This window comes from Triticum dicoccoides, chromosome 5A (genome assembly GCF_002162155.2).
Source record: "Triticum dicoccoides isolate Atlit2015 ecotype Zavitan chromosome 5A, WEW_v2.0, whole genome shotgun sequence".
In the NCBI taxonomy this organism is placed as follows: domain Eukaryota; kingdom Viridiplantae; phylum Streptophyta; class Magnoliopsida; order Poales; family Poaceae; genus Triticum; species Triticum dicoccoides.
In genome coordinates this window covers 530,875,108-531,012,002 of record NC_041388.1, presented here as the reverse complement: position 1 = coordinate 531,012,002, position 136,895 = coordinate 530,875,108, and the positions used below count along the sequence as shown (strand labels likewise).

General features: G+C 46.7%; 1 protein-coding gene and 1 pseudogene across 1 annotated transcript; one reads left to right on the top strand and one right to left on the bottom strand.

Moving 5' to 3' along the window:
• Positions 1-71,232: 71,232 nt before the first annotated feature.
• LOC119299889 lies at positions 71,233-103,144 on the bottom strand (annotated as a pseudogene).
• Positions 103,145-128,471: 25,327 nt separating this feature from the next.
• On the top strand, positions 128,472-128,777 carry LOC119299888. Its single transcript, XM_037577015.1, has one exon. The coding sequence runs from the start codon at positions 128,472-128,474 to the stop codon at positions 128,775-128,777; it is 306 nt and encodes a 101-aa protein (XP_037432912.1).
• The last annotated feature ends 8,118 nt before the right edge of the window (positions 128,778-136,895 follow it).

The following is a 136,895-nucleotide window of genomic DNA, read 5'->3' as shown; positions in this document are numbered from 1 at the left end:
ACATAGAGCCCCGGTCTCGTAGTAGAGCTTGTCGTTGGATATTCTTGCATCTGTGTGACCATAGCGCCAGGTCATCAGCCGCAACCCTAGCAATGTGGTGGGTGAAGAGTCTCATTTCAAATAATCTTAGCATTACAACACTTACAGGTGTTCCAGAGAATTGCAATGAGAACGGTAGAGCGAACTTTGTCCATCAGAGCTCGCAGCCAGACGTCACCGAGGCTGTCGGGCGTGCCATCATATAGGCTGTCAAGCTCGTCCCAGAGAGGTCGAAGCAAGGCACAGCCGAGGTGTGTGATGCTATCGTAGGCGCCGCACAATAAGCAAGCATCAGAGGCAGCGATTGATCTACGAAGTCTCCTCTTGTTGGTTTAAACACGATATTTGTGTGGTAGTCAAATGAAGATTCTGCATTTGTTCAACGCATAGTTCTTCCATATTGTAGTCGCCATTTAGTCGGTTGGTTGCTCATGCCAGATCGCTTTATAAGCTAATTTTGTCGAATGGGTCTTGCCCTCTCGCCTGCTCACCATGTTGTCTGGAACCTGCAAATTCAAATTAACTGAAGCCATAATACTACGTAATGTAGCCAGATCATTTTTCACTGCATGGGATGATCTAGGTGTAAGATCAAGGTTCAGCTTCGCAGAAGCAAGCACCCAAGCAATGGAGGCAGACTGTTTGTTGGAGTGTGAAAAGAGAGCATGAATTGGTGGTTGGGTAGCCAAAGATCATTCCAGAATGAGGTGGTAGCCCCATCGCCGATTTTAACAGAGGTGATGGACCGGAAGAAATTCAGGCTTTTGAAAATATCCTACAAACCGGCGTGGCGGCGTTGCCCAACGTACAAATAGGGGACCATCCATACTTGTTAACGATGTAGTTTGGAGGAGGCATGGAACCAGAGTCATGAAGTCTAGAAAGATGTCTGGGGAGAAGGCACACATTCATATGGATCCCCATTCGAAAACAGAGCACACACAAGGTCTCACGCTACCTTGCATTGTCCGCACGTAGTGGTGTCTTGCCAAGACCAGAAAAATGCATGGCAGCTTTTGTCGATTTCCTGGAGCGCCCCATTCGAAAACAAAGCACACACAAGGTCCCACGCTACTTTGCATTGTCCGCCCGTAGTGGTGTCTTGCCAAGACCAAAAAAATGCGTGGCAACTTTTGTCGATTTCCTGGAGTGTCCCAACTGGCAGCAGCAACGCACTCATAGCATATATAGGAAGGGCACGAAGAGCCGCACGAACGAGGATGGCCCTACTGGCCAACGTAAGCAGAAGGCCCCGCCAACCCGCCAAGCGGCGATCAATTTTATCAATGATAAAAAGGAAAACATAAATGTTTAGTTTGGAAGTTGAGGGGCAAACTAGGTAAGATTGAGGGAAACCGGCCACAAGACATCCTAAGATCTCAGCAAGGCTAAGAGAGGTAGCCGGGGCGATGTGAATTGGAGAGAAAGTACTTTTGTGGAAATTTATAGAGAGCCCAATGGCCTCAGAAAATTGTAAGAGCAGCCGTTTTAGGTGATGAAGTTGTTCCGCAACCGCCGGAAGAACTATCAACGTGTCGTCAGCATATTGAAGGAACGGACACGACAAAGAGTTATTGAGAGGATGAGTGAGCATGCCATATTCAGAGGCATGGATGATCACGCGTTGGAGCACGTCAGCGACCACAATGAAAAGGAAGGGTGATAGAGGGTCTCCTTGTCTTAGACCACGCTGGCAAGGAAACCACGGGCCAGGTTTCCCATTTCGTAGAATAGCAGAGTTTGCAGTGTTGTTTATGAGGTTGATCCAGTGATCCCAAAGCAAAGGGATGCCTTTGGCAAGTAAAATAGCAGTCATAGCATCCCAAGAGACGGAATCAAAAGCTTTGTGGACACCTGGAAAAGGAGCACCGAAGGCATTTACACCGCTAGTTCCCGCTACAGCGCCACCTTCCACGGTTTCACTGCATGCGATGCTTGAAAACTGATCTGGAAGAGTTGGGCGCCTCCTCGCGTCAAGTTCTTCCACTGGTTGGCCAATAAAGATCGCCGCTGGACCGCAAACTGCAACACCACCCAAATACCTCCTATGCGACCAGGCCATGGAAACCATCTAGCATCTCCTTGTCAGCTGGCCCTTTGCATGTCAAGTCTGGCACGACATCTTCTCCTGGCTGCGATTGACGTGCCACCCCCCGAGCCTGACGCAACCCTCGATAGTTGGTGGGAAATCGCCAAGCACTCCACCCCCAAGCCGCTGCGCAAGGGCCTTGCCTCAACCGCGCTTCTGACCCACGGATGGTTTGGAAGCAAAGGAAAGCGTGCGTCTTCGATGGCACCATCCCCTCTGCCTCCAACCCATCGCGCGCATCAAGGAGGAAGCTACCCTATGGTCTAGGGCTGGAGCCCTTGGTCTCCGAATGCTGTTACCCGACAACTTGGGATGTACACTAAACAACTATCATGTATCTTCCCCTCATGGGAGGCTGTACTGAACTCCTCTTCTTTTCAATGAAATGAAAAACAAAATATTTTTGCGTTTTCTCGAAAATAAAGCTTTATGAAAGTCCAGCTTTAAAACAATGGTTCGGATTTTCCTTTCGAAGCAAGGTTGAACGATATCAGCGGCATGGAGGAAATCATCAGCTATTCCTCTACCCCGAGAAAACCTGTTTGGCCTTGGTGAATAAGATCAGGCATGAAACCCTGCGCTCTGTTAGCTAAGCATTTGGATGCAATCTTGACCGCACAGTTCTGGAGGGAGACCGGTCTGTAGTTCTCAAGTTGGTTAGCAACTTAGCACCCAACTTTTTAGGCAACAACACAATATATGCTTTGTTGATGCGCCGCAAGCCGGCCGAACAATTATGAAAATCACTTACTCCCTCCGTTCCCAAATATTTATCTTTCTAAAGATTTTAACAAGTGACTACATATGAAGCAAAATGAGTGAATCTACACTTTAAAATATGTCTACATACATCCTTATGTTGTAGTCTATTTAAAATGTCTAAAAAACCAAATATTTAGAAACAGAGGGAGTAGAAGATTTTTAAGCAAGTCTTCCTTGACTAGATTGAATGCATGAACAGAGCCGTCCTGGCCGGGACTAACATTGTCATTCATACCCCAAAGAGAAAGTTCGATCTCGTCCATCGTGAAAGGTCTCACGATGTCCCTAGCTTGCGAAACAGAGAGCGAGGAGCCGGTCATCAGATTAGCTAGATCGAAGGAGAACGTGACGGAGTGATCCCAACTAGGTTCTTGTAAAAGTCCAAAATGATGCGCTCTTTGTCTAAGTGAGAGGTGAAGGTGGAGCCAGCCACTACTAGAGATTTAATTTGGTTTTTAATGTATCGAACCAACTGGCAAACGTGCAAATAAGCAGAATTTTCATCTCCCAGAACGTAGTCTCTAATCTTAGCCCTTTGCCTCAAGTATGCCACCAATTCAGCATTAAGGCGATGGAGAGCAAGTTTCACGGCCGTCCTAAGCTAAAGCTCAAGGACAGAAAGCAGACGAGATTCCTGGAGCTTGTCCAGGAGATTGATGGTTGTATGGCAATTCTTGGCCAGGATGGAAGGGAGACAATAGTTGGCCGACCATTTTTCAGTCCCATCATGAGTGCGCTTGAGGCACAAGGCAAGCATAGCTACCAAACGAGCAATGCTACACCTACGTAGCTATTGTACGTAAACTAACGTAACAGCTTAGGTGTCCTTTTTCTGTTGAAGGGAATTAGGGGAGGGACCCCACCCAGTTGAAATAGGGGGGCGGAGGGATTAGTTGTTAGTCAAGTTACGTAAGCGTACGTAGTTTCTTTCGTAAGTCTAGCATTTTGGCTACCAAACCCCTCAAGCAGTGCCGCGAACTGACGCTGGCCCAATTTGTAGCAACCTGATTCCAGAAACTAGAGTTTGCAAGAAGAGCGTTGGTAAGACCAAAAATCGCAGGTTTCAGGATTTGAGTAGCGGCAGCAAGTTGGATGGGAACATGGTCAGACATGGATCAGTAGAGGTCTGAGAGCTATCTGGGAATTTTTGAACCCTGGCAATGTTAACCAACGCACGATCAAGTCTCACTAAAGTGGGCAAGTCCTGTTGGTTAGACACGTAAACAGCCGATCAAGAAGAGGGAGGTCTTGCATCTGCATTGTCTGAATAGCATCAGAAAAAAGAAGAACCTCACTCGAGTTGAAGTTAGCAGTTGATTTGTCAGCGGGGCGCAGAATCAGATTGAAATCTCCTATCATAGCCCATGGGCCGGAAATTGTCAAAGAGAGGTCGTTGAGCGAGTATTTGTCATGTATGTCAAACAAATAACCTGCAAAAAGAAGTACCATATTTTGTTTGAATCCTACAACCGAACAAGTATCAACTTCATGCTATACACTGACATATTTGAAAATATGTACTATAGTACGATAGTGAGTCACATATTCTCTCCGTCACAAAATAAGTTTCTGGCCCATGGGCTATAATAGACTACTTCAATCTGATTATTTTGGGATGGAGGGAGTACAAAATAAGGGATTTCACAAACAGTAGAAACAAATTGATCATCTAGGGAACAAAGTTTGATGTGCTAATAAAATACTAAAGAGAAAATAGTGGTAGCAATGCGAGGCACTTGTCACAACATTTAGGTTAAAGCTATCTGCCGGATGCTGGATATCAAATGAATAAATCCATATAACGAAAGGTGTATGATACATAAGTAAACACATATCATATTGGAAGTGAAACATAGCAGAAAAGAACATGGCAAATGGATGTATTGTGCATGCAGATTCTAGAATGTTAACTCTAGCTTAGTAAGAACATGAACATGAGGGTGTACAGGAGAGTCAGGTTTCAATCCTGTCATACAACTTTCATGTTCTTACTGAGCTAGAGTTAACATTCTAGAATCTGCACGCACAATACATCCATTTGCCATGTGTGCGCCCCCGCCGTTGCTGGTCGCCCCTACCGCACGCCCATGCCGCTACCGCCTGCCGCTGGCCCCGCCCGCGATGGCTCTAGCCGCAGCTTCTCACGTAGTCCCCGGAGCCGCTCTGCCGTGGCCGGATGCCATGTTCGCCAACCGCCGGCTCCCCGCCTCAGGGTGTGCTCGTGCGTGAGCACAGCCACATAGTGGCTGGCACGTGCCACCGACACACGGGCCCCAGCAGATTAGATTAGGAACTAATCTAATTAATCAAATTAGCTAACTTCTAATAGACACTAACAACACGGCCCCACCTACTAATTAGGATAAATTAAATTAAAACACAACCCTGTTAAAAAGTACTCCCTTGGTTTCAAATTACTCGTCACAGAAATGGATGTATCTAGAACTAAAATACATCTAGATACATCCATACCTGTGACAAGTAATTCAGAACGGAGGGAGTAAGAGTCAATGACATGCGGGCCCCGCTGACCCTGGTCAACTGCTGACTGTACATGTTGACTCAGCCCACTGGACCCCAAATGTCAGCCTCTTGCACACTATTGGGTACACTTCTCTGTGTACCAGTAGCAGTTTAGGTATTTTAGTTTTCAAATTAATTTAAATCGGGAAATTTTAGAAAATATTTAAAACTTTGTAAATTAATATAAAATAAACCATAACTCGGATGAAAATACTTTATACATGAAAGTTGCTTAGAACGACGAGACGAATCCGGATACGCAGCCCGTTCGTCCGCCACACATCCCTAGCATAGCGAACATGCAACTTCCCCCTCCGGTTCATCTATCCGAAAACGCGAAACACCGGGATACTTTCCTGGTTGTTTTCCCCCTTGGCCGGTATCACCTCCTACTGCGTTAGGGCATACCTAGTACCGTTACTTGTCATGTCATGTATCGATATGCATCTGTTTGCATTGTATTCATTGTTTCTTCCCCCTCTTCTCTCCGGTAGACTACGAGACTGATGCCGCTGCTGGTGCCCCGATCGACTACGCTGTTGACGACCCCTACTTGCCAGAGCAACCAGGCAAGCCCCCCCTTTGATCACCAGATATCGCCTATTCTTATCTCTACTGCTTGCATTAGAGTAGTGTAGCATGTTACTGCTTTCCGTTAATCCCATTCTGATGCATAGCCTGTCATTGTTGCTATAGTTATTGATACCTTACTTGCAATCCTAAATGCTTAGTATAGGATGCTAGTTTATCATCAGTGGCCCTACATTCTTGTCCTTCTGCCGTGCTATACTATCGGGCGTGATCACTAGGGAGGTGATCACGGGTATATACTTATATACATATACATGATACATGTGATGACTAAAGACGGGTCGGCTCGTAGAGTACCCGCGAGTGATTCACGGATTGGGTCCGAAAGGATGTTTGTCCCGACGGCCCTCTGAGTGGATCTTTGTGGCGGAGCGACAGGGTAGGTTGAGACCACCTAGGAGAGAGGTGGGCCTGGCCCTGGTCGACGTCCGCGGTTATTTCAACATAACACGCTTAACGAGATCTTGGTATTTGATCTGAGTCTGGCCACTGGCCTATATGCACTAACCAACTACGCGGGAACAATTATGGGCCCTCGATGTTGTGGTATCAGCCGAAGCCTTCGTGACATCAGCGACTGTGCGGCGCGCGCTGGGTTGGACTGGAACGCCTGCTCTTGTATAAGGGAGGCTAGGTCTGCTCGCCGCCCGCGTTCGCAACGTGCAGGTGTGCAATGGGCGATGGGCCCAAACCCCTGCGCCATATGATTTAGACCGGCGTGCTGACCTCTCTGTTGTGCCTAGGTAGGGCTGCGACGTGTTGATCTTTCGAGGCCGGGCATGACCTAAGAAAGTGTGTCCGGACAAAGAGGATCGAGCGTGTTGGGAAATGTGGTGCACCCCCACAGGGAAGTTTATCTATTCGAATAGCCGTGTCCCTCGGTAAAAGGACGACCCGAAGTTGTACCTTGACCTTATGACAACTAGAATCGGATACTTAATAAAACACACCCTTCCAAGTGCCAGATACAACCGGTGATCGCTCTCTCACAGGGCAACGAGGGAAGGATCACCGATTAGGATTATGCTATGCGATGTTACTTGGTGAACTTACCATCTACTCTCTTCTATATGCGGCAAGATGGAGGAGGCCAGAAGCGTAGTCTTCGACAGGACTAGCTATCCCCCTCTTATTCTAGCATTCTGCAGTTCAGTCCACATATACTACCCTATTTCATTGATACCAATGCATACATATGTAGTGTAGCTCCTTGCTTGCGAGTACTTTGGATGAGTACTCACGGTTGCTTTGCTCCCCCTTTTCCCCTTTCCTATACTCGATTGCTGCGACCAGACGATGGAGCCCAGGAGCCAGACGCCACAGTCGACGACGACTCCTACTACACTGGAGGTGCCTACTACTACGTGCAGGCCACTGACGACGACCAGGAGTAGTTTAGGAGGATCCCAGGCAGGAGGCATGCGCCTCTTTCGATCTGTATCCCAGTTTGTGCTAGCCTTCTTAAGGCAAACTTATTTAACTTATGTCTGTACTCAGATATTATTGCTTCCGCTGACTCATCTATGATCGAGCTCTTGTATTCGAGCCCTTGAGGCCCCTGGCTTGTAATATGATGCTTGTATGACTTTTTTTGTAGAGTTGTGTTGTGATATCTTCTCGTGAGTCCCTGATCTTGATCGTACATGTTTGCATGTATGATTAGTGTACGATCAAATCGGGGGCGTCACAAGTTGGTATCAGAGCAGACTGCCTGTAGGAATCCCCCTTCCACACTCCTTGGCCGAAGTCGAGTCTAGACATTACAATTTTTTTACTAACATGGCTGTGTGTCTTACGGGCCCACGTCGCCATTTGGGTGGTATTAGGATCTTTTACTCCTCGTCTATACTCTGGGACTCTGATCTCTCTTCTATACGGGTTAAATGATTTTGCTAACTCTAACTCTAGGTTCTCGTAATTACTTCCTACCAGAGAGCCTCTTACTCAGATGATTGCTTCATGCACCGAAGGATTTCAAAAATACTCTCAATGTTATCTCGAGACTTTGTGCTCGTTGCCTTTGCAATTCCCTACCATCGAAATATCCCTATGGATAAATACATACACCTGTCGTTCTTACTTTTATTCCCAGTTGATCTTGTTATTACAAGATATGCCGAAATTCTCTCTATTATTAGAATCCTTTGAGATTACCGCCTTTTAGTTCTTGCCACATGAATACCCTCTACGGATAATTCCTCGCACTTACTGAGTATCCGTTCTTTCCCCATTGTTCATAGGATTCACAAGATACATTGAAATACTATCTGATCATCCGGTAATCCTCTGCCCGCTATTGCTCTGCAAATACATGTTTGCTTGCATTAGGATTGTGTTCCATATGACTAGGCAATATTCATTAGTATCCTTCGTCACTTTAATTTCGAGCTCCTTGATACAATATGCCGTGATTGCACGCAATCCTCAGTCGAATCCTCGAATTTATCCTTCTGGCTCAGATGTCATTTTGACGAAGAGCTGGTTCTCGACCAATCAAATTGTCGTCGATCGTACCCCTAAGTCTATTCAACTTATCCATCCTTAACCAGAGCGTTTGTTCTGATCCCTTGATTTGGAGCTCATAATTTCTTTGCATTTGAGCTTCAAATTAGTCAGTTGTTTCGATAATCTAATCTCCTAGCTTTCTTTCTTCTTCTGGTTGAGTATCGATGCTCACATCAGATCCCTTGTGGACCACCAGATCCTTTATTGGATTTTATCCGACAATGTCCTTCATATTCAATAACTTTATGAGTATTTTCTCGGATACATAATTCCTTTGGTAAATTGTATCCTCTGCTTTGTCGAACATGCTCTGCTTTCGAGCTTGTGTTATTTACTCCTGAAGTTTGTGGTATATGTTCCTAAGAGGCCCTGATGGGTTGAACCTATGCCTTCCTTAATCTGTGTAAACCCGAAAGTTTTCACGGGTCATACTCCTCTGGTAATTCACCAGGTAGGTTTTGACACTGAAATCCTTTTTATCGAGAGCAGTGAATGAAAGGTTATGCATTGAAGAAGTGGGAGTCGACCTTGAACTTTGTGTCATGCCCATGGACACGATGTAGATCCTATCATGAAAGCTTCTTGTAACAATAACTATTTCCTTGATATAATATGCTTTGGTATCGGTGAATTGATCCTTTGCAATCGTGCTTCCAACCATATGTTCTTTGATCCCATTTCTCGCGCAAGTTTAAGCACTTGACTTCTGTGGAAAAATACCCCGGTCCAACCTCTACTTTGATCCGTCGTTGAGTATTACCCCCTGGTATCTCGAGATTACCACGAAACTGCATAACTTCTTATGAGTTCTTCATCACTTACTACATTCTCACTGATTCATTTTTTTTCACGGGCTCTGAGTTATTAAACACTCAAAGACATCGATAACTGAATCGAGTTCGCGTTGCGATTCAACAAGTATTAGAACTCTTCATTGCTTACAAATTTAATACTCGATCACATCATTCCTAGCCTAATTGGCTATATCATTACCATCCTTGTTCCTGGAGCATAACTTTCAGCGGTGAGCAAAGCTTACGTCGATCCTCCTTGTCTTATCGTTTCACCTCGAACAACAAGCTTGATTTAAAGTTTGTGTCGTACCTATGGTTTCAATAACTTTTTGCTTCATCATTCCATTGACTTGATGTCATCACCGATCGGTTACAACTTCTGGAAACCCCTCGACAATTGTGTCGTGATCATCATCAACATTCCGAGGTCTTCCAAGATATCAATTGAATTCATGATGATAAATAACATCCTTGTCCTCGATGATTGGTGTTATCATCGACCACTTTATTGCCTTCCGTTCAACACAAACTTGTTCGTGCTTTGGGTATACCTGGAGATCCTTGCTATCCAGCTTTTATTCTCCTTTACCTTGAAGTATCACCTTATTTTTATGTCAAGAATGTTGTGGGAATTTCACCACCTCTTAAGAATTCTTGATATAGGTGATACTTCTCACCATCACCATTCTTTCTTGGTCCCAATGTTGATTCTAATCGGAATGCCAACAAGTGAACGGTGTTGCTTGGATTCTGTACTCCTAGCAACCCTATTGCTTTGGAGATAATGGTCGCAATTCATTCTTAGAGTATTGGATAACAAATCACCATTCTAACCACTGATCGTGCTACCCAAGCCCATATGTCGGGTGCACCTTGAAGGAAATATGCCCTAGAGGCAATAATAAAGTTATTATTTATTTCCTTATATCATGATAAATGTTTATTATTCATGCTAGAATTGTATTAACCGGAAACATAATACATGTGTGAATACATAGACAAACATAGTGTCACTAGTATGCCTCTACTTGACTAGCTCGTTGATCGAAGATGGTTAAGTTTCCTAGGCATAGACATGAGTTGTAATTTGATTAACGGGATCACATCATTAGGAGAATGATGTGATTGACTTGACCCATTTCGTTAGCTTAGCACTTGATCGTTTAGTTTGATGCTATTGCTTTCTTCATGACTTATACATGTTCCTATGACTATGAGATTATGCAACTCCCGTTTACCGGAGGAACACTTTGTGTGCTACCAAACATCACAACGTAACTGGGTGATTATAAAGGTGCTCTACAGGTGTCTCTGAAGGTACTTGTTGGGTTGGCGTATTTCGAGATTAGGATTTGTCACTCTGATTGTCGGAGAGGTATCTCTGGGCCCTCTCGGTAATGCACATCACATAAGCCTTGCAAGCATTGCAACTAATAAGTTAGCCGCGGGATGATGTATTACGAAACGAGTAAAGAGACTTGCCGGTAACGAGATTGAACTAGGTATTGAGATACCGACGATCAAATCTTGGGCAAGTAACATACCGATGACAAAGGGAACAACGTATGTTGTTATGCGGTCTGACCAATAAAAGATCTTCATAGAATATGTAGGAGCCAATATGAGCATCCAGGTTCCGCTATTGGTTATTGACCGGAGACGTGTCTCGGTCATGTCTACATTATTCTCGAACCCGTAGGGTCCGCATGCTTAACGTTACGATGACAGTTTCATTTGTTGGGTTTCGTAGTAATTTCAAAAATTTTCCCACGCACACACAAGATCATGGTGATGCATAGCAACGAGAGGAGGAGTATGATCTGCATACCTAGTAGATCGACAACGGAAGCGTTTGGTTGATGTAGTCGTACATCTTCACGATCCGACCGATCAAGCACCGAAACTACGGCACCTCCGAGTTCTAGCACACGTTCAGCTCGATGACGTTCCCGGGCCTCTGATCCAGCAAAGTGTCGGGGAAGAGTTCCGTCAGCACGACGGCGTGGTGACGATCTTGACGTGCTACTGCTGCAGGGCTTCGCCTAAGCACTGCTACAATATTATCGAGGACTATGGTGGCTGGGGGCGCCGCACACGGCTAAGGAATAGATCACGTGGATCAACTTGTGTGTTCTAGGGTGCCTCTGCCTCAGTATATAAAGGACTAAAGAGGGGAGGCTGGCCGGCCAAGGAGGGCGCGCCAGGAGAGTCCTACTCCCTCTGGGAGTAGGATCCCCCCCCCAATCCTAGTTGGAATAGGATTCGCGGAGGGGGGAAAAGAGAGAGAGGGGCCGGCCCCCTCTCCTTGTCCTATTCGGACCAAGGGAGGGGAGGGGCCCGCGGCCCATGTAGGGCTGCCTCTTCTCTTTTCCACTAAGGCCCATCATGGCCCATTTAGCTCCCGGGGGGTTCCGGTAACCTCCCGGTACTCCGGTAAAATCCCGATTTCACCCGGAACACTTCCGATATCCAAACATAGGCTTCCAATATATCAATCTTTATGTCTCGACCATTTTGAGACTCCTCGTCATGTCCGTGATCACATCCGGGACTCCGAACAACCTTCGGTACATCAAAATGCATAAACTCATAATATAACTGTCATCGTAACCTTAAGCGTGCGGACCCTACGGGTTCGAGAACAATGTAGACATGACCGAGACATGTCTCCAGTCAATAACCAATAGCGGGACCTGGATGCCCATATTGGCTCCTACATATTCTACGAAGATCTTTATCGGTCAGACCGCATAACAACATACGTCGTTCCCTTTGTCATCGGTATGTTACTTGCCCGAGATTCGATCGTCAGTATTCCAATACCTAGTTCAATCTCGTTGCCGGCAAGTCTCTTTACTCGTTCTGTAATACATCATCCCGCAACTAACTCATTTAGTTGCAATGCTTGCAAGGCTTTAAGTGATGTGCATTACCGAGAGGGCCCAGAGATACCTCTCCGACAATCGGAGTGACAAAACCTAATCTCGAAATACGCCAACCCAACATGTACCTTTGGAGACACCTGTAGTACTCCTTTATAATCACCCAGTTACGTTGTGACGTTTGGTAGTACCCAAAGTGTTCCTCCGGTAAACGGGAGTTGCATAATCTCATAGTTATAGGAACATGTATAAGTCATGAAGAAAGCAATAGCAACATACTAAACGATCGGGTGCTAAGCTAATGGAATGGGTCATGTCAATCAGACCATTCTCTCAATGATGTGATCCCGTTAATCAAATAACAACTCATTGTTTATGGTTAGGAAACATAACCATCTTTGATTAACGAGCTAGTCAAGTAGAGGCATACTAGTGACACTTTGTTTGTCTATGTATTCACACATGTATTATGTTTCCGGTTAATACAATTCTAGCATGAATAGTAAACATTTATCATGATTATAAGGAAATAAATAATAACTTTATTATTGCCTCTAGGGCATATTTCCTTCAGTCTCCCACTTACACTAGAGTCAATAATCTAGATTACACAGTAATGATTCTAACACCCATGGAGCCTTGGTGCTGATCATGTTTTGCTCGTGGAAGAGGCTTAGTCAACGGGTCTGCAATATTCAGATCCGTATGTATCTTGCAAATCTCTATGTCTCCCACCTAGACTAGATCCCGGATGGAATTGAAGCGTCTCTTGATGTGCTTGGTTCTCTTGTGAAATCTGGATTCCTTTGCCAATGCAATTGCACCAGTATTGTCACAAAAGATTTTCATTGGACCCGATGCACTAGGTATGACACCCAGATCGGATATGAACTCCTTCATCCAGACTCCTTCATTTGCTGCTTCCGAAGCAGCTATGTACTCTACTTCACATGTAGATCCCGCTACAATGCTTTGCTTAGAACTGCACCAACTGACAGCTCCACCGTTTAATGTAAACACGTATCCGGTTTGCGATTTAGAATCGTCCGGATCAGTGTCAAAGCTTGCATCAACATAACCTTTTACGATGAGCTCTTTGTCACCTCCATATATGAGAAACATATCCTTAGTCCTTTTCAGGTATTTCAGGATGTTCTTGACCGCTGTCCAGTGATCCACTCCTGGATTACTTTGGTACCTCCCTGCTAGACTTATAGCAAGGCACACATCAGGTCTGGTACACAGCATTGCATACATGATAGATCCTATGGCTGATGCATAGGGAACATCTTTCATATTCTCTCTATCTTCTGCAGTGGTCGGGCATTGAGTCTTACTCAACTTCACACCTTGTAACACATGCAAGAACCCTTTCTTTGCTTGATCCATTTTGAACTTCTTCAAAACTTTGTCAAGGTATGTGGTTTGTGAAAGTCCAATTAAGCGTTTTGATCTATCTCTATAGATCTTAATGCCTAATATGTAAGCAGGTTCACCGAGGTCTTTCATTGAAAAACTCTTATTCAAGTATCCCTTTATGCTATCTAGAAATTCTATATCATTTCCGATTAGTAATATGTCATCTACATATAATATCAGAAATGCTACAGAGCTCCCACTCACTTTCTTGTAAATACAGGCTTCTCCAAAAGTCTGTATAAAACCAAATGCTTTGATCACACTATCAAAGCGTTTATTCCAACTCCGAGAGGCTTGCACCAGTCCATAAATGGATCGCTGGAGCTTGCACACTTTGTTAGCTCCCTTTGGATCGACAAAACCTTCTGGTTGCATCATATACAACTCTTCTTCCAGAAATCCATTCAGGAATGCAGTTTTGGCATCCATCTGCCAAATTTCATAATCATAAAATGCGGCAATTGCTAACATGATTCGGACAGACTTAGACATCGCTACGGGTGAGAAGGTCTCATCTTAGTCAATCCCTTGAACTTGCCGAAAACCTTTTGCGACAAGTCGAGCTTTGTAGACAGTAATATTACCGTCAGCGTCAGTCTTCTTGTTGAAGATCCATTTATTCTCAATTGCTTGCCGATCATCGGGCAAGTCAACCAAAGTCCATACTTTGTTCTCATACATGGATCCCATCTCAGATTTAATGGCTTCAAGCCACTTTGCGGAATCTGGGCTCACCATTGCTTCTTTATAGTTCGTAGGTTCATCATGATCTAGTAGCATGACTTCCAGAACGGGATTACCGTACCACTCTAGTGCGGATCTTACTCTGGTTGATCTACGAGGTTCAGTAGTATCTTGTTCTGAAGTTTCATGATCATCATCATTAGCTTCCTCACTAACTGGTGTAGGTGTCATAGAAACAGTTTTCTGTGATGTAATACTTTCCAATAAGGGAGAAGGTACAGTTACCTCGTCAAGTTCTACTTTCCTCCCACTCACTTCTTTCAAGAGAAACTCCTTCTCCAGAAAGTTTCCGAATTTAGCAACAAAAGTCTTGCCTTCGGATCTGTGATAGAAGGTGTATCCAATAGTTTCCTTTGGATATCCTATGAAGACACATTTCTCCGATTTGGGTTCGAGCTTATCAGGTTGAAGCTTCTTCACATAAGCATCGCAGCCCCAAACTTTCAGAAACGACAACTTTGGTTTCTTGCCAAACCATAGTTCATAAGGCGTCGTCTCAACGGATTTTGATGGTGCCCTATTTAACGTGAATGCGGCCGTCTCTAGAGCGTATCCCCAAAATGATAGCGGTAAATCAGTCAGAGACATCATAGATCGCACCATATCCAGTAAAGTACGATTATGATGTTCGGACACACCATTACGCTGAGGTGTTCCGGGTGGCGTGAGTTGCGAAACTATTCCACAATTTTTCAAATGTACACCAAACTCGTAACTCAAATATTCTCCTCCACGATCAGATCGTAGAAACTTTATTTTCTTGTTACGATGATTTTCAACTTCACTCTGAAATTCCTTGAACTTTTCAAATGTTTCAGACTTATGTTTCATTAAGTAGATATACCCATATCTGCTTAAATCATCTGTGAAGGTGAGAAAATAACGATATCCGCCACGAGCCTCAATATTCATCGGACCACATACATCTGTATGTATGATTTCCAACAAATCTGTTGCTCTCTCCATAGTACCGGAGAACGGTGTTTTAGTCATCTTGCCCATGAGGCACGGTTCGCAAGTACCAAGTGATTCATAATCAAGTGGTTCCAAAAGTCCATCAGTATGGAGTTTCTTCATGCGCTTTACACCGATATGACCTAAATAGCAGTGCCACAAATAAGTTGCACTCTCATTATCAACTCTGCATTTTTTGGCTTCAACATTATGAATATGTGTGTTACTACTATAGAGATTCAACAAGAATAGACCACTCTTCAAAGGGTGCATGACCATAAAAGATATTACTCATATAAATAGAATAACCATTATTCTCTGATTTAAATGAATAACCGTCTCGCATCAAACAAGATCCAGATATAATGTTCATGCTTAACGCTGGCACCAAATAACAATTATTTAGGTCTAATACTAATCCCGAAGGTAGATGTAGAGGTAGCGTGCCGACTGCGATCACATCGACTTTGGAACCGTTTCCCATGCACATCGTCACCTCGTCCTTAACCAATCTTCGCTTGATCCGTAGTCCCTGTTTTGAGTTGCAAATATTAGCAACAGAACCAGTATCAAATACCCAGGTGCTACTGCGAGCATTAGTAAGGTACACATCAATAACATGTATATCACATATACCTTTGTTCACCTTGCCATCCTTCTTATCCGCCAAATACTTGGGGCAGTTCCGCTTCCAGTGACCAGTCTGCTTGCAATAGAAGCACTCAGTTTCAGGCTTAGGTCCAGGTTTGGGTTTCTTCTCTTGAGTAGCAACTTGCTTGCCGTTCTTTTTGAAGTTCCCCTTCTTCTTCCCTTTGCCCTTTTTCTTGAAACTAGTGGTCTTGTTGACCATCAACACTTGATGCTCCTTCTTGATTTCTACCTCCGCAGCTTTCAGCATTGCGAAGAGCTCGGGAATAGTCTTATTCATCCCTTGCATATTATAGTTCATCACGAAGCTCTTGTAGCTTGGTGGCAGTGATTGGAGAATTTTGTCAATGACGCAATCATTTGGAAGATTAACTCCCAATTGAATCAAGTGATTATTATACCCAGACATTTTGAGTATATGCTTACTAACAGAACTGTTCTCTTCCATCTTGCAGCTATAGAACTTATTGGAGACTTCATATCTCTCAATCTGGGCATTTGCTTGAAATATTAACTTCAACTCCTGGAACATCTCATATGCTCCATGACGTTCAAAACGTCGTTGAAGTCCCGATTCTAAGCCGTAAAGCATGGCACACTGAACTATCGAGTAGTCATCAGCTTTGCTTTGCCAGACGTTCATAACATTCGGTGTTGCTCCTGCAGCAGGCCTGGCACCTAGCGGTGCTTCCAGGACGTAATTCTTCTGTGCAGCAATGAGGATAATCCTCAAGTTACGGACCCAGTCCGTGTAATTGCTACCATCATCTTTCAACTTTGCTTTCTCAAGGAACGCATTAAAATTCAACGGAACAACAACACGAGCCATCTATCTACAATCAAACATAAACAACCAAGATACTAATCAAGTACTAAGTTTCATGATAAATTTAAGTTCAGTTAATTTACTCAAAGAACTCCCACTTAGATAGACATCCCTCTAATCCTCTAAGTGATTACGTGATCCAAATCAACTAAACCATGTCCGATCATCACGTGAGATGGAGTAGTTTCATTGGTGAACATCATTATGTTGATCATATCTACTATATGATTCACGCTCGACCTTTCGGTCTCCGTGTTCCGAGGCCATATCTGTATATGCTTGGCTCGTCAAGTATAACCTGAGTATTCCGCGTGTGCAACTGTTTTGCACCCGTTGTATTTGAACGTAGAACCTATCACACCCGATCATCACGTGGTGTCTCAGCACGAAGAACTTTTGCAATGGTGCATACTCAGGGAGAACACTTCTTGATAATTTAGTGAGAGATCATCTTATAATGCTACCATCAATCAAAGCAAGATAAGATGCATAAAAGATAAACATCACATGCAATCAATATAAGTGATATGATATGGCCATCATCATCTTGTGCTTGTGATCTCCATCTCCAAAGCATCGTCGTGATCACCATCGTCATCGGCGTGACACCTTGATCTCTATCGTAGCATCTTTGTCGTCTCGCCAAGCTTGTGCTTCCACGACTATCGCTACCGTTTAGTGATAAAGTAAAGCATTACATCACGATTGCATTGCATACAATAAAGCGACAACCATATGGCTCCTGCCGGTTGCCGATAACTCAGTTACAAAACATGATCATCTCATACAACAAAATTCAGCATCATGTCTTGACCATATCACATCACAACATGCCCTGCAAAAATAAGTTAGACGTCCTCTACTTTGTTGTTGCAAATTTTACGTGGCTGCTACGGGCTTAAGTAAGAACCAATCTCACCTACGCATCAAAACCACAATGATAGTTTGTCAATTTGACTCCGTTTTAACCTTCGCAAGGACCGGGCGTAGCCACACTTGGTTCAACTAAAGTTGGAGAAACTGTCACCCACAAGCCACCTCTGCGCAAAGCACGTCGGGAGAACCGGTCTCGCGTAAGCGTACACGTAATGTTGGTCTGGGCCGCTTCATCCAACAATACCGCCGAACCAAAGTATGACATGCTGGTAGGCAGTATGACTTATATCGCCCACAACTCACTTGTGTTCTGCTCGTGCATATAACATCAACATATAAAACCTAGGCTCGGATGCCACTGTTGGGTTTCGTAGTAATTTCAAAAAATTTCCTATGCACACGCAAGATCATGGTGATGCATAGCAACGAGAGGAGGAGTATGATCTACATACCTAGTAGATCGACAACGGAAGCGTTTCGTTGATGTAGTCGTACGTCTTCACGATCCGACCGATCAAGCACCGAAACTACGGCACCTTCGAGTTCTAGCACACGTTCAGCTCGATGAATATCCCCGGACTCTGATCTAGCAAAGTGTCGGGGAAGAGTTCCGTCAGCACGACGGCGTGGTGACGATCTTGACGTGCTACTGCTGCAGGGCTTCGCCTAAGCACCGCTACAATATTATCGAGGACTATGGTGGCTGGGGGCGCTACACACGGCTAAGGAATAGATCACGTGGATCAACTTATGTGTTCTAGGGTGCCTCTGCCTCAGTATATAAAGGACTAAAGGGGGGAGGCTGGCCGGCCAAGGAGGGCGCGCCAGGAGAGTCCTACTCCCTCTGGGAGTAGGATTCCCCCCCCCCCAATCCTAGTTGGAATAGGATTCGCGGAGGGGAGAAAAGAGAGAGAGGGGCCGGCCCCCTCTCCTTGTCCTATTCGGACCAAGGAAGGGGAGGGGCGCGCGGCCCATGTAGGGCTGCCTCTTCTCTTTTCCACTAAGGCCCATCATGGCCCATTTAGCTCCCGGGGGGTTCCGGTAACCTCCCGGTACTCCGGTAAAATCCCGATTTCACCCGGAACACTTCCGATATCCAAACATAGGCTTCCAATATATCAATCTTTATGTCTCGACCATTTCGAGACTCCTCGTCATGTCCGTGATCACATCCGGGACTTCGAACAACCTTCGGTACATCAAAATGAATAAACTCATAATATAACTGTCATCGTAACCTTAAGCGTGCGGACCCTACGGGTTCGAGAACAATGTAGACATGACCGAGACATGTCTCCAGTCAATAACCAATAGCGGGACCTGGATGCCCATATTGGCTCCTACATATTCTATGAAGATCTTTATCGGTCAGACCGCATAACAACATACGTCGTTCCCTTTGTCATCGGTATGTTACTTGCCCGAGATTCGATCGTCGGTATTCCAATACCTAGTTCAATCTCGTTGCCGGCAAGTCTCTTTACTCATTCTGTAATACATCATCCTGCAACTAACTCATTTAGTTGCAATGCTTGCAAGGCTTTAAGTGATGTGCATTACCGAGAGGGCCTAGAGATACCTCTCCGACAATCGGAGTGACAAAACCTAATCTCGAAATACGCCAACCCAACATGTACCTTTGGAGACACCTGTAGTACTCCTTTATAATCACCCAGTTACGTTGTGACGTTTGGTAGTACCCAAAGTGTTCCTCCGGTAAACGGGAGTTGCATAATCTCATAGTTATAGGAACATGTATAAGTCATGAAGAAAGCAATAGCAACATACTAAACGATCGGGTGCTAAGCTAATGGAATGGGTCATGTCAATCAGACCATTCTCTCAATGATGTGACCCCGTTAATCAAATAACAACTCATTGTTTATGGTTAGGAAACATAACCATCTTTGATTAACGAGCTAGTCAAGTAGAGGCATACTAGTGACACTTTGTTTGTCTATGTATTCACACATGTATTATGTTTCCGGTTAATACAATTCTAGCATGAATAATAAACATTTATCATGATTATAAGGAAATAAATAATAACTTTATTATTGCCTCTAGGGCATATTTCCTTCATCATTATGAGTTTATATATTTTGATGTACCGAAGATTGTTCGGAGTCTCGGATATGATCACGGACATGACGAGGAGTCTCGAAATGGTCGAGACATAAAGATCGATATATTGGACGGCTATATTCGGACACCGGAAGTGTTTCGGGTGATTTCAGAGAAAACCGGAGTGCCGGAAGGGTTACCGGAACCCCCCGGGGAATTATTGGGCCTTAGTGGGCCTGAGGGGAGAGAGAGGGCAGCAGCCCAGGAGATGGCACGCCCCCTCCCATGGGGAGTCCGAATTGGACTAGGGGAGGGGGCGCGGCCCCTCTTTCCCTCTCCCTCTCCCTCTCTTTCCTTCCCCCTTCTCCCTTCCTAGTTGGACCAGGAAAGGGGAGTCCTACTCCTACTAGGAGGAGGACTCCCCCCTCCTTGGCGTGCCCCAAGGGCCGGTCGGCCTCTCCCCCTTGCTCCTTTATATACAGGGGCAGGGGGGCACCTCTAGACACACAAGTTGATCTTCGTGATCGTTCTCTTAGCCGTGTGCGGTGCCCCCCTCCACCATAATCCTCGATAATATTGTAGCGGTGCTTAGGCGAAGCCCTGCGACGGTAGAACATCAAGATTGTCACCACGCTGTCGTGCTGACGGAACTCTTCCCCGACACTTTGCTGGATCGGAGTCCGGGGATCGTCATCGAGCTGAACGTGTGCTAGAACTCGGAGGTGCTGTAGTTTCGGTGCTTGATCGGTCGGGCCGTGAAGACGTATGACTACATCAACCGCGTTGTGCTAACGCTTCCGCTTCCGGTCTACGAGGGTACGTAGACAACACTCTCCCCTTGCGTTGCTATGCATCACCATGATCTTGCGTGTGCGTATGATTTTTTTTGAAATTACTACGTTCCCCAACAGTGGCATCAGAGCCAGGTTTTATGCGTTGATGTTATGCACGAGTAGAACACAAGTGAGTTGTGGGTGATATAAGTCATACTGCTTACCAGCATGTCATACTTTGGTTCGGCGGTATTGTTGGATGAAGTGGCCCGGACCGACATTACGCGTACGCTTATGCGAGACTGGTTCTACCGACGTGCTTTGCACACAGGTGGCTGGCGGGTGTCAGTTTCTCCAACTTTAGTTGAATCGAGTGTGGCTACGCCCGGTCCTTGTGAAGGTTAAAACAGCACCAACTTGACAAACTATCATTATTGTTTTCGATGCGCATGTAAGAACGGTTCTTGGTAAAGCCCGTAGCAGCCACGTAAAACTTGCAACAACAAAGTAGAGGACGTCTAACTTGTTTTTGCAGGGCATGTTGTAATGTGATATGGTCAAGACATGATGCTAAATTTTATTGTATGAGATGATCATGTTTTGTAACCGAGTTATCGGCAACTGGCAGGAGCCATATGGTTATCGCTTTATTGTATGCAATGCAATTGCCCTGTAATGCTTTACTTTATCACTAAGCGGTAGCGATAGTCGTGGAAGCATAAGTTTTGGTGAGACGACAACGATGCTACAATGGTGATCAAGGTGTTGCGCCGGTGACGATGGTGATCATGACGGTGCTTCGAAGATGGAGATCACAAGCACAAGATGATGATGGCCATATCATATCACTTATATTGATTGCATGTGATGTTTATCTTTTATGCATCTTATCTTGCTTTGATTGACGGTAGCATTATAAGATGATCCCTCACTAAATTATCAAAGTATAAGTGTTCTCCCTGAATATGCACCGTTGTGAAAGTTCTTCGTGTTGAGACACCACGTGATGATCGGGTGTGATAGGCTCTACGTTCAAATACAACGGGTGCAAAACAGTTGCACACGCGGAATACTCAGGTTTAACTTGACGAGCCTAGCATATAACAGATATGGCCTCGGAACACAGAGACCGAAAGGTCGAGCATGAATCATATAGTAGATATGATCAACATATTGATGTTCACCATTGATACTACTCCATCTCACATGATGATCGGACATGGTTTAGTTGATTTGGATCACGTGATCACTTAGAGGATTAGAGGGATATCTTTCTAAGTGGGAGTTCTTAAGTAATATGATTAATTGAACTTAAATTTATCATGAACTTAGTACCTGATAGTATCTTGCTTGTCTATGCTTGATTGTAGATAGATGGCTCGTGCTGTTGTTCCGTTGAATTTTAATGCGTTCCTTGAGAAAGCAAAGTTGAAAGATGATGGTAGCAATTACACGGATTGGGTCCATAACTTGAGGATTATCCTCATTGCTACACAGAAGAATTACGTCCTGGAAGCACCGCTAAGTGCCAAGCCTGCTGCAGGAGCAACACCAGATGTTATGAACATTTGGCAGAGCAAAGCTGATGACTACTCGATAGTTCAGTGTGCCATGCTTTACGGCTTAGAACCGGGTCTTCAAGGACGTTTTGAACGTCATGGAGCATATGAGATGTTCCGGGAGTTGAAGTTAATATTTCAAGCAAATGCCCGGATTGAGAGATATGAAGTCTCCAATAAGTTCTATAGCTGCAAGATGGAGGAGAATAGTTCTGTCAGTGAACATATACTCAAAATGTCTGGGTATCATAATCACTTGACTCAACTGGGGGTTAATCTTCCTGTTGATAGTGTCATTGACAGAGTTCTTCAATCACTGCCACCAAGCTACAAAAGCTTCATGATGAACTATAATATGCAAGGGATGAATAAGACTATTCCTGTGCTCTTCACAATGCTAAAAGCCGCGGAGGTAGAAATCAAGAAGGAGCATCAAGTGTTGATGGTCAATAAGACCACTAGTTTCAAGAAAATGGGCAAAGGAAAGAAGAAAGGGAACTTCAAGAAGAATAGCAAACAAGTTGCTGCTCAGGAGAAGAAACCCAAGTCTGGACCTAAGCCTGAAACTGAGTGCTTCTACTACAAGCAGACTGGTCACTGGAAGAGGAACTGCCCCAAGTATTTGACGGATAAGAAGGATGGCAAAGTGAACAAAGGTATATGTGATATACATGTTATTGATGTGTACCTTACTAATGCTCGCAGTAGCACCTGGGTATTTGATACCGGTTCTGTTGCTAACATTTGCAACTCGAAACAGGGGCTACGGATCAAGTGAAGATTGGCTAAGGACGAGGTGACGATGCGCGTGGGAAATGGTTCCAAAGTCGATGTGATCACGGTCGGTACACTACCTCTACATCTACCTTCGGGATTAGTATTAGACCTAAATAATTGTTATTTTGTGCCAGCATTGAGCATGAACATTATATCTGGATCTTGTTTGATGTGAGACGGTTATTCATTTAAATCAGAGAATAATGGTTGTTCTATTTATATGAGTAATATCTTTTATGGTCATGCACCCTTGAAGAGTGGTCTATTTTTGATGAATCTCGATAGTAGTGATACACATATTCATAATGTTGAAATCAAAAGATGCAGAGTTGATAATGATAGTGCAACTTATTTGTGGCACCGCCGTTTAGGTCATATCGGTGTAAAGCGCATGAAGAAACTCCATACTGATGGACTTTTGGAACCACTTGATTATGAATCACTTGTGTCGTGGTTTTGTCACGGCAGATGTCCTAGAGAAAGGACTTAGTCGTGGAGCCATCGCAACGGGTTAGCTTGAAGGGGTTAAAGCGGACACAGGGACACTAGAGAGTTTATACTAGTTCGGCCCCTTCAATGAAGGTAAAAGCCTACGTCTAGTTGTGATGGAATTGATGGGGTTTCGATGACCAGGGAGCAAACAAGCTTCGCCTATGTCTCGAGTTGTTGTCTATCTTTGAACCGCCGCCGGGTCGTCCCCATTATATACACGGGTGACGCCCGTCGGTTCACAGAGTCCCAACACCGGTCCATATTCGTATCCGGGTTGGTCTCTCCTTATTCCTAACTTACAATGCAAGTTTATATACAAATGCCGGTTTACAGCTACAAGTCTAAAACCGACCACGGGCCTTAGGCCCTCGTCTGTCTTCTTGGGCTTTAGCACTCTTGAACTACTAATGAAGTTGACCCGGCCCAGATAGGCCGGTTTACGCCCAACAGTAATATCCCCAACAACTTGGTACTTGCGAACCGTGCCTCATGGGTAAGATGACTAAAACGCCGTTCTCCGGTACTATGGAGAGAGCAACGGATTTGTTGGAAATCATACATACAGATGTATGTGGTCCAATGAATGTTGAGGCTCGTGGCGGAGATCGTTATTTTCTCACCTTCACAGATCATTTAAGCAGATATGGGTATATCTACTTAATGAAACATAAGTCTAAAACATTTGAAAAGTTTAAAGAATTTCAGAGTGAAGTTGAAAATCATCATAACAAGAAAATAAAGTTTCTACGATCTGATCGTGGAGGAGAATATTTGAGTTACGAGTTTGGTCTACATTTGAAACAATGCGGAATAGTTTCGCAACTCACGCCACCCGGAACACCACAGCGTAATGGTGTGTCCGAACGTCGTAATCATACTTTATTAGATATGGTGCGACCTATGATGTCTCTTACTGATTTACCGTTATCGTTTTGGGGTTATGCTTTAGAGACGGCTGCATTCACGTTAAATAGGACACCATCGAAATCCGTTGAGACGACGCCTTATGAACTGTGGTTTGGCAAGAAACCAAAGTTGTCGTTTCTAAAAGTTTGGGGCTGCGATGCTTATGTGAAAAAGCTTCAACCTGATAAGCTCGAACCCAAATCGGAGAAATGTGTCTTCATAGGATACCCAAAGGAGACTGTTGGGTACACCTTCTATCACAGATCCGAAGGCAAGACTTTTGTTGCTAAATTCGGAGTTTTTCTAGAGAAGGAGTTTCTCTCGAAAGAAGTGAGTGGGAGAAAAGTAGAACTTGATGAGGTAACTATACCTGCTCCCTTATTGGAAAGTAGTACATCACAGAAACTGGTTTCTGTGACACTTACACCAATTAGTGAGGAAGCTAATGATAATGATCATGAAACTTCAGATCAAGTTACTACCGAACCTCGTAGATCAACCAGAGAAAGATCCGCACCAGAGTGGTACAGTAATCCTGTTCTGGAAGTCATGCTACTAGATCATGATGAACCTACGAACTATGAAGAAGCGATGGTGAGCCCAGATTCCGCAAAATGGCTAGAAGCCATGAAATCTAAGATGGGATCCATGTATGAGAACAAAGTGTGGACTTTGGTTGACTTGCCCATTGATCGGCAAGCAATTGAGAATAAATGGATCTTCAAGAAGAAGACTGACGCTGACGGTAATGTTACTGTCTATAAAGCTCGACTTGTTACAAAAGGTTTTCGACAAGTTCAAGGGATTGACTACGATGAGACCTTCTCACCCATAGCGATGCTTAAGTCTGTCCGAATCATGTTAGCAATTCCCGCATTTTATGATTATGAAATTTGGCAAATGGATGTCAAAACTGCATTCCTGAATGGATTTCTAGAAGAAGAGTTGTATATGATGCAACCAGAAGGTTTTGTCGATCCAAAGGGAGCTAAGAAAGTGTGCAAGCTCCAGCGATCCATTTATGGACTGGTGCAAGCCTCTCGGAGTTGGAATAAACGCTTTGATAGTGTGATCAAAGCATTTGGTTTTATAGAGACTTTTGGAGAAGCTTGTATTTACAAGAAAGTGAGTGGGAGCTCTGTAGCATTTCTGATATTATATGTGGATGACATATTATTGATTGGAAATAATATAGAATTTCTGGATAGCATAAAGGGATACTTGAATAAGAGTTTTTCAATGAAAGACCTCGGTGAAGCTGCTTACATATTGGGCATTAAGATCTATAGAGATAGATCAAGACGCTTAATTGGACTTTCACAAAGCACATACCTTGACAAGGTTTTGAAGAAGTTCAAAATGGATCAAGCAAAGAAAGGGTTCTTGCCTGTGTTACAAGGTGTGATGTTGAGTAAGACTCAATGTCTGACCACTACAGAAGATAGAGAGAAAATGAAAGATGTTCCCTATGCTTCAGCCATAGGCTCTATCATGTATGCAATGCTGTGTACCAGACCTGATGTGTGCCTTGCTATAAGTCTAGCAGGAAGGTACCAAAGTAATCCAGGAGTGGATCACTGGACAGCGGTCAAGAACATCTTGAAATACCTAAAAAGGACTAAGGATATGTTTCTCGTATATGGAGGTGACAAAGAGCTTGTCGTAAACGGTTACGTCGATGCAAGCTTTGACACTGATCCGGATGACTCTAAGTCACAAACCGGATACATGTTTTTACTAAACGGAGGAGCTGTTAGTTGGTGCAGTTCAAAACAAAGCGTCGTGGCGGGATCTACATGTGAAGCAGAGTACATAGCTGCTTCGGAAGCAGCAAATGAAGGAGTCTGGATGAAGGAGTTCATATCCGATCTAGGTGTCATACCTAGTGCATCCGGTCCAATAAAAATCTTTTATGACAATACTGGTGCAATTGCCTTGGCAAAGGAATCCAGATTTCACAAGAGAACAAGCACATCAAGAGACGCTTCAATTCCATTCGGGATTTAGTCCAAGTGGGAGACATAGAAATTTTCAAGATACATATGGATCTGAATGTTGCAGACCCGCTGACTAAGCCTCTTGCACGAGCAAAACATGATCAGCACCAAGGCTCCATGGGTGTTAGAATCATTACTGTGTAATCTAGATTATTGACTCTAGTGCAAGTGGGAGACTAAAGGAAATATGCCCTAGAGGCAATAATAAAGTTATTATTTATTTCCTTATATCATGATAAATGTTTATTATTCATGCTAGAATTGTATTAACCGGAAACATAATACACGTGTGAATACATAGACAAACATAGTGTCACTAGTATGCCTCTACTTGACTAGCTCGTTGATTGAAGATGGTTAAGTTTCCTAGCCATAGACATGAGTTGTCATTTGATTAACGGGACCACATCATTAGGAGAATGATGTGATTGACTTGACCCATTTCGTTAGCTTAGCACTTGATCGTTTAGTTTGATGCTATTGCTTTCTTCATGACTTATACATGTTCCTATGACTATGAGATTATGCAACTCCCGTTTACCGGAGGAACACTTTGTGTGCTGCCAAACGTCACAACGTAACTGGGTGATTATAAAGGTGCTCTACAGGTGTCTCCGAAGGTACTTGTTGGGTTGGCGTATTTCGAGATTAGAATTTGTCACTCCGATTGTCGGAGAGGTATCTCTGGGCCCTCTCGGTAATGCACATCACATAAGCCTTGCAAGCATTGCAACTAATAGGTTAGGTGCGGGATGATGTATTATGGAACGAGTAAAGAGACTTGCCGGTAACGAGATTCAACTAGGTATTGAGATACCGATGATCAAATCTCGGGCAAGTAACATACCGATGACAAAGGGAACAACATATGTTGTTATGCGGTCTGACCGATAAATGATCTTCATAGAATATGGAGGAGCCAATATGAGCATCCAGGTTCCGCTATTGGTTATTGACGGGAGACGTGTCTCGATCATGTCTACATTATTCTCGAACCCGTAGGGTCCGCATGCTTAACATTATGATGACAATTTCATTATGAGTTTGTATATTTTGATGTACCGAAGATTGTCCAGAGTCTCGGATATGATCACGGATATGACGAGGATTCTCGAAATGGTCAAGACATAAAGATCAATATATTGGACGGCTATATTCGGACACCGGAAGTGTTTCGGGTGATTTCGGAGAAAACCGGAGTGCTGGAAGGGTTACCAGAACCCCCCGGGGAAGTATTGGGCCTTAGTGGGCCTGAGGGGAGAGAGAGGGCAGTAGCCCAGGATGTGGCGTACCCCCTCCCATGGGGAGTCTGAATTGGACTAGGGGAGGGGGGCGCGACCCCTCTTTCCCTCTCCCTCTCCCTCTCTTTCCTTCCCCCTTCTCTCTTCCTAGTTGGACTGAGGAGGACTCCCCTCTCCTTGGTGCGCCCCAAGGGCCGGCCGGCCTCTCCCCCTTGCTCCTTTATATATAGGGGCAGGGGGCACCTCTAGACACACAAGTTGATCTTCGTGATCGTTCTCTTAGCCGCGTGCGGTGCCCCCCTCCACCATAATCCTCGATAATATTGTAGCGGTGCTTAGGCGAAGCCCTGCGACGGTAGAACATCAAGATCGTCACCATGCCGTCATGCTGACAGAACTCTTCCCCGACACTTTGCTGGATCGGAGTCCGGGGATCGTCATCGAGCTGAACGTGTGCTAGAACTCGGAGGTGCCGTAGTTTCGGTGCTTGATCAGTCGGGCCGTGAAGACGTACGACTACATCGACCGCGTTGTGCTAACGCTTCCGCTTCCGGTCTACGAGGGTACGTAGACAACACTCTCCCCTCTCGTTGCTATGCATCACCATGATCTTGTGTGTGCGTAGGAATTTTTTTGAAATTATTACGTTCCCCAACACACCTTTCAACCATTTTTAATTGTGTATGACTTCCTCGAGCATACATCATTATATCATTTGATGTGACTAATGATATCTCCTTGTTCACATAATTTTGGAAACCCATCTTTTGGAAGTCTCGATAAATTCTCACTGAGTTCATCAGCTACCTCCTTATCCCTTCATTGGTTTAATGATGAGATCTTGTTTCAGAACTCGCTTCCATAGTACATTTCCTGAGAATCTTATAATGTCGTCTCATAAATTTGTTTTGCACCTTTTCTTCTCGGGCATCCTGAGTCTGAGGTACCTGACACCAATCAGATCTGAATCTCGGTCAGATATGATGGTTGGAAAATATCTCCATGAGTTATAACATTGGTCTTTATATGACCCGGTAAGATGATGTCATGCCTAGCACACCTGGTAGGAGGACCTATTGTTATAGTTTCCTTTTCAGCAAGGTTATCCATTCTTCCATGAGGAAATTGTAAGACTTATTCTACAAGTTATTCCTGATGGATCCTTTGTGTTTCCAAAGTCTGATCTTCACCTGTTGACCATGTCCATGCTATCTTGAAGCATATCTGTGGTACTACGATCTTCAATAAGAAAATTTGAAGCACAATGCTATAATTTCTTTATCAATTATACAAACACCTTTGTATGGATAATGTCATGAAATTTCTCTCCCCTTACGTAAAGGTTTTTCTTCATTATATCATGTCATGAATATCATGCTCTGCTTGTCCTTGGGAAGGATATACCCCTGAAATATGTGTTTAAACATATTTTCCTTTCCATTGTTCTGTTTAATCTGATAATCACACCTTCCTTTCCATTGTTTGGTTTAACCTTTCTGGTGCTCTATATGATCTAAGTAGTAATATTCTCCTGCTTATGTAAACACCTCTGTGTACAATTCTGTCAGCAAGACCCTGTTACTATTATTGATGACATTCTGGTAACCACTGATGGGCGAGAACTTTGCCTATTGGTCCGCCTCGTTTCAACAAGCGGGAAAATGGTTCTCTTCGCCCCTCGCCCTAGGTACCAACGCTGTTGCCAACAAAACTGACAGGCTATCCTCTGACATACCTTGCAATCTTGACCGTGCAAATGTTAGCGCCTTCCTGCTTTTAACCCACATGGTGGGTCCATAACCCATAGTTCCACAGGATTGAAACCCGACTCTCTTGTACACCCTCCTATTTCCAAAGTTATTCCTCGTGCGTGGCCTCATATGTAATTCACGATCCACCTTCCGAGATATCATCAATTCTAATATCAGACACAAAACTTAATCCCATTGCTCTGGACCTCTTTTACACTTTGTTTCAGGCATCGAACGATTGCCTACCCGCTTGAAACTTCTCATGGTACCTTCTTACTTTGCTCTTGATATTTTCCTAAGTTTCAGTTCAAGAGTTACTTTCCGCCACCTTCCCCGATGTTAGATACTAGATAGTCAACCTTGCAGAGGTCCGTTCCCCTAGAATATACCCACCCTTTATTCTTTCGTAAGTACGATGGAGTTCCTAAGAAAGGAGGCCGACTTCTTCATGATGACTTGGAGCAGAGAAATAAAGACATCAATGTAATGGATCGACCTCTTCGAGAAGAGCAACCAAGACCAACAAGACTCGTTAGAATTTCGTAACCAGATCTTTCCCCTTACTCCACCTCTTAAAATCTTGGGACAAGATTTCTTGTAGTAGAGGAGATTTGTAACATCCCGGTAGTTAAGCTACAGTAACCACACACTAATGGCGCCGTGTCATCGCGGTTAACTTTCTAAACCTCACTTTGATCCAAACCGAATTCAAATTCAATTTTAAAAATGAAGTCAAATTATTATTTCTTCAAATGGTAAAACAAAAATGTTTGCTGGGTTGCAAAAATTCACTAACTAATTGTCATATAAGAACAAAAGTCTGTAGAAGTAAGTAGATGCTCCTAACCTAATAAAACAGGGCCAATAGCTCTAGTTTTGGCTTTTTCAAGAATTAACAAAAAGGCTAGACATTTTTCAATTGCCCCCAAACTTAGCGGACAACCCCATAATATTGCAAAGTAATTCTATGACAAGTCTCTCATTTAACAAAGTTCATTTAGACTTAAAATATAATGCAATATAGGATTAAAGAAAATAGTAAATATGTTTCAAAAAAAACTAAACTAACCTACTGGGCTCTTGGCCCATCTAACAAACAACTAGGCCCAGCTCGGCGCCCCTCCTTTAACCTAGTCCTTACCCAACACCCGATCGATCCCCTCGATCCCTCACCATCTCCCTCGCGCCGCCACACGCCCAGAGACGAGCTACCTCACGCACGAAACCCCCCTCACAGTCTCTCCTCTCCCCCGCTTCCCCACAGCTCTCCAACGCTCCCATGGCGGGTCGCAGCCGCTGTTCACCGGCAAGGCAACCACTGCCCCAGCATCTCCTTCCTCTTGTCTCCAGCATCGCCGCCGCCCTAGCTTTGCAGGACGTCGTGCGCGAGCCTCGCGCCACCGCCGCCAATGGTCTCCGGCTGGCCACCAGCAAGCCGTCGCCTCCCCGAACCCCCTCGCTGTGAGCTCACTGTCGGCCCCTCCGCTTCCCTCTCTGTCATAGCGCCATCACCCGCATGCTCCGAGCGTCGTGGCCGCACCCGTTCGCCACAGGTCGCGGTCACCACGCGCACCCCCTGTCCGCGCCATTGGCCACCTTGTCGCGCATGCCTCGTGCCTGCCCGTTACCCGCATTGCCCGTGCTTTGGCCGACCGTTGCACCCGCCATGCTCCCTGGCCGTGCTCGCGGGCCTCAGGCCCTGTCCGACCGCGCCCGTTGTCGTGCCTGCTCGCCCAACGGTGACCTAGTGCGCGCCCGCTCGTCCACGCTGCAACCCGCTACGACGCTCGACGCCCGCCTGCGTGCGCCCCCGCCGTTGCTGGTCGCCCCTACCGCACGCCCATGCTGCTGCCGCCTGCCGCTGGCCCCGCCCGCGATGGCTGTAGCCGCAGCTGCTCACGTAGTCCTCGGAGCCGCTCCGCCGTGGCCGGATGCCATGTTCGCCAACCGCCGGCTCCCCGCCTCAGGGTGTGCTCGTGCGTGAGCACAGCCACATAGTGGCTGGCACGTGCCACGGACACACGGGCCCCAATAGATTAGATTAGGAACTAATCAAATTAGCTAACCTCTAATAGACACTAACAACAAGGCCCCACCTACTAATTAGGATAAATTAAATTAAAACACAACCCTGTTAAAAAGTAAGAGTCAATGACATGCTGGCCCCGCTGACCCTGTTGACCAGTCAACTGCTGACTCTACATGCTGACTCAGCCCATTGTACCCCAAATGTCAGCCTCTTGTACACTATTGGGTATACTTCTCTGTGTACCAGTAGCAGTTTAGGTATTTTAATTTTCAAATTAATTTAAATTGGGAAATTTTAGAAAATGTTTAAAACTTTGAAAATTAATATAAAATAAACCATAACTCGGATGGAAATACTTTATACATGAAAGTTGCTCAGAACGACGAGACGAATCCGGATACACAGCCCGTTCGTCCGCCACACATCCCTAGCATAGCGAACATGAAACTTCCCCCCTCCGGTTCATCTGTCCGAGAACGCGAAACACCGGGATACTTTCCTGGTTGTTTCCCCCCTTCACCGGTATCACCTCCTACTGCATTAGGGCACACCTAGTACCGTTACTTGTCATGTCATGCATCAATATGCATCTGTTTGCATTGTATTCATTGTTTCTTCCCCCTCTTCTCTCCGGTAGACTACGAGACTGACGCCGCTGCTGGTGCCCCGATCGACTACGCTGTTGACGACCCCTACTTGCTAGAGCAACCAGGCAAGCCCCCCCTTTGATCCCAGATATCGCCTATTCTTATCTCTACTGCTTGCATTAGAGTAGTGTAGCATGTTACTGCTTTCCGTTAATCCTATCCTGATGCATAACCTATCATTGTTGCTACAGTTATTGATACCTTACCTGCAATCCTAAATGCTTAGTATAGGATGTTAGTTTATCATTAGTGGCCCTACATTCTTTTCCTTCTGCCGTGCTATACTATCGGGTCGTGATCACTAGGGAGGTGATCACGGGTATATACTTATATACATATACATGATACATGTGATGACTAAAGACGGGTCGGCTCGTAGAGTACCCGCGAGTGATTCAAGGATTGGGTCTGAAAGGACGTTTGTCCCGACGGCCCTCTGAGTGGATCTTTGTGGCAGAGCGACAGGGTAGGTTGAGACCACCTAGGAGAGAGAGGTGGGCCAGGCCCTAGTCGACGTCCGCGGTTATTTCAACATAACACACTTAACAAGGTCTTGGTATTTGATCCGAGTCTGGCCACTGGCCTATACGCACTAACCAACTACGCGGGAATAGTTATGGGCACTCGATGTTGTGGTATCAGCCGAAGCCTTCGTGACGTCAGCGACTGTGCGGCGCGCGCCGGGTTGGACTGGAACGCCTGCTCTTGTATAAGGGAGGCTAGGTCTGCTCGCCGGCCGCTGATACGTCTCAGACGTATCTATAATTTTTGATTGCTCCATGCTATATTATCTACTATTTTGGACATTATTGGGCTTTATTTACCACTTTTACATTATTTTTGGGACTAACGTATTAACCGGAGGCCCAGCCCAGAATTGCTGTTTTTTTTGCCTATTTTAGGGTTTCGAAGAAAAGGAATATCAAAGGGAGTCCAAACGGAATGAAACCTTCGGGAACGTGATTTTCTCATCGAATATGATCCAGGAGACTTGGACCCCACGTCAAGAAACAAAGGAGGGAGCCACGAGGTAGGGGCGCGCCTACCCCCCCTAGGCGCGCCCTCCGCCCTCGTGGGCCCCCTGTTGCTCCATCGACGTACTCCTTCCTCCTATATATACCTACGTACCCCTAAACAATCAGATACGGAGCCAAAACCCTAATTCCACCGCCGTAACTTCCTGTATCCACGAGATCCCATCTTGGGGCCTGTTCCGGAGCTCCACCGGAGGGGGTATCCATCACGGAGGGCTTCTACATCAACACCATAGCCTCTCCGATGAAGTGTGAGTAGTTTACCTCAGACCTTCGGGTCCATAGTTATTAGCTAGATGGCTTCGTCTCTCTTTTTGGATCTCAATACAATGTTCTCCCCCTCTCTTGTGGAGAACCATTCGATGTAATCTTCTTTTTGCGTTGTGTTTGTTGAGATCGATGAATTGTGGGTTTGTGATCAAGTCTATCTATGAACAATATTTGAATCTTCTCTGAATTCTTTTATGTATGATTGGTTATCTTTGCAAGTCTCTTCTAATTATTAGTTTGGTTTGGCCTACTAGATTGATCTTTCTTGCAATGGGAGAAGTGCTTAGCTTTGGGTTCAATCTTGCGGTGTCCTTTCCCAGTGACAGTACGAGCAGCAAGGCACATATTGTATTGTTGCCATCGAGGATAACAAGATGTTTTTTTATCATATTGCATGAATTTATCCCTCTACATCATGTCATCTTGCTTAAGGCGTTACTCTGTTTTCATTAACTTAATACTCTAGATGCATGCTAGATAGCGGTCAATGACTGAAGTATTAGTAGTAGATGCAGGCAGGAGTCGGTCTACTTGTCTCGGACATGATGCCTATATACATGATCATACCTAGATATACTCATAACTATGCTCAATTCTGTCAATTGCTCAACAGTAATTCGTTCACCCACCGTAGAATACTTATGCTCTTGAGAGAAGCCACTAGTGAAACCTATGGCTCCCGGGTCTATCTTCATCATATTAATCTTTCAATACTTAGTTATTTCCTTTGCTTTTTTACTTTGCCTTTATTTTACTTTGCATCTTTATCATAAAAATACCAAAAATATTATCTTATCATATCTATCAGATCTCACTCTCATAAGTGACCGTGAAGGGATTGACAACCCCTTATCGCGTTGGTTGCGAGGAGTTATTTGCTTTGTGCAGGTACTAGGGGACGCGCGCGCAACCTCTGAAAGTGCGTTATATCGACTAGAGGGGGGTGAATAGGCGATTTTTATGAAAGTTTTCAAAACATGGAAGTTATGAAGACAAACGATAGAAATAAACCTATTACCCTGCAGCGGAAGGTAGACTACACTAGGCAAGCCATAGTCAAGTATTCAATAGAGTGAAAGCACAATGACTAATAGCAGCAATGTAGTAAGGATCAGGTAGGAAGATATTGTGAAGCCACACAGAACACGCAGTCACTCAGTGAAGACAAAAGATAGTGCGACCATACAATGACTTCACAAGGAGTAACAGTAAGTAAAGGGAAGGGAAGATGAAACCAGTGACTCGCTGAAGACAATGATTTGTTGGACCAGTTCCAGTTGCTGTGACAACTGTACATCTGGTTAGGGCGGCTAGGTATTTAAACCTTAGGACACACAGTCCCGGATACCCAGTCCTGAACACACAGCTCAGGACACCCAGTCCTCACCGTATTCCCCTTGAGCTAAGGTCACACAGACCTCGCCCAATCACTCTGGTAAGTCTTCAAGGTAGACTCCCAAACCTTCTCAGACTTTGTTCACCGGCAATCCACAATGTCTCTTGGATGCTCAGAACGCGACGCCTAACCGGCTGGAGGATGCACAATCCTCAAGTGTAATAAGTCTTCAGATCACACAGACAAGAAAACTTAAGTGATGCCTAATTCTCTTTGGCTCTGGGTGGTTAGGGCTTTATCCTCGCAAGGAATTCTCTCTCAAAGGCTTCGAGGTGGGTTGCTCTCAAACGACAAAAGCCGTACTCTGAATCTGAGCAGCCAACCGTTTATGGTTGTAGGGGGTGGGCTATTTATAGCCACTTGGCAACCCGACCTGATTTGTCCGAAATGACCCTGGGTCACTAAGGAACTGACACGTGTTCCAACGGTCAGATTTCAAACTCACACGACAACTTTACTTGGGCTACAAGCAAAGCTGACTTGTCCGACTCTGGACAAGATTCTCTCTCAAAGTCTTCACTCGAAGACATAGGTTTTGTTTAAGCATCACTTCAGTCATTCTGACTGGTTCTCTTGGACCCCACTTAACAGTACGGTGGTTCCTATGACTCAACACAGAAGAAAAAGAACTACGAAAGATCTAAGTCTTCGAGCTCCATAGGCTTCATGCGGTGTCTTCTCTTGTCATAGTCTTCAATGTGAATATCTTCATATACCACCTTTGACTTCAATGTCTTCATACATTTTTAGGGGTCATCTCTGGTAGGAAAACCGAATCAATGAGGGACTTCTACCTGTGTTATCCTGCAATTCTCACAAACACATTAGTCCCTCAACTAGGTTTGTCGTCAATACTCCAAAACCAACTAGGGGTGGCACTAGATGCACTTACAATCTCCCCCTTTTTGGTGATTGATGACAAACTAGTTGAAGTTTTCAACGGGGAATATAATCTGTGAAATTTTAAAGGATAAGGAATTGTCTTCATAAGTTGCAAGGGATCCCCCTGAAGATGTGCATATAAGTAATTTGCTTTTGAATGCAAATGCACATGGCAGGTTGTACTTGTGGAGATCCACTTCAGCTTATGATGACAATCCACTATGCATGTGAAAGTATGTGAAGATAATGACATGCATAATGGAAAATGGACGTCTGCAAAATGATCTAAGTGCAAATGTGGCAAATAAGTAGCAGACGACCATCGAGTTTAAGTGTTACAACTCAAAGAACCAAATGTATCAAAACGAGAGTTGTAAGCACGAAGCAAAATATAAAGCACCTGCCCATATGGACCCGCTTGAAGACTATCAAACTCATATGCTTCTCCCCCTTTTGTCAGTAAGGACCAAAAAGGTTTGAAGACATAGAGCATCTACTCGTTCCCATGAGGAGTAGATGAAGTAACAGGGTCGTTGGTGGTGTTTGGCGGTGCAGAAGAGCTTGGAGCAGAGTCGAAGCGTGCTGAAGGAGGTGGCGGTGAAGTAGCATTGTCTTCATCCTCGATCACTCTGGCATTCACAGTTGCATCAGAGGAAGAGAACTCAGAGTCTTCAAGGGATGGATTTCGTCGTAGCACTGCCCTTCGAGGAGGTGTGGAGTCAAACTTGAATTGCTCAGTGAAGCCATCCTCTTAAAGATCATCTTCAAAACACATCAGCGTCAGCCCTTTCCATGTGCGGCGAGAGGTTTCATGGGTAACAAAAGCATTCTTGGTGGCAAGTATGCGAATGCGATTAACATCCACCAAGAGGCTTTGCATTTGACGCTTCAGCCAGTCATGATGCCTATCCTGTTTCTGATGAAGAGCCACAAGAAGCTCTCGGTCGTTGAGAACACGAGTGCGCTTCTTGGGTCGTGGAGCAGTTGTACTGTCAGTGGCTTCAGTGAGAGCAGGATGCGGTGCACGTGTAGTGCCAGCCAAAGGATACACACGAGTTACGGCTTCAACGCCTTCAACGTTCTGAGAAAAACTTTGATGCTCTGCATTCTGAAGACTAAGAGGTTCCTTGGCAGGCTCAGGATAGATGGCTTCAATAGACATATCCACATCAGGCAAAAAGATCCGATGATTGCGGGCCGAGGGCTGATATGAGATAGCGGAGTGAAGTTTGATCAGCCGCATCACCCAAGGGGCGTAGAACTTCAAACCAAATAGATCAGAGCCAGATGCAGCAAGTTGGCGAATGAAGAAATCCTGTGTATTGAAGCATTTTCCATGAAGAATGTAGAAGACCAAAGTCTTCATTGCACCTTCCAGCTTGGCATGGGGAGAATGTCCTTTGATTGGCCAGAGAGTTCGCCTTATGATGTGATAAATGGTTCTTGGCAGATACTCAAGGTCTTCAACGAAGAACTCCGTGGGATAAGCAGCATCTTGGGGCAATGGCTTCATCATACTGAGCATCTGACTCATATTAGGTTCAGTCTTCTGAAAGATGCTCTCAATGGCTTCACTATGAAGCTGACAGCCATGCTCGTAGAGATCGCCAGGAGTGGGCAAACCAGTGAGCTCAATGATGTCAAAGGCTTTGGCTTCGTGAACGTTTCCTGTCATCCACTCCAGGACCCAAGTCTTCGGATCTCTGCTATACCCGTGGATGTGAAGTGTGGCATAGAATTGGAGCAGCAACTCTTCATTCCAATGCTCTTGGTCAGTGACGAACGGCAGCAGTCCAACCTCTTTGGAGCAATCCAGAGCTTCTTCCAGACAGGGCAGACCAGCTATTGCTTCAATGTCAAGGCGCTTGTGTGGGAAGATGCGACCTTGGTTGTAAAGAACGCATGAGTAATAGCTTCGCTGCGGATAACTCTAGAACCAATCAGATGATATTCTTTCACTGGAGTAGGGGTTCCTGGAGCTGTTAAAGAATGTGTTGTCTGCTTTGAAGCCATTGATATTGAAGGAGCCAGGTGCTGATGCAGGACCTGGGAACCTTGGCAATCTTGGCATTGGCTTCTGTACCTGAGGCCTGTGCTCAACATGAAGTTGAACTGGGGACCGACATCAGACTCAGGAACAAAAGCGGCAGGATCAGTGGCTTCGCTGACTTCTGGTGCTTTTGTTGGTGAGGGCTCCACATTAGCTTCAGCCATGACAGCGTCAGTGGCTTCAGTGGTGTTGTTGGTGGCAGCCTCAAGATGTTCAACCTCCACTTGACGAGCAGGAGGGTCGGTCACGATCACGTTCTCCTCGAGAACTGCTTCTTGGTGGGACAAGGGAGTGGCAACTTGTGGGACTTCTTCTTTCGCGGCTGATGTAGCCGGATTGTCTTCAGCAGAGACTTGAGGCCTTGGACCTTTGCGAAGCCTGCGCAATGCGGGTGACGCCTGTGGAGTTGATGTTGGCTGGGCCTCAAGGTCTTCATTCTCTTGTGGGCGATCCGCCCATGAAGCATCCTGTGCAATTGGCGTCAGTGGACGACCAATGCTGATGAGTTCGCTGTGCGTTAGCACAGGCGATGATACCTGTTGGTGTTCTAGCTGAGGAAGGGCTGCATCATCTTCAACATGGTCATGGTGACCAATGTCTTCAGCAGCGATGGGATCAGCTGCTGGAAAGTCTTCAGCTTCATGAGCCTCTGTGAAAGCAGGCTCATGGACATTCAGTTGACGTTCTTGTGGATTCGCGTCGGGGTGAACCATGGAAATGGGTTCAACAATCAAGGGCTCTGTGGGAGCAGCCCGCTCCTTCTTGGTCTTTCTTTTCTTCTTGGCGAGGGCAGTAGCAGAGGCTTCAGGATGTTTTCTCTTCCTTGCTTCAGCCTCAGCAGTCCTGGTCTTCTTCAGTTCTGAAGCGGTTGACCTAGCCTTTGGCTTCGGGCCAGTCATGCGAGTTGGGAAGACAAGGGGATCTGCCTCCTGCCGTGGTGCTTCAGGTTCAGCCATAGCAGGCTTCTTCTGCTTCTTGGCAGCCATCCTGGGGTCGATGCCAGGACGCCCAAGGGCCTTGCGCTTCTCAGCCTCATTGTAGGCTTGCACACACCTATCAGCCAGGACCTTCATGCGCTCACGAGAACCCTGAGCTTCTGCACGTTTCTTTAGAAAGGCTTCCTTGAGCTTGTGCAGCATAATCTTGAAATTCTTCACGTCTTGCACGCTGAGCTTGGCCATATGCTTCTTGAACTGAGATTTCTCAAAGTCAATCTTCTGCTTCAGTTCAACAATGCGCTGGGCGATAGCTAACTCTGAAGCAATGGCGCCATGGAAGGCGACACTGAGGCCAATGGGTAGTTGGAGATCGTCGAAGCTGATGTTTGGCGTGTCAAACCATTCATCAATGAAGTTGTGAATGATTGTTACATCAAAGAGAGGCAGATCATTGAAGATTTCTGCTTCTTCTTTGCTCTTGATGAGTTGCTCAAGAGCGTCATCTGCAAGATCTTCATCACTTGACAGATCAATGGCATCATTGCGCAGAATGGTAGCAACTGTTAGCTCTTGGCCGGTGTGTGGCAGAGGCATCTTGACCTTCTGGGGCTTGGAGATGCGTGATAAATCTTCAGACTGCACACTGTCTTCAGGAGGTGCAGTTGCCAGTGGCTTCGCCCGTGAGATTTTTGGTGAAGGGGCAGGCTTTGAAGCTTTAGGCTTCTTCAACTTCTTTGGCTTCGGCGCTGCAGGCGCTTCATCTGATTCAACGTCAGCTGCAGGCTCATTCACTGCAGTCCCTTGAACCAAGATATGGGTGATGAGACCTTCAAGGTTGTAGAAAGGACCGACGACATTGGGTTCTGCATCACGTGTGCTGTCAGCCCTTGGAGCAGAAGGACCAGGGTTGAAGTCTAGTCCCAATGTCTTCTTGTTTTGCTTCGCTGAGTTCTGGGCAACCTGAAAGTTGCGCTTGAACAGGATGTCGTCACGACACCATAGCAGGGACGATGGGTCAGCATCCGCAGGTTGTGGTCCATGGACCATGCAGGGATAGAAGCCTTGTTCAATGGCTTCATCTCTGGTCCTAGGTTGAAGATTTTTGTAGAGGTTGTCTCCCCATGGTCGCTTGATGGCATTCTTTTCAGCACATTCCTTTGTCACAAATCAGTACTTGAACCACTGTTCTGCCCAATAGTGTCGAATCCATTGGATTCATGTTTTGCGCTGATTGTAATCCTCTTCAGGATCTGTCTTGTACAGTTCTGAGAGGTCATCCGGCAGATCTCTTGATGTTTCTCCATGACGCTTTCTGCCACCCTTCCTTGCTGATTTCTCTGGAGCCATGAACTTTAAACTGAAAGGCTTCAATATGTTCAAAGGCTTCAAGGGCTTTCGCTTGCTGGACAGACAAGAACTGGCTTCGGGAGAATTGATATGATGCTGTAAGAATTCTGCAAATGAATGCAGACTATGAGAACCAAGGGATTCTCCCACGGACATGTACCTGTGACAGCATTAAGGTGCGAGGGAAAGGGAAGAGGTCATATGCATTCTCAAAAGATTTTGAATATAAATCAGTTTAGAAGACATTGACCTCATCGTGCGAAGACATTCACTCATAGATAAGGAGTTGGTTCCAGATTTGTACGAATCCAGAGATCAGTACAAGTGAGGAATCTAACTACTTTGTGAAGCATAAGTGAATATACTAGGCATGTTATGAGATGCAGTATGAGAGAGATCTAACTTGTGTGAATAGAAACTGCTGGTGGTAGAAAGTGACAAAGCCATAGGATCAACGGTGCCGTAAAAAGGAAGTTTTATTTACCACACTAAGAACTGCTAGACAGAGTGGAAGATGAGGCCGAGCAGTTCGATCTTTCATGCCCTAACTTGGCGACGGAGGATACCTATGGCGACGGCGAAGAGGATGATGTCCACGGTCGGCGTGAAGACGGCGTCAGAAGGGTTGCGACAGCGAAGCGCTTTGTCGCCGGCGTCGTCGAGGGCTAGCGGTGGCGCTAGGGTTCGTGCGAGAGTGGAAGAAGAGATAATGACCGCCGTGAAGTGTGTATTTATAGGTACAGGGGCGGCACTGCGTTATTACACAGGTGCCCCTGGCGATTCGCATCTGAGGAACACGTGGCCATCATGCAGAATTTTGGGGTTTGTTCCATGTCCCACGCACGCCTGGATTGTCGGGTGGTCATTCCTACTTCTCCGGGTTTCATGTGGAGGAAAGAGCATTGAAAGCAGACTTAAGGTTTTTCTCTATATCTTCTGCTGACAAGGACGCAGAGAAGACATTCGACAGTTTCAATAGAATGCATATGATTTGGAGAGATAGAGTTTGAGATAGAAAGCACAGAGAGGTTAGGGTCCGATCACATTCACTTAGTTCAAAAAATTCAACAAGAAGACATATCTATAAGTGAATGCTGTAGAGGACAAAACACTAGTATATATATATAATCAACATAGTGAAGATAATCATGAAGACATGTTGAGATTGAAGCCAAACCAAATGTGAAGACATAGCAAGGTAATGCCATGAGTGAAACACTTCAAATAGAACATTTGGTGGTGGCGTTACCCACCGTATAAGAAGTATTAGACCCAGACACGGCGCACAATTATCGTGGCGCTCCGAAGTCAAATTCCACATTAATGTATTCACACTTAGAATGTATTTCTTCATTGATTGAAGATATACTTTACTTCGTGTGTTGCACATCTAAGTCATCAATATGCATAAGGGTTAGGATGTGTGCCTGATCACAGGACATTTGAGGATTCCAGGATATTTAACTCACACCGTACCTTGCAAAATCTCTTCTCATCCAAGGGCTTGGTGAAGATATCTGCCAATTGCTCTTCAGTGTTGATGTGTATGATATCAATATCTTCCTTCACAACATGATCTCTGAGAAAGTGATGACGAATTTCAATGTGCTTTGTCTTCGAGTGCTGAACTGGGTTGTTGGCAATCTTGATGGCGCTTTCGTTGTCGCAGTAGAGTGGCACTTGCTTCAGATGAATGCCATAGTCCTTGAGTGTTTGCTTCATCCACAGAAGCTAAGGGCAGCAAGATCCAGCAGCAATGTATTCAGATTCAGCAATGGAGAGAGATACACAGTTCTGCTTCTTTGAAGACCAACATACAAGTGATCGTCCCAGAAAATGACATGTGCCTGATGTAGACTTGCGATCCACCTTGTCACCAGCATAATCAGCATCTGAGAATCCAACCAGATCAAACTCTGAGCCCTTTGGATACCATAATCCTAGAGTTGGGGTGTGAGCCAAATATCGAAGAATTCGCTTCACAGCTAAGTGATGCGGCTCCTTTGGTGCCGCTTGGAATCGAGCACACATGCAAACACTAAGCATAATATCTGGCCTAGATGCACATAGATAAAGTAAAGAACCAATCATGGAGCGGTATACCTTTTGATCGAACTCTTTACCATTGTTGTCAGGACCCAGATGATGCTTGGCTGACATTGGCGTCGTGAAGCCTTTGCAGTCTTGCATATCGAACTTCTTCAGGCAATCTTTGAGATACTTCTCTTGAGATATGAAGATGCCATTGCGTTGCTGTCGTATTTGAAGACCGAGAAAGAACTTCAGCTCTCCCATCATAGACATTTGATATTGCTCTTGCATCATATATCCAAACTCTTCACTGTACTTCTGATTGGTGCAGCCGAAGATAATGTCATCCACATATATTTGGCACACAAATAGTTCACCATCATATGTCTTCATGAAGAGAGTGGGGTCGAGGGAACCAGGTATGAAGCCTTTGCTCTTCAGGAAGTATTTGAGTGTGTCATACCAGGCTCGAGGGGCTTGTTTGAGGCCATACAGTGCCTTGTTGAGCTTGTATACCATGTCAGGATGTTTTGGATCTTCAAAGCCAGGTGGTTGTGCAACATACACTTCTTATTCAATCTTGCCATTGAGAAAGGCGCTCTTCACATCCATTTGATAAAGAAGTATGTTGTGATGATTTGTATAGGCCAGCAGTATGCGTATGGCTTCAAGTCTAGCCACAGGAGCAAATGTTTCATCGAAGTCAATGCCTTCCACTTGAGTATATCCTTAAGCAACGAGACGAGCTTTGTTTCTGACAACTTGACCGTGCTCATCTTGTTTGTTGCGGTATATCCATTTTGTGCCTATTATGTTGTGCTTCCGAGGATCGGGACACTTGACCAGTTCCCATACATTATTCAGCTCAAACTGTTGAAGCTCTTCTTTCATAGCTTGAATCTATTCAGGTTCCATGAAGGCTTCTTCAACTTTCTTGGGTTCTGTTATTGAGACGAATGCGAAGTGCCCAAAGAAATTTGCTAGCTGAGTTTCCCTTGAACGAGTGAGTGGACCGGGTGCATTGATGCTACCAATTATTCTTTCAATCTGCACTTCATTGGCAACACGAGGATGTACAGGGCGAAGATTTTGCTCTTGCTGATCATTGTCGTTGTTAGAAGGAATGTCTTTAGGCTGAGCATTGTCTTCAGGTTGATCAGGTGCTGAGATGATAAGTTCTTCTTCAGGATGAGCTTCAGAAGGTATAATTTCTCCAGTTCCCATTAGCTTGATTGATTCATTGGATGGAACTTCATCTAGCACAATTGGCAGGTGCTCTCTTTGTGAACCGTTGGTCTCATCGAACCGCACATCCACTATTTTAACCACTTTGTAATGAAAGAGATTGAAGACTTTGTAGGAGTGCGAATCCTTTCCATATCCAAGCATAAAACCCTCATGTGCTTTTGGTGCAAACTTTGAGGTGTGATGTGGGTCCTTGATCCAGCACCTGGCGCCAAATACTCTGAAGTAACTGACATTTGGCTTCTTGCCAGTAAGGAGCTCATAAGATGTCTTGTTCAGAAGCTTGTGGAGATAAACACAATTGATTGTATGGCATGCAGTATCAATGGCTTCATGCCAGAATTTTCTTGGAGTCTTGTATTCATCTAGCATCGTTCTGGCCATCTCAATGAGTGTTCTGTTCTTGCGTTCGACGACGCCATTCTGCTGTGGCGTGTACGGGGCTGAGAATTCATGTGTGATGCCCAAGGTATCAAGATATGTATCAAGGCCAGTGTTCTTGAATTCAGTGCCATTGTCACTTCTGATATGCTTTATCTTGGCGCCATAGTTGTTCATTGCTCGATTGGCGAAGTGTCTGAAGACATCCTGCACTTCAGTCTTGTAAAGGATTATGTGCACCCAAGTATATCTAGAATAATCATCAACAATGACAAAGCCATAGAGACAAGCAGTAGTAGTAAGAGTTGAGTAATGAGTGGGACCGAAAAGATCCATGTGAAGCAGTTCGAAGGGTCGAGTAGTAGTCATGATTGTCTTTGAGGGATGTTTGGCCCTCGTCATCTTTCCTGCCTCATAGGCACCGCATAAGTGATCTTTCTTGAACTTGACGCCCACAATGCCTATGACATGCTTCTTCTTTGCCAGGGTGTGGAGGTTCCTCATGCCAGCATGCCCAAGCCTCTGGTGCCAGAGCCAGCATTCTGAAGCTTTTGCTAGAAGACATACGGCAAGCTCTGGTCCTGCTGAGAAATCTACCACGTACAAATCATCTTTTTGATACCCTTCAAATACTAGAGACTTGTCAAATTCCATTAGAACAAGGCAACGATATTTTCCAAATATTACGATCATGTTTAAATCGCAAAGCATTGAGACAGACATTAAGTTGAAGCCAAGGGATTCAACAAGCATGACTTTATCCATGTGTTGATCCCTTGAGATTGCAACTCTACCTAGACCCAATACCTTACTTTTACCAGTGTCAGCAAATGTGATGTGGCTCTCGTCGGATGGACGTAAGGTTGAGTCCATAAGAAGGCTTCTTTTGCCAGTCATGTGATTTGTACACCCACTATCAATAATCCATTCTGAAGACGCTGGTGTCGTACCCTACAGTGCAGTTAGGGGGATAGGCTTCACGAAGAGAATTGTGAAGCAAAAACATTTGACGAACTAGTGGGTTATGAAAGCTTAGATCCAGATTAGGACTAATGGGGAGAGTAGCAAGCGATTCAGGAACGAAGTACATAGTAAGACCATTCGGGCATTTGATCTTGCGCCCTACAAGATGTTTAAGGTCCCCAGCAATAGCGTCAGACGATTTTGGTTTTCTGCTGGAGACCTTTCCCTGCAAAAGAGAGTTAAGCTTTCTTAGCCACCCACATCTTCAAGGGTGGCTTAGAAGCAATAAGTCTAAGTGCAGCATCTGAGAACTTTGGCTTTGGAGCCCTAGCAAACAGTCTTGCAGGCGGACAATAGTACTCATAAGAATAAGCAGAATAGTTCTTGGTCTTATGAACATGGCGGTTTGATGAACCGCTCTCATATTCATAGGCCTGAGTATGGTTTCCCTGCAAAACATTTGCGTTAGTGCGACTCAGGTGAGTCCTCTGTCTGTATGAAGCCTTTGGACCATATGAAGCCTTTGGTCTGAGGTTTGTCTTCTTCACGTGAGGTGTCATGATGACATTCACAGGAAGTTTCTCTAGACACCTTTTCGGAACCTAGATCTTCTTCATAGGCGGTCCATTCCTGCAGTTAGTACCAATGTACCTGGCAAACACTTCACCATTCTGATTCTTAAACAGTTTATAGTTTGCATCAAAGGATTCATCAATGACAATGGGGTTAGCACAAGTGAACCCAGATAGAGTGGATGGATATGCTGAAAATTCATTTGCAACAACCCATGTGGTTTTGGGGTACTGCTCAGGTTTCCAGTAAGAGCCATCAACATTCATTTTCCTTACGAACCCAACACCCTCTTTCCTCGGGTTTCGGTTCAAAATTTGCTTTTTGAGGACATCACATAGTGTCTGATGCCCTTTAAGACTTTTGTACATCCCTGTTTCAAGCAATGTCTTCAACCTAGCATTCTCATCAGCAATAGTAGTGGAATCCTTAGCAGAGGGGTTAGTTCCCACATCAATAGTTGACGATATTGCAACAGTAGCAGCAGTAGAACATTCAGCAACAGTAGTAGAATTATCACGCTCAATGCATTTAAGACATGGTGGTTCAAATCCTTCCTGAGCGGAGCTGATCTGTTCAGCGCGAAGTGACTCGTTTTCCTTTTGAAGATCTTCATGAGCCGCTCACAATTTCTCAAGATCTTGCTTCCTTTGAAGATAATCATAGGAAAGCTTTTCATGAGTTGTTGAGAGAGTTTCATGACGACTTTCAAGTTCCTCATACTTAACGTGAAGATTTTTTATGTCTTCAATTAAGGATTCAGATCGAGTCATTTCAGCACCTAACAGATCATCGCTTCTGTCTAACAGTTTTTGAATATGTTCCATAGCTTTCTGTTGTTCAGTTGCAATTTTAGCAAGTGTTTTGTAGCTGGGTTTTGAACCACAATCAGACTCATCGTCACTAGATGTTTGATAGTGAGTAGTGCGTGTGTTTACCTTGGCACCGCGTGCCATGAAGCAGTAGGTAGAAGCGGAGTAGTCCTTGTCATTTGCATCGGTGTCGGTGATGAAGTCATTGTCTTCAGTGTTGAAGATGGACTTGGCAACGTATGCTGTAGCCAGACTTGCGACGCCTGAATCGGACTCCTCCTCAGACTCCACCTCCGCCTCCTCAGAAGCGGACTCCTCCTCTGAATCCATTTCCTTGCCAACAAACGCACGTGCCTTGCCAGATGAGCTCTTCTTGTGTGATGAAGACTTTGAGGAAGACTTGGAAGAAGACTTTGAGTATTTCTTCTTCTTCTTGTCGTCATTGTCCCACTACGAACACTCAGAGATGAAGTGGCCAGGTTTCTTGCACTTGTGACATGTTTTCTTCTTGTAGTCGTGAGCAGAAGCTTCATCATTCCTTGAGCTTGATCGGGAAGACTTTCTGAAACCTTTCTTCTTGGTGAATTTTTGGAACTTCTTCACAAGCATAGCAAGTTCCCTTCCAATGTCTTCAGGATCATCCGAACTGCTGTCAGATTCTTCTTCAGATGAGGAGACAGCTTTTGCCTTCAAGGCACGAGTTCGCCCATAGTTTGGACCGTAGATATCTCTTTTCTCAGAAAGCTGAAACTCATGTGTGTTGAGCCTCTCAAGTATGTCAGACAGATCGAGTGTCTTGAAATCAGGACGTTCTTGAATCATCAGGGCTAGGGTGTCAAACGAACTATCAAGTGATCTCAGAAGTGTCTTGACGACTTCATGTTTGGTGATCTCAGTAGCGCCGAGGGCTTGAAGCTCATTTGTGATGTCAGTGAGTCGGTCAAATGTGAGCTGGACATTCTCATTGTCATTTCGCTTGAAGCGGTTGAAGAGGTTGCGAAGGACACTGATTCTCTGATCTCTCTGGGTTGAGACGCCTTCATTGACCTTGGAGAGCCAGTCCCAGACCAGCTTAGATGTTTCCAAAGCACTCACACGGACATACTGTCCTTTGGTCAGATGACCACAGATGATATTCTTGGCAGTAGAGTCCAGTTGAATGAACTTCTTGACATCAGCAGCAGTGATACCTTCTCCAGCCTTGGGAACGCCGTTCTTGACGACATACCATAGGTCGACGTCAATGGCTTCAAGATGCATGCGCATCTTATTCTTCCAGTAGGGATATTCAGTTCCATCGAAGACGGGGCACGCAGCGGAGACTCTAATTATCCCTGCAGTCGACATAGCTAAAACTCCAGGTGGCTAAACCAAATCACACAGAACAAGGGAGCACCTCGCTCTAATACCAACTGAAAGTGCGTTATATCGACTAGAGGGGGGATGAATAGGCAATTTTTATGAAAGTCTTCAAAACGTGGAAGTTATGAAGACAAACGATAGAAATAAACCTATTACCCTGCAGCGGAAGGTAGACTACACTAGGCAAGCCATAGTCAAGTATTCAATAGAGTGAAAGCACAATGACTAATAGCAGCAATGTAGTAAGGATCAGGTAGGAAGATATTGTGAAGCCACACATAACACGCAGTCACTCAGTGAAGACAAAAGATAGTGCGAACATACAATGACTTCACAAGGAGTAACAGTAAGTAAAGGGAAGGGAAGATGAAACTAGTGACTCGCTGAAGACAATGATTTGTTGGACCAGTTCCAGTTGCTGTGACAACTGTACGTCTGGTTAGGGCGGCTAGGTATTTAAACCTTAGGACACACAGTCCCGGACACCCAGTCCTGAACACGCAGCTCAGGACACCCAGTCCTCACCGTATTCCCCTTGAGCTAAGGTCACACAGACCTTGCCCAATCACTCTGGTAAGTCTTCAAGGTAGACTCCCAAACCTTCTTAGACTTCGTTCACCGGCAATCCGCAATGTCTCTTGGATGCTCAGAACGCGACGCCTAACTGGCTGGAGGATGCATAGTCCTCAAGTGTAATAAGTCTTCAGATCACACAGACAAGAAAACTTAAGTGATGCCTAATTCTCTTTGGCTCTGGGTGGTTAGGGCTTTATCCTCGCAAGGAATTCTCTCTCAAAGGCTTTGAGGTGGGTTGCTCTCAAACGACAAAAGCCGTACTCTGAATCTGAGCAGCCAACCGTTTATGGTTGTAGGGGGTGGGCTATTTATAGCCACTTGGCAACCCACCTGATTTGTCCGAAATGACCCTGGGTCACTAAGGAACTGACACGTGTTCCAACGGTCAGATTTCAAACTCACACGGCAACTTTACTTGGGCTACAAGCAAAGCTGACTTGTCTGACTCTAGACAAGATTCGCTCTCAAAGTCTTCACTCGAAGACATAGGTTTTGTTTAAGCATCACTTCAGTCATTCTGACTGGTTCTCTTGGACCCCACTTAATAGTACGGTGGTTCCTATGACTCAACACAGAAGAAAAAGAACTACGAAAGATCTAAGTCTTCGAGCTCCATAGGCTTCATGCGGTGTCTTCTCTTGTCATAGTCTTCAATGTGAATATCTTCATATACCACCTTTGACTTCAATGTCTTCATACATTTTTAGGGGTCATCTATGGTAGGAAAACCGAATCAATGAGGGACTTCTACCTATGTTATCCTGCAATTCTCACAAACACATTAGTCCCTCAACTAGGTTTGTCGTCAATACTCCAAAACCAACTATGGGTGGCACTAGATGCACTTACAACCTCCTACTAGATTGATACCTTGGTTCTCAAAAACGGAGGGAAATACTTATGCTACTTTACTGCATCATCCTTCCCTCTTCGTGGAAATCCAACGCAGTGCTCAAGAGGTAGAAAGAACAATTTCTGGCGCCGTTGCCGGGGAGGTTCGTGCAAGTCAAGATTTGACTTCCAACAACGAGCCACTTCTGGCATCTATGCAAAAGTCAACATACCAAGTACCCATCACAATCCTTATCTCCCGCATTACATTATTTGCCATTTGCCTCTCGTTTTCCTCTCCCTCACTTCACTCTTGCCGTTTTATTCGCCCTCTCTCTCTATCCTCCCTCTCTTTCTCTATTTCCCTCTTGTTGCCTGCTTGCTTTTTGTTTGCTTGTGTTGGATTGCTTGCTTGTTGCTACCTCTTGAGCATTGTGTTGGTTTTTCCCCGAAGAGGAAGGGATGATGTAGCAGAGTAGCGTAAGTATTTCCTTCAGTTTTTGAGAACCAAGGTATCAATCCAGTAGGAGGCTACGCACGAGTCCCTCGTACCTACACAAAACAAATAAATCCTTGCAACCAACGCGATAAGGGGTTGTCAATCCCTACACTGCCACTTACGAGAGTGAGATTTGATAGATATGATAAGATAATATTTTTGGTATTTTTATGATAAAGATGCAAAGTAAAATAAAAGCAAAGGAAATAACTAAGTATTGGAAGATTAATATGATGAAGATAGACCCGGGGGCCATAGGTTTCACTAGTGGCTTCTCTCAAGAACATAAGTATTCTATGGTGGGTGAACGAATTACTGTTGAGCAATTGACAGAATTGAGCATAGTTATGAGAATATCTAGGTATGATCATGTATATAGGCATCACATCTGAGACAAGTAGACCGACTCCTGCCTGCATCTACTACTATTACTCCACTCATCGACTGCTATCCGGCATGCATCTAGAGTATTAAGTTAATGAAAACAGAGTAACGCCTTAAGCAAGATGACATGATGTAGAGGGATAAACTCATGCAATATGATGAAAACCCCATCTTGTTATCCTCGATGGCAACAATACAATACGTGCCTTTCTGCCCCTACTATCACTGGGAAAGGACACCGCAAGATTGAACCCAAAGCTAAGCACTTCTCCCATTGCAAGAAAGATCAATCTAGTAGGCCAAACCAAACTGATAATTCAAAGAGACTTGCAAAGATAACCAATCATACATAAAAGAATTCAGAGAAGATTCAAATATTGTTCATAGATAGACTTGATCATAAACCCACAATTCATCGGTCTCAACAAACACACCGCAAAAACAAGATTACATCGAATAGATCTCCACAAGAGAGGGGGGAATATTGTATTGAGATCCAAAAAGAGAGAAGAATCCATCTAGCTAATAACTATGGACCCGTAGGTCTGAGGTAAACTACTCACACTTCATTGGAGGGGCTATGGTGATGATGTAGAAGCCCTCCATGATTGATGCTCCCTCCAACGGAGCTCCGGAACAGGCCCCAAGATGGGATCTCATGGATACATAAAGTTACGGCGGTGGAATTAGGGTTTTGGCTCCGTATCTGATCGTTTGGGGGTACGTAGGTATATATAGGAGGAAGGAGTACGTCGGTGGAGCAACAGGGGGCCCACGAGGGTGGAGGGGGCGCCTGGGGGGGGGTAGGTGCGCCCCTACCTCGTGGGCTCCTATTTTGTGTCTTGACATGGGGTCCAAGTCTCCTGGATCATGTTCGGTGACAAAATCACGTTCCCGAAGGTTTCATTCCGTTTGGACTTCGTTTGATATTCCTTTTCTTCGAAACCCTAAAATAGGCAAAAAACAGCAATTCTGGGTTGGGCCTCCGGTTAGTAGGTTAGTCCCAAAAATAATATAAAAGTGGATAATAAAGCAAAATAATGTCCAAAACAGTAGATAATATAGCATGGAGCAATCAAAAATTATAGATACGTTGGAAACGTATCACTTGTCGTGATGGCTCAAGATAACACTAAATTGTGTGACTTTACCAATACCAACAACAATGATTTTATTAGCACTCCGATTGCTCCTCTTACCGATGCTGAATCTTATGAAATTAATGCCGCTTTGCTGAATCTTGTTATGAAAGATCCGTTCTCCGGCCTTCCTAGTGAAGATGCCGCTACCCATCTAAATAGCTTCGTTGATTTGTGTGATATGCAAAAGAAGAAAGATGTGGATAATGACATTGTTAAATTGAAGCTATTTCCTTTTTCGCTTAGAGATCGTGCTAAAGCTTGGTTTTCGTCTTTGCCTAAAAATAGTATTGATTCTTGGAACAAGTGCAAAGATGCTTTTATCTCTAAGTATTTTCCTCCCACTAAGATCATCTCCCTTAGAAACGATATTATGAATTTTAAGCAACTTGATCATGAACATGTTGCACAAGCTTGGGAGAGGATGAAATTAATGATACGTAATTGCCCTACTCATGGTTTGAATTTGTGGATGATCATACAAATTTTTTATGCCGGATTGAATTTTGCTTCTAGAAATCTTTTAGATTCGGCCACGGGAGGCACTTTTATGGAAATCACTTTAGGAGAAGTGATGACCCACAAGTATAGGGGATCTATCGTAGTCCTTTCGATAAGTAAGAGTGTCGAATCCAACAAGGAGCAGAAGGAAATGATAAGCGGTTTCCAGCAAGGTATTCTCTGCAAGTACTAAAATAAGTGGTAACAGATAGTTTTGTGATAAGATAATTTGTAACGAGCAACAAGTAACAAAAGTAAATAAGGTGCAGCAAGGTGGACCAATCCTTTTTGAAGCAAAGGACAATCCTGGACAAACTCTTATATGATGTAAAGCGCTCCCGAGGACACATGGGAATATCGTCAAGCTAGTTTTCATCACGTTCATATGATTCGCGTTCGGTACTTTGATACTTTGGTATCTGGGTGGACCGGTGCTTGGGTGCTACCCTTACTTGGACAAGCATCCCACTTATGATTAACCTCTATTGCAAGCATCCGCAAATACAACAAAAGTATTAAGGTAAACCTAACCATAGCATGAAACATATGGATCCAAATCAGCCCCTTACGAAGCAACGCATAAACTAGGGTTTAAGCTTCTGTCACTCTAGCAACCCATCATCTACTTATTACTTCCCAATGCCTTCCTCTAGGCCCAAATAATGGTGAAGTGTCATGTAGTCGACGTTCACATAACACCACTAGAGGAGAGACAACATACATCTCATCAAAATATCGAACGAATACCAAATTCACATGACTACTAATAGCAAGACTTCTCCCATATCCTCAGGAACAAAAGTAACTACTCACAAAGCATACACATGTTCATAATTAGAGGGGTATTGATATGCATATAGGATCTGAACATATGATCTTCCACCAATTAAACCAAGTAGCATCAACTACAAGGAGTAATTAACACTACTAGCAACCTACTAGCACCAATCCCGGACTTGGAGACAAGAATTGGATACAAGAGATGAACTAGGGTTTTGAGATGAGATGGTGCTGATGAAGATGTTGATGGAGATTGCCCTCTCCCGATGAGAGGAGCGTTGGTGATGACGATGGCGATGATTCCCCCTCCGGGAGGGAAGTTTCCCTAGCAGAACAGCTCCGCCAGAGCCCTAGATTGGTTCCGCCAAGGTTCTGCCTCGTGGCGGTGGAGTTTCGTCCGAGAAGATGGCTTATGATTTTTTTCCATTGAAAGACTCCATATAGCAGAAGATGGCCACTGGAGGGCCACCAGTGGGGCCATGAGGTAGGGGGCGCGCCCCCACCCTCGTGGGCAGGGTGTGCCCCCTGGTGAGTTTCTTCCGCTCAATATTTTTTATATATTTGGAAAACATCTTCCCTGAAGTTTCAGGACTTTTGGAGCTGTGCAGAATAGGTCTCTAATATTTGCTCCTTTTCCAGCCCAGAATCCCAGCTGCCGGCATTCTCCCTCTTTTATGTAAACCTTGTAAAATAAGAGAGAATAGGCATAAGTATTGTGACATAATGTGTAATAACAGCCCATAATGCAATAAATATTGATATAAAAGCATGATGCAAAATGGATGTATCAACTCCCCCAAGCTTAGACCTTGCTTGTCCTTAAGAGAAAAGCCGAAATTGAAAAATATGTCCACATGTTTAGAGATAGAGGTGTCGATAAAAATAAAATACGGACATGAGGGCATCATGATCATTCTTAGGACAACAACTCATATAATTCTTGTCATATAATCTCTGATGCTATAGTAATAATTCAATCACAATATCAAGTATGAATCATAAACTTCATTGAAAACTAACAAGCTACAATCTCAGTCATTGAAGCAATTGCAATTTATCATAACATAGGAAAGAGTCAATGTATAAGAGCTTTTCAGCAAGTCCACATACTCAACTATCATATAATCTTTCACAATTGCTGACACTCACGCAATACTTATGAGTATGGAGTTTTAATCGGACACAGAGAAAGATAGGGGCTTATAGTTTTGCCTCCCAACGTTTTACCTCAAGGTTAATATCAACAGTAATAGTTCATGAAAACTCACATCCAATTAGCCATATATACCAAGATCTTTCCAACATATTGTTCTTGCCAAAGGATAAAATGTAAAAAGTAAAGGTGAAGAACACCATGACTCTTATGCAATGTAGGAGATAAAAGTAAAAGATAAGCCCTTCACAGAGGGAAGCAGAGGTTGTCATGCGCTTTTATGGTTGGATGCACAAAATCTTAATGCGAAAGAACATCACTTTATATTGCCCCTTGTGATATGGACCTTTATTATGCAGTCTGTCACTTTTATTACTCCCATATCACACGATCGTATAAAGATTATTTTCTCCCACACTAATAAGTCATACATATTTAGAGAGCAATTTTTATTGCTTGCACCGATGACAACTTACTTAGAGGATCTTACTCAATCCATAGGTAGGTATAGTGTACTCTCATGGCAAAACTGGTTTAAGGGTATTTAGAAGCACAAGTAGTATCTCTACTTGGTGCAATGAATTTGTCTAGCATGAGTGGGAAAGGCAAGCTCATCATGTTGGAAGATCCAAGACAATATAATTTATCTCAGATGTAAGAAAACATAACCCATTACGTTGTCTTCCTTGTCCAATGTCAACTCTTTAGCATGTCATATTTTAATGAGTGCTCACAATCATAAAAGATGTCCAAGATAGTATATTTATATGTGAAGACCTCTCTTTCTTTATTACTTCCTATTAATTGCAACGATGACCAAAACTGTGCTTGTCAACTCTCAACAACTTTTATTCATCATACTCTTTCTATGTGAGCTCATTACTCTCCATAAGATTCAGATGATCTTTTTGTTTCTTTTTATTTCTTTCTCTTTTTCTTTTATTCACTTAGGATCATGGCAAAATAATCAAGCCCTTAACTCAACACTAATCTCACGGACTCGATTACATAGAAGGACGATAAAGCAAAACTCACAACTAGATCAAGATATTACCAAAAGGATCGAACTAAGAAAAGCGGTAAAGATAAAGTGATGGTGATACGATACCGGGGCACTCCCCCAAGCTTGGCAGTTGCCAAGTGGAGTGCCCATACCAAATACTCAATTCTTCTTTGTTGGTGGAGACGGTGGTGATTTTGTTGATGGTGTAGGCTTCTTCCTTAGTTTGCGCTTGAGGACAGAATTTTGGTCCCTTAGGTCCTCGATCTCCTGCTCCAAGCTCAGTATATTTTTGCATAGTTCCTGCTTGTTCTCCTGCAAGAGGCGAAAAGGGATAAACTCGATCTTAGGTTTCTTTACCCTATCCGGGAGGCTTGCTTTTTGAACTCCACATGCATGTCCCCAGGTTGAGGTAGTGGGACTTCATCTTCATCTGAGCTCGTCTCCTCCTTTCCCTTGGGTTCATAGTCCTCTTCTTCTTCCATAGTCCAACCGCAATGCTCCACATCCCCATAGACCTTAGGATCTGCAAGGTAATCAACCATGTAGCTTTCTCCTTCCGAATCCTGGGACGACATGTTGCTCTATCTGCAGCAGGACAGCTCAAAACAAAGACTAGAGATTTTTGCGTGATACGGGAGTCAAAACCCCTGGGAGATTATATAATGAATTTTTACCGACCAGAATATGTGTCGTGTATGAAAACGGAGTCCGGAGAGCACACGAGGTGCCCACAAGGTGCCCACGAGGTAGGGGGCGCACCTAATAGGGTAGGGCGCGCCCTCCACCCTCGTGGAGGCCTCATGTCGTTCCCGGACTGCTTCTTATTTTTCTATTTTTCTAAATATTCCAAAACAGAGAAATATTGCCTTAAAAACTGTTTTGGAGTCGGTTTACTTACCGTACCACATACCTATTCCTTTTCGGAGTCCGAAATGTTCCGAAAAGTCTCCCTTATGTATTCCTCCGGGGTTAGGGTTTCAATAACATTGGTTTCAACATTTATGGGATTACCTGAGATATAATGTTTGATTCTTTGACCGTTCACCACCTCCGGATTTGTGCCTTCGAAGTTGTTGATTTTTATGGCACCGAAACGGTAGACCTCCTCAATAACGTAAGGTCCTTCCCATTTAGAGAGGAGCTTTCCTGCAAAAAATCTTAAACGAGAGTTGTATAGCAATACATAATAACCTACATTAAACTCACACTTTTGTATCCTTTTGTCATGCCATCTTTTAACTTTTTCTTTAAACAACTTGGCATTTTCGTAGGCTTGGGTTCTCCATTCATCAAGTGAGCTAATATCAAATAACCTCTTCTCACCGGCAAGTTTAAAATCATAATTAAGTTCTTTAATAGCCCAATAAGCCTTGTGTTCTAGTTCGAGAGGTAAGTGACATGCTTTTCCATAGACCATTTTATACGGAGACATACCCATAGGATTTTTATATGCAGTTCTATAGGCCCATAATGCATCATCTAGTTTCTTGGACCAATTCTTTCTAGAACTATTAACAGTCTTTTGCAAAATTAATTTGAGTTCTCTATTACTCAGTTCTACTTGACCACTAGACTGAGGGTGATAAGGAGATGCAATTCTGTGATTAACATCATATTTAGCAAGCATTTTATGGAAAGCACCATGAATACAATGTGAACCACCATCAGTCATTAAATATCTAGGGACTCCAAATCTTGGAAAAATAACTTCTTTAAGCATTTTAATAGAAGGGTTATGATCAGCACTACTAGTTGGAATAGCTTCTACCCACTTAGTAACATAATCAACAACAACTAAAATATGTGTATATCCATTAGAGGAAGGAAAGGGTCCCATATAGTCAAAGCCCCAAACATCAAATGGTTCAATAACAAGTGAATAATTCATAGGCATTTCTTGACGTCTACTAATATTACCAATTCTTTGACATTCATCACAAGATAAGACAAACTTACGAGCATCCTTGAAGAGAGTAGGCCAATAAAAACCAGATTGCAGTACCTTATGTGCAATCCTATCTCTAGCATGGTGTCCTCCATAAGCTTCGGAGTGACACTTGCGTAGAATCTGTTCCTGTTCATGCTCAGGTACACAACGTCTAATAACACCATCTACTCCTTCTTTATAAAGATGTGGGTCATCCCGAAAGTAATGCCTCAAATCATAGAAGAACTTTTTCTTTTGCTGGTATGTGAAACTAGGTGGTATAAACTTAGCAACAATGTAATTAGCATAATCAACATACCATGGAGCAGTATGAGAAGCATTTATGACATTTAATTGCTCATCAGGAAAGCTATCATCAATAGGTAGTGGGTCATCAAGCACATTTTCTAACCTAGACAAGTTGTCTGCAATGGGGTTCTCAGCTCCTTTTCTATCAACAATATGCAAATCAAATTCTTGTAGCAAGAGAACCCATCTAATAAGCCTAGGTTTAGCATCTTTCTTTTCCATAAGATATTTAATAGCAGCATGATCAGTGTGAATAGTTACTTTAGAATCAACAATATAAGGTATAAACTTATCACAAGCAAATACAACTGCTAAGAATTTTTTTTCAGTAGTAGCATAATTTCTTTGAGCATTGTCAAGGGTTTTACTCGCATATTGAATAACATTTAGTTTCTTATCGACTCTTTGTCCTAGAACAGCACCTATAGCATAATCACTAGCATCACACATAATTTCAAGGGGTAAATTCCAATCAGGTGGCTGAACAATAGGTGCAGAAATCAATGCTTTCTTAAGTATTTCAAATGCTTCTACGCAATCATCATCAAAGACAAATGGTATATCTTTTTATAATAAATTAGTCAGAGGCCGAGAAATTTTTTAGAAGTCCGTAATGAACCTCCTATAAAAACCGGCATGACCAAGGAAACTTCTTATACCTTTGATGTCCTTGGGACATGGCATCTTTTCAATAGCATCAACCTTGGCTTTATCAACTTCAATACCTCTTTCAGAAACTTTATGCCCCAAGACAATACCTTCATTAACCATAAAGTGGCACTTTTCCCAATTCAAGACAAGATTAGTTTCTTCACATCTCTGCAAAACTCGATCAAGGTTGCTCAAGCAATCATCAAAATAAGATCCATAGACGGAAAAGTCGTCCATGAAAACCTCACAAATCTTTTCACAAAAGTCAGAGAATATAGCCATCATGCATCTTTGAAAGGTAGCAGGTGCATTACATAAACCAAAAGGCATACGTCTATAAACAAAAGTACCAAAAGGGCATGTAAAAGTAGTCTTTGATTGATCTTTGGCTGACACAGGTATTGAGAGAAACCAGAATAACCATCTAGAAAGCAAAAATGTGTATGTTTGGAAAATCTTTCTAGCATTTGATCAATAAAAGGTAAGGGGTAATGATCTTTTTTAGTAGCCTTATTTAATTTGCGGAAATCAATTACCATCCTATAACCTATAATAATTCTTTGAGGAATCAATTGATCTTTATCATTAGGAACAACAGTAATACCTCCCTTCTTAGGGACACAATGGACAGGGCTTACCCACTGACTATCAGCAATAGGATAAATTATACCCGCCTCAAGGAGCTTTAGTATCTCCTTTCTTACCACTTCTTTCATTTTAGGATTCAGCCGGCGTTGATGATCACAAACTGGTTTAGCATCTTCTTCCAAATTAATTTTATGTTGACATAGAGTGGGACTAATGCCCTTAAGATCATCAAGAGTATACCCAATAGCAGCACGCTGCTTCTTCAGAGTTTTCAATAATCTCTCTTCTTCATGTTCTGAAAGGTTAGCACTAATAATAACAGGATATACCTTTTTCTCATCAAGATAAGCATATTTAAGAGTATCAGGTAGCGGTTTAAGCTCAAACACGGGATCACCCTTTGGTGGAGGAGGATCCCCTAGGATTTCAACAGGTAAATTGTTTTTCAGAATAGGCTCCTGTTTAAAGAATACTTCATCTAATTCCCTTCTTTCATTCATAAACATATCATTTTCATGGTCTAGCAAGTATTGTTCTAAAGGATCACTAGGAGGTACGACAATAGAAGCAAGACCAATAATTTCATCCTTACTAGGTAATTCTTCTTCACGGTGTTGTCTACTAAATTTAGAAAAATTAAATTCATGAGTCATATCATCTAAACCGATAGTAACAACATCCCTTTTGCAATCTATGGTAGCATTAACAGTATTTAGGAAGGGTCTACCAAATATTATGGGGGCAAAAGCTATATTGTGGGGAACCAAGAACAATAAAATCAACAGGATGTTTAGTTTTCCCACACAATACTTCAACATCTCTAACAATTCCCATTGGTTAAATAGTATCTCTATTGGCAAGTTTAATTGTGACATCAATATCTTCCATCTTAGCAGGTGCAATATTATGCATAACTTCTTTGTATAAGGAATAAGGTATTGCACTAGCACTAGCACCCATATCACATAAGCCATGATAACAATGATCTCCTATTTTAACAGAAATAACAGGCATGCCTACCACAGGTCTAGGTTTATCTTTATCACATGGTTTAGCAATTCTAGCAGTTTCATTACAGAAATAAATGACACGCCCATCTATATTATTAGACAAGAGATCTTTAACAATAGCAATATTAGGTTCAACTTTAACTTGCTTAGGAGGGTTATATGTTTTAATATTGCTTTTACGAACCACAGTTGAAGCTTTGGCATGATCCTTTATCCTAACAGGGAAAGGTGGTTTCTCAACATAAGAAGCAGGAACAATAGGATCATTATAAGTGATAGTCTTTTCTAAAACTTTAATAGGTGCAGCTACTTTTACTTCTATGGGAGGATGATATTTAAACCACTTCTCCTTGGGGAGATCAACATAAGCAGCAAAAGATTCACAGAAAGAAGCTACTATCTCAGAGTCAAGTCCATATTTAGTGCTAAATTTACGAAAAATATCGGTATCCATAAAAGATTTAACACAATCAAAACTAGGTGTCATACCTGACTCCTTACCATTGTCGAGGTCCCAATCTTCAGAGTTGCGTTTAATTATTTCCAATAAATCCCATTTGAATTCAATAGTCTTCATCATAAAAGAGCCAACACAATAAGTATCAAGCATGGTGCGATTGTTACCAGAAAGCCGAGCATAAAATTTTTGAATAATCATTTCTCTTGAGAGCTCATGATTGGGGCGTAATATAACATTGATTTAAGCCTCCCCCAAGCCCGAGGGATGCTTTCTCCTTCATGAGGCCAAAAGTTATATATATAATTGCAATCATGATGAACAAGATGCATAGGATAAAACTTCTGATGAAATTCCAATTTCAATCATTTGTAATTCCAAGACCTCATATCATCACATAGCCTATACCATGTCGATGCATCTCCCCTCAAAGATAAAGGGAAGACCTTCTTCTTAACAACATCTCCGGGTACACCTGCAAGCTTAAATAATCCACAAACTCCATCCACATATATTAGATGTTCATCAGGATGTTTTGTTCCATCTCCCAAAAAAGGATTAGCTAGCAGTTTTTCTATCATACCCGCAGGAACTTCAAAGCAAGCATTTTCATTTTCATATTCATTTTCAGTAGGTTCAGTAGGTTGAGGAGCAACTCTTTGCTCTACTCGTCGGGGTGAAGATACCCCGAACAAGCCCCTCAGAGGATTACTTTACATAGTAACAAGTGACAGTAAATTTCAGCACACTATATAAATTTTTCCTTACCAAATTCCACCTACCAAAGGCGCTTCACTTCCCGGCAACGGTGCCAGAAAAGAGTCTTGATGACCCACAAGTATAGGGGATCTATCGTAGTCCTTTCGACAAGTAAGAGTGTCGAACCCAACGAGGAGCAGAAGGAAATGATAAGCGGTTTCCAGCAAGGTATTCTGTGCAGGTACTGAAATAAGTGGTAACAGATAGTTTTGTGATAAGATAATTTGTAATGAGCAACAAGTAACAAAAGTAAATAAGGTGCAGCAAGGTGGCCCAATCCTTTTTGTAGCAAAGGACAAGCCTGGACAAACTCTTATATGATGTAAAGCGCTCCCGAGGACACATGGGAATATCGTCAAGCTAGTTTTCATCACATTCATATGATTCGCGTTCGGTACTTTGATAATTTGGTATGTGGGTGGACCGGTGCTTTGGTGCTGCCCTTACTTGGACAAGCATCCCACTTATGATTAACCTCTATTGCAAGCATCCACAAATACAACAAAAGTATTAAGGTAAACCTAACCATAGCATGAAACATATGGATCCAAATCAGCCCCTTACAAAGTAATGCATAAACTAGGGTTTAAGCTTCTGTCACTCTAGCAACCCACCATCTACTTATTACTTCCCAATGCCTTCCTCTAGGCCCAAATAATGGTGAAGTGTCATGTAGTCGATGTTCACATAACACCACTAGAGGAGAGACAACATACATCTCATCAAAATATCGATCGAATACCAAATTCACATGACTAATAATAGCAAGACTTCTCCCATGTCCTCAGGAACAAAAGTAACTACTCACAAAGCATAAACATGTTCATAATCAGAGGGGTATTGATATGCATATAGGATCTGAACATATGATCTTCCACCAATTAAACAAAATAGCATCAACTACAAGGAGTAATTAACACTACTAGCAACCTACTAGCACCAATCCCGGACTTGGAGACAAGAATTGGATACAAGAGATGAACTAGGGTTTTGAGATGAGATGGTGTTGATGAAGATGTTGATGGAGATTTCCCTCTCCCGATGAGAGGAGCGTTGGTGATGACGATGGCGATGATTTCCCCCTCCGAGAGGGAAGTTTCCTCGGCAGAACAGCTCCGCTAGAGCCCTAGATTGGTTCTGCCAAGGTTCCGCCTCGTGGCGGCGGAGTTTCGTCCAAGAAGATGGCTTATGATTTTTTTCCATCGAAAGACTCCATATAGCAGAAGATGTCCACCGGAGGGCCACCAGGGGGCCACGAGGTAGGGGGACACACCCAGGGGGTAGGGCGCGCCCCCACCCCCGTGGGCAGGGTGTGGCCCCCCCTGGTGAGTTTCTTCCGCTCAATAGTTTTTATATATTTGGAAAACATCTTCTGTGAAGTTTCAGGACTTTTGGAGCTGTGCAGAATAGGTCTCTAATATTTTCTCCTTTTCCAGCCCAGAATCCCAGCTGCCGGCATTCTCCCTCTTTATGTAAACCTTGTAAAATAAGAGAGAATAGGCATAAGTATTGTGACATAATGTGTAATAACAGCCCATAATGCAATAAATATTGATATAAAAGCATGATGCAAAATGGACATATCAAGAAGCCACTAAACTCCTAGATAATATTATGGTTAATTATTCTCAATGGCATACTGAAAGATCTACTAATAAAAGGTGCATGCGATAGAAGAAATGAATGTTTTGAGTGGAAAGATGGATGAACTTATGAAATTATTTGCTAGTAAGAGTGTTTCTTCTGATCCTAATGATATGCCCTTGTCTACTTTGATTGAGAATAATAATGAATATATGGGTAGTAAAATAGTTTATAAACCATAGAGAAGTTGGAATACAGTAGGTTTAACACCAATATAAATAAAGAATGAGTTCATTACAGTACCTTGAAGTGGTCTTTTGTTTTCTTTCGCTAACGGAGCTCACAAGATTTTTCTACTTTAAGTTTTGCGTTGTGAAGTTTTCAAGTTTTGGGTAAAGATTTCATGGATTATGGAACAAGGAGTTGCAAGATACTAAGCTTGGGGATGCCCATGGCACCCCCAAGATAATCTAAGGACACCTAAAAGCCAAAGCTTGGGGATGCCCCGGAAGGCATCCCCTCTTTCGTCTACTTCTATCGGTAACTTTACTTGGAGCTATATTTTTATTCACCACATGATATGTGTTTTGCTTGGAGCGTCTTGTATTATTTGAGTCTTTATTTTTTTAGTTTACCACAATCATCTTGCTATACACACCTTTTGAGAGAGCCATACATGATTTGGAATTTGTTAGAATACTCTTTGTGCTTCGCTTATATCTTTTGAGTTATATAGTTTTGCTCTAGTACTTCACTTATATCTTTTAGAGCATGGTGGTGGATTTGTTTTATAGAAACTATTGATCTGTCATGCTTCACTTAGATTATTTTGAGAGTCTTACATAGCATGGTAATTTGCTTAATAATCCTAATATGCTTGGTATTCAAGAATAATAAAACTTTCTAATGAGTGTGTTGAATACTATGAGAAGTTTGATGCTTGATAATTGTTTTGAGATATGAAGATGGTGATATTAAAGTTGTGCTAGTTGAGTAGTTGTGAATTTGAGAAATACTTGTGTTAAAGTTTGTGATTCCCGTAGCATGCACGTATGGTGAACCGTTATGTGATGAAGTCGGAGCATGATTTATTTATTGATTGTCTTCCTTATGAGTGGCGGTCGGGGACGAGCGATGGTCTTTTCCTACCAATCTATCCCCCTAGGAGCATGCGCGTAATACTATGCTTTGATAACTTGTAGATTTTTGCAATAAGTATATGAGTTCTTTATGACTAATGATGAGTCCGTGGATTATACGCACTCTCACCCTTCCACCATTGCTAGCCTCTCTAATATCGCGCACCTTTCACCGGTATCATACACCCACCATATACCTTCCTCAAAACAGCCACCATACCTACCTATTATGACATTTCCATAGCCATTCTGAGATATATTGCCATGCAAATTTCCACCGTTCCGTTTATTATGACACACTCCATCATTGTCATATTGCTTAGCATGATCATGTAGTTGACATCATATTTGTGGCAAAGCCACCATTCATAATTCTTTCATACATGTCACTAATGAGTCATTGGATATCCGGTACACCGCGGGAGGCATTCATATAGATTCATATTTTGTTCTAAGTATCGAGTTGTAATTGTTGAGTTGTAAGAAAATAAAAGTGTGATGATCATCACTATTAGAGCATTGTCCCAGTGAGGAAAGGATGATGGTGAAGGAAATATGCCCTAGAGGCAATAATAAAGTTATTATTTATTTCCTTACTTCATGATAAATGTTTATTATTCATGCTAGAATTGTATTAACCGGAAACATAATACATGTGTGAATACATAGACAAACAGAGTGTCACTAGTATGCCTCTACTTGACTAGCTCGTTGAATCAAAGATGGTTAAGTTTCCTAACCATAGACATGAGTTGTCATTTGATTAACGGGGTCACATCATTAGAGAATGATGTGATTGACTTGACCCATTCCGTTAGCATAGCACTTAATCGTTTAGTTTGTTGCTATTGCTTTCTTCATGACTTATACATGTTCCTATGACTATGAGATTATGCAACTCCCGTTTACCGGAGGAACACTTTGTGTGCCACCAAATGTCACAACGTAACTGGGTGATTATAAAGGTGCTCTACAGGTGTCTCCGAAGGTACTTGTTGGGTTGGCGTATTTCGAGATTAGGATTTGTCACTCCGATTGTCGGAGAGGTATCTCTAGGCCCACTCAGTAAATGCACATCACTATAAGCCTTGCAAGCATTGCAACGAATGAGTTAGTTGTGGGATGATGTGTTACGAAACGAGTAAAGAGACTTGCCGGTAACGAGATTGAACTAGGTATTGATATACTAACAATCGAATATCGGGCAAGTAACATACCGATGACAAAGGGAACAACGTATGTTGTTATGCGGTTTGACCGATAAAGATCTTTGTAGAATATGTAGGAGCCAATATGAGCATCCAGGTTCCGCTATTGGTTATTGACCGGAGACGTGTCTCGGTCATGTCTACATAGTTCTCGAACTCGTAGGGTCCGCATGCTTAAAGTTCGATGACGGTTATATTATGAGTTTATGTGTTTTGATGTACCGAAGGAGTTCGGAGTCCCGGATGAGATCGGGGACATGATGAGGAGTCTCGAAATGGTCGAGACGTAAAGATTGATATATTGGACGACTATATTCGGACATCGGAAAGGTTCCGAGTGATTGGGTATTTTCGGGAGTGCCAGGGAGTTACGGGAATTCGTACTGGGCCTTAATGGGCCATACGGGAAAGGAGAGAAAGGCCTCAAAGGGTGGCCGCACCCCTCCCCATGGGCTGGTCCGAATTGGACTAGGGAGGGGGGGCGCCCCCTTCCTTCCTTCTCCTTTTCCCTTCCCTTTCCTTCCCTCCTACTCCTACTACTTGGAAGGGCTCCTAGTTCTACTAGGAAAGGGGGAATCCTACTCCCGGTGGGAGTAGGACTCCCCTAGGGCGCTCCATAGAGAGGGCCGACCCTCCCCCTCCTCCACTCCTTTATATACGGGGGCAGGGGGCACCCCAAAGACACAAGTTGATTAGTTGATCTCTCCCAGCCGTGTGCGGTGCCCCCCTCCACCATATTCCACCTTGGTCATATCGTAGCGGTGCTTAGGCGAAGCCCTGCGTCGGTAGCAACATCATCACCATCACCATGCCGTCGTGCTGACGGAACTCTCCCATGAAGCTCTGCTGGATCGGAGTTCGCGGGACGTCATCGAGCTGAACGTGTGCTGAACTCGGAGGTGCCGTGCGTTCGATACTTGGATCGGTCGGATCGTGAAGACGTACGACTACATCAACCGCGTTGTGCTAACGCTTCCGCTTTCGGTCTACAAGGGTACATAGACAACACTCTCCCCTCTCATTGCTATGCATCACCATGATCTTGCGTGTGCGTAGGAATTTTTTTGAAATTACTACGTTCCCCAACAGATGGAGACTATGATCCCCCCACAAGTCGGGATGAGACTCCGGACGAAAAAAGAAAGAAAGAAAAGAGGCCATAAAAAAAGAGAAAAGGCCCAAACAAAAAAATGAGAGAAAAAGAGAGAAGGGGCAATGCTACTATCATTTTACCACACTTGTGCTTCAAAGTAGCACCATGATCTTCATAGTAGAGAGTCTCTCATTTCGTCACTTTCATATACTAGTGGAAATTTTTCATTATAGGACTTGGCTTGTTATTCCAATGATGGGCTTCCTCAAAATGCCCTAGGTCTTCACGAGCAAGCAAGTTGTATGCACACCCACTTAGTTTCGTTTTTTGAGCTTTCATGTATTTATAGCTCTAGTGCATCCGTTGCATGGCAATCCCTACTCACTCACATTGATATCTATTGATGGGCATCTCCATAGCTCGTTGCTACGCCTAGTTGATGTGAGACTATCTTCTCCCTTTTTGTCTTCTCCACAACCACCATTCCATTCCACCTATAGTGCTATATCCATGGCTCACGCTCATGTATTGCGTGAAGATTGAAAAAGTTTTGAGAATGTCAAAAGTATGAAACAATTGCTTGGCTTGTCATCGGGGTTGTGCATGATTTGAATACTTTGTGTGGTTAAGATAGAGAATAGCCAGACTATATGATTTTGTAGGGATAACTTTCTTTGGCCATGTTATTTTGAGAAGACATGATTGCTTTGTTAGTATGCTTGAAGTATTATTATTTTTATGTCAATATGAACTTTTATCTTGGATCTTTCGGATCTGAATATTCATACCACAATTAAGAAGAATTACATTAAAATTATGTCAAGTAGCAGTCCACACCAAAAATTCTGTTTTTATCATTTACCTACTCGAGGACGAGCAGGAATTAAGCTTGGGGATGCTTGATATGTCTCCAACGTATCTATAATTTTTGATTGCTCCATGCTATATTATCTACTGGTTTGGACATTATTGGGCTTTATTTTCCACTTTTATATTATTTTTGGGACTAACCTATTAACCGGAGGCCCAGCCCAGAATTGCTATTTTTTTTGCCTATTTTAGGGTTTCGAAGAAAAGGAATATCAAACGGAGTCCAAACGGAATGAAACCTTCGGGAACGTGATTTTCTCACCGAATATGATCCAGGAGACTTGGACCCCACGTCAAGAAACAAAGGAGGGAGCCACAAGGTAGGGGGCGCGCCTACCCCCCAGGCGCGCCCTCCACCCTCATGGGCCCCGTGTTGCTCCACCGACGTACTCCTTCCTCCTATATATACCTACGTACCCCCAAATGATCAGATACAGAGCCAAAACCCTAATTCCACCGCCGTAACTTCTTGTATCCACGAGATCCCATCTCGGGGCTTGTTCCGGAGCTCCGCCGGAGGGGGTATCCATCACGGAGGGCTTCTACATCAACACCACAGCCTCTCCGATGAAGCGTGAGTAGTTTACCTCAGACCTTCGGGTCCATAGTTATTAGCTAGATGGCTTCTTCTCTCTTTTTGGATCTCAATACAATGTTCTCCCCCTCTCTTGTGGAGAACCATTCGTTGTAATCTTCTTTTTGCGGTGTGTTTGTTGAGATCGATGAATTGTGGGTTTATGATCAAGTCTATCTATGAACAATATTTGAATCTTCTCTAAATTCTTTTATGTATGATTGGTTATCTTTGCAAGTCTCTTCGAATTATCAGTTTGGTTTGGCCTACTAGATTGATCTTTCTTGCAATGGGAGAAGTGCTTAGCTTTGGGTTCAATCTTGCGGTGTCCTTTCCCAGTGACAGTAGGGGCAGCAAGGCACATATTGTATTGTTGCCATCGAGGATAACAAGATGGTTTTTTATCATATTGCATGAATTTATCCCTCTACATCATGTCATCTTGCGTAAGGCGTTACTCTGTTTTCATTAACTTAATACTCTAGATGCATGCTGGATAGCGGTCGATGAGTGGAGTAATAGTAGTAGATGCAGACAAGAGTCAGTCTACTTGTCTCGGACGTGATACCTATATACATGATCATACCTAGATATTCTCATAACTATGCTCAATTCTATCAATTGCTCAACAGTAATTCGTTCACCCACCGTAGAATACTTATGTTCTTGAGAGAAGCCACTAGTGAAACCTATGGCCCCCGGGTCTATCTTCATCATATTAATCTTCCAATACTTAGTTATTTCCTTTGCCTTTATTTTACTTTGCATCTTTATCATAAAAATACCAAAAATATTATCTTATCATATCTATCAGATCTCACTCTCGTAAGTGACCTTGAAGGGATTAACAACCCCTTATCGCGTTGGTTGCGAGGAGTTATTTGCTTTGTGCAGGTACTAGGGGACGCAGGCGCAACCTCCTACTGGATTGATACCTTGGTTCAAAAAAACTGAGGGAAATACTTACGCTACTTTGCTGCATCATCCTTTCCTCTTCGGGGAAATCCAATGCAGTGCTCAAGATGTAGCAAGAAGAGCCACGTTTGCAACGTGCAGGTGTGCAATGGGCGATGGGCCCAGACCCTTGCGCCATAGTATTTAGACCGGCGTGCTGACCTCTCTGTTGTGCCTAGGTAGGGCTGCGACGTGTTGATCTTCCGAGGCCGGGCATGATCCAGGAAAGTGTGTCCGGACAAACAGGATCGAGCATGTTGGGAAATGTGGTGCACCCCTGTAGGGAAGTTTATCTATTCGAATAGCCGTGTCCCTCGGTAAAAGGACGACCCGGAGTTGTACCTTGACCTTATGACAACTAGAATCGGATACTTAATAAAACACACCCTTCCAAGTGCCAGATAGAACCGGTGATCGCTCTCTCATAGGGCGACGAGGGGAGGATCACCGGTTAGGATTATGCTATGTGATGTTACTTGGTGAACTTACCATCTACTCTCTTCTACATGCTGCAAGATGGAGGTGGCCAGAAGCGTAGTCTTCGACAGGACTAGCTATCCCCCTCTTATTCTGGCATTCTGCAGTTCAGTCCACATATACTACCCTCATTCATTGATACCAATGCATACATATGTAGTGTAGCTCCTTGCTTGCGAGTACTTTGGATGAGTACTCACGGTTGCTTTGCTCCCCCTTTTCCCCTTTCCTATACTCGATTGCTACGACCAGACGATGGAGCCCAGGAGCCAGACACCACCGTCAATGACGACTCCTACTACACTAGAGGTGCCTCCTACTACATGTAGGCCGCTGACGACGACCAGGAGTAGTTTAGGAGGATCCCAGGCAGGAGGCCTGCGCCTCTTTCGATCTGTATCCCAGTTTGTGCTAGCCTTCTTAAGGCAAACTTGTTTAACTTTTGTCTGTACTCAGATATTGTTGCTTCCGCTGACTCGTCTATGATCGAGCTCTTGTATTCGAGCCCTCGAGGCCCCGGGCTTGTAATATGATGCTTGTATGACTTATTTTTTTGTAGAGTTGTGTTGTGATATCTTCTCGTGAGTCCCTGATCTTGATCGTACACGTTTGCGTGTATGATTAGTGTACGATCAAATCGGGGGCATCACAACCACCTAGACTCCTCAAGGTGTAAGCATTGTTTTTCGTTTATACAGAAGATGCAAGATTCTCCTACTGCCATATAAGTAGCACATATAGTTACAGTAGACAAGGAGCTCGGCTTTGGATTATAGACTAGCTAAAAAATATTTCAAACAATTTACTCACTCAGCAGCATCTCAAATAGTACATAGTATTTTGATTTTGTCTGTACACATATTGTCCTTCCTGTATGATGCCCCTGTAAATGGATTATGCTTGCAGTACATAACTCAGTTTACTTTTAGTTTCTAAATTACATTAATCAATTATATATATGCACATGTAATTCAGTAAGATAGCTTATGTTTGTTTATTTTTCCATAGTAGTAGGCTACTTGCAAAATATATTCATCACAATGAGGGGCATGCACAACTATATTTATGTTGTAGATACACTCAGAGCAGAACATGCCCAGTTCAGAAGAAGTTCAATGATCTCTTTTATGTGATGTTCAACAAGAGACTGGACTCAGAAGTATAATAGTTTATAATTTATTATTGGGCCAAAATTATGTCATGGTTTATATAGATGCATCAATTCTTCAAGTAGCTGACTACTTGATTCAGTTATGAGAATAACAACTGCAGATATAGTAACTAATCTTGCTTCTTTGCTAGATGAATAACTTCATTATGGGTTGTGTTGTCCGAGGTAAATTGACACTACCTACTGTAGGAAATTCTAGATGCATTATGATGGGAGTGGTGAAGCCGGAGGGGCTAAGATATCCTCGACATGGGTGCTCGACGACATGCCGTAGACCAGGAGGAGGATCTCCTGGTGGAGTTTGGCAGAAGCGAGACACTTGGATGTAACTTCATTACAACACAACATTGTTTTATTATTATTATTGAGAATTTGTTTTGTGGTGCAGGAGCTTCAAGACAACATGGGGCAGCAGGCTTCATGGTCAGGATTCGTGCAGTAGTGCACTGATATTTGTTTTGTGGTATAGGAGCTTCGAGACAACAGGGGTAGCAGGCTTCAAAGGCAACACATTTTTCTATGATTTTCTCACCAAATATGAAATTATTTGGCCCCTAAATTCTAATCCCTTTGTGAAAGAAGATTAATTGTGGAATATGGTCTATGAATGTTGACAAATTTGATCACGTCAGGGACTGACAAAGTTAGTACAATCCTCACTGTTGCACATATATTTCAAGGTAAAATTAAACTTCAAGAACATGATCAAGCAGGAGCTTCATGCAACATTAGATGTGAGAAGGTATGGCATAGAATCACTGCCGCCTCCATTCTGCCCTGCCCCTCTGCACTGTCCTCGACGACCATGCGGGCCACCTTGCCGCTCGCTTTGCAAGCAACCACTTCATCCCCAACCTTTCCTCCCCAGGTTCAGTCCTTCATCCCCAACCTTTTTCTAGATATATGGATTAGAGAAATTCATGCTAAGTATTGATCTAGAGCTTCGATGTTGAGCCACTAAACTTCATTGTAAAACTGGGGTATCTATCTCCCGTTGCAACGCACGGGTATGTTTACTTATTCAATAATGGCTTCAAATTCAATGAAAATCGTTAACTGGACTGCCATGATTGCGGTGGTGTATTATTCGGCAAAAAGTAGTATTGTCGCCTTTTGATGTTTTCATTCACATCCATGGTCATATATGCTTCTTGGACAAAACAATCGGTCCTTATTTTTAATAAAAGTAAATGTCAAGTGATTTGTTTGGGCAAACCCAAGTAGTTAAAAAAGAATAAACTCTTCCCAACCAAACAACCATCTGTAAAAAAATCCCTAACAAAAATGCTCTAAAAATATCTGTAAAAATACTTAACACAGTAAAAATAGCTTTTAAATGTTCACTGTTTTACATATGTTCACACCATTTTTTTAAATAATTATGTTTGCATTTTTTAAAAACCTAAAAAAGTTCCATGTTTACTAAAACAAAGTCCATTTAGAAGCGTACAACAAAAAACATTCTTCTCATAAAAACATCTGTCAAAAATGTACCTTTTCCATAAAAATATATTCTTTTTTAGAGAAATGTTCCAATTTTCATAAAAATGTTAACTATTCTTAAAAAGTGTCCCAAATTTTGTGAAAATGTCCATTTTATTAAAAATAAGGAATTTTCCATGTTTAACCTTACTTTAGAATTGGATATAAAAAATGGTGCACAATGGCACATGTGTCTTTTTTCGCCCGATGCAACGCACGGGCATTTGTACTAGTAAGTACTTACATAAGAGTCACAATTTAGGCACACAATGATATTGATGCAAAGGATGTTGAAACGCCACTTCAAACTAGTGACTTTAGTATTAAGTAGGATACGAGAATGTAAGAGACACAACTTAGGCTGACAAAAATGTTATATGCACCTTGCAAAGACTTCATAGCAGAAAAATGTCGGGGCAGGAGTTTCTAAGACAACATAAGCTATTACGTGTCTATTACATCAGGGCAGGAGTATTATATCCTCTTTGACCAGCCTTACTTCACAGAACCCGGTAAAAGGGCAAAATATATGTAGAGAAGCAAGAGTCAAAGAGCTGAAGCACTAAATGGTGAAAACAAAAATAGAAAAGAAAAGATTGAGACATAGATTGGTAAGAACATATAAATAAACATAAAATATAGTTCAGTTATGAAAAAATGACAAATAAACTCAAAACAATAATAGCAAGAGAATCATATGCATAAAAGGATACGTGCAAGCTCCTGTCTAGTACAGTTGGATGGTAGACTTTTAACATGTACAATGTTTGATGCATCTGGAGGAAGAGAAGGCCCATAAGAACCAATAAAAGGTATCTGCAAAGATGTACCAAGTCAAGTCTTTTTTTTTTGGGTTCTAGAGGAGCCTTACTTGACAACAATGACAATCTCAAACGATCGGAAAGCCATATATACATGTTGTATGTACAACATCCAGCCTGCCTTCAACTTGCATACAAAGCCTTGATGTCCGGGCACATCCTCCTGTTGTCCAGCAGCACATCCCCATAGACGTCGATTCGACTTCGTTGAGCTGGAAGTCCTTCGACTTGCAGCGCTACTCACTCCATTCAAACCACAGTTGTGGTATCACCTCCTTCTTGAATGCAGTTTCATAGGTGTTCTCCTCTAGAGAATCAGCTGCTACGAGGCAAAACTTTCTTATGCTGCCTGACAGGTAACAAAGGGGTTCAAAACATCTAGAATGACGACTCTTGATGCGCCCAGGGAGATGCCTCCCCACATGCCATGGTAGAGCCAAACAGGACTTATGCATCAATAGAGTTGTTAAACCGATCCATTGTCAGTTGTCTATCTTCTGAAGTAGATTTATTATTACCACGGGTCACAAAGAACTCCTTTCCTACTTGCCAGCCCCTTGTCTTAACCAATAGCCTTTCCAAAAAAAACTCATGGGAAGTAATGTACTGACTAAATGCAATGACCTTTTGATACGTCTTCAACGTATCTATAATTTTTGATTGTTCCATGCTATTATATTATCAATCATGGATGTTTTATATGCATTTATATGCTATTTTATATGATTTTTGAGACTAACCTATTAACCTAGAGCCCAGTGCCAGTTTCTGTTTTTCCTTGTTTTTGAGTATCGCAGAAAAGGAAAACCAAACAAAGTCCAATTGACCTGAAATTTCATGGAGATTATTTTTGGACTAGAAGAAGCCCACGGAGTACCAGAGATGGGCCTGAAGAGTCCCGAGGCACCCACGAGGGTGGGGGCGCGCCCCTACCTCGTGGCCGCCTCGGGGACCCCCCCTGACTTGTTCCCGACTCCAACACCTCTTATATATACCCAAACTTCCAGAACATAAGCTAGATCGGGAGTTCCGCCGCCGCAAGCCTTTGTAGCAACCAAAAACAATCTAGACCAGTTCTGGCACCCTGTTGGAGGGGGAAATCCCTCTCCGGTGGCCATCTTCATCATCTCGGCGCTCTCCATGACGAGGAGGGAGTAGTTCACCCTCGGGGCTGAGGGTATGTACCAGTAGCTATGTGTTTGATCTCTCTCTCTCTCTCTCTCCCTCTCTCTCTCTCGTGTTGTTGATTTGGCACGATCTTAATGTATCACGAGCTTTGCTATTATAGTTGGATCTTATGATGTTTCTCCCCCTCTACTCTCTTGTAATGGATTGAGTTTTCCCTTTGAAGTTATCTTATCGGATTGAGTCTTTAAGGCTTTGAGAACACTTGATGTATGTCTTGCATGTGCTTATCTGTGATGACAATGGGATATTCACGTGATCCACTTGATGTATGTTTTGGTGATCAACTTGCGAGTTCCATGACCTCGTGAACTTATGCATAGGGGTTGGCACATGTTTTCGTCTTGACTCTTCGGTAGAAACTTTGGGGCACTCTTTGAAGTTCTTTGTGTTGGTTGAATAGATGAATCTGAGATTGTGTGATGCATATCGTATAATCATACCCACGGATACTTGAGGTGACATTGGAGTATCTAGTGACATTAGGGTTTTGGTTGATTTGCGTCTTAAGGTGTTATTCTAGTATGAACTCTAGGATAGATTGAACGGAAAGAATAGTTTCATGTTATTTTACTACGGACTCTTGAATAGATCGATCAGAAAGAATAACTTTGAGGTGGTTTCGCACCCTACAATAATCTCTTCGTTTGTTCTCTGCTATTAGTGACTTTGGAGTGACTCTTTATTGCATTTTGAGGGATAGTTATATGATTCAATTATGTTATTATTGCTGAGAGAACTTGCACTAGTGAAAGTATGAACCCTAGGCCCTGTTTCCTAGCATTGCAATACCGTTTACACTCACTTTTACCACTTGCTACCTTGCTTTTTTATATTTCAGATTACAAAAACCTATATCTACCATCCATATTGCACTTGTATCACCACCTCTTCGCTGAACTAGTGCACCTATACAATTTACCATTGTATTGGGTGTATTGGGGACACAAGAGACTCTTTGTTATTTGGTTGCAGGGTTGTTTGAGAGAGACCATATTCATCATACGCCTCCCACAGATTGATAAACCTTAGGTCATCCACTTGAGGGAAATTTGTTACTGTCCTACAAACCTCTGCACTTAGAGGCCCAACAATGTCTACAAGAAGAAGGTTGTGTAGTAAATATCACCTTCTCTCCCGCATATTCCGCAAGTGCCACGATATTGGTGAAAAATCTGGCCTTCACACCATCAGGCATGTTGATAGACCGGACCAGATTATCAACAGTTACATCTGTCAAGCTGGAAGCTCTATCTGCAGCATCAACTTCTAATATGTCTGACAGGCATGGATGCATGTACAAGGCAGTTTCTATTGCGTGTTTTTACTTCTCATAGGCTTCCAACTTATGAACGATTTATTTCTGCTTGGGACTGAGTTTCAAGAAGACACTGAAGTCTACTAGGCCAGGTAGTTCATCCAAGATATCACCCTTGTAGTAGTGAAGCAAATCTTTTGTTAGTTCTCTGGGACTTCTAATGACATGTGATTTTCTCGTGAAGTTATCATTATGAAGTAGGGTCTATTCTACTGACTCGGTGAATTTATCAGAGACCCCTTTTGAAATCCTGCGACCTAATATTCATAAGTAAACTTTGGGCGTACAAGATTCAAGATGTTGAACACTTCTACGACGTGATTCTGGGAATGTATAGGATGAGATGCTACTATCTTGAGAAACTTTGGGCGTACAAGGTTCAAGATGTTGAACACTTATGCGACGTGATTCTGGGAAAGTGTAAGGACCACATTACGTGGAGTATGTCCTCTGCGCAGTGATTCTAGCACATAGTCGACTCATTCCTAGGTGTATGGCCCTCATCCATTATAAGTAGGTTAGAGACCATAAGCAACATGTCCCAGCATGCAGCTGCGACGGTGACACCCCCATCACTGTTAATGATCCAAGAGAATTGGGTGTATCCAACCAAGAGGATACTCCTATTGGCTTGCCAAGCGTTAAGGATTTCCAATTGATCTGCTCTGTCACCCTTGACAGATCACAAATCATACAGTGGTATGTCCTCCACTTGCCACCGTTGAAATTCCCGTTTCCATGTACCTAATATGCCTTAGGGAGTACAACGAGAGGCCTTCCAGAGGGATACTTTGCCAAGAGGCTCTGAATAAAACTAATCAGCATAAATGTTTTCCCCGAACCAGGGGCATGAGCTAGAATGCAACCTCCTGGTTTGTGAGAGACTAAATTCTTAACCAGAAAGTGGAAACCTGCCAACTGATGTGGTATCATTTGCTTTTCATGTCTTGGATGAATAGCAATGCCCAACACAATGAGTTCTTCAGCGACTCTAACATCAACAGTGACAATCTCATCAGAATCCTTTGAACGCTTTTCAGAGAAATATGATCTTGACCTTGATGCCTGACATGAGGTAAACATAATGTCAATTGATTGTTCCAATCATACGTTTAAACTTTAGTTCATTCCAAAGTTTATATTATGTCATCATTACATTTCTGAAAAATTATAATGCATAACAGTAGATACCGAATATCAGAAAATAACAACTACATGTGCTATACTAGAAAAGTTTATTCATGCTGGAAATACAGGAATAACCAAAATAACAACCCACGAGGTCCGTCAGGCTCTGCGGCATGAGCAAATGTGTCTATTTTGTCGGATAAGATGGCATGAACTAATTCTCAGGTATGATTGGCATATTGTGCCCCTTTAGGCACTTGGCTCTTATAAAAACAAATTTTGTTCAAACAATGTAATAGTGTAATACAAAATAAAAAATGTATCTCAAAGCAGTTCCAACACACCAAATGGGAATCCCACACGTGCCTGTGGGCCACTTAGCTGTTGCTAAAAAGGATATTTGGTAAGAACTTCCGAAATTAAAACTACATATGTTGCTAACCGGCCTCAGAGTTACAGAAGCATCATCACATATCTTAAACAAATAACATACCTTTCTCCACTAATAATCAATGATTATGTCAGCCCTTCTCTCACAATCATACCGCAGACACGACATACATGGCCTAGATCTTCATGAATCTGTATTTCATGATTGCAGACGTTGTTCACCTCTTTCTCATTGGCTGCATCTTCAAGTGTGTCGAGATGGCCAATAAATATAACTAAATCATTATGGCAAACAACATAAATCCAAGTAAACAATTTAATGAAGATCAAGTTTGCAAATTTCTCTTATTGAGCTGAGCTCATCTATTCTCAAACTTTACAAGTTGAATCAATTTGCAGATAGAGCACGAGATCATAAGCACAACCATAAAATTACAAAATGATATGTTTCAAAATGCTGCAGCAACAAAAGTCTGTGATTATAATTTGTACATTAGAGCTTTCAAGTGCCACTGAGTGCTCATTCCAAAAATCTTCAAGACCATCACTTTCCTTTTCTTGTATATGCTCTTCCTCCATAGGCTCATCTTCCCCCATAGGCTCATCTTCCTCCATAGGCTCGTCTTACCCCAGAGGATTGTAAGGTTCTGAGGGCAAATCAAATACTGCTGGATTTGCTTCATTTTCCCTTTTTCTTTTCTTGGCACAATTTCAACATCCCCATCTACTTGGGAGCTTGGATCAACTTTTCGTTTTTTATCTCCTTAGGAAGTGGAGGGGAAACTTGTGTTTCTGCTATTTTCTCCTTATGGGTAACAACCTACATTGAGAAGGAAGAGTTACGGCTGGAAGATGAAAATTTTCAGCTTTGAATTGGAATATATTCAGCAAATATCAAACAATTATACTCCATTATTTTCAGTACAAGAGAATGGGGTACTTGTGAACTACGATGCATCAAATAATTATGGATGAACATTAAAAAAATTGAAAACAAATATAACAGTTTCACAATGCCCTTCAGAGACACTGATGAGGCAGTGCAAAGTTGATGACAGCCAGATCATGGATACATTCCTTAGGTCTTTTCTGCAATATAACTCTCTCAAACAAAAATGCTGATGATTGGTAGCTGGCCGAAGGATACTAATTCATTAAAGTTGCACTTGGAATACAAGGAACAATTTGACTGTTTTGGTTGTCTCATTTACTTCATCAATTCCTTCGATTACCACTCTCATGAGAGCAACAGCCTGTTCTGATGGTATCAGCTGTTTATTTTTCTCAGGTGTCAGTTGTTCTGTGTGCTCCTGTGCTTTCATCATCATCATCCGAATCAAGAACTATTATGTCACTCTTTTTCTGTTCTGTTTGCTCGATAGAATTGGCCATATTAGTTTCAACACTCGACCCATAACTAAGAGCGGGCTCGGGCAGAGTAGAAAGGAAAGTTAACAATTGGACCTTCTGAGCATACAAGCTGTCCCACTCCTCGGTAACACTACCACATCCCCAACTGCTAATCGTATTTGCAGTAAGTGAAAGATTATTGATGGGGCTGGAAGGCTTTCTTTTTCTGCGGTAATACATGCCTATAGAAACAGATGACTAATTAGTTATTATCATATAAGAGAGAAGAAATAAATTTGCACCAGCAATGGAAGTAGCACTTCTGCTGATGTTGCATATAAGCCCCATGCAAGGTGGACAAGAAAAATGTGGGATGCGTACAAGGCAATCATAAGTAGAAGCACAAACAGTTACATGTGGAGAACTATAATGATCATAAAATGCAGCGGCCATTATGAGTAGTCAACCCACTAATTGTTTAACACAAGCATAGTAATTGATGAACAAATAGGCACCTTATTCATCAATTCTTTCTCCTAGGTTTACTAGGTATCCTTATTTTTGGCATCGGGCTCTGTATTTCACCTGGTACGATCCAATTAAAGTAGTAATGAAACTTTATGAATAAAGCTAGTAGCTAGTAGCTACTAGAGATACACTAGAAATATCACCTACAGTAAATTCAGTCCAAATTCAAATGATGTTATTTGCTTCTAATCATGCACAGAATACTCAGAAAAGGAGTCTCTAAAGAAAAGAAAACACAAATGTGATGTGAGTGTAAAGGGCAGTGGAAATACTTCAACTGGGCAAACTATATTTACACTAGCATTTCGAAGAGCAAAGTTGCTTCAATACCTACAAATATACAAGCTTGCAAACAACAATGTACTAGCAGGAAACAAATCACCTCAATAACACCCATGACCGTATCCAGCATAGCAAAGAACAATACTCATGAAACAACCAGAGAGTGGAAACCTGCCAAGTGATGTGGTCTCATTTGCTTTTCATGTCTTGGATGAATAGCAATGTCTAACGCAATGAATTCTTCAGCGACTCTTAACATCACCAATGACAATATCGTCAGAATCCTTTCAACGCATTTCATAGAAATATGATCTTGACCTTGATGCCTGACATGAGGTAAACTCAATTCCAATGATACATTTAAATTTCATGAATGCCATGAAAAACATTGAAAATAATGGTAAGACAAAGTTCCATATTTGTTACTAAACCCATGTCCTGCGCAATATTGCCAGGCCACATCATCTATCTATCTATTTATACTAAAAGCACAACATGGTAGCGATAGAAGAGTAGACTATAAATTCTCACAAAAAGACAAAACATCCAACCGTTGGTTGAACAGACCAGATTATTGATCAAATTTTTGCACAAACTATTCCGTTTCAAAAACAGAAAATGTTTGAGCACAAACTGCATGAACCACATCCTACCATTGTTTATCCTCGCATACCTATCATTTTTATAATGCATGGCAACAATGCATCTAAAAAAAGTGGTGCTTCCACTTTTGGAGAAGCAGGAAACAATAATCTGCCATGCTTCTTTTATAGATTCCCGTTAACAAATCCAAACATGTATTAGTCTACAAAACAATATCTCAAATATCCCTGTTAAGCTAGAAAACAACCACAGAATAGACTATTAAGCTTCCCACAAAAATTATTTGAAGATAGGGCTATACTGCTACTGTAGCCCTATGTTTTTTGTAGACATAACAGAAAGCTAGGCGTACACAAAGACAACAGACAGACAATTGCATAAGCTACAACCATAAGCATCAACAAAATCTATTGTATTAACTACTAACATAAGCATCAACAAAATCTGATACGATTCCATTTATCTATGCTAAACTACCACATCTATTACCGTTATCCCTTACACTTTTATATGAATCTCAAGGAACAAAACAAACAGTTAATCTACATAGGCAGAGAAATGAGCAGTAAACAAGCACAAACCAAAGTCAGGAAGTCAAGATTAATGCACATACCTCAGCGAAACACAAGGGCCTTCATCTTATGGTTTCCCATTAGCATACAGAACTACAAAAGGCAGCAGAACTGCACTCCTCACCGTACACACAGGAGTCAGACCAGGCAGAAGTTAGAATCGCATCACAATATCACATGGTCAAATTTGAGCATAAACATCCTACCAATATTTATCTTGTTTCTTTAATGTTTTATGCATGGCAACACTACACCTAAAGAAGCGGTGCTTCCACTTTTGGACAAGCATCATACATGAAGTCATTTATTCTTTACAATTTCTTCGACAAAAAAACAAACTCGACTTCATCCAAACACACTTAACAGAAGAAAGAAACCCTAGCTGCCAACAAGAGCAATCTCCTCTCCCCTCAGCCTCTGACCGACGATCCGTCGCTGCGGCGCGGAGGGGAGAGGATTCTCTTTCTCGTCCTTTGTGCACTAGGTTTTGGTCTCACAGCACCGTCGCTCCTACCCTAATGGCGGTGTCATCTCGAATAAAAGTCCCCCGGCTCCGATCCCGTCTCCGTGATGCCTGTTGCGGCGCTGTTGAGGTGCCTGGAAGTTTTCGTCCCCATTTTTCTTGATGGACGATGGGCTAGTTATTTGTGTTGTCCGTCAGCATGGATCCATGTGCATCATCAAGGGAACATCATGTTCTTTACCAACCTCTTCTCTCAAGCCTTTGCAAGCAAGAACGCCGACTTGGTCTGACGATGCTAGCCCCGATGGCATCTTGACACTGGTCTAGTTAGGGTCGCCCAGCCCTTCTCTTGAGCCAGAGATATAACTAAATGTATCGCCATGCAATTATATGCAGGCTAAAGAAGGTAAGCATTGGACTATCAGAACTACATGTCAACATGGTCCTTAGATGCAGAAAGATTGTTTTGATTTGATCCAGAAATTCCATACAAAAGGGTCCTAGTTCTATGTAGTCAATTCTGAATGGCAAAACAAATAACACTTTACTGGCTGTACCAACTGCCAAGATAGCATACCAGTACTAATGAGGGTCCTATTGTTTACCATTGCAAATTAAAAGATGTACACACTAAATCTGCAGGTCTTCAAAGCCATTGGCCTTTATACAAAGTCTCCAGCATGATGTCTTGTCCATACAAAATAAATAGATTGCCAAACAATTTTCAGTTTATGTTGAAATAAGCGCATGACATGACCAGAGCGAAGGATACATTAGAGGCATCCAGATAAGGCATGATGGGAAAATAGCTCGGTGCAAAAAGAATCCAATAGCTAAATTAGAGTGTCTACTCTAATGCATTAAGGCATATTCGAATAACCAGAGGATTGCACAAAGAATCAAGGTCAAGAAACTAGGTGAACATCAAAAACCTGCTGCAATTATTACTACTTCAACTGTGAAGTTACACAAGACAAGACTGGGTAGGCTCATTCATGTCAGGCCATTCCTCATAACCTACATTGACTAGCACAGTGATTTTTCTATTAAGCGCTAAGGATTCGAGAGACTGGGGTCGAAAACGTAAGGAGAAGACATAAAATGGAAAGATCCATTATATGTTACATTAACATTACTCATGGCCAGAGTAGTTGTACAAAATGATTGCTGTGTGAATCTGCGAAACCACACACCAGTGTGATGAGTTAGCAGCTAAACAGCTATATATTATAAGCATTGTATCCTATGCATAGAGGAACAGTATCTTAAACGTATCTGAGAAGAAATAGACTCCCAAAAGCATATTACAGTGCACGCAAATAAAACAAGCCTTTCATGGATACATTAAAGGACATTGCCATAAATGCCAAGGAAAATACACTAATATAATCACAATGGTAAACTGACAGGAGAAATTTAAGGATGATATGGCAATGACTTGAATCAAACATACCGGTCTTTGTGTAGACAAACCAAACATCCATTTAACTATTATGTCATGCAATCTAATCCAATCCAATTCAAATTCATGGATAAATTTGAAAAACATTGCAAGTTCAAATTGATGGGCAAATAGGTTCCTGGTTTTAGGGTCATGGCCAAATAATTTCCTCTGAACTAACGACACCCAACATTTCTGCTTGAGTTGCACATTTGTACGGAGCAGTCGCAGTGTCGCACCATCTGAGAATAATTTTACAGAGCTAGCATCTCCTACTTTTGTTCTTTCTAGAATAAACATGGAAAGATGCATCATTTTCTTAGAAGAAGAGCCAAAGCAGCTGATACAATGTTTTTCAGCCTACTGTGCTAACCTGTGGGATTAGCAACCAAAATTGGCAATTTCTATTGACAATTACGGTGACAGCTGACAAGAGAAGTATACAGAAACTAAGGGATGACTGCGGTTTGCCTCAGATCCCTAGCGGCTGCTCCTTCACCCGTGGTGCGGGTGCGGCCATGCGCCACGACGCTGCCTGTCGCTCCGCCTCCCAACCATCCTCCTACGCGGCGCGCTCTCGCCACCGCTGACCGCGAATACGATACCAAGCCGCACCTGCCGCCACCCCCGCCATCTCCCTCTCCGTCTCCTAGAGGGGCCCTCTGTGTGCGCCTGCCTGTCAGACAGCAGTGGCTCTCAATGGGCTTTCCCGACTGGGCCTCCATAATGTGCATCTAACACAATTAAGAGGCCCACTACCAACCTCAAACACCATCACCATTAAGGCTCATCATCTCGCCATCTTCCTCCTTCGCTCAAATCCTCCCATGAACCATTCTAAAAAAATTGACTCCTCGCCGTTTCCTCCTTCCTTGCCGGCGGCGCGGTTGGACGGAGAGATCCACTACTATCTGCCACGGGTGACGGGTACACGCACCCGCCACCGATGAGGACACGGTACGACACAACACAACCAAAAGATCTTCACAATTCCCAAGCATCCACCGGAAATCAGGACGCCGGCGGGCAGTTCCGCGCATCCCTCCCCTGCAAACGCGAGCCATGCCCGAAACCGCAAGTAATCCTACCACCCCAACCCCGTGCGGCGCCCACACACAAAGGAACATGGATCGAGAGTCATGTCATATGGTTACTTGGTTGGCCGAAGTGTGATGGACACAATTGTGGCAATTTAGCCAAAAGAGCATGACATGTGGGCTAGGTGACTAAGTGATCATGAACCAAACACAATCGATCTTGCCTGAGTAACCCAACAACAGAAAACATCATTGGACCGAACAGAACTTTGCTTATCTTGAAGATAAGCAGCTTAAAGAGCACCAGGCACATGCCATGTCATGGCCTTTGTGTAATCCACAATAAAATTACATTGACGTAATATGCCCACCAAACAGAAACCTTTTACTTTTGTAAAACATTGGTAATATGAAACCTTTGGTTGCTCATAACTGTATTTGTATGGGCCACGCAGATACATGATAAGTTATGGTACAAAATGACAAACTAGATTTATCATCTAGCATGAGACATCAGTTTACCTTGGACGGACCAGGAAGGAACTGGAGGTCCAATTTGACTGAGTATCGATCATGCTTGTCAAACAAATAACCTGCAAAAGGAAGTGCTATTGTTTATTTCAAGCCCACAACCAAACAAGTGTCAATTTCGTGCTATAACACTGACATATTTTGGGATAGTGAGGCACAAAAAAATAAGGGATTATGCTAACTGTAGAACGTCTGAAATCTATCATCTAGGGAACAAAGTTGATGCACTAAAATACTAAAAAAAGGAAAAATAGTAGTAGCAATACGAGGCACTTATCTCAATATTCAGGTAAAAGCTATCTGGCATATGCTGGATATGAAATGAATAAATGCTACACTTATATTTGCAAGATGTGTGATATATAAACAATAGTTAACACGCAACCTACTGGAAGTTAAACATAGCAGAAAAGAATAGAGCAAAGGGATGTATTCTCTATTCTGCATGCAGATTCTAGCATGTAAACTCTAGCTCTGTAAGAACAGGAAAGTTATGCAACAATGAAACGATCAACAAGGGTTGACAACTGCCGTAAGTACTTATGTAAGAGTCACAACTTGGGAACACAACGATATTGATACAAAGGATGTGCACATCAAAGCTCAAAAGAATTGGTAACGTAAGTATCAGGTATAGAATACTACTCCCTCCATTCCCAAATCTTTGTCTTTCTAGAGATTTCAGATGGACTACCACATACGGATGTATATAGACATATTTTAGAGCGTAGATTCACTCATTTTGCTCTGTATGTAGTCACTCGTTGAAATCTCTAGAAAGACAAATATTTAGGAACGGAGGGAGTAGAATGTAAGGGACACAATTTCGGCTGACAACGATGTTATATTCACCTTGCAGAGACTTCATGGCAGAGAAGGCTTGGGCAGGAGTTTCAAAGTCAGCATAAGTTATTACATGTCGATTATTATATCCTGTGTTGACCAGCCTTACTGCACAGAACCCAGTAAAAGGGCGAAATATATCTAGAGAAGCAAGAGTCAAGGAGCCAAAGCACTAAATGGTGCAAGCTAAAATACAAAAGAAAAGACTGAGACATAAGATTGGTAAGAACATAACATACAACATAGTTCCCTTATTAATAAAATGACAAATAAACTCAAAATAATAATAGCAAAGGATAAGTGCAAGTTCCCGTCTACTACAGTTGGGTGGGAAACCTTCAACATGTAGGGTGTTTGATGCGTCTGAAGGAAGATGTGGCTCATAAGAACCAATAGAAGGCATCTGTAAAGATGCACCAGGTCAAATAAAATAATCCAGTACTTCACATTTACTGATGAAGCTGCTAGTCTTAATGAGGAACAAGGAATTATTGTGTTACCTCATTGTTTATGTAAGGCCCATATGGCAGTCCCATTGATTCATCAAATCCAGCCATTTCCAGCTCAAAACCAGTCATCTGCGGTCCGAAAGGCATGCCTACAGAAGGGTGTAATAACTAAATTATATGCATGTATATGTTACTGGGAATGAATGAACTTCTGAAAGACATTGAGCGGCACGTGACTCGTGATTGCTAACAAACAGGGCTAAATGGGGACGGATCCCTCCTTTAACATCAATAAACACGGATAGCACCCAAGCGGATAGGTAGAAGTGGGACCGCTCCACGAACAAACATGGATAGCACCCAAGTGGAGTCCCCGTGGGGATTCAAACACAGATGTGTAGGTTCAACAACCTGAACTCCTACCATTGGACTAGCGCTCAGTTCTCTAACTCATGATTGCTTGAAATTATTTATTATACCTACCATTTAAAAAGCAAGCCCAACAAAATAAACAGGATAACATTAACTAAAGTGTGGATCTAACTATATCACATATATCAAGAAATGGACATCTGGAGAGGCCGAAAAGTCAATCTCGCTATTATGGCATTACCAATGTGAAAAGGGTTTGAATAAGTTTAAAAAAATGACGAGCATGTCAATGTTTCAGTATTGTTTGCTAATGATGCCCTCATTTGTCATCTATGAGGTTAAAATGGACATATGCATGCTGATTTTTCATAACACGCATTAACAGGACAACATTAATTAAAGTGTGGATCTAACTATATCACAGATCAAGAAAGGGACTTCTGGAGAGGGAAAAAAAGGCAATCTCACTATTACAGCATTACTAATGTGAAAAGGGTTTAAATAAGTTGAAAATGATGAGCATATCAACGTTTCAGTATCATTTGCTAATGATGACCTCATTTGTCATCTACGAGGATGAAATGGACATATGCACGCTGATTTTTCATAACACGCATTAACATGAGAGCATTAACTAAAGTGTGGATCCAACTATATCACATATCAAGAAAGGGACATCTGGAGAGGGGGAAAAGGCAACCTCACTATTACGGTGTTACCAATGTGAAAAGGGTTTAAACAAGTTTAAAAATGACGAGGATATCATTCATAACAAGCATTAAAGATATTCACACGCATTGATAAATGTAGGGGACTTTTTGAGATGAGAAAAATCTAAGCTGCCAACTGAAGAGATGGTGATTTATTTAACCTATCATGCAGCTCGGCGATGACAACAAATATACAACTAATGCCCAAATGGCAATTAGTCATACTCAATAAAATATTGGAAGGGTACTAATAGGAAAGAGGAACTAGCTTTATTAAACTATTAATTGCTGCATCAAAAGTAAGGGTGTGACCGTGCTACGACGCAGCAGCATGCAAACCCTAAGCTAGATTGACCAGATTGACGTAAGCACTATTGACCAATTCAAGTTTTTAAAGATTTATAATATATTTGGTCATATGAAGTGCATTTCAAAGCTCTTTAGAACAATAGTAGAAATATGTGCTGTCAGTTTTGCCCAATGTTTTTAACATAGCAAAAGCTGGGCAACACTTAATCCACATGTCAAAATGCTACCAACACCATAGAGAAAAAAAAACCCCAGAACTGTATCCTATAACTATCCTAGGTTCTTTCTTTGAAGATTTAACAGAAAAACTTAGGCTAATGAGACAATAATCTGCCATTCTGTACCACCATGGATCGTTGTTTATGTTCTTCGAGACTAGGGATTGTTTATTTAGCTCCAAATCCAGCTCACCCAATTACATGAGAGAGACACATGCTACTTCTAAACCTTTACAATTTAGCTAAAGAACTCTAAAGTTCAAACATTCTCTTCAACATCCTCTCGATGGACAACAACAACCGCGTTGTTCACCTGAGCAACTTTCTGGCCCTACACACCCTCATGAAACCATGCCAACCGATACCGAGCGCCGACAGCCCAGCAGCAACGCCGAACACCCTTCACTCGGCCACCACACATACATAGGCCAAGAAAGCCGATGGCACGACACACATGGCCACGGGCGCATGCAACAATAGTGGCACACGGTAGGGGCGCTTCAGCATCAGGTGCTTGGTGTCAGGGGTTTGGTGCGACATATGCCAACGGATGGCTTATCATGGTGGGGGCAAGTAGAACGTCGCCGGTGCCTGGAAATGGGATGAGGCGAAGACATGCACGCCGGCGAATCTTACCCAGCTTCAGGGCTCTCCGGGGAGATAATACCCCTACTGCTGCTCTGCGGGGTCTCCGTATGATCACTATGGCCAAGTGTTTACACGATTGCTCCTTGAGCTGTTTCTTAGAGGTAGGAGAGGGCAAGGCTAGCTCTCTCCTTCTATCTGGTATGGTCTAGAGCTACCGGGTTCCAACCCTTTGCATGGGTGCCCTGGGGGGTTTATATAGGCCTACCCCCCAGGGGTACAATGGTAATCCGTCTGGGTGCGGCCCCAGCTATCAGTGCCTTTGGCCTCCGATTTCTCCACCGACTGCTGGGGCGGGCCCCACCGACTGGTCTGGTACGGAGCCGACAGGCCGCGTCCGCCGCGGGCGGGTCTTGCCGGCTGCTGATTACTGTAGCCGTGCTTCTGATGACGCGGGCTTGGTCATGGGGTCGTGGCAACAGTCTCGCCGCCTGGCGGGCGATCACTATTGCCACTCCCCATCACATCTTGATTAATGGCGCATCGGGCCCAGGGGAGGGCTCGGCCGACTCCCCGGGCCGACTCCTGACAGATCCGACTGGCGGTCCTCTCGCCGTCTCCTAGGGTCTCACTAACTAGTGGGACCTGCTGCTTCCGGGCCGTTCAGACAAGCTGTCGTGGGCGCAGGACTCGGTACTGTGGTGCTGATGTCAGGGCTGGCAGGGCAACAGTGCCACGCCGCACGTAGATCTTCCCGAGTACGGCGTGCTGTGGCCATGCCTGCCCTTGGTAAGGGGTGGGAGTGGGCTTCACTATAGCCACGCCCCTGCCCCGTCCCCTTCGATGAGGTTATGGGTTTGTTGGAGTCGCCGTCCGACTCCCCAAAGCCGGCTTCTCTGGAAGTCGTCCCTGGGACTCGGCCATGAGCGGGCAGTCGGCCGCCCTGCTGTCGACTCCTCAGGAGGCGGCTCTTCGCCCTGAGGTCTTGAGGGGCGCAGCCTGCCCCGATGTCTTGAAAGGTTATGGGACTCGGGTTGGCCTACCCGTGGACCATTACTCCGATAGTAGTCCCCGAAGCTGGTGAGGCGCCACGGGCGATCGGCCGAGAAGCCTCAATAGTTTCTCTTTCCGGGTGCTCAACACATGGTCTTTGACTGACTTCTGCTGGGCCGTCTAGAAGGAGTCAGACTTCTGCCGAGCAGTTTTTTCCGGTCCTTCCTGGAGTTCTACGGTCTCCAGCCGCACCACCTCACCCCCAATGCAGTGGTGCTGCTGTCCGCCTTCGTGGCCCTGTGCGAAGGCTTCCTCGGAGTCCTCCCCACCCTCGAGCTCTGGGGGGAGTTCTTCTTCTCCAAGCTCGGCACCCAGGCCGCGGGCGTCCCGGCTTAGTGCGGCGCCTTCATCGTCGTGCGAAGGTCGGGGGCCGACAATCCCTTCCCCTCCATCTCACTGATAAAGTCGGTGAAGATGTGGCAGAGATCCTACTTCTACGTCAGGAATGTCGCCACGAGGGGCGACTGGGTCAACCTGCCGGCTTTCGAAGCCTGCCCGCCGGCTGGGAGACTGCCCAACTGGTCGTACCAGGCCAGGTCACCGACGCCTGTGGGAGCCAGCGCCATCACACGACTCCGAGTGCTGACGCAGTCGGAGGGTCTGACTGGTCTGGACCTGCTGGCAGCCTTCGTTTCACGCCGAGTTCTCCCACTCCAAGGCCGCCCTCACATGATATGCCAGATGAGCGGGCACCGCGACCCGAGTCGGATGTGCACCAAGGACATGCCTCACGAAGAGGTGGCCTTCATGGTGAACTACCTCTCGGACAGCAGGCTCCTGGAGGACTGGCAATTCGGCAAGGAGCCATACTCCCGCGCCAACCCCCCGCCCGTGGTGAGTCACCTTTCTTTTCTTTCTTTACATTGTCGTCTTCTTGCTGAGTTTTGTTTTGACCAGTCGACTTTGGCTTAGAATCCCCTTCTTCACCCAACAGCCGGCAGCTCGGGGCCGGCCCGTGAGTTCCTCGCCGACCGGGCGGAGAGCGACGTCGACGACCCTGATCTGGGGGCGGTGGCTCTGGAAGACGATGCCGAGGGAGGAGGAGGGATAGCAGGCGACTTCAGGCCTTCGGCTACCTTCGCCGACTGGCCTGAAGACAACGCCGAGGGAGAAGTCGCCCCTCGCCATCGGCCAGGAGCCAGCCAGCCTGGCGTGGGCTCTTCTGCCGCGCCGGGCGCTCCAGGCGGCGGGAAGAAGCGCAGGGCCGTGCCGACCTTGTTCAGCAGTCGGCCGAAGAAGCCCAAGGGCTCGGCTGCGGCGACCCGGCGGGACGAGGCAGCCGTGAAGGCCATTCGCTTCCGTAAGGAAGTGAAGAAGCCACCGTTGGTCTCCGCGTAAGTATTCTGTCTTCAAAGTTTTATTCTTTCTTCGTGATTTGTCTGAGTCTCTGCTTGCCCCTCTTGCTTCAGGGCTCCCCTCTCTCTTGAGCGGGTCGCCGCCGCCTCCGTCATGGGGTCAGCGGAGACGTCTACCACCACTCGGCGGATTGACCCCGCTGCCGACCTCTGGGAGGCGACGGAGCAGAATGCGTAGGAGAAGCGCAACGAAGAAGAGGCCCTCCGCCTGGAGAAGGCGGAGGCCTCCGCTAAGAAATAACTAGCGGAGGCCGAAGCCGCCGCCGCGGTGAAGCAGTGGGCTGAGGAAGCCGCACGCCGCCAGTCGGCAGTGCTCATCACCCTGTTGAACTCTGCGCCGCCGCTTCCGGAGTTCACGGGGCCAACTGGAGAAGCCGGCGGCGAGAACCCCGTCGAGGAGAGGGAAGGCGGCGACCCCTCTACTCCGGACGCGAACGTTTCGCCGCCGCCTCCGCCGCTGTCTGAAGGCGCGCAAGGCGAGCAGCCAGCGGACCCTCCGGTGCCGCCGACCGAAGACGAGGCCATGGCGAGGCTACTCCTCCAAGTTGGCTCGCCAACGCGCCGTCGTCTGGAGAAGGCGACTTCGGCACCCCACCGCCTGGAAGCCGGCACCGCCAGCTCGGCATCCCCAGACGCCGAAGCGACGAGCGCCGCACCTATTGGGTGGGTGCGAGGAGGCGGCACAGGGCCGCTGAACCGGGCGCTCCTGGACGTCCAGGCGAAGCTCTGTGCTGAGGGCGACACTCTCCAGAGTTGCACCAAGGCATTCCTAGCGTCGCGGGCAGCCGTCCAAGTATGTTTTTTTCCTTTGGTCTTTGTTTTCTTGTTCCTCTCTGTGGGGGCACGCCAGCGCACCCACTGGGTGTAGTCCCGGAGTTTCGGGCCGACTGCTGAGCAGGCGGCCCGGAACTCCAATTGATGAACTTATGGGTACTAACTTTGTCTGAAATGCTTGTCGCAGGATTACCACAACCTCCGCGTCACTGCCTTCAATCGTAATGTTGAAGAGCTGGGCAAGTAGACCGCCGACTTGGCGGAGAGCCAGAGTAAGTCCTTTTTTCTTCTCTGCGGGGGTGCGCTAGCGCACCCGCGGGCTATAGTCCCCGAGATTCGGGCCGACTGCTGAGCAGTCGGGCCAGATCTCCCCGGTGACCTACTTTATTGATGACTGTTATCTTTCTTCCTTTTCTTCAGGAGCCAACGCTGCTCTTCAACAGCAGCTGAGCGAAGCCAACTCCGCCCTGCGCGCCAAAGGGAAGGAGTGCAGCAGGCTCGCCACAGAGCGCGATCTGCTGGCCACTCAGTTGGCAAAGCAGAAGGAGCTGCTTGTGAAGTCGCAGAGGGAGGCAGAGGAGACGGAAACCGCCCTCTTGGCCGAGTTCGCGAGCGAGAGCTCCTCCTGATCTGACAAGGAGGCGCTGCTGTCCTCCGGCTTCCATGAGATTGAAGACATCGTTGATGGTGAGTCTCTTTATTTTCTTTCTTCGAGCTACCGATTTAAATCGTGCCAACTCCTGGTTTTTGACTAGCTTCCTCGTTTCTTCGCGTCTTTGCAGACTTCTTCCCTGGGAAGTCGCAGGCCGCCATCCAAGCCATCGAGGCCGACCGTGAAAGTCGGAGGGCGGAGGGCGCAGAGATCGCCACCGATACACCCCGAACTCTTGACGAGCACATCCTGAGCATCGAGGCTCGCCTTCGGCCGACTCACTGGATGCTGCGCCGGCTTCAGCGCGTCGGTGCCCAGGCGATTGCCGCCCTTTGGCCAGATATGCAGGCTCCGCGCACCCCCAGCCTGACGGCCAACTGGATGGAGGTCGCGGCTGGTCGTCTTGAGGCCTGGAAGGGCTCTTCGGCCCGGGCTAGAGCACGCTGGGCCTTGGAGTTCGTCAAGGCGTGGTACCCGGGGCTGGATCTAGACCGGTTGGCCATGCTTCGGTCGGAGGCCCAGCCGGAGCTGGCGGCTGCGGAAGATGCCCTCGTTAAACGTGCTGCGGCGATCGCCGAGTACACCGACACCAGCATCTTCGTCCCCGAGCGGTCTGAAGACGGCGAGGAGGTACCGCCGGAGTGGTTTGGGATGAACCTAGACTACACCAAAGACTCGGCGGAGGCGATTGGCTCCAGCGCCGAGGATGAGGATGAGGCGGAGGATGGAGGCGAGGCGGAGGCACTAGAAGACGGAGTAGACAACCAGCCTCAGCCCGACACGCCTCCAGCAACGAGCCGCGTGCAACCGAGTTGACTACCGCCGGAGGTGATCAAGCCGAGACTAGCCAGCCGGCTGCCCTGACGCCTGACCCTGGCGCCTCCTCCGACCCTCCGAATCCGTCTGCTGCCTCCTAAGCTGCCGCTGTATCTTTTATTTTATCTGCCTCAGTAGTCTTTGAAGAACTTGTTAATTCACACAATTCCACCCGCGGGGTGTATTTTGAACCTCTACTCGACAATTTGGCCAAGGGCCTATGTTATGTAAATATATATATATATCTATCTTTTCTTGCTCATTGTTCTTTTGGCTTTTTTCCTTTGCCACTTTCTCTTAGTTGCCTGCCTTGCCAATCGGACAGCCGCTCTGTGGACTGTTGCTGGATCAAGTGTAGGCTACTTTGGGAAAGCAAGTACTTAGCCGATTTCAAGATTTTTTTTGAGCAAGTTGGATAGGAAGCGGTAGTGCGACTATCCGAGAGTCGGTTTGCGAGAAAGGCTGGAAGCCGTCTTAAGCTATGTTTTATGCTTTGAGTCCTTAGCCATTTTTCATGCGAACGCCCATTCTACCTTACTGCTGCCCACCGTACAGTCGCTCTGTGAGCTGCGGCTTCTGACAGGAGACGGTTTGGGCGTTTACACACTACTCGTCCGACTGTAGGAAGCATTTCATAGTGCAAGGCGGCAAGTCCCTAGGCCGATTTGTCGAGCCCGGTGCCAAACGGCATAAAAAGGACTAACATACTTGCAGTCATAATTTTTATCATACAGACAAAAGAGGGCAGTCCCCGAGCTCGCCTCGGGGGCCCCAAAGTCTTGGTTCTTTAATACAAAAGGTAGCGTGGTACATACTGCATCAGTTGTAAAACCTTCGGAGGAGATTTGCATTCCATGGCCGCTCTGTCTCCTTGCCGAAGTCGTCCCTCTTGCGTGCTCGGGGCTTCTGAGCGTCGATCAAGTAGTAGGAATCGTTGCCCAGTACTTTGCTGATGATGAAAGGGCCTTCCCAAGGCGCCGACAGCTTGTGCTGGCCGGCTGTTTGCTGGATCAACAGGAGCACAAGGTCGCCTTCTTGGAAAGATCTTGGCCTGACCTTCCTGTTGTGGTACCGACGTAGGCTCTGCTGGTAGATGCTGGACCCGCTGAGTGCCAACAGCCGGCCCTCTTCTAGCAGATCGACGCCGTCTTGTCATGCTTCTTCTGCTTCCTGCTCGGTGTACATGGTGACTCGTGGGGAGTCGAACTCTATGCCCGTTGGGATGACGGCTTCGGCACCATGGACGAGGAAGAAGGGCGTGAAGCCGGTTGACTTGTTTGGAGTCGTGCGTAGAGTCCAGAGGACGGCTGGCAGCTCGTCGAGCCAACAGCCAGCCGAGCGCTCCAGAGGCTCGATCAACCGAGGCTTGATGCCGGACAGGATGAGGCCGTTTGCTCGCTCCACTTGGCCGTTTGACTGCGGGTGGGCGACGGACGCTAGGTCCAGTCAGATGCCCCGTGTTGCGCAGAAACGGGCCAAGGCGCCTTTGGAAAAATTTGTGCCATTGTCAGTGATGATGCTGTGTGGTATGCTGTACCGAATTGTGATATCGGTGATGAAAGTCACGGCAATCGGACCATTCCGTTTCTTAATTGGATTCGCTTCTATCCACTTGGTGAACTTGTCCACTGCGACAAGTAGGTGAGTTAAACCACCTCGTGCTGTCTTGAATGGTCCCACCATGTGTAGACCCCAAACTGTGAAAGGCCAGGCAATGGGGATGGTCTTGAGCGCAGAAGCCAGCTGGTGCGGCTTGGAGCTGAACTTTTGGCATCCTTTGCATTTTTGGACCAACTCCTTGGCATCTTCTAAGGCAGTCGGCCAGAAGAAACCGTGCCGAAAGGCTTTGGCAACGAGTGCTCTTGAAGCCGCATGGTGGCCACATTCGCCTTGATGGATGTCTTTGAGAATCGCTTGGCCTTGCTCTGGCTCTAGGCAGCATTGGTAGACACCAGTGATGCTGCGCTTGACTAGCTCTCTGTTGACTATGGTATAGGCTGCCGCCCGACGTTGTACTTGCCAAGCTGAGGTCTCATCAGTTGCTAGCTCTTTGTTCACCAGGAATTTGAGGATGGGCTGGGCCCATGAGGTTGCTGCTATTTCTTCGACTACCAGAACTGCGACTTGGACGAGGGTGGCTGGGCTGGGAGGCGGCGGGTTGGAGTCAACAGCCGCTTGCTGGGTTGATGAAGTCCCCAGGCCGACTGGCGCGGTCCTTGGGCCGAGTTCTGGAATCTTCGAGTCCGCCACCTCAGTCCCTAGGCCGGGTTCCGCAGTCCCTGGGCTAGCCTCGACTGTAGCGGCTCCAGAGTCATCTGCCGAGATCCTCGTGCCGCCTGCCGGGGCTCTGGAGTCGGATCCGACATGTTCGAGAGGAGCCGGTATGAAGATGGAGTCTGATTCTGGCGAGGGCTTGACGGACGGCTTGAGAAGGCGTTGAAGGGCGACACCAGATGGTATTGCTTGGCGGGTAGAGCCGATTCGTGCCAATGCATCTGCTTGGTCGTTGTCATTCCTTGGTATATGAAGGAACTCGCATCCTTCGAGATACCCGCTGAGTTGCTGCATGAGGAAACAGTAGCTCGCCATGTTTGCATCTTTCGCGTCCCAGTCGCCGGATGATTGCTGGACCACTAAGTCCGAGTCACCATAACACAAGATCCGGTGGATGCCAAGCTCTTTGGCAAGCCGGAGCCCGTGGATGAGCGCCTCGAACTTGGCGACGTTATGGGAGGCGGCAAAGTGGATTTGCAGCGCATACTTGAGCTTGTCGCCTTTGGTAGAGGTGAGGACGACGCCGGCTCCCAAGCCAGTGCGCATCTTGGAGCCGTCAAAATGCATCCGCCAATGGGTGGAATCAGGTGCTGGAGGCAGGTACTGGGTCTCGGCCCAGTCGACAAGGAAGCCGGCCAGTGCTTGTGATTTGATAGTGGTGCGGGGCTAGTAGTAGATGGTGTAAGGAGCCAGCTCTATGGCTCACTTGGCCACTCGACCTGAAGCATCTCGGCTACCGATGATCTCGGCAAGTGGGGCCGTGCAGACCATCGTGATTGGATGCTCTTGAAAGTAAGGCTTCAATTTCTTGGCAGCAAAGTGTACGCCATAGCTCATCTTCTGGTAGTGGGGGTAGTTCTGCTTGGAGGTTGACAGTACCTCGCTCAGGTAATATACTGGTCTCTGGATAGGCAGCGCCTTGCCTTCCTCCTTGCGCTCCACTACAATGACGTGCTGACTACCCGGCTGGTGGCGGCGATGTACAGGAGCATAGGTTCCTTGGGAGTCGGAGCCGCCAGGACAGGCGGAGTAGTCAACATCTTCTTCAACTGGTGAAAAGCTTCGTCCACCTTATGGTTCCACTCAAAAAAGTGGTCTTCTTCATGAGTTGGTATAAGGGGAGAGCTTTCTCGCCCAACCGACTGATGAATCGGCTGATGGACGCTAAGCAGCCGGTGAACTTCTGCACATCCAGCAGTCGGCTGGGTACCTCCATTCTCTCGATGGCCTTGATTTTTACTGGGTTGCATTCTATGCCGCGTTCAAAGACCAGGAAACCTAACAGCTGGCCGGCTGGTACTCCAAAGACACACTTCTCGGGGTTGAGCTTGATCTGGAACCGGCGCAGGTTCTCAAAGGTCTCCTTGAGGTCTTCCAGCAGTGTTCCACACTTTTCCGTTTTCACCACTATGTCGTCCACATAGACGTGGGCGTTCCTGCCGAGCTGCTTGAGGAGACACTTCTGCATGCAACGCTGAAAGGTGGCGCCGGCATTCCTCAAGCCGAACATCATGGTGAGGTAGCAGAATGCTCCAAACGGCATGATGAAGGCGGTCTTCAATATGTCAACGGGGTTCAGCTTGATCTGGTGATATCCTGAGTATGCATCCAAGAAACTCAACAGCTCGCATCCGGCTATGGAGTCTATCACCTGATCGATTCTTGGTAGAGCAAATGGGTCCTTGGGGCAGGCCTTGTTGAGGCTCGTGTAGTCAATACACATTCGCCACTGCTTGTTCTTCTTTAGTACCAGGACCGGATTTGCCAGCCACTCCGGAAAGAAAATTTCCATAATGAAGCCGGCTGCTAGGAGTCGGGCTATCTCTTCTCCGACAACTCTTCTCTTCTCTTCTGATAAGCGGCGCAGGGGCTGCCTGACCGTCTTTGCATCAGATCGGACATGTAACTTGTGCTCGGCGAAATCCGTCGGTACACCTGGCATGTCTTTGGGGGACCATGCGAAGATGTCCCGATTCTCACGGAGGAAATCGACGAGCTCACCTTCCTATTTGCTGTTGAGGTTTGCACCTACGATGGCGTACCTCTCTGGGTGCTCCGGATCCAAGGGTATCTTCTTTGTCTCTTTAGCTGGCTTGAATGAACCGTCAGCCTCCGACTCTTTTGGGCTGGGCGATACCTCAGGCTGCTTGCCGGTCATCGCCACAACTCGCTCAAGGAGCCGCTTCTCCGCCGCGATTACCAGGGACTCGGCCAGCCGACTGCTCTCAGCTGCACAAGCAGACCACTTCCGGTAGTCGCCTGCCATAGTCAGAATTCCCCTGGAACTAGGCATCTTCATCTTGAGGTAAGCGTAGTGGGGGACCGCCATGAACATGGCCAAGGCGGGTCGGCCAAGTAGCGCATGGTATGGGCTCTCAAGGTCCACCACATCAAACCAAACAGACTCTCTTCGGAAGTGATCTTTGTCCCCAAAGAGGACATCCATCAGGATCTTGCCGATCGGCGTGCAGGAAAGCCCAGGTACAATGCCGTGGAACACTGTCCGGCTGCTCTGAAGCTGTCTTTGCTTGATTCCTAACTTCTCCATGGTATCCTTGTATAGGATATTGATGCTGCTGCCCCCGTCTATCAAAACTCGCAAGAAACGCGCGGCCCGTTTGTCCGTAGCAAAGGTGGCGTCCAGGACCAAGGCGTAGGAGCCCGGACTCGGCATCACTTCTGGGTGGTCAGCCCTGCTCCAGCTAATGGGCTTCTCAGACCGGTGCATGAACTCTGGCGTCTCTGAGGCTACTGCGTTCACCTCTTGTCGCTGCAGCCGCTTGCTGCGTCGATCATCAGCCATACTGGTGAACACCATGTAGGCTCTGTGTTCTTCAGGGTATTCATCTTGTACTGCGCCGACTGGCCTGACTGCCGGCTGCTAGGGCGGAGGTGGAGGCGGCTGCCCAGCAGGCGGGGGTGGCAGGAGGCCGTCTCCCTTGGCGATCCTGGTTAGCCAGTGGCACTTCCGGGTGGTGTGATTCGACGGCTTTGCACCGCTGTGGAACTTGTAAGGTCCATCCAAGGTCTGCTCATAGGAGAAGGCCGGCAACCAGTTAGGCTTTCCGCCTTTCTGTCGCTTGGGCGGAGGCTGCTCTTCTGGCTGCTGGGCTTCAACGGTCGCGACCTGCCGGCTGCTGGAAGCCGACTGCGTGGCCTTGCGCTTGCTGTCACCCTGCTGTTATCGCCGGCCGGCGTCTGCCGCCGGAGTTCTTGGAGCTTGAGGAGCCACTTTGCCAGTTGTGCTGATTTGAATTTCTGCCTTCATGGAGGAGTCGGCCGTGGCGTACTTGTTCGCTATGATCAGCAGCTCATCGAGGGTTTCTGGCTCGTCGCAGAGGAGCTTGTGCTTGAGGAGGGTGCCTTCTCGGCACCCGGCTGTGAAGTACTCGATGGCCTGCACCTCGTGCATGCCCTCGCAGGAGTTTCGGAGCTCAGCCCAACGCGTGAGGTAGTCGCGAGTCGACTCGTCAGGACCTTGCACGCACAAGGAGAGCTGACGAGGCTTGGGAGGACGCTTGTACGTGCTGGTGAAGTTGCGGATGAACGCTTCGGTGAAGTCGACCCAGCTGTTGATGTTGCGGGGCTTTAGGCTGTTCAGCCATGTCCGGGCCGTGCCCCGGAGCATGAGCGGAACGTACTTTACGGCGACACGCTTGTTGCCGTTTGCTATGCTGACAGCCGTGGAGTAGTAGACTAGCCAGTATTCCGGCTTCACGGAGCCGGTATACTTGGGCGTGTCTCTTGGGAGCGTGAACCCTCTGGGAAAGGGCTCGTCCCGAATGCGGGGCCCGAAACAAGGCGGACCCAGCTCGTCTTCTTCTTCCAGTGCCAGGGACCGGTGAAGTCGGTCGATCCGGTGGCAGGTGTCATTCTCTCCAACTCCCTCTCGAAGGCCAAGGCGGTCACCAAAAGTCGGATGGTCAACAGGCGGCGGGGAGACTCGCCTCTCCTTACGGGGAGGGGGAGGCGGACAGTCGTCCCATCGTTCCACTGCTCTCGGGCGACCATCTTGGTCGCTCTCTATGGTAATGCGAGTCCGACTGTGGCTGACAGCCGGCTCCTTGTCCTTTCTTCCTCGGGCGCCGCCAGTCGGCGTCCGAGACGTCGCGCCTTGATCTCGGTGCGGGTCGTCATTTGGCCGCTGTGGCGCCTCCATGCGGCAGCCGGCCTCGTTCTGCACGGCGGCCGCGTCGAGGAGCCGCTGGACTCGCTCCATCATGAGGCGGCATTCTTCGCCCTCGAAATTGTCCAGCTCATCCGCCGCTGCCTGGGCGGCTCGGATGTTCTCCGCTGGTGTAGCGTACACGGGGCGGCTAGCCCCAAACAGGCTGGCATGGCTACGCCGCGCTGCTGGACCGCGCCAAGGCGGCTGGGCCCTGCCGGGGCCGGCGAGCCGCGAACGGCATGATCCATCTTCCGCTGGTAAGCTTCTGACAAGCATCTCATGCTGGCCAGCTTCTTCGCGCCTTTAACGAGCTGAAGGTGGCGCGCTTCTAACGTCTCTGTGTCAGCATCTTCCAGAATGGGCGCAGTTAGGTCTTGCAGCGCTGCGCCGAGTGAGTCGAGCGCTCCTCCGCCAAGGAGCTCGTCATGACTGATGACTAGCACCTCAGTGACGGTGCTTCCGTCGCTCTCTGCATGGGGGGAGAGGTTCGTCGTAGACCACCACGTTGGTGGGGAACGCGTCGAGCGACGCGGTGTCGGAGTCGACCAGCATCGGGTCGGTGGAGCCTAAGGACTCAAGTCTACGGCAGGCCCGCCGGAAACGTGGAGTTGATCAAGGAGGCCGCAAGGAGGTTCTCGGGGCAGCCCGTGCCTGCGTCGGACGCAGGTTTGTCGGAGAGGCGGACCTCGCTGACAAGTTCGGCCAAGGAGCTGGCTGCGCAAGCGATCTCAACGCCGCGCAGCGCGTCGATGCAAACTTCGTCTGGCGTGCCTGGCTGGCTGCGCTCGCCAGGGAGGAAAAGGGTTCCCATCCAGAATAGATCTCCAGACGACAGTGCACCAGGCCCCACGGTGGGCGCCAAATGTCGGGGGTTTAGTGCGACATATGCCAATGGATGGCTTGTCATGGTGGGGGCGAGTAGAACGTCGCCGGTGCCTGGAAACGGGATGAGGCGAAGACATGCACGCCGGCGAATCTTACCCACCTATAGGGCTCTTCGGGGACATAATACCCCTACTGCTGCTCTACGGGGTCTCCGCATGATCACTATGGCCAAGTGTTTACATGGTTGCTCCTTGAGCTGTTTCTTAGAGGTAGGAGAGGGCAAGGCTAGCTCTCTCCTTCTATCTGGTATGGTCTAGAGCTACCGGGTTGCAACCCTTTGCATGGGTGCCCTGGGGGGTTTATATAGGCCTACCCCCAAGGGTACAATGGTAATTCGTCTGGGCGCAGGCCCAGCCGTCAGTGCCTTTGGCCTCCGATTTCTCCGCCGACTGTTGGGGCCCGCCGGTTGGTGGGCCCCGCCGACTGGTCTGGTACGGAGCCGACAGGCCGTGTCCGCCGCGGGCGGGTCTTGCCGGCTGCTGATTATTATAGCCGTGCTTCTGATGACGCGGGCTTGGTCATCGGGTCGTGGCAACAGTCCCACCGCTTGGCGGGCGATCACTATTGCCACTCCCCATCACATCTTGATTAATGGTGCATGGGGCCCAGGGGAGGGCTCGGCCGACTCCCCAGGCCGACTCCTGACGGATCCAACTGGCGGTCCTCTCGCCGTCTCCTAGGGTCTCACTGACTGGTGGGACCTGCTGCTTCCGGGCCGTTCGGACAAGCTGTCGTGGGTGCAGGACTCGGTACTGTGGTGCTGATGTCAGGGCCGGCAAGGCAACAGTGCCACGCCGCATGGAGATCTTCCCGAGTACGGCGTGCTGTGGCCATGCCTGCCCTTGGTAAGGGGCGGGAGTGGGCTTCACTGTAGCCACGCCCCTGCCCCGTCCCCTTCGTTGAGGTCATGGGTTTGTTGGAGTCGCTGACCGACTCCCCAAAGCCGGCTTCTCTGGAAGTCGTCCCTGGGACTCGGCCATGAGCGGGCAGTCGGCCGCCCTGCCGTCGACTCCTCAGGAGGCGACTCTTCGCCCTGGGGTCTTGAGGGGCGCAGCCTACCCCGATGTCTTGAAAGGTTATGGGACTCGGGTTGGCCTACCCGTTGCCCATTACTCCGACACTTACGGAGGCAGAAGGAGGGGAACTTGAGTAACGTGCCCAAGCTATATAGGAACTTGGCAACATAACCGAAGCCAAGGAGGGAGACGGCGATCATGACAACGGGCGATGCGGTGATGGCGACCCATGGGGTCCCAGTGTAGGAGGTGCGGCGAGCAAAACCAGCCGGGAGGGGGCTGAGTTCCGCCATCCCGAGGAGCTGGAATGAGCCACTGCTCATCTGGGCTTTAAACATGCCGATGGAGGAGATCGTCGCGCCGCCCCCCGTCCAATACTTGGGCCATGGGGTCCCAATGATGCGTGCCAGACCCAACAAAATTATATTTCCTTTGAAGGACCAAAAATAAGATAGTCAGATCATAAACTGCCTTGGTTGCATTCAGCCCGGATTGATTCTATAGTTTTATTATGTCCCCTAAAATAACATTTCTACAGTTTTATGTCTCAAGAAGGAATTAAAATACTGGTTTGCTAATACTAAGTCGCCGAAGTTTTTCTTATGTCTCCAAAAAAAGACAACTAGGTGGAAATGTATGTGGTGCACTTTTCACTAAACTAAACTCAAGTAGTACAAAGTTATACTAAAACAACGTCAATTAATATTGATTAGAGAGAGTATCACACTTTAGAATTACAGGCACAGAAAACCCTAGTCAACTTTGATACAGAATCCAATACTCCAAAGTGGAATTACATGCAAAATCCATATATTGCCCTCTTTGCACTCACTCATGAATTTAAAAATATATTATATAGTGTTCGTCGTGATTTAACATGCATGTACACTTGTAACATTCGGTGGAACAACATACTACGTGTCTCAGATGGAAAAACAATAAACCTAGAATTTGAGTGGTCAATATATATAAAAGTTATTGAGGCACTCAATATATGTGTTTTTACTATGCAAGTGTACATGTTATATCATGGGAACATCGATGAAACTTTGCAAAATTCACATCTTTTTGGAGTAAGAAAAGAGAAAAAAAATATGGATTTTGTGTAAAACACTCTGCACAAATCCGAGATACTTAGCATATAGTTTATACATTTTTTTACATAAACCCACTAATATAAAATAGTATAATCACTAAAGTTAAGCTAGATGCACATCATAAAAGTAGAGTTTCCCTGATTAGCAATTTCACAAAAGAAAAACATGTTTCGAAAATGTGTTGTTTACCCTCGTATAAGGAGACCGCTGTATAAGCCCAACAATATCAACCAAGAAAACAAAACTAGGCACATATACAAAGGAATATGAACGGCGACAGTAAGTATATATATTTATTTGCAAGGAGGCAGTAGTAAGTATATATATTTATTTGGAAGGAGGCGATAGTAAGTATATTGATACATAGATATCCTATGTTTTTGTTTCTAATGCATAAGATAGATGATTGCTATTACCTCTGTCTCAAGATATAAGACGTTCTATAGGCACATGATAAAAAACAAAGGAAGCAAAGGAGAATGAGAACAAACAAAATGACGATTTTTTTGCCTTACAGCGATAAGTTCTTTGGGACTTCTAATAGCATGTGCTTTCCTCGTGAAATTATCGTCATTGCAGCAGGGTCTCTTTGACTGACTTGGTGAATTTATCAGTGACTCCTTTTGAAATCATGCGAGCTGATATTGATATTTGACTCATTATATAGTCAAGATGATACTATCTTGAAAAACTTTGGGCGTACAAGGTTCAAGATGTTGAACACTTCAGTGATGTGATTCTGGAGAAGTGTACCAGATAGAACTTACATGGAGTATGTACTCTGTGTAGTGATTCTAGCACATTGCTCGACTCATTCCGAGCTGTAGGTTAGGGAACATAAGCAACATGTCCCAGCATGAAGCAGCAACGGTGCCACCCCCATCACTGTCAATGATCTAAGAGAACCGAGTGTATCCAACCACTAGGATACTCCTATTGGCTTGCCAAGAGTTAAGCATTTTCCAACTTATCTGCTTTGTCACCTTTGACAAATACAAATCATACAGTAGTATGTCCTCCACTTTCCACCGTTGGAATTCCCTTTTCCATGTGCCTAATATGCCTTTAGGAAGTAGAACAGGAGGCCTTCGGGGAGACCCTCGCTGGGGAAGATGGCTCCTCTCTCCCCACCTCCCACCCCACCTCCGGCCTCCACCCACCCCCCGGCCACGACAAACCCTCCGACAGCCTCTCCACTTGAACTCACCCTCGCCACCAGTCCCCTGGACGCGCTTCTCCCCTTTGTTGCGCCACCTCCATCGCCATTCTTTGACCTACCCCATGTCAAAGCTGGCCTGGTGGCTCTTTCCTGCTTCCTGGGATGCGGCAATGCCATGGGTCTGGAATTTGAAGACAACTGTAGCTACTACTACCGTCTCGCCATTACCACTCCGGAACTACACCTCGCAATGCCCCTCTAGATCGTCTTCGACTTCTCTAACCGCCATCTTGATGCCATCATCGTCGCTACTCTGCTCCAGGCTGCCCTTGGCGGCTGTGCTGCTGATTTCTTCATCTCCATGTGCTCTCCTCTTGTCTTCCGCTTCCATGTGGCTTCCTCGCGAGTCGTAGAGATCATCCTAGCCCAAACCAGGGTCCGCCACCGCAACCACGCTTTCTCCTTCGCTAGAACCCTACCCCTGCTTCCACCACCTCCTCCCGCTGCTACCTCTTGCATGTCGCTAGCTCACCTCCTGCAAATTCCAGATGACCCATGTCTTCACTTTGAAGGTGTGGTATGGGCGCAGCTCCGATCTCCAGTCACCATCGACCCATGCTCCCAGCTACATGGATGCCGCATGCATGCGCATGTCATCCAGTTTCCGTTCACCCTCTATGCAAGCTCAATGGCCCTAATCCTTGCTTGCCTGTTCGGTGGCCACTACCACCACTTCAATGTCACTGACAACGATGACTCATGTTTCTCGTTCATCGTCGCCAACCCCGCAGTTGCCAAGCTCATCGCCTCCATTGGAGATTTGCGCAAACTGGGCATGCTGATTTGTTTCCCCTGGCCGCTGCTCCTGGGTGGCATCGGATGCTCGCTTTCCGGCGAGGTCATGACTCCTTCATACAGTGCCACGTCGTCCTCCCTGTTGGCGGTCGTTTCTACATCTCTGCCATCAGCGTCACCAGCTCTGGATCAGCGTAAGGTGAGACGTTATCGGCCTGATATTAGCTTTTTTTACCGTATGCTGAATGTTAACCGCTTTAACCATCTCTCTCCTCACGTACAATACACCTCTCACACTCATTTTTTCTAGATGACTTTCATGCCAATTAGTGTTAGGCCTGATGAAGTGTTGGTTGAGTCAGCCTTAAACCACTGTTTTTCGGTCAAACAAGATTTCCATGCAGTCAAGGTTCATGAGCTCATTTTAGCATCTTCTCCCGCTCGACCAAAGTTCAAATTCTCAACCATAGGTCCCTTGACTTTGAGGGTTTTCGTCTTTTTCTTTTTGACCAGCTAGAACCAGCCGTTGCTTACTGCAGTCGCTTCCATGCGTTATATAATTTTTTTTCTTATTCCCTCTGCCACCACGATCTGCATCCATCCTTGGCCCTTTTGATCAACCTCGACTGCCTGTCCATGTACCGCACCCGTCCCCCCTCATGGGCTCGCTACACGTCCGGTCAGCTCTGCATGAGCCCCTGGCCCACCCCATGCACAATGATGACTGCGCGGCGGCCTCGGACAAACCAAATCTCCCAAAATATCCGTACGCAGGGAGATGGGCTGCGCATGCGTGCGAGGAGCGCGCGGGAACCCAGGCATCCCCTCCTGCCTCTCAGTATATGCCAAATCTGGGCGCCCCACTTGCTCCCCCCGTGTCTAATCCAGACGATGCTACATCGCCTCCTGTCCCCCCCGCACGGCCCCTGTAGCCGCACTTTGCGAGAATCCTGCATTGGGAACCGACGAAGCCGCGCGGTCATGCTCTCGCTCGCCCATGCCGCCCCCAAGCTACCCCTGACCGGCATCTAGCCATCATCATCACGCTTAAACCCATTGTGCAGCCTAACCCGTCCGCTCATTCACCACACCACGCGCTCCAGTCGCCTCACGCATTGCAGCAACACGTAATGGATCATGCTTCACTGACACCAGATATGTTGCCCATGCGGTCCAAGAATGCCCCAACAACCTCATATCGAGATGCTCTTCTCTCCTCCCCCCCGCACTCACAGTCATCCGCAACAACGCCCCACATCTATAACTCATCGGCCTCTTCTCCCCCTCCATCTTTGTTCTCATCCACCACCATCCACCAAGAAGAGAAGACGCTGCTTTCGGTGCCTCGCCCTAGACCACTGTGTAGAAGTCTGCCGTGACCCTATCCGCTGTGCCCGGTGTTGGCGGAACGGCCACCGCAGCCACGACTGCAGGTACCAACGGATCTGGCCTCTCTTCCCTTCACTCCCTGATGCGTTTCCTTCAAGTCCTAATCCAGCTTTCTGCCCTCACAACATGAATCTTGGTAGCTCATCATCGGTGCCGCCCCGCGACCCACGCACAGTCATGATCGGCGACGTTCCTATCATCCTCTCGGAGCCCTTCCCCGTTGTCTGCGTCCCCTCTCTTTTCATCCTCCACGGCGTTCCCGTCGCCACAAATGGGGTCCCCCTGCATCCACACTCACTACCACGCCCCTCCGCCCCTCCGCTCACTCCCACCACTCCACTCCACGCACCCACCCACACTAGTTCATCCCCGTTCGACACCGAGGCACTGCGGGATCGTCTCTCCATGTTTTCATCGCATCATAGTTCACGAGGGCCAACTCTCACGTCTTTGAAACCGAATCTGAGGACGAGCTGCCTCGCCCGGTCCATGAGGCTGGTCTGCTACCACCTTATGGCGACATGCCTCTCGTTGCCACACCACCCTGCCTAGTCCACTGCCGCGCCGCTTCACCTTCGCTCACCTCTAGAACCCAAACCGAAACCCTACACCCCTCATCCTCCGCGCCATCCAACACACTTGCGGCAACCCAGCCTTCATTATGGGAGGATCTTGGCGTAGGGTTGCCTGTCTCACTTTCCACACTCATGCTGCATGAAACGATGTTGTCCACCATAGCCCCATCGACTTTGAAGGCAATGTGATCACTATAGAGCCTGTTGAGAACACAGACCGTGCCATTGCCATCTTCACTGATCTTGTGGAGATTGAGGTCTCCGAATTCCCACACAAACTCTGGTACAACGATGGCATCCGCTTCGCTCTGGCCTTCCTCGGTGACGTCTGTGCCGTGAATGACTTCTGTCTTCATGGCATAGATTACACCTCTGTCTCCGCCCTTGTCCTGCTCTAGGCTGGCAAGCCAGCTCCACCTGGCATTGTCATCCAGCTCCCTCCCCTCAATGAGATCAAAATAGCAAAAGTAGTAGAAGTATCCCGCTGGCATCATGGCGAGGGTGCCAATCCCTTTGGTGGCGATTCCTCTGACGGTGACTCTGCGCCGTTTTCCCAGCGTGGCTCCCCACGTCCTCTTTCTCCCGACCACATTGCTCCGGTGGTCTTTGCTGTCAGAGCTGGCTGGCTTGCGGATCCCACCTATGATGACACCAAGCAAGTCACTCACCATGCTGATGGTGGTTCACGTGTGCTTTCTGCCTCTCTTAGCGGAGGCACGGGTGAATCCGCTCTTTCGTCTGCTCTCCCACCACTTAGCTCTGTGCGCGAACCCCTCATCATCTCTGATGATGACTCAGCTGGCTCCGAGGACATTCACGTCCCTCTCCTACATGGCGTTGTTGGGGACTCAGTGGACGCGGTGCATGAACCTGCTGACTCTGTGCTGCCCCCACCTTTCATCCGTCCGGTTCCTCGGGCCAGGCCTGTTGCACCACTAGCACCGCCCATTGGCCAATCGAATGATGCCCCGTGTCATGGCCCTTTGGTGTCGTCAGACACGTCCGCTTTTGCTGCGTTCGTGCTGCCCATACTCGCCCCTGTCGCCTTCCCCTCCTTCACTTTCTCTGTTGGGGAATCTTCACGTGCAAATGGTAACTCCCCTCCTCTCGTACGCTTACTCAATGAACTCCTTTAACCATTGTTGACAATAATCTGACCTCTGCCACGACAGATGCAGCTCTCTCTCTCTCTCTCTCTCTCCAGGACTTTGACACTCACGAGAGCACCATACGCAAGGAACGCCATAGGACATCTCGTGACCACTCCTCCAAAGACAAGCTGCACTGTAGCGCACGGCTTGCCGGCAAAGAGGACAAGTACTCATGCATGATCTCCAAGGCCGTCAAGGACAAGGCCGCTCACCTCTCTGTTGCGGACGTGGACATAGCCATTGATCACGCCGTCCAGGATGCCCGCCTCGACGCTATTGATGGCCCTCCTGCCTTTGCTGAAGACCTGGCCACCATTGCTGCTCTGTGGCGCCGATGACGGCCACATTGCAGCTATCCTTGGCTCTAAGGCCTCTGTCTCCGGTGAGGAAGACGCACCATGATCCGCATCCCAGGCATGCTCTGCCCCTCGGCGTCGGGGCATAGTCGTACGTTGTCGCCTGTCTCTGCTACTTCTTATGTCCTAAGTGTGTCGTTGCTCTTTTGTTCATCGTGTCTGCTGTCACTAGGCCCATCACTATCCTCGCGTCACTAGGTAACTTTTGCTCTCGCAGAACTCTTGTACTCTTGCTTATCCAATCGGTGTATGAATCATCCTAATGAGTAATGCTGCAATCTCTATTTTCTCTTGGAATGTACGTGGCTTGGGCGACGATGCAAAGTGCTCTGACGTCCTATCTGAATTGCTTGCGATCAAACCTCCCATTGCCCTCCTACAAGAATCAAAACTCGATACTTACTCCAACTCCAAACTAAGATCATTCTTACCACGTCACGTCGACCAAGTTTTCTCGTTACCCGCCATTGGGACGGCTGGCGGCACTATTTCTACCGTTAACACAACTTCTCTCCAAGTTATCTTGTACATGCACCTCACCTTCTCCTCCACCCTAATTCTAAAATCAACGGCATGTGCTCGCAACATTGCCATTTCCAATATATATACTCCCTCTTCATGTGCGCTCAAACAATCCTTCCTGGATGAGCTCCTAGCTATCGCACAACCAGATGATTCTCCCTGGTTGATTGTTGGAGACTTCAACCTCCTTCGCTTCCTCTCCGACAAAAAACAACAATGCTGGCCAACGCGTTCAACCAAACCCTGGACGACCTAACTCTTATCGAGCTGCCACTCCTTGATCGCCAATTTAAATTGTCAAACAATAGAGCAATGCCCACCTTAGAACGGATCGACCATGCTGTTTTTAACCTCGTTTGGGCCGATGCCTTTCCTAACACATCTCTATCATCGCTCACACGATTCACGTCCAACCACATCCCTCTACTCATACACGTCACCAGAACGATCCCTGGGTCTAACTTCTCCAAATTTGAGCCTGGTTGGGCCAATTTCCTTCCATGTAATGATATTGTTAGGAAATGCTGGGCCCCAAACCAGCCCACATCAGCCAACTCGGCCGTCACGCTTGCTTCCTCGCTCAAAAAGTCACGGGCCTGCCTCAAAAAATGGGCATGTTCATGTATCCCTACATCCCTCCATGAATCTTGTTGCAAAACTGCAATCTCTGCCTTAGACCATGCCAAGGAATCCAGGGCTCTCTCCCAATCAGAACTCCTCACTCGTAAGATCATCATATCGATCCTTAAATGAACAATCCAGGAGAAAATGACATATAGGAGATGGCGTGCTAAAGTTTCCCAGGCCATCCATGGAGGGGAAAACACAAAATTCTTCCACATGTCTGCCTCCCAACATTTAAGGATGAACAAAATCTTTACACTCACACGTGACGGTAATGACTTCACCTCTCACCACACAAAGCTGAGATCTTATGAGATTTTTTCGTCTCTCTCATTGGTACACCAACAAATATATCTTGGGCCTTTGACCTGAACGCTATCTACCCACATCTTCTTGCCGGCTTGCACGTCCTTGATGAGAATTTCTCGGAAGATGAAATCAAGCTTATATTCTTACAAATGAACCCCTAGGCCAACCCTAGGCCAGACAGCTTTGGGCCTATCGGATTTCGGGTTCCGGCAGACCCTTGAGGTTCGAACACTGGGGTGCACGTGGAGATTTTTCCTTCTACCTACCTGCACCCCTCCGCCTCGCTAAGATCTAAGCTATGGAAAGAACAGCACAAGAGACACAGGGTTTATACTGGTTCGGGCCACCGTTGTGGTGTAATACCCTACTCTAGTGTGTGGTGTGGTGGATTGCCTCTTGGGCTGATGATGATGAGCAATACAAGGAAGAACAGCCTCGCGAGGGTCTGTTCTTGGCTGGGGGGATGAACTGCTAGGAGGAGTTCAGTCGCCCTTCTCTCTCTCTGTGTGTGTGATGCTACTCGATCCGATCCTAGCTAGTTTCTCTCTTGGCTTCTAGATTCTCCCTTCTTGATTGCCCCTCTACCCTGGGGGTGGCTAGTCCTATTTATAGGCAAAGGCCCTGGGCCTCTTCCCAAATATTGAGCGGGAAGGGCGCCAACAATTGGCCATTTTGAAGGGGAACATCTGGTACACTTATCCTGACTAAAGTTGGTCCTCGCCTGCCAAAGGCTCTGGTGGTGACGCTGGCTTGGGCTCCACAATGACTTCTTCCCTGCGGTTGGACTGGTCTTGGTCTCGTTGCACCGAAACGGGTGCCTTTGCTTGATGCTCTCGCCTGCGCTTGCTCCCTTTGCACCAAAGAGGAAAGGAGGACACTGCGCGGCTGGCGCCCGCCTGGCGCCTTTGGTCGTCATGGCTTGCGTCATGGGCACCTCGTGAGGTACCCCTCCTTGATCTCTCCATCTCCTCGCGAGCCAGCCTGATGAGGCCGTGCCTAAGGAAACTCCGTGTCGTCCGCCTCGCGAGGCTTGGCCCCTCGCGAGGGTCTTGGGTCTGTGTTGATGAAGATGGGCCGCGCTGGGCCCCCTTTTGAGCCACGCCGCAGGCCGCAGGCAGGCAAGTCTGGGGACCCTTGTTCCCAGAACGCCGACAGTAGCCCCCGGGCCCAAGGCGCGCCCGGACTTGGCCGTGCAGGGAGGCAAAAGGGCAAGAGTGAAGCGCCGCGGGCCCTAACAGCCTGCGGCCTTGGGTGCCGCGTGGCGGTTAACTGGACGTGGGTGCCTCAGCAACCGTGCGAGTTGATAAGGGAGCGGCATCTGCCTAGGCTTTGCTTTTTTTGCTTTCTCCGGTTGCTGCTCAGATCTCCTTTCTTGCGCCTCTCCTTCCTTCCTCCAAAATTTCCAGATCTACTCCGACCACGTGACCTAGGAAGCCATGGCGCCTCGTCAGTCCCCGACCGGAGCTTGGTACTTGTCTGCCCTGGACTCGCTGAACGTGTCGGAGGCAAGCCTCACCCGGTTGTGCCAGATGGCGGCGGCGCAGGGCATCGACGGGGCGAAGGTGTTCAAGGCCGGCTCCGCCACCCCTGAGGGCCAAGGGAGCACCTTCTATCCGTTCTTTGTAAGCGCCATTGCTGCTGGCCTGGTGCCTCCCTTCTCCGAGTTCTTCTCTGTCCTCCGCCATTATAAGCTACAGGCTCTGCATCTCCACCCCAACTCCGTCCTTCTCCTGGCAATCTTTGCCTATTACTGCGAGGCTCACATAGGGGTGCAGCCCTCAGTGGCCTTGTTGCGCCACTACTTATACCTCTGGACCTCTCGCGGTCCTGCTTCCGCGTGCGCGAGCTTCATCGCGTATGGTGGCACCATTGCCATTTCGAACCCCGGGAAAAGGATTGAGGGCTTCAGGAGCAAGTGGGTCTTGGCAGATGCTGGGCGCATCCACCCTCGGTTGATCTTTCCCACGGAGCAACCCACGAGCTCCAGCGATTGGGGTCGAGCGGAGCTCGCGGACCCCTGCGCAAAGTTGGTGTTGGAGAAGATGGACGCGGATCTGAGGCCGGCCAACATGGCGGCGGCGAAGCTGACCGGCGCATCGCTGCTGAGGGAATTCCTGGAGCACCAGCTGGCTCCACTTCGGCAGTACTCACTTCCGATGTGGAGGCCCCATCCGAGCCCCGCGGCCTTGGCCGACGAAGATCTGGCTGTGGTCCTCCAATCTCTAGTCGGGGGCGATGTGGCGAGGTTGGAGGGCGCTCCTACACCCTTGTTCCTCCGCGACGACTGGGAGCAGGTAGTGGAGTCCATGCCCGTCTTCAACGGGGACGGGCCCGTGCCCATGGAAACTCCCGGGGACTCGGTGGACATGTCCTGCGACGACTCCAGCGAAGAGGAGGAAGGAGGGGAGCGGGAAAAAGGGCCTGACTCCGAGGCGACTGACGGAGAGTCGAGGGCTCCCCTCCCCCGGCACAGGTCCCGCGCTCTCCGCCTCTCTCCGAGCGATGACGGCGAGGATTATGACGAGCAGGGCGGCGGGAGTTTGCCCCCGACCCCGAAGAAGGATAGGACCGGCTGATCTCCCGCGGGTCTGCCCTGGCCCCGAGGCGGACCGCAGATGCGCCTTCCGCTCCCGAGCTTCCCAAGGTTGACCCTTCCAGCCGGCTTTCAGGCTTCAAATTTGGCCGGAGGCTGCCTGAGCTCACTAGCGACAACCCGTAAGCGCTTAATTCTTGTCTTTATTTCTTGTTCTACCGCTGAGGCTTGACGTCCACATCTCTTGGACAGGCTGGCGCCCGCAGCAAAGAAGCCGAAGGGAGCTCCTGAGGTTCCATCCGTGGCAGCGCCTCTGCCCGCGAAGGAAGGTGACCGCGACGCATGGGCTTCTCCTGCCCGTTCGTCCTCGCGAGGTCTGGCTGAGCCGGCTGGGGCGAGCACAGCTCCCATGGCCCAAGTGACTCCCGAGGTGCCTTTGCCTGCTGCCGCCACTATAGCCGTTGGGGCGCAGCGGGCTCCGCCTCAGGATGCTGTGGTCGTGCTGCCGCCTTCTCCTCCACTTCCACCGATTGCTGTCTCTCTGACTCCTCCTGCCGTTCTGGATCGTGCTGCTACTGAGCTGGACCGGCTGCGGCAGGATCTTCTTGGCGCCGACCCTCGCTTGGTGGCAGGGCGCTTGGAGCTGGCTTCAGAATGGATTCGCTTCGACGCTTCGATTCGGGCAGTGCTGGTCCAGGCCTCGATGGCTTGCGATGAGGAGAGGCAGGCTGTCCTTGAGGCGAAGGCTGCCCGTGACGTAGCCCTGGGGGAGGTGGTCGACGTCCGTGGTCGCTGCAAGGCACTGGAGGATGAGCTACAAGGCCTGCGGGACCAGCTCGCGAAAGAGGCCTGCCTTTGCCAAGAGCAGGAAGAAGGCGTGAAGGCTCGCGAGGCGGCCATCAAGGAGAGGGAGGTCAAGCTCAGGAGGTGCCGTGACCACCTAGGCGCGCTGGAGCAGGAGTTGGGGGCGAGGAAGGTCAAGCTGGACGACAAGGCCCAGGTTCTTGCCGAGGACCGCGTGGCCTTCACGGAGATGGAGGCGAAGGCTCGCTCCTCGCTGAGGACACTTTATGACAGCGGCCTGGAGAGCCTGCTGGCTGGCGCCGAGGACGGCCCCGCCAAGCTGCTTCCCTTCCTGGTTCGTGCTCTTGAAGATGTCGCCCTTGGCCTTGGCCCCATGGCCGAGGCCGAGGCACGTGTCCTGTCTTCTGCAGCGCTGACGCGGGTCCTCACCCACATCTACCTTCGCGATCCCGGCGTCGACCTCGACAACCTGCTGGAGCCAGTAAGCGGCGAGCGTGCCGCTACCGTGGCCGTGAAGGGTCGCGCGGAGGCTCTGCTGGGGAAGTTCTGGGCCCTCAGCACCAAGCCGAAGCAAGGCGCTGCCGACCCCGCTGCTCCATGAGGCGAACCCACTCCACGCTACTCCACCGCCGACAAGTGACTCCGTTGTGGCTCCTGTCCTGCCTTTAATTCCTGCACATGTATCATGCCTCGGGGAGGCGTTTAAACTTGCATTTGGCATTGAGATAACAGTGTGGACAGTAATATTTTCTTTTGAATTCCTTGAAATTTACGCTTTTCCTTCCTACTTGCTTGTGTTCTACACCGGCAGAGTCCGGCCCCGCGCATACCTCAGCCGCCGATAGCCCCGACCAGAAACCAGGACGGGACCAAGGAGTGAGGGGCTACGTGACAAGTTAGGCTCCTGAGTCACGATGCTCAGGAGTCCCCCTTGGCGCACGAACACCAAGTAGGGAGGTGTGATGTGGGTGGATCTACCGTTCTATGTCTGCAGAGCCCGGCCGCGCGCATACCTCAACCACCGTTAGCCTTTCGGAACTAAAGAGTGAGGGGCTACGTGACCAGTTAGGCTCCTAAGTCGCGATGCTCAGGAGTCCCCCTTGATGCTCAAACGGCCTTTGTACCTTGGCTCCGCTCGGGGAGAGACGCGTGACGAACCAGGACCGGGGGGCCTGGCTGGGTGGCGTGCGTCTGGGCGTGACCCAGGCGCAGCCCCCGTGCCCAGCCCCCTCGCGCGGCACTCCCGAGGGGAGGCGTGACGATGAGGCTAGACACTAAGCTCTGGGCTCCCTGAGGTTGATGCGGCCCGGGGGCCGCCCTTAGTTGTTTATCACCAGCGTGGAGCATAGCGCTTCCATATGTGTACGGGCATAGCCGCTCCTCGGCAGTGTCGTCAGCCAGTGCGGAGCATGGTGCTTCCACTGGTACGTGGGAGGGGGCTTCCCTCCGGGAGGAGCCCCCGGGGCGTGTACAGCCCCGCACTGACACGTGGCTGGCACGGTAGGGCCTGGCGAGGTGTATCTGGGTACCCGTGAGCCAGCGCGGGACTCACGTGGCCCTACCTCTAGGCGGGTTTCGCCTGGCACTGGGCCTTATCTTGTGATGTGTCCCTGCAAATTTGGTTAGATGTCGGCACTCTACGTCCTCGGGTCCCGACCCTCGAGCTGGTCTCAGCCGTCGCTGGTATGCCAGGTCGCGATGCCGTGGACAAGGCCAGAGGGTGAGGGCTGGAGAGCCAATAAGAGCCCTGAGTCGCGATGCTCAGGTACCGCCCCTTTAACGTGCAAGTGGTCGGCATGGAGAAGAAGAGGTGTCGTGGACAAGCATCAAATAATCAAGCATGGTGGGTCGAATGCATAGACGGAAATAAACCCAAAAGGGATACATGCCGCTGGGTCTGGCCCGAGCGACTTGGGGGATGATGCAGCCCGAGGGGCACCCCCAACAAGGTAAGCTAACAACATGAAATAAAAGGGATACATGCCGTAGGGATAGACCCACGCGGCCTGGGAATAATGCAGCCCTGGGGGCGCTCCCAGCTGGAAATGAAACTTGAAAGATGTCACCTGATGATGTTGAGGATGGAGTGTTGGCGTAGCAGACTCGATGGGCTGCAGAAGCCGATCCTCACGAGCCCCCAGGCCCAGGGGCCTCGGGAGGCTCCGGAGGCGCTGGTGTCTCCTCGCGGACCATCTCCATCTCCGCCAGGGATGCGGAACGCCTGGCCTCTTGAGCCTCCATGATGCCCCTCATGAGGCGCTGGTACGTGGCAGCCGCGTTCGGCAAGCCGTAAGGCATGCAAACGTAGCTGTGGGGTGGACCTTCGTAGCGCCCCACTCGCGAGGGCCAGAGGCGCTCCAGAGAGGCGACTCGGTTGAGCCCTGGTATGTCGATGCAGACGCGCAACCCACCATCCTCGCCTGGATGGGGAGCCACAGCTGGTAGGCGGCGGCTGCCTTTCATGACTCTTGACTCCTGTAGCTCCTGAATGGCCTTGCTGACGAACTCCTTAGGGTCTGGCTCTCCTTGCCTTACTCCTTCTTGAGGGAAACGTGCTTCGAAACACGCCTCCATGTGGTGCCTAAGCGCCTCCCTCGTGACCTTAGCCAGGTCGGTGGCCCTCCAGGGGAGATCCCCCGAGCCCTGCCTGAGGAGGGTGCCGGGCGCACTTTTGTATGTGATGGAAGGAGGTTCCCCCTGGGCAGGCGCGGGCCCTGAGGGGCCTGCCTCCTGAGGGGCCGGGCCGGACGATGTCTTCTTCTTCTTGGGGGCGGTCTCGGGAAGCCTCCTGCTTCCGCGATCCGGATCTTACAGTGATGCGGCCTGAAAGGCTCATTCCAGGAAACACACCGCGTCCTTCTCTTCATAGGGCACCGTGATGACTCCGCCACTTCCTGGCATCTTGAGGACATTGTAGCTGTGGTGAGTTACGGCCATGAACTTGGCCAGCGCTGGGTACCCAAGGATGGCATTGTACGGTAGGCGAATGTGAGCGACGTCGAAGTCGATGAGCTCGGTGCGGTAGTTGTCGCGTGCCCCGAAGGTGACAGGGAGGCGGACCTGCCCAATCAGGACCGTGGAGCCGTCGGTGACTCTGGAGAAAGGCTTGGTTGGCTGAAGCTGGTTGTAGGGCACATGGAGATTGTTGAATGTTTCCACAGACAGGATGTTGAGCCCTACCCCGCCATCGATGAGGGTCCTGGTGACCACCACGTTGCTGATGATTGGGGAACAAAGCATTGGGAGGACTCTAGCTGTGGCCGCACACTTGAGCTGATCTGCTAAGCTGAACATGATGGCGCACGCCGACCACCTGAGAGGGCGCGTGGCTTCGAGCTTGGGGAGGACTGCATTCACTTCGCGGGCGAACTGCTTGAAGACGCGTTGAGAGGCTGGGGCTTGAGCCCCGCCGAGGATGCAGGCGATCGCGCGCGGCTCCTGGAAGCCCCCAGCCCCCTCATCCTAATGGCGGTCCTCGTTTCTCCTTGGCTGTGGCGGCAGCGGAGGGAGGCCTGCGTTGCCTTGCGGGTGATCCTTGCGAGGATGATCCCTCCAGTCTCCCTCGTGAGGCGGGTCTTGCTAGCGATCCTCGTGAGGTCAATCGCGCCACCCTTGGCGCGGGCATCAGTCTTCCTAGCGTCCTGCGTTCCTTCCTCCTCCTCGACCGTAGCCCCGGTCACCGTGGTCGGGGCGACGTCTGATCCTTCCTTCTCGCACGGCTCGGAGCTCTTGACATTCGTTGGTATTGTGGGTGTGGAGGTCGTGGTACACACAGTACCGACTGCCCTTGGAAGATGCGGGCTGATCTCTGCCCCGCTTGGTGTCTAGTTCAGCCGTGAGCACGACAGCCCCCTTGCGCTTCACATCCTTGGCCTTGGGCTTCTTCTCTTCTGGGTCCGCAACAGGCAGCTTGAGGAGGGAGAGATGCCCTTCCTTAGCCCTGGCGCACTTGGTTGCCAAGTTGAACAACTCCAAGGAAGTGCACAGGTCTTCATGCATCGCCAGCTCCTCCTTCATCTTGACATCGCGCACGCCGTCAGAGAAGGCTGAGATGATAGCCTCCTCGGTCACCTTGGGAATCTTGAGGCGTGCATTATTGAAGCGCTGGATGTACTTCTGCAGGGTCTCTCCGGGTTGTTGCTTGATGCGGCGCATGTCGCTCACGGCGGGTGGCCGGTCGCGAGTACCTTGGAAGTTGGCGATGAAGCGGGTGCGCATCTCGTCCCAGGAGGAGATCGTGCCTGGAGCCAGGTTCAGGAGCCAGGTGCGGGCCCCATCCTTGAGCGCCATGGGAAACCAGTTCGCCATGACCTTCTCATCTCCATTGGAAGCTTCGATGCCCAACTCATAGAGCTGGAGGAACTCCGCAGGGTCGGCCGTGCCGTCGTAACGAGGAGGCAGGTCTGGCTTGAACTTGCCGGGCCACGCGACGCTGCGTAGCTCGGTGGTGAAGGCACGGCAGCCTGCTGTGGCCACGGGAGGCCTTGGGTGACGGAGAGCTTGGTCTTGCATCTCCCCACGCGCTGCAGCTGGGAGCAGCGCGGGGTCTTGACGTGCGGGAGTAGGAGCATGGTCGCGACGTGCTGGAGCAGGGAGCGCCCGGGAAGCTTCTTGCGGGCGAGGGACTTCTTGGCAGCTCTGCTCTTGCCGCTCTGGCACCTGACGGAGCGGGTTTTGCCTAGGGGCCACGCGCCTTGGAGCCATGGCGCCTTCTTGAGGAGGAGGCGGCTGGGGCGCCCCCGGAGCTTCGTCGCCCGCGCGGGGCGGGGTGCGGTGCAGCGGAACGGACGGCGCAGGAGAGCCCCCTGCGGCGCGGACGAGCTCGGCGATGCAGTCGAGCCATTCTTCGTAGACGTCGTCGACAGGACGGTAGCGCAGGAGCTCGTTTGCCGCGATGAGCGCAGCTCGAGCCTCCATGGGTGCGCGGAACGCGCGGGACGAAGAACCAGCTGGGGTGAGCAAGGGAGTAGCGGTGCGGCCGTCTTGCCGCACGGACGGATGCTGAGACGACGCTTGCTGCTTGTTCCCCGCCGGGCCAGTGGCGGCGTTGATGGCAGGTGATGGGGAAACGACGAGGACGCCCGCCGACAGGAGCCGTCTGGGCGACACGGGAAGCGAGAGCGGCCCGGCGCTCGGCGCGGGCCCGACGAGCGTCAGACATGGACGCGATGGTCGGAGGAGAACGGGGTGGTGGAAGACGAATTCCAGCGCACCCCTACCCGGCGCGCAAAATGTCGGATTTCGGGTTCCGGCAGACCCTTGAGGTTCGAGCACTGGGGTGCGCACGGAGATTTCGCCTTCTACCTACCTGCACCCCTCCGCCTCGCTAAGATCTAAGCTATGGAAAGAACAGCACAAGAGACACATGGTTTATACTGGTTCGGGCCACCGTTGTGGTGTAATACCCTACTCCAGTGTGTGGTGTGGTGGATTGCCTCTTGGGCTGATGATGATGAGCAATACAAGGAAGAACAGCCTCGCGAGGGTCTGTTCTTGGCTGGGGGGATGAACTGCTAGGAGGAGTTCAGTCGCCCTTCTCTCTCTCTCTCTCTGTGTGATGCTACTCAATCCGATCCTAGCTAGTTTCTCTCTTGGCTTCTAGATTCTCCCTTCTTGATTGCCCCTCTACCCTGGGGGTGGCTAGTCCTATTTATAGGCAAAGGCCCTGGGCCTCTTCCCAAATATTGAGCGGGAAGGGCGCCAACAATTGGCCATTTTGAAGGGGAACATCTGGTACACTTATCCTGACTAAAGTTGGTCCTCGCCTGCCAAAGGCTCTGGTGGTGACGCTGGCTTGGGCTCCACAATGACTTCCTCCCTGCCGTTGGACTGGTCTTGGTCTCGTTGCACCGAAACGAGTGCCTTTGCTTGATGCTCTCGCCTGCGCTTGCTCCCTTTGCACCAAAGAGGAAAGGAGGACACTGCGCGGCTGGCGCCCGCCTGGCGCCTTTGGTCGTCATGGCTTGCGTCACGGGCATCTCGTGAGGTACCCCGCCTTGATCTCTCCGTCTCCTCGCGAGCCAGCCTGATGAGGTCGTGCCTGAGGAAACTCCGTGTTGTCCGCCCCGCGAGGCTTGGCCCCTCGCTAGGGTCTTGGGTCTGTGTTGATGAAGATGGGCCGCGCTGGGCCCCCTTTTGAGCCACACCGCAGGCCGCAGGCAGGCAAGTCTGGGGACCCCCGTTCCCAGAACGCCGACAGGGCCCTCCTTCTATAGAACATACTAGCCCATAGTCAAACGCCTCGTTCTTCCCTTCTTCTCCCAATTTCATCAAGGCGTGGCAGATATGGAACATATAAACCGTGCTCACATCGTCCTTCTTCCAAAAAAGGATATGCCAACCTCACCCGATGGCTTCAGACCCATCTCACTCCAGAACTGCCCGATCAAAGTTGTTGCTAAAGTATTAACCTCTCGCCTCAAGCCAGTCATACCTATGTTAGTTCATGGTAACCAGACTGGGTTCATCTCTGGCAGGAATATTGCTGAGAACTATGTTTTCGCAGCAGACCTCATTAGCTCTGTCACACACGTAAACGACCAACCATGGTCTTTAAGCTTGACTTTCAAAAAGCCTTCGATTCCGTGGCATGGCCTGCCCTAGAGAAGATTCTGCTTGTTCGTGGATTCTCCCAAACCTTTCGTAACTGGATCCAAAACATACTTCACACGGGCAAAGCTGCCATCCTCTTGAATGGTGTCCCAGGTAATTGTATTGAATGTAAGAATGGCCTTAGGCAAGGTGACCCGGCTTCTCCGTACCTTTTTCTCATTGTTGCTGACCTACTCCAATAGCTCATCTTCTAGAACACAGAGGCTACTCTCCACCACCCCATCTTCTCTCACTTACCTCCCACCGTTCTCCAGTACGCTGATGATACACTCATCATTGCTATCGCCTCTCCTGCCGCTGTCCCATCTCTCAAAGTAATCCTAAACAACTTTGCGCAAGCTGCATGCCTGACCATCAACTTCTCCAAAACCACTCTAGCCACTCTCCACACAGATGACACCATGGCCACTACCACTGCCCTTGCCATGGGCTGCACCCGCACCCCCTTTCCTCAAACTTACCTCAGCCTACCTCTTGCCCCAACCAAACCTCCAGCCAGTGCCTTCGCTCCCTTGATAGAACTCTCTCGCAAATTAATGATGGGTTGGCGTGCCAAACTGCTAGACAAAGGTGATCGTCTCATCCTCATCTCCGCGGTTCTAGACTCCCTCGTTACCTACTTCATGTCAGTATTTTGCATCCCTAATGAAGTCCTCAAAACCATTGACTCCCTACGAAGGGCCTTCTTTTGGGCGGGGGAGGATTCTTGTTCAGGATCTCAATGCCTTATTGCATGAAAAAAATGTGTGTGTACCTAAAAAGTATGGTGGTTTAGGGCTAAAAAACATGCATGTTCAAAACAATTGCTTACTCATGAAATTCGCAGCCAAGGCCTTATCCTCTGCTCCGGCCCCTTGGTTGGAATGGCCAGACCTTCAACACCCAAACGCACTAGTCTCCTCCTCCCCACAAACCTCTTTTCTCTGCCGCACCATATCATAACAAATCCCCACCCTACAGACAATCTCCTTTATTCTAACAAATAGTGGTTCACATACATACTTCAGGCTTGACACTTGGTTGACCCCAAGACCTCTAGCTACCACCTTCCCCCACCTCTTCTCACACTCTACCCTAGAGCTAGTTAAAGTGGCTAATATTTTGCGTTTCGGTATCGAAGCTAACCTCCGTAATCGTCTCTCCCTTACGATAGAACAAGGGCTTGTTTCGCTTTTGGCTATTTTGCAGAACTTCGTACCTTCGGCGGAGGAAGACCAAATGTTCCTGCATCAAGGTCATGACTTCTCCACCAAGCACGTGTATGACTCCCTCATGGCTAGGCCTGACAATGATTCCCTTGCCCCTCTCATATGGTGTTCCAAGGCTCCATGCAAGATCAATTTTTTTGCTTGGCTGCTCTTCAAGGGCCGTCTCAACACTAGGGTCAACCTTGCCCACAAGCATATCATCTCCTCCGACATATGCCCTCGATGTGCTATGTTACCCGAAGATTCCATGCACCTCTTCATCACCTGCCACTGGTGCGGGTCGGTCCTAAACAAACGGTTTTTAACCCCTTTACGCGACGGCATTTGGAACCGTCGCCAAGTGAGTGTGTTCGATAGGGTGTCCTTCCCACACGACCCAGAAACCGTCGGGGATATGGAGCAGTGATCCAGAGGCCTTCCAAAATGTAATCATGTGTGATGCAACACACACAAAATTCTTTCACACGTGTGCTATCGGCGATTAAGTGTTTCTAATGATGAAGTGAAACCATACGGTCTGTCGTAATGAACTGTTTGGGAAACAATATGTAAGGCACACCGGCCAACATATGAACTGTGTGCGATTTGTAGCCCCATCGCACACGAGTTTTCTGCGTAACCCGTCTGCCATGCTAGACTCCATCGCACACGTTTTCCAACAATTACCGTCTGCGATAATGTTCTATCACAAACGGTTCAAGATCCCCTTCACACACATTCAAGTGTCGCGGACCATTTGTGATTTGTTAGGTATCACTGACGGTTGCCGCAAGAGTGACGTGTTCTTTTCATTTGGGATCCCACACGTTTCCTAAAAAAATTATGACTAGGACTGTATATTGCATTGGGCATGGTTTACTCCCAGCTCTCGTGTGCGATAACGCGATATCACAAACGGTTCCGGAGAACCTACACACACGTACACTACTAGGGAAAACCTTATACACAGAAACTTATCAGTAGCCCGGTTTAAAAGAAGACACTAGTTCTAGTTAGTAGTAGCGAGGGGTATAAAACCCGCGCTACTACTAAGTTGATAGTAGGAGCGAGGGGTATAAACCCGCGCCGCTACTAAGTGGTCTCCACCATTCCCCCGAGACATGCCATAGTAGTAGCGAGGGGTATAAAACATGCGCTACTACTAAGTAAGTAGCTATAGCGCAGGTAAGACACCCACGCTATTACTAAGCGTTTCCACTACTGCACCATCCACCCCGGCCCGATCCACTCCCACCCCACCACTCTCTCTCTCTCTCATCCAAAAAAAACTCTCTCACGAACTCACCTTCTCCTCTCCCCACGATCTCCTCGCCGCCGCCACCACCCATGCCAGCCGGTTCCGGCGAGCACCGGTGATAACCCACAAGTATAGGGGGTCGCAACAGTTTTTGAGGGTAAAGTATTCAACCCAAATTTATTGATTCGACACAAGGGGAGCCAAAGAATACTCTCAAGTATTAGCAGATGAGTTGTTAATTCAACCACACCTGGAAACTTAGTATCTGCAGCAAAGTATTTAGTAGCAAAATAATATGATAGTAGTGGTAACGGTAATAAAAGGTAACAGTAGTAAAAGTAATGTTTTTGGTATTTTGTAGTGATGATAGCAATAGCAATGGGAAAGTAAATAAGCGAAGAACAATATATGGAAAGCTCGTAGGCAATGGATCGGTGATAGAGAATTATGCCGGATGCGGTTCATCATGTAACACTCATAACCTAGGGTGACACAGAACTAGCTCCAGTTCATTGATATAACGTAGGCATGTATTTCGAATATAGTCATACATGCTTATGGAAAAGAACTTGCATGACATCTTTTGTCCTACCCTCCCATGGCAGCGGCGTCCTTACGGAAACTAAGGGATATTATGGCCTCCTTTTAATAGAGTACCGGAACAAAGCATTAACACATAGTGAATACATGAACTCCTCAAACTACGGTCATCACCAGTAAGTATCCCAATTATTGTCACTTCGGGGTTAACGGATCATAACACATAATAGGTGACTATAGACTTGCAAGATAGGATCAAGAACACTCATATATTGATGAAAACATAATAGGTTCAGATCTGAAATCATGGCACTCGGGCCCTAGTGACAAGCATTAAGCATAGCAAAGTCATAGCAATATCAATCTCAGAACATAGTGGATACTAGGGATCAAACCCTAGCAAAACTAACTCAATTACATGATAAATCTCATCCAACCCATCACCGTCCAGCAAGCCTACGATGGAATTACTCACGCACGACGGTGAGCATCATGAAATTGGTGATGGAGGATGGTTGATGATGATGATGGCGACGGATTCCCCTCTCCGGAGCCCCAAACGGACTCCAGATCAGCCCTCCCAAGAGGTTTTAGGGCTTGGCGGTGGCTCCGTCTCATAAAACACGATGAATTCTTCTCTCTGATTTTTTTCTCCCCGAAACACAATATATAGAGTTGGAGTTGGAGTCGGAGAGGCACCAGGGGGCCCACGAGGTAGGGGGCGCGCCCCCACCCTCATGGAGAGGTGGTGGGCCCTGGCCTTCATCTTTTACAGGTATTTTATATATTTTCCAAAAAGTTGCTCCGTGAAGTTTCAGGTCATTCCGAGAACGTTTGTTTCTGCATAAATAACACCATGGTAATTCTGCTGAAAACAACATCAGTTCGGGTTAGTTCCATTCAAATCATGCAAGTTAGAGTCCAAAACAAGGGCAAAAGTGTTTGGAAAAGTAGATACGACGGAGACGTATCAACTCCCCCAAGCTTAAACGTTTGCTTGTCCTCAAGCAATTCAGTTGACAAACTGAAAGTGATAAAGAAAAACTTTTACAAACTCTGTTTGCTCTTGTTGTTGTAAATATGTAAAGCCAGCATTCAAGTTTTCAGCAAAGATTATAACTAACCACATTAGCAATAACGCTCAGGTCTCAAGTTTACTCATATCAATGGGATAATCAACTAGTGAGCAATAATAATAAATCTCGGATGACAACACTTTCTCAAAACAATCATAATATGATATAACAAGATGGTATCTCACTAGCCCTTTCTGAGACCGCAAAACATAAATGCAGAGCAGCTTTAAAGACCAAGGACTGACTAGACATTGTAATTCATGGTAAAAGAGATCCAGTCAAGTCATACTCAATGTAAACTAACAATAATGAATGCAAATGACAGCGGTGCTCTCCAACTAGTGCTTTTTAATAAGAGGATGATGACTCAGCATGAAAGTAAATAGATAGGCCCTTCGCAGATGGAAGCAGGGATTTGTAGAGGTGCCAAAGCTCGGTTTTTAAATAGAGGTGAATAATATTTTGAGCGGTATACTTTCATTGTCAACATAACAACCAAGAGATGGCGATATCTTCCATGCTACACACATTATAGGCGGTTCCCAAACAGAATGGTAAAGTTTATACTCCCCCTTCCACCAACAAGCATCAATCCATGGCTTGCTCGAAACAACGAGTGCCTCCAACTAACAAGAGTCCCAGGGGGAGTTTTGTTTGCAATTATTTTGATTTAGTTTGCATAAAGCATGAGACTGGGCATCCTGGTGACCAGCCATTTATCTCGTGAGTGAGGAGTGGAGTCCACTCCTCTTGAGAATAACCCGCCTAACATGGAAGATACAGACAACCCTAGTTGATACATGAGCTATTCGAGCATACAAAACAAGATATTTATTTGAATGCTTAGAGTTTGGCACATACAAATTTACTTGGAACGGCAGGTAGATACCGTATATAGGTAGGTATAGTGGACTCATGTGGAATAACTTTAGGGTTTAAGGGATTGGATGCACAAGCAGTATTCCAGCTTAGTACAAGTGAAGGCTAGCAAAGACTGGGAAGCGACCAACTAGAGAGCGACAACAGTCATGAACATGCATTAAAATTAATCAATATCGAATGCAAGCATGAGTAGGATATAATCCACCATGAACATAAATATCGTGAAGGCTATGTTGATTTTGTTTCAACTACATGCATGAACATGCGCCAAGTCAAGTCACTTAAATCATTCAGAGGAGGATACCATCCTATCATACCACATCATAACCATTTCAATAGCATGTTGGCACGCAAGGTAAACCATTATAACTCATAGCTAATCAAGCATGGCACAAGAAACTATGATCTCTAGTTGTCATTGCAAACATGTTTATTCATAATAGGCCGAATGAGGAATGATGAACTAATCATATTTACAAAACAAAAGAGGTCGAGTTCATACCAGCTTTTCTCATCTCAGTCAGTCCATCATATATCGTCATAATTGCCTTTCACTTGCACGACCGAACGATGTGAATAATAATAATAGTGCATGTGCATTGGACTAAGCTGGAATCTGCAAGCATTCAATAAAAAGGAGAAGACAAGGCAATATGGGCTCTTTTGTTAGATCAACAATAATGTATATAAGAGCCACTTCAACAATTTAATTATGATCTTCTCCTATCGACCCACAAAGGAAAGAAAAGAAATAAAACTATTTACACGGGAAAGCTCCCAACAAGTAAAAGAAGAACAGGAAATCTTTTTGGGTTTTCTTTTTAATTACTACTACAAGCATGGAAAGTAAACTAATTAAGAGTTACAACTAATTTTTTTGGGTTTTCTTAAGGTTTATTAAACACACAAGAAGAAAGCATAAAAAGGAAATTAAACTAGCATGGATGATACAATGAAAAAGTATGAGCACCGACATCTAGCAGTGAGTGTGTGAACATAAATGTAATGTCGGTTGGAAATACGTACTCCCCCAAGCTTAGGCTTTTGGCCTAAGTTGGTCTATGGCCACGGCTGGCCTGGCGGATATCCATAATAGTAGTTGGGGTCGTACTTAGAAGAAGAAGACTCTGATTGCCACTGGCTGACAATCATCTCCGGATCCCACTAGTAATTAGACTGTCGTGAATGATCAACTTGTGGTTCCGGCTCTAGCTCCCTGGCTGGTGCAGGGTTCCAGTAGGCGTGAATAGCCTTCAATGGAACAAGGTACTGGCCTGCAGATAAGTCAAACAAAGAAGGAGCATGCAGGGTAATAGTCTCAAGATGATGTTTATCAAAGAAAAATTTGTATTTAAGCTCTCCTTCCCTATTCTTAACAATAAAATCATGTGCCACCATACTCTTATAATCTAAATAAACACGGGGCATCACCTTTTCTTCCTTCTCATAATGCCTAATAGGTATGTTAAAATGTGCAGCTAGGCGTGAGGCATAGATGCCTCCAAAGATGGGGCCCTTGGTACGGTTCAGACTTAACCGTTTAGCAATAGTGCCGCCCATACTAACAGAGTTATCACCATATAAACCATGGAGAAAAATAATAATATCAGGGATACTAAGGTTTCCACAGTTTCCGCGACCAATTAAACAACGACTAGCAAATAATGCAAAATAGCGTAAAACAGGGAAATGTATGCTAGTGATTCGTGCATCGGAAACCTTCCTTGTTTCCCCTACAGTGATAGTATCAATAAACCCGTCCACATCATCGCGACGTGGTTCCTCTGTCTTGCCCTCGAAAGGGACTAAACAAACCTGACAAAAATCATAAAGTGACATCTCCTTATGCTCATCATATAAATGGAACTCCACCGTAGGTGGTGAGCTCCTAGAATGGAAATGAAAGTTTTGCACAAAGGTATTTGTGAGTAAGAGGTACTGATCGCATTGGTCGTGGAGGAAAGCGGTGAGGCCTGCATTCTTAACCAATTCATGAAAATCCTCATAAATCTCGGCTGCTCTCAAGAAATCATCGGAAGGCCATTCACACGCCCGAACCTCCGCGGTGCGAGGCAGATTATACTTAGGCTTTGGTGCCTTTTCCTTCGAGCTTTGGCTCGATGAGCCTCTCAAAAATCTCTTCATCATTTTCTGAAAAATTCTGAAATTTTTAGTAACTTCAAAATAAAAGTAAACCAAACTCAATAATATTGATAGCAACTACTCCTACAAGTGCCTAGGGCCTATATCATGCATCAAAACTACTTGGAACCATATAAATTTGACATGCAAGCTCAAGAACAGGGTCACCTAAGCAGCAAAAATTTGCAATGAATAAAGCACTAGAACAAAAACTAATTGGACCAATGGAGGAGTCACATACCAAGGAACAATCTCCCCAAGCAGTTTTGTGAGAGGTGCTTTGAGCAATGAGATCGAAAATGGCAGCAAAACGAGCTTGGACTCGGGTTTGAGCTGGTTGTTCGTGTTTGTGGGAGGAAGAAGAAGTGTGTGGGTGAAAGGATAAGTGGTGGAGGGCCACCATGGGCCCACGAGGCAGGGGGCGCGCCTAGGGGGGTAGGGCGTGCCCTCCACCCTCGTGGGCAGGTGGTTGAACCCCCTGCTGTGTTCTCAATGCCAAATATTCTCAAATATTCTAGAAAAAAAATCATATTTAAATTTCAGGGCATTTGGAGAACTTTTATTTTCGGGGTATTTTTATATTGCACGGATAATCAGATAACAGACAGCAAAATATTTATTTTTATTTTATTTAATATAAATAACAAAAAGTAAAAGTGGGGTACAGAAGGTTGTGCCTTCTAGTTTCATCCATCTCATGATCATCAAAAGGAATCCACTAACAAGGTTGATCAAGTCTTGTTAATGAACTCATTCCGAATAACATGGAACCGGATAAATTTCGAATAACACTATGTTACATCAACGGGGATATGCACATCCCCAATAATAAGAATATCATATTTCTTCTTGACAGTAGGAAGAGGAAATTCAAAACCTCCAAATATAATCGATGGAATTTTTCCAATAGAGTTGATACTATGAACTTGAGGTTGTTTCCTTGGAAAGTGTACTGTATGCTCATTACCGTTAACATGAAAAATGACATTGCCTTTAGTGCAATCAATAACAGCCCCTGCAGTATTCAAAAAGGGTCTTCCAAGAATAATAGACATACTATTGTCCTTGGGAATATCAAGAATAACAAAGTCCGTTAAAATAGTAACGTTTGCAACTACAACAGGCACATCCTCACAAATACCGACATGTATAGCAGTTGATTTATCAGCCATTTGCAAAGATATTTCAGTAGGTGTCAACTTATTCAAATCAAGTCTACGATATAAAGAGAGAGGCATGACACTAACACCGGCTCCAAGATCACATAAAGCAGTTTTAACATAGTTTCTTTTAATAGAGCATGGTATAGTGGGTACACCGGGATCTCCAAGTTTCTTAGGTATTCCACCCTTAAAAGTATAATTAGCAAGCATGGTGGAAATTTCAGCTTCCGGTATCTTTCTTTTATTTGTAACAATTTTTTCATGTACTTAGCATAAGGATTCATTTTAAGCATATTAGCTAATCGCATACGCAAAAAGATAGGTCGAATCATTTCAGCAAAGCGCTCAAAATCCTCATCATCCTTTTTCTTGGATGGTTTGGGAGGAAAAGGCATGGGTTTCTGAACCCATGGTTCTCTTTCTTTGCCATGTTTCGTAGCAACAAAGTCTTTCTTATCATAACATTGATTCTTTGATTGTGGGTTATCAAGATCAACAACAGGTTCAATTTCTACATCATTATCATTATTAGGCTGAGCATCATCATGAACATTATCATTAACATTGTTACTAGTTTTAGGTTCATTAACAGATTGAGTTTCAGCATCAGAAATAGAAATATCATTTGGATTCTCAGGTGTTTCAATAACAGGTTCACTAGAAGCATACAAAGTCCTATCATTTTTCTTTTTCTTCCTTTTAGAAGGACTAGGTGCATCTATATTATTTCTCTGAGAATCTTGCTCAATTCTCTTAGGATGGCCTTCAGGGTACAAAAGTTCCTGAGTCATTTTACCACCTCTAGTCATAACTCTAACAACATTATCATTATTCTTACTATTAAATTCATTGAGCAAATCATTTTGAGCTTTAAGTACTTGTTCTACTTGAGTGGTAACCATAGAAGCATGTTTACTAATAAGGTTAAGTTCACCTTTGACATTAGCCATATAATCACCCAAGTGTTCAAGCATATTTGAATTGTATTTCAATTGTCTACCAAAATAAGCATTAAAGTCTTCTTGCTTAGCCATAAATTTATCAAACTCATCTAAGCATGGGCTAGCAAACTTAGTAAATGGGATTTCAGCTTTATCATATCTATAGAGAGAATTTACCTTTACTACCTGTGTTGGATTATCAAGACCATGAGTTTCTTCAACAGGCGATAAATTAAGACCATGTATTTATTCAATAGGAGGTAAATTCTTAACATATTCAGGTTCAATACCTTTTTCTTTCATAGATTTCTTTGACTCTTGCATATCTTCAGGACTGAGAAATAGAATACCCCTTTTCTTCGGAGTTGGTTTAGCAATAGGGTCAGGAATTGGCTCCAGAGGTGTCCAATTATTTTCATTTGTCAACATATTATTCAATAGAATTTCAGCTTCATCCAGTGTTCTTTCCCTGAAAACAGAACCAACACAACTATCTAGGTAATCTCTAGAAGCATCGGTTAGTCCATTATAAAAGATATCGAGTATTTCATTTTTCTTAAGAGGATGATCAGGCAAAGCATTAAGTAATTGGAGAAGCCTCCCCCAAGCTTGTGGGAGACTCTCTTCTTCAATTTGCACAAAATTATATATCCCTTAAAGCAGCTTGTTTCTTATGAGCAGGGAAATATTTAGCAGAGAAATAATAAATCATATCCTGGGGACTACGTACACAACCAAGATCAAGAGAATTAAACCATATCTTAGCATCACCCTTTAATGAGAACGGAAATATTTAAGGATATAAAAGTAACGAGTTCTCTCATCAGTCGTGAACAGGGTGGCTATATCATTTAATTTAGTAAGATGTGCCACAACAATTTCAGATTCATAACCATGAAAAGGATCAGATTCAACCAAAGTAATTATATCAGGATCAACAGAGAATTCATAATCCTTATCGGTAACACAGATAGGTGAAGTAGCAAAAGCAGGGTCAGGTTTCATTCTAGCATTTACAGATTGCTTGTTCCATTTAGCTAATAACCTCTTAAGTTCGTATCTATCTTTGCAAGCTAAAATAGCTAAAGAGGCTTCTTGATTAAAAACATAACCCTCAGGAATAACAAGTGATTCTTCATCATCACTTTCATCGGTATTATCAGATTCAATATTTTCAATCTCTCTAGCCCTAGCAAGTTGTTCATCAAGAAATTCACCAAGTGGCACGGTAGTATCAAGCATAGAAGTAGTTTCATCAAAAGTATCATGTAGAGCAGAAGAGGGTTTAGGTGTCGCAAGCTTACTCAAAACAGAAGGTGAATAAAGTGCAGAGCTAGATGGCAGTTCCTTACCTCCCCTCGTAGTTGAGGGATAAATCTTGGTTCTTGGATCTTTCAAGTTCTTCATAATGATAAGCAGATATAAATCCCCAGTGACTCAAAGAATAGAGCTATGCTCCCCGGCAACGGCGCCAGAAAATAGTCTTGATACCCCACAAGTATAGGGGATCGCAGCAGTTTTCGAGGGTAAAGTATTCAACCCGAATTTATTGATTCGACACAAGGGGAGCCAAAGAATACTCTCAAGTATTAGTAGCTGAGTTGTCAATTCAACCACACCTGGAAACTTAGTATCTGCAACAAAGTATTTAGTAGCAAAGTAATATGATAGTAGTGGTAACGGTAACAAAAGGTAACAGTAGTAAAAGTAATGTTTTTGGTATTTTGTAGTGATGATAGCAATAGCAACGGGAAAGTAAATAAGTGAAGAACAATATATCGAAAGCTCGTAGGCAATGGATCGGTGATAGAGAATTATGCCGGATGCGGTTCATCATGTAACAGTCATAACCTAGGGTGACACAGAACTAGCTCCAGTTCATTGATATAATGTAGGCATGCATTCTGAATATAGTCATACGTGCTTATGGAAAAGAACTTGCATGACATCTTTTGTCCTACCCTCCCGTGGCAGCGGGGTCCTTATGGAAACTAAGGGATATTAAGGCCTCCTTTTAATAGAGTACTGGAACAAAGCATTAACACATATTGAATACATGAACTCCTTAAACTACGGTCATCACCGGTAAGTATCCCGATTATTGTCACTTCGGGGTTAACGGATCATAACACATAATAGGTGACTATAGACTTGCTAGATAGGATGAAGAACACTCATATATTGATGAAAACATAATAGGTTCAGATCTGAAATCATGGCACTCGGGCCCTAGTGACAAGCATTAAGCATAGCAAAGTCATAGCAACATCAATCTCAGAACATAGTGGATACTAGGGATCAAACCCTAACAAAACTAACTCGATTACATGATAAATCTCATCCAACCCATCACCGTCCAGCAAGCCTATGATGGAATTACTCACGCACGGCGGTGAGAATCATGAAATTGGTGATGGAGGATGGTTGATTATGATGATGGCGATGGATTCCCCTCTCCGGAGCCTCGAACGGACTCCAGATCAGCCCTCCCGAGAAGTTTTAGGGCCTGGCGGTGGCTCCGTATCGTAAAACACGATGAATTCTTCTCTCTGATTTTTTTCTCCCCGAAACACAATATATAGAGTTGGAGTTGGAGTCGGAGAGGCACCAGGGGGGCCATGAGGTAGGGGGGTGCGCCCCCCACACTCGTGGAGAGGTGGTGGCCCCCTGGCCTTCATCTTTTGCTGGTATTTTTTATATTTTCCAAAAAGTTGCTCCGTAAAGTTTCAGGTCATTCCGAGAACGTTTGTTTCTACACATAAATAACACCTGGTAATTCTGCTGAAAACAGCGTCAGTCCGGGTTAGTCCCATTCAAATCATGCAAGTTAGAGTCCAAATCAAGGGCAAAAGTGTTTGGAAAAGTAGATACGACGGAGACGTATCAACCGGCCGCGCGCAACACTCCCCCAAGCTCCCACCTTCTTCCACTCCGATCCCCATGGAAGCCACCACCATCGCCTCCCTCGCACGGACCCTCGCCTCCTCGCCGCTCCCCCGGGGCTCCCGCCATAGCCGCGTGCGCGTGGCCGTGGCGCCGGAGCGGCGGAGGAGGTGTAGGGCGGTGCTCGCCGCGGCGTCCTCGACGGGCAACTACGTGGTGCCGCTGGATGCCGCGCCGTCGGGGATCACACGCCCGCTCGTCGAGATCCTGCGCGGCCTCAACAAGCGCGTCCTAGAGACCATCGTGCTCCCCGCCTCCCGCCGTGCCTCTGCCTCCGCTTTCTACCTCAACAATTGCTGGTGATTAGCATAGTCGGGCGGATGAGCTCTGCCGCTGCCGCCGGAGGCTCTAGCTCCTGCGAGTGTACGCTCGGGCGGGCGAGCTCTGCCGCTGCCGGCGGGAGGGCGCAGCAGCTGCCGATGCAGAACGAGCAGGCCGTCCACGACGTGCTGGCGAGCTAGGGCGGCCGAAGTGACGTGGCCGCTTCACTATGGCAGGACGCCTACTGAGGGAGTCCTGGATTAGGGGGTGTTCGGATAGCCGGACTATACCTTCAGCCAGACTCCTGGACTATGAAGATACAAGATTGAAGACTCTGTCCCGTGTCCGGAAGGGACTTTCCTTGGCGTGGAAGGCAAGCTTGGCGATGCGGATATGAAGATCTCCTACCATTGTAACCGACTTTGTGTAACCCTAACCCTCTCTGGTGTCTATATAAACAAGAGGGTTTAGGTCCGTAGGACAACATACACATCAACAATCATACCATAGGCTAGCTTCTAGGGTTTAGCCTCCTCGATCTCGTGGTAGATCTACTCTTGTACTACCCATATCATCAATATTAATCAAGTAGGACGTAGGGTTTTACCTCCATCGAGAGGGCCCGAACCTGGGTAAAACTTCGTGTCCCTTGTCTCCTGTTACCATCCGGCCTAGACGCACAGTTCGGGACCCCCTACCCGAGATCCGCCGGTTTTGACACCGACATTGGTGCTTTCATTGAGAGTTCCTCTGTGTCGTCCCCGTCAGGCTCGATGGCTCCTACGATCATCAATAGCGATGCTGTCCAGGGTGAGACCTTCCTTCCCGGACAGATCTTCATCTTCGGCGGCTTCACACTGCGGGCCAATTCACTTGGCCGTCTGGAGTAGATCGAAAGCTACGCCCCTGGCCGTCAAGTCAGATTTGGAAGTTTAAACTACACGGCTGACATCTGCGGGGACTTGATGTTCAACGGATTCGAGCCACTGCCGAGCGTGCCGCATTGTCCCGACGAGCATGATCTAGCTCTGCCGCCGAACAGTGCCCTGGAGGCCGCAGCCGCATCAGCTTCAACCCTTAATTTGGAGCCAACTGCGCTGATCGAGGATGTGTGGTTGGACGCCACCTCGGGGGCTGCGATACCAACGGCGATTGAGCCGAAAACCAGCCCCGTACGCTGTGACACTTGTGACTCCAAGGAGCCGGACTCCTCTCCGGACTCCGAACCCTCCGCGCCCCTGCCGATCGAATTCGATTGGGCGCCGATCATGGAGTTTACTACCGCGGACATCTTTCAGCACTCGCCTTTCGGCGATATCCTGCAGACACTGAAGTCTCTCTCTTTATCAGGAGAGCCCTGGCCGGACTACGGTCAGCAAGGTTGGGGTACGGACGATGAAGAAATTCAAAGCCCACCCACCACCCACTTTGTAGCCACTGTCGACGATTTAACCGACATGCTCGACTTCGACTCTGAAGACATCGACGGTATGGACGCCGATGAAGGAAACGATGAAGAACCAGTGCCTATTGGGCCCTGGAATGCCACCTCGTCATATGACGTATACATGGTGGACTCACCAAAAGATGACGACGAGGAGCGGAAGGACGCACTGAAGGCTTATTCCCTCAAAAAGCAGCCAAAGCGGCATTGCAAGCGCCGCCCCAAATCCCGCCTCGACAGAAACAACAATCACATAGACCCAGCGCTGGAGCAGGGCGAACCACTGCCGGACAACGGCAATCTGGATAATCAAACCGAACAAACAAATCCTATCAAGGATAATGGTCCGGACGACATAACGCCGGACAGGCACCCGGAGCAGCAGACTGCCCGTAAAAGGCTTGTTGCCACCGCGAGGAGTCTTAAAAAGCAGAAGCAAAGGCTCAAGGCCGCGCAAGACACACTCCAAATCAGATGGAGTAAAATACTCAACACTGCAGCAAGATACGGCGACAATCGCCCCTCCAAGAGCTACCCAAAGCGGAAGCTACTACCCGAATTCGATGAGGAGGCCTCAGACCCCCCACAACCAAAAATCAAAGCAGCCACTTGGTTGGATAGACGACCCCTCTACCAACACAGAGCGGCATACAACGCCACTCACAATACAATACACGACCCATGCGAGGGCCCGCGCCCAAAGGACGGCGCAACAAGATCCATCTATGGACCACGCAAGCGCGCCCCAGCATACAATGCAACACAACAAACATCCGAACAACGCGGTAGACCCAGCCACAGGGGTGCCGCACACCCCCTATGTTTCACCGATGAGGTGCTGGACCATGAATTTCCAGAGGGATTCAAGCCCGTAAACATAGAGGCATACGACGGAACAACAGACCCTGGGGTCTGGATTGAGGACTACATCCTTCACATCCATATGGATCGAGGAGATGATCTCCATGCCATCAAGTACTTACCCCTCAAGCTCAAAGGGCCAGCTCGTCACTGGTTCAAAGGCCTCCCAAAAAGCTCCATTGGAAGTTGGGAAGAGCTCGAAGAGGCCTTTCGGGCAAATTTTCAAGGGACTTATGTCCGACCTCCAGATGCGGACGATTTAAGTCATATAACTCAACAACCCGGAGAGTCAGCCCGAAAGCTTTGGAACAGGTTTCTTACTAAAAAGAACCAGATTGTCGACTGTCCGGACGCCGAAGCCTTGGCAGCTTTCAAGCATAGCGTCCGTGACGAATGGCTCGCTAGACACCTCAGCCAAAATAAGCCGAGAATGATGGCCGCATTAACAAACCTCATGACCCACCTTTGCGCGGGTGAGGACAGCTGGCTAGCCAGACGTAGCACCAGCGACCCCAGTACATCTGAAGTTAGAGATGGAAACTTGAAATCACAGTGCAACAGCAATAACAAACGCCGGAATAAAGAAGACAGCACGAAGGGCACGACGGTCAATGCCGGATTCAAAAGCTCTCGGCCAGGTCAAAAGCCGCCCCCTAAAGGCACCAGGGATGAACTATCCAGCCTCAACAAAATTCTGGACCAAGTATGTCAGATCCATAGTACCCCTGGTAAACCTGCTAATCATACCCACAAAGAATGTTGGGTCTTCAAGCAGTCCAGCAAGCTCAACGCCGTATAGAAGGGGGAGGATACACCAAGTGAAGACGAGGACGAGCCCCCCAAGCAAGACACGGGGGAACAAAAGAAATTTCCACCAGAAGTCAAAACAATAAACGTGTCACACGTGATCAAGGGAAAAAACAACGCGGCACTCCCAAAAAAATATACCCAAGTGCCTGCCACCGCGAAGTCCTGCCACTGGTCGTCTCAACCAATCACTTTCGACCATCGCGATTACTCATCAAGTATCCGACATGCAGGATGGGCTGCCCTGGTATTAGACCCAGTAATTGGCGGATATCACTTCACAAGGGTCTTGATGGACGACAGCAGTAGCCTAAACCTAATATATCAGGATACAATCCGTGGGATGGGGCTAGACCCAACACAAATTCGCCATAGCAATACTACCTTTAAAGGAGTAATGCCAGGCCCAGGGGCTCGTTGTACGGGCTCCCTCCCACTACAAGTTACATTCAGCTCTGCCAATAACTTCCGTCGCGAGCATTTAACTTTCCACATCGCTCCGTTTCAAAGTGGCTATCAAGCACTGCTCGGACGCGAAGCTTTCGCTCGCTTTAATGCAATACCACACTATGCCTCCCTCACACTCAAGATGCTCGGTCCACGTGGCATCATTACAGTGCACGGAAATATCAAGCGATCTCTGCGCGCCGAAGAGAGTGAGGCTGCCTTGGCCGCCGCACACTAAAGGCGCCCGGACAAACGAAAGCATCCAATAGGTCGTCAAGACCTCATATACAACTAATCAAGTCTGGCGCTGCTATTTATACGGAAATAAGTGGTCACACCCCTATTTGTCAATACAAGGGGCTCAACACGCGCAGACAAGTGGCAATTTCTTATCATCTTGAATTATACATGGTTTCTTTAAAAATTATCCTTTTGCACGACAACTTTTTCACTTAACTTCCTCTCTTTTACAGACGATCATCGTGCTACACCCGTCCAGGATACGGCACAATAGAGAAACAGGCGCAGACGTGCAGCAGGGACCCGCTCCAAGGATTCTTTTTAGATTAAGACCCTGCGTAAACCTTTTTTACTGTCTCTTGTTGACACATATCCACCATTGAGAGGGATGCTGACGTCTTGGCATGTGGCCACGCCAGAACAATGCACGTACCTGGACACACGGGGCTTCTTACAAAGGCCACTATTTAGGCCCGGTTTATACCATAAAGACCGAATACCTTAGGGAGTATTCGGCGTCGTGAGTTTGGCCCTATATGCATCAGCTCCGAATCATTGTCTTTGGTTAAATGTTGGGTTTGCCCGGCTCCTGTGTTTTGGTGCCTTACGTTCCGCCTTGCCGGCTAAGGTAGCACCAGGAGAACTACTGTGATTGTGCCCTGGTTCATCCAGACGAGCACCTCAGTAGAGAAAGCCGAAAACTGACTGTCATGATATAGTGTGAGACTGGTCAACCACTCGATGACCTATGGGAATGTTAGAATTCCTCCACCTTAACGAAGGGCCGTTTACCGGCCAGGCATGTACGCACCCCGAGATCAGAGAGTGCGGAGCCACCAGGGGCTGTCTAGTAGCCCCACTATCAAACTCCTATGTCTAAGTGAAAGTGCTAAAGCATTATAGTCCGGTTGCCTCGCTCGCTCCGCTATTAGCTCCTTAATAGGACCAAGATGTTGGGTTAAGTGTGAACGCGTGTTTTGCGAGCACCTACACATTATATGCGTGAGGGTTGAAGCCGAGGACTGCAATCTTTCAGGTTATACACATGTATACATAAACGGCCGCCCAGGAGGCATCATATCACTTTCAGGCAAAAGTATAAAAATAGCCTTATAAAAATTTATAAAAGCATTCTGCTTACAATGAGATTACATATCACTCAAACATAATATTTTTTGAGCACTGGGTCTCTATCAAACGAGCACCCTCAAGAACTTCTTCAAAGTAGTGCTCAGCAGCCCTTCGACCTATGGCCGAATCTCGCGTTGCAACAGTGGTAGCATCCATCTCTGCCCAGTATGCTTTAACATGGGAAAAGGCCATCCGTGCGCCCTCTATGCACGCTGACCTCTTCATTACATTAATGCACGGCACCACGTCAAGGAACTGCTGCACCAAGCTGAAATAGCTGTTCGGTTTCGACCTTTTCGGCCATAGCTGATCCACAACAGACCTCATGGAGAGTCTGGACAACCTATTTAGTTCGGCCCATTCGGCTAATTGGTCAGTCAATGAAAGTGGATGCTCGGGAGAATGGAATTGTCTCCAAAACAGCTAGTCTACTCCACGGTCCGTCTGACCCTGGAAGTACTTAGCCGCATCGGCAGCACTCGCCGCCAAATCCATATACACATCCTCCAAACTCCACAGCCGATCCAGAGGGGCATACCGTGGATCTTCGAATTTCCTCCGCAATATAAAGGATTTCCCAGCTACAATATCCCCGGCTTCCCGCAGCTCCTCCTTCTTTGCCCTCATAGCAGAGCGGAGATCCTTTTTCGTCGCAGCAGCCTTCTCAAGGTCCGATGCCTTCGCTTGGTTTTCCTTTTCAAGAACCCGGCAACGGTCGGCGGCGGCTTATAATTCTATATCCATCTTGGCCATCTTGTCTTGGGTATCGCCATGCGCGGCCTTCTCGGCTTGCAACTCTTCGGCCGCCTTCACAGCAGCCGCATTACCCAACCTCGCTTGTTCCTTGGCTCGGGCAAGTTCTGCCCGCAAGGCTTCAACAGTGGCAGCTCCATCTGCAGTCACAACATATTAAAGATACTGACATCATGCTGCTCTTCCTATGTGGCATTTACCAGATATTCACACTTACCCTGTGCCTCGTCAAGCCTTTTGTTAACAAGCTCAATGTCAGCGTCTGCCGCATCCAACTGCTGCTCTAAATGAGCAAACTCGCTAGTCCGGCTAGCCACCGGAGCTTCCATCACCTGCACATAGAGGCAGTATGGTTATTTCCTGGGAATATGATCCTCTGTTCGTCGTTGTTTCCGATGACAACCAGAGTCTCAGGGGCTACTATCTACACAGAGCACATCTAACGGGTGCAGGATTATCATACATTCTTTTACGTACCTCAAAGCCTATCAGTAGACTCATAAAAGCTTCATGGAATCCGCTTTTGGTGGACGATATTCTCTCCATCACCGTATTCATCATCACACGATGTTCACCTGAGATGGCCGCTCGCCCCACCAACTCCCTTAGAACATCCGATCGCACACTAGACGGTGCTGGACTCTTTTTTTCTGCTCTCTTCGGGAGCCGGACACTGGGAGCTTCGGGGGTCAATGGGATTATCCTCTGGCCTCACCGGACTCGGAGAGGCCCTCCGCGACGACACTTTAGGGTCGCCCACTGCTGGAGCGGAGGAATCTGGAGGAGGCGTCTCGCTCTCCATCATCTCTAGAAGAAGATCCCCCGAAGATGAGCTCATTTGAGAGGGGCTAAGGCCCGAACTGCAAAAATATATGCGGTGGTTATTTCCTCAGAAGAAAAGGATGGCATATCTGTACTATTAAAAGTATTTCGGGTCACTTACAACTCGAGGGAGAATTGATCCCCCCGCAGACTTTGTGCGGCAACAGCGCCCCCCAAGGTAGGACCCTCTGTGGGAGACTTCTTCTCCCGTTTGGAAGCTTCAGCTTCCGAATCCCCGGGCGCAGTCCTTTTCCTCTTCTGGCCGCCTTCCCTCATGGAGATGCTCGCTCCCTCGGCTAGAATGGGCAGCGTTGGGGGCCCGCATTATCCTCCACAATATTTTCCTTCAAGGGCTCCGGGCAAGGTGCGGTCTGGAGCATCTTTTCCAATACCGGATTTTCCAAACCCTCATGGAGGGGGGCCCAACACCGAATCAACTTCGTCTTTGTTAGCCAGTCCTGGTCAAAAAGCAAACTCTCAGAAATAACTTCGTAACGAAGTAGAGAGAGTATGTTTGGCCGGAAGATGCCTTACCTATTCGGCGGTGCGGTTACTACTCAGACCCACGTCCTCGGTGATTTATGGACACTCCACATGAGGTCCAAAGAGCGACTTGTACAGCTCCTCGTGCGTCAGGCCGAGAAAATTCTGAATGACACGCAGTCCCTCGGGATTGAACTCCCATAGGCGAAGAGGCCGGCGTTTGCAAGGCTGGACTTGACGAGCCAGCATAACCTGCGTTACCGCAACCAAACTGAAATCTCCATCGAAGAGACCTCGAATGCGGCCTTGCAGTATAGGCACGTCCTTGACTGGACCTCATGTAACACCCCGGATGTAACTTATCCAATTTGTACTCTAACTCTTGCCGTTTCTGGCGTTAAGTTATTTTATTTTCTCGGGTTCGGGTCTTTGTCTCCGTGTGTTGTTATCGTTGTCATGCATCTCATATCATGTCATCATGTGCATTGCATTTGCATACGTGTTCATCTCTTGCATTCGAGCATTTTCCCCATTGTCCGTTTTGCATTCCGGTGCATCGTTCTCCTCCGGTGGTCAATTCTACCTTTCTTTCGTGTGTGCGTATTAAACATTTCCGGATTGGACCGAGACTTGCCAAGCGGCCTTGGTTTACTACCGGTAGACCGCCTGTCAAGTTTCGTATCATTTGGACTTCGTTTGATACTCCAACGGTTAACCGAGGGACCGAAGTGTGTTGCAGCCCAACACCCCTCCAATTTGGCCCAAGACCCACCTAAACCCTCTCCATCATCTAGAGCATTCGATCATGATCACGTGGCCGAAAACCGCACCTCATTTGGACTCTCCTAACTCCCTCTATGTCTATTTAAAGAACCCCCATTCCAAATCCCGGGTCTCCTCCCCCGAAACCCTAAAAATCGCCTGCCACCGACGGACAATGTCCGCCCCGGGCCGAACACACCGTGCCGCCGCGCCCAGCCAGTGAGAAGCCGCCACCTGTCCCGCGCGGGGCCTCCTCTGCCGCCGGCCCGCGAGGCCCAAGGAGGGCCCTCCTCCGCCGCCGCCCGGGCCGAGCCGCCCCAGCGCGCTGCCCGCGTGTTCCCTGTTGCCGGCCACCCCCTTGCTGCACGCCATCTCCGGTGAGGTCGCCGCCTCGCCGCCTCCTTGCGCCG

Bases quoted from the DNA above. Each gene is read 5' to 3' on its own strand.
- LOC119299888 (XM_037577015.1), top strand. From the start codon at position 128,472: ATGGAAGCCACCACCATCGCCTCCCTCGCACGGACCCTCGCCTCCTCG.